This window comes from Dipteris shenzhenensis, chromosome 9 (assembly GCF_047967505.1).
Source record: "Dipteris shenzhenensis isolate YYH24624 ecotype China chromosome 9, Dip_SZ_1.0, whole genome shotgun sequence".
In the NCBI taxonomy this organism is placed as follows: Eukaryota; Viridiplantae; Streptophyta; class Polypodiopsida; order Gleicheniales; family Dipteridaceae; genus Dipteris; species Dipteris shenzhenensis.
In genome coordinates this window covers 37,646,818-37,778,630 of record NC_141604.1, presented here as the reverse complement: position 1 = coordinate 37,778,630, position 131,813 = coordinate 37,646,818, and the positions used below count along the sequence as shown (strand labels likewise).

Genomic DNA, 131,813 nt, shown 5'->3' with positions numbered 1-131,813 from the left:
TAAATACACTCATATACATCACCATGGATGCATACACTTATACTCACATCAATTTCCAATATTGTATTAGATGGACCCTTAGCATATATGTGTGCATAGAAGACCATTTCCTACATTGATCCCTGATTTCATAGTTAAATTATTCGAGAATTATTCCCTTTTTCACATTCTAACATGTGAAGATTTAATGTACATGCATTATGGGCACATTATATTGCAGTTTATGACTAATTTTTTTTATGAATGCATGATACTTGTATATGGTCAAGGAAGGTATATTATCATTTTTGAATGACAACATTACTCTATGCTCCTATATTAGAAACTATGATCACTAGATATTACATAAATGTATTGCTCCATTATATCCTATACTAAAAACTATTTTGACCCAAATACATAATGCCAATTGAGGTTAGTACTGATGACAAGTGATGAAAACAATCTAATGGTATGAATGAGATCTTGTAAATTTTGGATATATAATATGGGTACTATGTTGATTGAGCTATTTTTCTAAGGGAATATTTTCAACTTAATTACTAAATACATACTTACAATGGTGATCTGATTCCCATCTATATGTATAATAAAGTTTTACTTTGTGTTTAAAAAAAAGCTTTTGCATAAGGTTAAAATTCGAATAGTATTTATATCTGTTTAGGACTACCCATTGAGCTGGTGGCTCCTATCCTTATATTGAACATGATAATGTTCATAAAGATTTTATGAATACAAATAGATAGCATTGGCTCTCTTTTTAGTGGTTGGGAATGAACCCTAAAAGTACCCTAAAATGACTATGTGTTCCCTTATTTGTAGCATGGAAGTGATCATGGTAGAGTGGCATAATCCCTATTTTGCCTTTTTCATAGGTTCTTTTGCTACTCATGGTTGGCGGATACACCACGGCATAGATCCGAATAGATTTTTGGTTTTTTGCTTCAACTTGCTTGACTAGACTTTCCTTGATGATTGTTTGATTGTGCATGATGAGTAGTCACTGGCTTAACTGATGCATTAAGTGCAATGTTTTCCTTAAAGTTTTTCATACTACAAGATACGAGTTTGCTTATACAGGTGGAAATAAAAGCTTGTTAACGCCTGGTGCATATTTTCCATTAGATGCAGTAGGATACTACTTACAGAGTGTCTTTGCCAATTATTTCACTTGAATCATGCTCCTCTTATGTTTGAGTTTGTGGTCACGTATTGAGTTTAACATAATAGTCTACAGGATACTGGATGAGCACTCAACATAGTGGTTAGATGCATTCATTTCTAGTTCCGATAGAACTATCATTCAGACATTGGTCATAATAGAAATATGGAGGGCTAAAATCCTTTTTTGGCTCCCTAAGTTTTTTAAAGCATGGGATTGTCCAGATTACATAGGTATTTTCACTAAGCAAAAATTAATCCTTACGATGAAAATGTGTTTTTTTTCTTTTGACATAGTTAGTTCTGTTTCCATGTTTTTGGATCGAATGTATGGATGATCTTCTGCAAGCATAAAAGACATGATATGTATATGTAGCACATGATTATGTTTACATATTTTCAGTCATATATTCTACATTATCTTGCTGTGTGGATGTTCAATCTGAGTAGTGTTTGCTTTTTTTATCGCAAATTTTATGTATTGTTGTGTCTCTACCTCTCCACAATGACTCAAATTGATAGTATGGGGATGAAAGAGAAGTTAATTGTGAGTTTCAGGTATGCCTTCATTGTTGGAATATGTTTAATTTGCTTATGATCACATCAATTGTTCCAATGATGTTGAGAGGAATAAGATGCTGGATGAGGTTCTCGCTCGCTTGAAACCTATTTAATCTTGCTCGCTTATTTGGGGCTGCTCGCTTTTCTCCGCTCACTTTTTGGTAATCCTCGTCTCCCGAGAGGGGCAAAATAGTCCACTCAATCCTAATCAACTACCCCTTCCTCCTCTGTGGGGTCTTGGTGTGGAGCATCTAGACCAACAAGGGGAGCAAGAAAGGCAAAGAGAGGAGATGGAGGGATACAGGGGCCACAACAAGAAGTATTTGGCAGGCTCATAGATATAATGAACCTTGGCCCCAATCCTCCAACCAAGTAAACCGCACAGAAGAGCACCATCAACCCTCTGTGCCTCGAGATGATCAAATATGAGCAGCCTCTAGTATGAGCTGAGCAAGAGCCTCAACCTACTATCTCACATCCTCGTGAAAAGGAAAAGAGACCAAGGATAAAGCAGATCCCTAGGCATGAGAGGCCACCTCGAATGACCTAGCAGACATCGGAAGAGGAGTCTGAAGAGGTGGTTGCAAGGGAGGAGAGGCGAAAGAAGTTCAAAGGGGACAAGCGGCCATGGAGCCATGTCCAAAGGCGAGTGCAGGGTCCCCCAAAGATTAAGAGGCACAAAAAATCAGGAGTGAAGGCACTTCAGGAGATCCACAAGTTCCAAACCACTGTGGACAATCTCATTCCCCGTGCACCTTCCAGCGTGTTGTACGTGAAATAGCACAGCATTACAAGAGTGATGTGCATTTCACTTCAGGCGCTATGGGAGCAATTCAAGATGCAACAAAGTAGATGATAGTAGGTCTTTTTGAAGATGCGAACTTATGTGCTATCCATGCCAAAAGAGTAACAGTAATGGACAAGGACCTTGCACTCGCCAAGCGCATCCGCTCCGATCCCTCCCTTAGGCCCTAGATGTTGTTTAGGTTTATTTGGTGTAACCTGAATCATTTTATAAACCTCTTCCATTTGAGGCCAATGAATAAAAGATATTTTTATGTTCTATTACTATTCTCATGTTATTATACATGTTACGTGATGCTTTCCATCAGTTTATGCAAGTTCAGTGTGAAATTAAGTGGTCAAATGATGTTTTTTCACCGTGCAGCAGAAGGCAAATGTGTTCGGCATCACACGGGGAGCCAGGCCCCATACACGCCATAGCAAGTTTTGCCATTTTTGGGCTCCCCATGCGATGCCGAACACATTTGCAAGTCAAACAGGCCCCATACATGCCATATCAAGTTTTGCCATTTTTGGGCTCCCCGTGCGATGCCGAACACATTTGCCTTCTGCTACGCAATGAAATTCTTAATGGATTGCTCGGAAATGACCATTATAGTGCAAATATTTATCTGATCGCATGCTTTTGAACAAAATAGTGAATGAAAATATTAATGCCAACAACAATTAAAGTTACAAAATACAATGACAGTATAAAATAAATTTTGTAAAAGAACACAAAATGGGGCACTGCATAAAAAGTATAGTTGTATCCATATAAAATAAAATTTCTATACAATAAGGCTTCAGAGCCTTTCTCTCTTCTCTAAAACACTAAGAACATTGGGCTTTGAATTCCCGAATACACTCCTAGCTCTAAACCTAGTCGATAGAGAGTCATTGCTATTGTCGTTGCTGGCCAGGGACATGGCTGCTACCATCAATGCCATACCTTGAAAATTGGTTCCAAAGGCATTAAGGGTAGCCATGCAATTCACCAAAATGACCTTGTTAGCATTGTGATTGATGTCAGCATGACCAATCACTCTTAACAAGGCCTTGCACTTCAAGAGGTCATCAGTGCCATGTGGAGAAAATTTTTTCTGGATAACCACAAAGCACCCTTTTGTTTGGCCAAGGTAATGTGCTAGTGAGTGATCTCGGCTGACTACGAACAAGGCATTGCCAAGATGAGAATAGGTCGATCTCAAATGCCTCCTGCAATAGTCATACATTACATTAGAATTCCATTAAATCAAAAGTATACCAAGAGAGAAGAAATTATAATCTCATAATTTCTTACCACTATGGAGTCATCATGCTCAATCCCTTCCTCTTTGTCAATGAGGATGGATCCAGAGGCCTCCTGCTGTGTCTGGAGTGAGATGTGGAGGCTTCTTCCAGAACATCAGGTAGGTCGGAGTAGATTAATGTCTCTGCATCTTTGATTTGGGCCAATGTTAAAGAAAGAACCTCTTCTATTGAATCATCTACTCCCAAAAACCTAGGTTCTTGCATAGCCGTGTCCACCTCGTATCCACACAGGATACCAAGAGCTTCATCTTTTAGAGACCAAGCATAACCTCTATGTCATGGAGAAAGAGGTATTGTTCTCCATTGACAAGAAGGGGAGCAAGAAACCATATCATTGTTGCAGAGTCAATAGAGGTGGTGCCCAAGGTGGATGGAATTTGAGAAGTAGAATGGGGTTCAGGAGGTCGCTGGAGCACTTCCAGGGCCAATGCAGCTTCCTGCTCCTTAGCTTCTTCATCTATGGACTCTTCATTGTAGATGTTGGGCTCATCTACAGAAATAAGAGGATTGAAAAGGGCAAGGGCAGGGGCAGGGCTTGAGGTCGAGGCATCCTCTTCCATTTTTCCATCCTGGAGAAGGAAAATAAAGGACATTTCCCAGGATAGGAACCTATTTCCTATGTTTTCGATGACTCCACATGCTAGGAGGTCATCAGTGTCCACCTCCCTAAACCCTAGGGGTGTGAGCTGGGCTCGAAAGCGATCTAAACGCTTCACAAACCTAGGTTCTTGATTGAAAAAGTACTTCAAATAATCAATTGGGACCCATCTTTTTGTAGACTCATCAAGCTAATATGCAAAACTCGTGATGTAGTCTTGCATGTACTTGATGAGGTCTTCAAAATCATCTCGGGCTCCAAGTAGGTTGCTAGGACATCTATGCTCTTATCAAAGACTAGAAATAACTCCTCCTCTCTATCAATTAATGGAGTACGAGATATGAAATCATGGAAGGCAGACCTAGCAGAATCCATGGTAGTTTGGTAGCTAGGAGAACTATGGCTATGATAGTGAAACTTTGAATCTAAAGTAACTTTATAACCTATATATATCCAAATGTTCTAAATATGAAAAAATAAAAAGAATTATAAAATTTTTGGGAAAAATTTGACATTGACATGAAACAAAACCATTCAAAACATCAAAATTAATTGCACCACTATTAATTGGAAAATGTCAAAATCCACAATTGTTCCACCCCACATTTTCTAGACAATCTTCAATATTGCAAGAGGGATAAAAGTAGCACTATGCACGAGCTCCTCTGCACACTTTCCTACCTTTTCACCATTTAAGGTAAAGTGAAAGGACTCAGACATGCCATCCTCCATGACCAATAGGTGTTACCGCATGTTCCTGAGAGTCCACTGTGATGTGACAGTCACATTCTTAACATCTCCTAAATGAGGAGGATTACCAAAGTTCCAGTGACTGCGTTCGAGTGAGGTGGAGGTTCGAGCAAACATGGCTATTGATTTCCACATTTCAATGCAAATATTTATGTTGCAAAAGTATCATTTGACTTTGAATAAAATATGTTCTTACGTAGAAATAAAACGGCACTCTTATAATTTGGAAAATGAAAAAATTATTTCTTAGCATTCAAAAAAAAAGAAAGGTAGCAATGTCCTCAATAGAGCAATTCAATCCATGATATATTCAATACTTTCTTAAAGATAGGAAACATGAAACCTTTAAGCATCTGTTTTAAGCATCTAACTACTACTACAAGCATAAATTTTTAACAATTCTAACAGCATTGGCCAAATAACATTAATTAAATAGCATTATCCAAAATAGCTTGAGCATACAATATGCTTCCATAAGTTCCCAAAGATAATCCAAAGCTTCCGCAAATACATTTCGAAGCCGCTTGAGAGCTTAATATACTTGTATATGTCCCAAATTGATGCAATAGATATGCCAATTGTACAAAATGGTTTTTCAAAGATAAACGGGAGGTAGCAACTAAGGATGTCCACTTCCGGACCACTTTCGAGTGAGTGTGACACCTGCTCAAGTGAAAATACAAAGGTTTTGCTTCGGTATGCAATACCTCGATCGAGGTATTGTCTCTAATGAAACTCACACACAAGGACAACCGAGCCAAGCCAATACCTCGATCGAGGTCCTAGACTTTCTTTCACCGAACCGAGCCTATACCTCGATCGAGGTCTCATGGCATGCCACCTGTACCTCGATCGAGGTATCGTGGCAAGCCAGCTATACCTCGATCAAGGTATTGTGGCAAGTCCACATACCTCGATCGAGGTATCATGATAGATGACTTCGATCATGTCAAATACCTCGATCGAGGTATGTGTCATCCGACAGGGCAGATGACATACCTCGATCGAGGTACCGTGGCAAGTCCAGAAACCTCGATCCTGGTATGCTAGACCGATGACTTGGCCACATGTCCGATACCACGATCAAGGTATGTGGCATCCGGTTGGTAGCTGACAGACCTCGATCGAGGTATCATGGCAGGTCCATACCTCGATCGAGGTAGATGGACCGACGTGTATGGGGCATGTTGAATACCTTGATCGAGGTATCGAGGTATGATGGAGTGATGTGTATGTGGCATGTCAAATACCTCGATTGAGGTATTGTGGCATGTCTATACGTCGATCGAGGTATGATGGATCGATATGTATGTGGCATGTGAAATACCTCGATTGAGGTAGTGAAACCCTAAATTTTTGTATATAAAGAGAGGGCCCCCCTCATTCTTCATACCTCGATCGAGCTCCTCCTCATCGAAATCGATGGATTTGTGGGAGCTCGACGGAATTGCACTAGCGACGGAGAACGACCAACGAACAACGACGGAGATGGACAGAGCGAGAGATTCCAGGTAAGGTTTTTTTAATGTAGCTTTTTTTTTTTGCAAAAAGAAATTTAAATTTTAGTTTATAGGAATATCTAATTTAATTATAAAACATTTCTAAATTTTAAATGCATTTTAAAGTTTTTTTAAATTATTTTTTGAATTACATAATTTTTTATTTAAAATGTGAAAATGTATATATTTTGTTTTTTAAAATCATCTATTTAAAAAAAAGATATTAAAGTTATTTTTCAAATTAGTGCTATTTTTATTAAAGTAAAAAAATGTTTAAATTTTATTTTTTTAAATCATCTTTAAAAAAAAAAGAAAATAAGAGTTTAAGGTAGTTCTTATGTTATTTAAGTTAGTGAAGTTTTTATTTAAATGTCAAAAAGTATATATTTTGTTTTTTAAAATCATCTATTGAAAAAAAAGAGATTAAAGTAGTTTTTATGTTAATTTTTAAATTACTGACGTTTTGAATTAAATATAACGTTTAAATTTTATTTTTAAAAGTCATCTACTAAAGAAAAGAAAATAAGAGTTTAAAGTAGCTTTTATATTATTTTAGTTTATAGGAATATCTAATTTAATTATAAATTATTTCAAAATTTTAAATGCATTTTAAAGTTTTTTTAATTATTTTTTTAATTACGTAATTTTTTATTTAAAATGTGAATATGTAAATATTTTATTTTTTAAAATCATCTATTTAAAAACAGAGAGATTAAAGTAGTTTTTATATTATTTTTCAAATTAGTGCTATTTTTATTTAAATAAAAAAACGTTTAAATTTTAGTTTTAAAAATCATCTTTTTTAAAAAAAGAAAATAAGAGTTTAAGGTAGCTTTTATGTTATTTAAGTTAGTGAAGTTTTTATTTAAATGTCAAAAAGTATATATTTTGTTTTTTTAAATCATCTATTAAAAGAAAAAGAGATTAAAGTAGTTTGCATGTTATTTTTTAAATTAGTGAAGTTTTGAATTAAATATAACGTTTAAATTTTGTTTTTAGAAATCATATATTAAAAAAAAGAAATTATTGCAGTGTGCGTTTATCTATCTTTATGTGGAATATTATAGATTATACAGTTGGTTAAGAGTTGTTTCATAATTTAGGTAGAGTAAGTAGGTTGAGTTAACAAGCTAAAGCAAGATGATCTAGTTAAGGCCTAGTCAAAAAGTTGTTTAGGGCTAGCTATTCCCAACTAGCTAGGAGCCAGTCATGCCAACCAATCATTCAATAGATGCTCCAAGTCAAGCAGTATAACCAAGGTTATCTCAATGACCATAACCTATCTCTATCCTATAAATATTGTCATTTCCTATATATTCTATACATTTCAAGATGCTATTCTACTTTAGTTTGGCATATGTTTAGAGGTGCAATTTGACTTCCACTTGCAATTATTGAGAGGTGCATTTGTCCACCTTCATGTGGAATATTCTAGGATGCAGGTTTGCTTTGGGTTATATCTTTCAAGTTAGCATCTATTCCTTGTAGTCCATTTTAATGTATTGTACATAACATTTTCTTTCTATCACTTAGTATCTTTACATCTCTCTTCCAAAAATACCCCTCTACTACATACTTTGACATGCTAGTAGAGCCCATGGTAGTCTAGAGCCTCGAAAAATGGAGGGAGCATGAGAACAAAAGCTATTTGCTATTAATTATAGCAAGGGTGGGTAGTATAGACAAGGAGAATGAGCTTGAAGAAACCGACTTTCTAAAGTAAACAACTTTGGGTTACGCACATGGCATCCCAACTCCAAAATTAAAATAAGCTATAACCCGAGGATGGGTAATAAAATGGATCCGAGAGTATGTTGTCTCTATGCCAACATGGACTTAGGTAGAACAAAATGTGTGTGTAGAGTAGTGGCAAAGCTCCACTTGTACTTGCATAAGGCTAGAAATAATCCCTCTTACAAATCCAACTTGCATGTTCTACATGCAAGTTCTACATACGATTCCTACATGCAACTCCTACATACAACTCCTACATGCGAGTTCTATATGTGAGTTCTACATGCAACTCCCACATGCAACTTCTACATGCAACTCCTACTTGCAACTCCTACTTGCAACTTCCTACATGCAGAGAGAGAAGCTCTCCAACTTATATAAATACCCCATAATGGAATGAAGCCCACACTCTTTGGGACATTGTGTTGAGTTCTACTTTGGTATTCCAAGCAATTGTCTCAAATGTCCATGCTTCCTTGCACTCCATGTCCAAAAGCATGCCCTAACCTTCCAACTCCTCCTCCCCTCTCCTCCAACCTTGTAACCCATCCTCTCCCTCTCCTCCTCCCTCCTCCTCCTCCTCCTCCCTCTTCCTCCTCCTCCTCCCTCTTCCTCCTCCTCCTCTCTCCTTCTCCCTCCTCCTCTTCCCTCCTCCTCCTCCCTCTTCTCTTGTCTTTCCCCAATGCTCTTACACCTTCTTCCTCTCCCACTCCTATGCTCCCCCTAAACCCTTAGTTCCTCAACCCTTAATCTCCATGATCTACAAGGGAGACGAGTTCTCCACCATGTACTCTACTCTAAACCTTGGAACCTCTTCTAAACTCTGAAACTCCTTCTAACCCTAGAACCTCCTTCTAAACCTTGGAACTCCTTCTAACCCTAGAACCTCCTTCTAAAGCTTAAAACTCCTTCTAACCTTGGAACCCATTCTAAACCTTGGAACTCCTTCTAACCCTGGAACCTCCTTCTAACCCTTAAACTCCTCCTAAACCCTGCAACCCCCAATGAAGGTGAAAACCTTCATTACCTCAACCATCATGATACATGTTCCTTTTACACATGCATGCACTATGTTTTCTACCACACTTAAGCCTTTGTCTCTCAATGGAACATGACTCGAGGTCCTAAGCTACACATATACTACAAACGATAACCCCAATATATTTGTAGGTGACAAAAAGCCTCAGAACCCTGCACACTAAGAAAACCCTACTCTTCCTACAAGAGTCATAGGAAAGAATCAACACTCAAGTGGGGACATTGGTTGGTGGGACAGGGCTCTACATCTCTCTAATTCTTTGTCTAAGGTGGCTCCTAGGGTTTTATTTACTTTAAAATTTAAAAAAAAAGGACCATATGTCCCCTATGTGCATGTGAGCACAAATGCACGTCTGCATGCACATACAGGCCAGCAGATGGCCCTTTTTAAAAACTTTTTTTGGCTTTATTACTTATTCATGGTGCTAATAAAAGGAACATCTAGCTTCTATGTGTGCACGGATGCACATTTCGGCCAGATGGCCTATATGCATGCCCATACGTAGATAGGGGCTAGATGGGATGTTTCTCCCCCCTCCCCCCCTTTATCACTCTCTAATTAAGGAAACCAACAATGCTAAAACTATACAAGAACTTTTCTATTGAAGGCATCAAACCAAATGTATTCATAAAATCTTCTAAAAGAAGGCATACATAATTCAAGTGTATGGAATAGCTACTAGAATAAGTAAAATTTGAGATAAAATTATTTTAGATGAGGAAAATGGCATAGGTTGTAGCCTCATTTTTATCTCAGATAATCCTAATATAGATCCAGTATACTTATTCCACTCAAGCTAGTGTAGGTATCCCTGACATGACCCTAGAGTCTCCTAATATCTTCAATATGGTCATTCCAAACTAGTGGCTACCTATATGTTTGACATTGGTCACTAATAAATAAGTGAGTACAAATACTTGTGAGCACTACCTTAGGTTCTTCTAATGCAAATGATCGTGAAGATGAATGGATAATTACTTTGCCGGACTTGCAATGGAAGCATGTGTGTAGAACCATTGGAAAGTTTGAGTGCTATAATGCAACTGCTTGCAAGTGCAAAGTGATGTGCATACTTGTGTGTGTGTGTATGCATGTGTCCGTGCATGCATGTGTGTGTGTGTGCATGCGTGCATGCATGTGTGCATGCATGTGTGTGTGTATATGTATGTGTGTGTGTGTGTGTGTGTGTGTGTGTGTGTGTGTGTGTGTGTGTGTGTGTGTGTGTGTGTGTGTGTGTGTGTGTGTGTGGTGTTTGTTAGATAATAGAGAGTGTGTGTGTGTGGCAGCATCGTCAAAATCTTCCTGTACCGTACCGTACAACCAGTACGGCCACCCGTACAGCCTGTACGACGGTTTTCCGTACAGCGCACAGCCCGTCTCCTTTCCATCGCTCCCTAGATTTGCCTGCGTGGTGCTTCGCTATCCTTTTTTTCGTCACTCTCCAAATTTCCTGTGTAGCCTCATCGTACAGTCGTACGGCACACGTGCATCGTCCGTACGCTTTTAGTTTTTCTGTTTCTGCTGTGTCAGTCCCCGTTCTGGCCGTACACCTGCCCCCTTGTACAGCTCCGTATACCTGCCCCCTCCGTACAGCTCTATCCGTACAATCCTGCATGCTCCCCTACTTCCAACCGTACAACTACTTGGAGTTTTTTCTTGGGCTCTGTGTTCTTCTCCGAACGTCTTGTGTTCCAGCCTAAAATCCTGCATTCCTATCTATTTTGTTTTTCTCCACGTTATACTCTTCCTATCCTTTCTGGTGGACCTCCTGTGAATACTTCTTTTGGGACTAGTTTTTTGTTAGCCTTTACTGCCCTTTTACAGGTATTTTCACTTACAAGTCCCTCTTTTCACAAAGTCATGGCAGAGTATTCATATGAAAAAACGTTTCAAAAGGAGCGCACGGCTCCCTACAAGAAACAAAAGTAGGTTGAGGGTCAGCATGACCCGATACATGAGACTCTTGAGGCTCAACTGGTATATGATATAATGCATGAAGGATTTGCAGATACTAGAAAAGAGTGGAAAGACTCGATTCCTTCAATTGGCCTCATGGTTGAGGTCAATGAAATTGTGGATCCGGTCAGAGAATATGCCAAGAATGTAGTCATTTTATTTTTTCCAGGCCGAATGCCACCTGCTGCAGAAATAGGCAACTGGCTGACACGTACATTGGCTGGCTCTTTTGTTCATAAAGTACACTATGCGGCCAGAGGCTTTTTTGAGGTGATCATGGTAGATGAGATCCACAGACAAATGCTTTTGGAACACTCACCTCTTTTTTTTGGGCAGCAAATGGTGCATGTCTTGCCATGGTCTCCCACAAGAGACTATCAGGCTTTAATTCGACACAGATGCCCGGAGTTGTTGATTTCCCCCAATGTATGGCCTCGCTTTTGCCTAAAATTGCAGCATCTTTAGGTAAAATGGTTTGCCCACCACGGCCAAATGGAAACTCAAACCGATTTTGCATTCTCTGGGATACTGATAATCCCACACCGGACTCTTATTCAGTCACGGTGAATAATGTGAACATGGGAAGTGCTTTCTATAAACTCAAATGGGGTTTATTTGCAGGGGCCTATTTTGAATGCAAAAAGTTTGGACACATGGCTTCACAGTGTCCAATGAATCCACATAAAATGCCTCGTGCCACTTTGTCACTTTCTATGCCCACTAAAGATGTTCCTTGTCCAGTGGTCAGCAAAAATAAAAGCAATAGACAGCCTGCTGGCAGTCAGGATAAAGGCAAAGCTCCAGTGGCTCCCAATGGGAATCTCACATCACTTTCACCTCCTGTCATTCAATCCTCGACCAAAGGACAGCAACCTTCAACTGATGGCTGGCAGAGTCCAAGAAAAGTTATTTCTGCTAGAAGAATTCCACCCCCTCGCACTTGGACTGGTGCCTCTTCTAGCGGGAATACCCCAGAGATAAACACAGGAATTGGGATTACATGGGCTGCAGTAACAGCCAGCAGAACACTCTTCCCTGAAGAAGAGGTTGCTGCATTGCTGTCTACTTCTCAGGCGGCTACTTCTTCTCAGGCGCGAGGTCTCGACCCTGAGATAGAAATGCAAGGCTGACCTCATAAATTTTGCTGCTGTACATAGTTGTTACATTACTATAAATACCTGTATATATGACTGCTCACATCAAATGTTTCACACTCAATGTCCAGGGCATGTGTGATAGTAGGAAATGGAAATCTGTGTGGCTATACATCAACAGATTTCAGCCTGACATAGTGGCTTTACAAGAACACAACCAACATATGTATGCAGGCAAGACAGGACACTACTGTGGATATGACATTTTTTATGCTGGGGAGCACTCTTTCTTAGGGGTTGTCTTTCTGATCAAACATGAGCTTCAACCTGTCATTGCATTAAATGACAATAAAGGCAGATGGCTCGTTCTCCAATGCCTTATTAGAGGAGAGGTGTTTGAATTTGCTTCAGTTTATGCACCTCAGTCCTCTAGAGAAAGAACTGCAATTTGGGATGCCATGCAACAATATCCGTGGAGATATCATGCCTACATATGTGGTGATTTCAATAATGCTCCACAACAAGGAGACAACACCTCCAGACATGATCATATGTTATCTCCTGAAAGACATGCATGGTCTCAACTACTTCTACATCTAGATCTGGTTGACCTTTGGAAGGAATTGCATCCTTTGTCACCGGGCTACACTTTTCAACATAATGCTCTTTCAGCCTATCAGGCACGTCTGGATCGATGGTATAGTGTTGCGCCCCAACAAAATGGGGAGTTCACATGCAAAATGTGGATTGACTATGCCTTTGTGCATTCAGACCATGCACCACTATGGTTACGGTTATCTTTTCATAACATGCCAGATGATAGATTGCCACACAGAAGACATCTCATCATCAACAATAGTTATTTGCAACATGCTGATTTCAAGGCAATGGTTACTGAAGCAGCTCATTGTCTTTCCTCCAGCAGCCATTTAAATGTTGATGTTGCCTGGGATACTTTTATTTCTAAAATGCAAGTGGTGATTAGAGTTTATGGCAAGTCTTACATGAAGACTCTGAGGGAAACCATTGCTCAGGCCAAATCTACTTGTCAAGACCTCACTGAACTCAGTCATCACCGTTCTTTGTCCTTGCATGAGCAAACAACACTATGCCAGGCCAGACATTGTCTAAAACTGAATGATCAAAGGAAACTGGCAAAATGGGAGACTAGAGCAAGACAAAGAGCCTTTACAGATAAAGGTTGCTCTTCCAAAGAATTTTTCAAAAGTTTACATCAGAAGAGAATCAAAACAGAAATTTGCAGAGTGCTTATGCCTGATGGATCATGGACTACCTCACGGTCACAGCTTGCTTCCTTTTGTGTGCATCACTTCTCGCAGCAATTTGGCTCTGCAGCTCCTCTCTCGCAACAGATTTTACATGCACGAAATTTACTATTGCAACATGTTTCTCCTATCATTTCCCCTCCTAAAGCTTTGGAATTGGAGGAACCTTTTACTGAGAGGGAACTGTCAGATGCGATCAAATCATGTGGCAAATGGAAATCCCCTGGATGGGATGGTTTAACAGTAGAGTTTTTTCTAGCCTACTGGCCTATTTTGAAGCATTCTTTGTTATGTATGGTGAATGCTGTGTGGCAAAATCAGAAAATGCCAGACACATGGAAGAGAGGTCTTGTTAAGCTCCTTCCCAAAAAACAAATTTGTGAGTCTTTGGCAGATTGGAGACCTATCACTCTTATGCCTGTAATTTACAAAGTCACCACCAAAATGGTTGTTGATCGGCTAAAGGGGATTTTACATGATGGGTTGCATCCTGCTCAATATGGCTTTGTCCCGCGCAGGCACATCACCGATAACATTGCTAATGCCTACATTGGGATTGAATATGCTAAATATACATAGCAGGATGTTTTGTTACTGCAAATTGATATTGCCAAAGCATTTGATACTATTCAATGGGATTTTATTTCATCGACTCTGCAAGCATTGGGTTTTGGCACAAAAATGCAGCAGCTCATCACTTGGCTATATCAAGATAGTAAAACTGCCTGTATACTCTCAGGAGATATTTCCCCATCCTGGACTCTTGCTTGCTCTGTCAGGCAAGGATGTCCCCTGAGTGCTTTACTTTTTGCTATAGCCACCCATCCACTGCTTCAATATTTGGATCACCTTTTGGACACTGATCAGTTACACGGATTGGAGATTCTTGGTAGTCGCAGCATGATTGCTCAGGCATATGCTGATGATTCATTCTTCACTCCAAAAAATACTCGGGCTGATTTGTCCATGATTATGCATACTCTTACTACATATGGTTTGGCTGCTGGCCTTCGGGTCAATTTTCAGAAATCAAAATTGTTGCCATTACATGCACAGGAATGGCACAACCTTCTGTGGCCTGGAGAAATTGTCCCCACTTCCCATTTTATTCGACATCTTGGTTATCCTCTAGGCTGGGGACTCACCCGCTCACAACAAACTGATTGGGTGCTAGCAAAATTAAGGGCAAAACTTGAATATTGGAAGCTTGCAACTTGGCCATTACATGTTTGCCTGTGAATCACACAATCCATTTTGATAGCATACATACAATTTTATCTGCCTCTCACCATGTTTACTAAGGCAGATCTGGTTTCATTTATGTCAGCTATCATGGAAATTTTCTGGCATTCAAAACATGGCAAGAAAAGTCTCAGATTACTCTCTATGCATCGTCTCTGTTCTCCCAAGATGCACGGAGGTCTGAACATTCTTGATATTCAAATGCATTTACTTGCTCACAGAGGGAAAATGATGATACAGTTTATGCAAGGAGATCAGCCTTGGGCTTACATGATTCGCTCTCTCTTATTACATCTTCATACACCTGCCTTTGGACATTGGCAGCTTACTCAGTGGGATTTTTTATTTGGCTCTATCCAAGGCAAGATTAGAGGATGCCCTTTTGTCTCTCGTCTGCTTCTTGATGGGAAACATATTCTATCCCATTTGGAATGGCATGGCAGGGACTCTCTCTCGGGCAACTCCTTGAGGGTAGAGAATATTTTTTGGTCTAAAGTTTTCCACCCCCCTTTGGCCATACAAGAACCCCAACATTCTTATTTTCTCTCCTTCAAAGGCATTTCATCTGTGGCGGATGTACTTCGGGATGATGGCACAATCTTATCTTTTTCTATGGCTGCTCGCAAATATGGCTTGGGAGCTCATTATCGCCCTTTATGGCATCGAATATCAACAATGCTCCAACCGTACTTGCCGGTACCCCATTTGGAACTTCAGAATCGGCTTGAGGATTGGATCTTACGCTCTCCTTCCTTATATGCCCGTCCTCTGAAGCTCTCACATATCACAGTGTCATCACTGTATAAAGTGTTATTACCTCCGCCTTGGATTTCCCACAAAGCAAATACTGTTTGGCATATAGATCGCCCAATGAAGTGGTGGAGAAAAAGGCTGCGTCTTCTTTGGCATTACAAAGTCCCTCTACGACAACAGCTTTTCCTATGGCGAGTTCTTCTTGGCATTTTTCCGTCCGGACAGTTACTCGCACACAGACATATAGCTTCAGCTGTTTGTCACCGATGTCAGCACTCTACTGAATCAGTGTTTCATATCTTTTGGTCCTGTCCAAACACTTCTGATCTCATTGCTCTTATCAGACAGAGGCTTCAACAGCGATTTCCTACTATTACTTTTGGCAGATTTTTCTGGTTGTTTGGCTTTCATCCAGAGAGACAGGGTTTTGATTTATTTTTTGTATGGGTGCGCTATTGGACACTATGGACTTTATGGATGGACAGAAATCATAGAGTCTTTGGTGATCCACTTTTTTCATCTTTTCTTTTTTTCAAACGATCTCTGCAACAATCTTTTTATGATTGTCTTCAGACTCGTTTGATTGATCAGGATGTATATATAGCTTATACTGAGATCTTCAGTTGAGTAGTAGTTACTTCGTCTTTTTGAAGTAACTATGAATGTAATTTTTCTACATCAATAAAAGATTTCTTCCCACAAAAAAAAAAGTGTGTGTGTGTGTGTGTGTGTGAGTGAAAAGAGTGCACATGATGTGCTAGATAGCATTGTTTTCATTATTTCAATCTTTTTAGCTTTTATGGAGCATTGGAGTATATATCAATAGAGGAGGATAATGTTGATAAATTGAGGGGGGGGTGGAGGGAGAGAGAGAGAGAGAGAGAGAGAGAGAGAGTTGATTGGGGGAAGGTGAGAGAGGGGGAGGAGAGAGATACTAGAATAGAAAGTAGAGAACAAGGCATGAGGTGTCCAAGATCTATTGGGAGGACACTTTTTTGAAAAATTCTCAGTAGAGGACTGCCTTAGCAAGGCAGTGCTTAAAAAAATATGACTAGTGGAAGCCACTAGCATGGAGGATACAAGAGGAGAGGAGGTTATTTGTATGTCTATCTATGAGAAAAAAAAGTTTATGTCCAACTCCTAGCTTTGCCTTGCCTTGCCTTAGAAATACAAAAGAAAAGATAGTCCCTAAATGGTCCAATTAAAAGAATCTTTTCTCCATCTTTTGGTCATATCCCTCTATAAGATGTTGATGGAGCTTTTTAATTGGGGATGTTTTGCATGTTGCTCTATTACCTGTTGAAAGTTATCGGGATCAATCATATGTCAATGCTGGGTGCTAATGGTGCTCTGACCTCTGCTACTGCCATCCTGCCTACCTCAAATTTTTATTGCTCTTGTTGTACCCATTGCTTCAAGGCTTGGTAATGCCCCTTTTTCAGTTTTAGCATTGGGGTATGCTTCCTTGGCTTTTTGAGTGGCACTTTCCATGGATGTGCTAGGCATGGTCTCACTGTGTTGTGGGATTGGCATGGCTTGTTTTGCCAGAGGATTATTTGCTTTTTGAGAGAAAATGTCTTTTTGCCGTGTTGCTTCTTTTTGTTGTCATGTTATGATCAAGACTGGCTGTGATGCCATGCTTTGTGTTGCCACACTATGATTTTCCACACTTATCATCCCCGGGGGCACATCAGGTTTTACTTTCGTGGTTGGTTCAGGCTTTGTTCTTAGTGGGCAATCCATGCAAGCATGCCCAACCCCGCATTCCCTGCACATAGGTTGGAATGAAATGGGGTTACCCTTGTATGGGCATTCTGCTATGCAGTGGTTTTCTCCAGAACCAAAACAGTTGATGGGTGTTCGATATGTGGTGGGCCTTACTTGATTAGCATACACTGGGATGAGTCCTTCAGCACCATCCATGTAGTACATAGAGTATTCTGTTTCATACTCATAGTGAGATTCCAGCTCTTCAGGTTGGAGTTGTTGCATCAAAACTACTAGAGCAAGATTGGGAGGCCGTGGATACTGCGGAGGATTGGGATTCCTCATTAGTTAAGGCACTTGTGTTCTCATCGGGAGTGGGTTGAGACATGGCACTTGTCCATAAGGTGCTAGTGCCGGTTGTTTGTACACTGGGATTAGTGACTGTTGGTATTGTTGGGGCCGAGGTTGTGCTACCCTCATATTATAGAAACAAGTATTTACATCATGCCTTGCAACATTGCAAATGAGACCCCACAACCATGGAGGATGAGCCACTTCTGGTGGGTTTAGTATGTTCCTTAAGATTGGGCATTCATTGGATGTATGGTTGGCCATACAGTGTGGGCACCAAATATTTTCTCTCCATGGGTACTGTGGCGGTTGGGAGAGACACAGCTTTTGTTCGATGGCATGCATCATTTCATCTTTTACTCTTAGGGCCATGGCTTCCACTTTGTCCTCAGTGGCACGATCTTTGTTGGAAGTGCTTCCCTTCTTCAAAAATTTCTTATCGCGTTGACTTGATTTATAGCCATCATTGTCGCTGTTAGAATTAGTTCGTCAATGTCAATTGCAACTTCATGAGCTTCGCTGAAATGTGAAAAGCTACTAACTTTTTTCATGTCCTTGCGAATGGATTTTTTCAAGCCAAAGATGAACCATGCTATGAGGTACTTGTCGTTCAGAGGGGGATCACATTTCGCTATTAATCTTTTCATTCTTCTTAAGAATGTTCTGACCTTTTCTTTCTTGCACATATCTATATTGCCTAGTTGTAATGCGAGGCCATCTTGCAGCCTTTTTGTTTGGAATCTTCTTCTGAACTGGTCAGATAGTAGTGCCCATGTGGCTCTTTCCTCTACTATGAGAAGGTCGAGGTACCATTCTGAAGCCTCATCGGTTAGGGCCATCGAGAACTAGGTGGCTTTGGAAACATTTGACTGGTCGCCTCTAGCACAACATGTTGCGTCGAAGAGTTGAAGGAACCTGGCGGGGTCCCCTTGTCCATTGTACTTTGGCATTTCCCAAAGTGTTGTCTGCCATTGTTGTTGTTGTTGTTGTTGCGGTTGCGTTGTTCTTGAAGGTGTTCTAAAGAATTTTGATCATTGCTACTTATTTCTTCTTCAATTATTATGTCCTTCATGCTTCTTGTCAATGGTGAGGGGTTGAATTCTTGAAGAGCGTTGAGGGCCAAAGAAAGCTCGTGAAAGTATGCAGGGGCTAGTCTTCATCCAAATTTGAGGTGCATACACAATGCTTAAGTGTATCCTTTAAGTGAGTGCCTTTGACTTTGAAATTTGCAATTGATTTCGACCTTCGTAGCCCGATAATGGCAAAAAATATGCAATCGATGAGTCAAAATCAGTGCCTACGTAATGACGACTATCGAGATTGAAAATGATAGTAAAAAGACTTGAAAATTATCATTTGAGATTGGATGTTGCATGAATGAATCTTGACGTTAGCTAGGTGCAATTTGGTCTTCAAACGGCCCCATGATACGGGCTCCCAAAGGAGTAAAATTTGTTAGGGGCGTTAGAGATGCATTAGTGGTGGGGGCCGTTGTGTTAGAATTTTCCTAGGATTGTTCCACGTGAGTGGGAAAATGTGTCGCACAGATTGTCAATCGGAGGTCACGGTGGAATCTTATGAGTGAAATAGGGCAAAAAAGAGGCCCACACGAGGGCGCAATTTGACGAGTGCTATGGATGCATAAATGGTGTGGGATTGGCTCAATGGTTCCATGTGTGAATTTTTTGTTCAATCTGGGTGCAATTCGGGTCCCAACCGGGCGAGATATGGAGGGTTAAATTGGGGTAAAATGTGGCCCTTGGGGGGGGGTCTTAAGCTTTTGGTGTGAAGGGTCCCAGACTTAAAGAAGCCCTTAGTTAGAAGAGAACCATCCCTCAGTTAGTTTAACTAACTACTAATCAAGTCAGTTACTCTGGTCAATTTAGTTACCCTAACTAACCTAACTACTGTGCTAACTAGCTCTGCTACTAACTACAGTTAGTCTAACTATGCTAACTAACTACAGCTAGACTAACTATGCTAACTAATCACAGTCAGACTAACCTGGATTATTCTAACCTTACCTAACCCAATAACCTAAGTTAAATTTAACCTAACCTAGGTTAGTACTAGCCTAAAGTGGGTTAAATTGACCTACTAAAGTTAGTTTAGTTTAGGGTTAGGTTTTTTTTAATAAATTTTTAAGGGAGGGGGGTGGGCGGCGATTGAGGTTGGGGGGGCATGAAAGAGGGGAGGGGGGGCAGAGCTTAGTGTGGAGGCCTTTAAGGCCTCCTCTGGCTTAGGGCCCTTTGGTGGGCGTCGCTATTGCCCCATTACGTGGCGCATGGGTGCTGTGGCTAGCCGTCCGTGTGCAGCCAAGGCGAAGGGCCTTTTCTTATAGGTTATAGAGAGAGGCGTGAGGCGAGAGAGAGAGAGAGAGAGAGAGAGAGAGAGAGAGAGAGAGAGAGAGAGAGAGGAGGGGAAGGGAAGGGGGGTGCTAGAGATGGGGGGGTTGTGGGGGAGGAAATGGGGGGTGGTGGTGGAGGTGGGGATGGGGGATGGAGATGGGAGGGGAAGGGAAAAAGGGGGATGGTGGTGGAGGGGGAGGGGGGGAGGAAAAGGGGGGTGGTTGTGGAGGTGGAGGGGGAAAAGGGGGGATGGGGTGTAGAGAGAGATAGAGAGATAGTGGAGTGGAGGGTGATTGAGATGGGTTGTGGAGGAGATGGGGGGTAGAGAGAGGTAGAGAGATGGTGGAGTGGAGATTGATGGAGATGAGGATATGGGGGGGTGGAGGAGATGGGGGGAAAATGGGCGATGGGGTGTAGAGAGAGGTAGAGAGATAGTGGAGTGGAGGGTGATGGAGATGGGGGGTGGAGGAGATGGAGGGTAGAGAGATAGTGGAGTGGAGGGTGATTGAGATGGGGGGGTGGAGGTGGAGGGGGAAAAGTGGAGATAGGGTGTAGAGAGAGGTAGAGAGATGGTGGAGGGAAAAAGGATGGTTATCTTGAGTGGGGGAGATGGGGGATGGACGGAAAAAGTGGAGGTGGTGGGGAGGAAGATGATGGGAGGTGGAGATGGAGATGGAAGGGGGGGTGATGCAAAAAGTGGGGGGGGGGTTGATGGAAAAAGTGGTGGTGGAAATGGTGGACGAAAGTTGGAGAACGAAAAATAGAGATAGATGAAAAATATGGAGGCTTAACGGAATTTGGAGAAGGAAGTGGTTAGCAAAAGTGTCCCTCACAATCATCTTCTATAACTTTTCTAATGCAAAGTTTCTTACAACAAACTTGCATAGGAGTCCTTTCCGTATTCTTGTTAGATAACACTACATATCTCTTGGTTCTGGAATTAGTGCCATGATTGTCCCCTCTTGACATTGATAGTGTCTTGCATTTTCCAATTATGAGACCATTACCCATTGAACCATTTCTCTCAAATCTTCATCTCTAAAGACAGATATTGATTGGTCTTGGAAATTATTTGATGCTTTATAAAATCTTTGAATGGCGATTTGGTAGACAAGTTTATTGAAGTCAATTTGTTATTGCCAATGTCTCTTTAATTATGTTGATGAGCTATTTCTTCGTCAAAGTTAGATTTCTACCATCTATATGCTCCATGCTAGTAGAAACATCAAGATCGACATCACAGATAGATGTTCTACCATATTTGCCCTCCACTCCAATGAGAGCATCATGACCATTATCACTAATGTCATTCCTTTGTGGTCCCATATTTTCATCCTCAACACAAGACAAGTCTTCTATATCAGTGAGCATGTTGGAGTCACTTGCAAAATAAGACTAGTCTTCTGTAGCATGTTTGAGTCACTTGTAACACAAGATAAGTCTTCTATACTAATGAGCATGTTCCAGTCACAACACAAGCAACCTCTCATGTGCCAACATCATTTATTAAAATTTCCTAAATATTGTGCTAATGTAAGTATCATAGTCTTCACAGACACAAGACTAGTCACTTGTGACACAAGACTAGCCTTCTATACCAATGACCATGTTTGAGTCACTTGCAACACAAGACAAAGTCTTCTATATCAGTAAGCATGTTTAAGTCACAACACTCCAACTCTTATGTGCCAACATCACTTATTAAAATGTCCTCAAGTCTATGATAATATCACTATGGTGGTCTCCATACCTATTACAATTTCTTGATTTGGAGCCAGTTTGTGTAGTTCTTTTCTTCTAATAATACTTTTTTGTGCTTTAAAGGAAACTGTCTTAACAAATTTGATTTCGAGAAAGATAACCCCAATTTGATTCTATTATGGACCTGTCAATGTTATGTACTTTCTATTGCATGTTATGTACTTTTAATTGCATTTTAATGACACCTTCGCATGTCAACTTAATTACCTCAACGATACAAATAATATTTTGAGCATAGCCCTTGAATCTGGCAACTGCTGTTTCTTCTCTGGAGCAAGACAACATCTCAACTCCTTTCCCCTCGAAATAATTTTTCTTGATATCTTAAAAGTATATCCTTGGAATGACTTCATCTTGATCCCAAAGAGTTCTACGTTCTTGCAAATGAAAAATGTCAAATTGTGGGCAAGCAAGAAGCCTACCTATATGAGGCACTAATGAGTGAGTACACGACGTGTGGTGAAAAATATGGTATAATGCATCCTCGACCATGCAAACCATATCCGATGGGCACTACACTTTCTAGGTGGCTTAAATTTGGTGCAATTTAGATGCATGAAAAGTATCATGTCCATTGGAGGAGCACACATTGAAATAAGACACCCCGACATGTATTTTTTGACCCTTGTGCATGACGGGGGTGAAAAACATAGTATGATGCATCTCGGACCATTAGAACCATATACGATGGGCACTATGTTTTTCATGGGCCTTATGTTGGGTGCAAATAAGGAACATGCAAAGTATCTTGCCCATCCAAAACTCACACATTCGAATAAGACATCTCAATGCTTGATTTTTGGCCCTTGCACAACGAGTGATGAAAAAAATGGTATAATTTGCTTTGAACCATGAAAACCATATCCAATCAGAATTATACCTTGCAAAAGCCTGAATATGGATGCGATTGAGGTATGTGCAAAGTATCTTGCCCATCAAAGGCTCGGACGTTCGAATAAGGCACCCCTTGTGCATGAGGGCCGTGAAAAACATGGTATAATGTATCCTTGACCATGCCAACCATATCCAATAGGCACAATAAATTTCATGAAGCTTAAGGTAGGTGAGCACAAACAAATTATTGTGACCATCAGAGACTCACACATTTGAATAAAACATCTCGATGCATGTTTTTTGAACCTTAAGCATGATGGGTGGTGAAAAACATGGTATAATGCACTCCAAACCACCCAAATGATATCCGATGGACATGATACTTTGCAAGAGACTTAAGGTAGGTGACATGGAGTCAAGTGCAAAGTACAGTTCCGAGTATTAGAATGAGCCACCTTGAAGCGTCCTTTTTTTAAGCTTATGCATGATCCTTGGTGAAAAGCATAGGTGAAATAGAGGCACATACAAAGTATTATGCTGATCAGAGTCTCTCTTGTTAGAATAAGTCACCCTAAAGCTGCTTTTCGACCCTTGTGATGACACATGGTGAAAAGTATGGTATAATGCATCCTCAACCATGAAAACCATAGCTGATGGGCATGATACTTTTCAAGCACCGTAGTGTAGGTGACATGGAGGCACATTCAAAGTATCATGCCCCTCAAAGTGTGTTTTGTACCCTTGTGCATGACAAGCTCTCGCTACTCTTTTGAAGAGCATGATCGAATTTTTAGTCCCCATGGATTGATCTGCCATGCCCTTTGTGGACCTAGCTAGACATAGGGGGTCGCTAAGGGCAGCTCTTGGTACCTAGAAACTCCCATGTTGGGAGATTTGCTCTAGCTTTGTTCTTCCATGAATGCATTGCCCAGGTCTACAACCAGTGAAAACAGGCTCGTCCATCATTTTTGATGTGTTGACCGAATACAAGATACCTGCTACCACCATGGGGCATGAATGATCATTGAACGGATATCGATTGCCATTTTCTGCGTGTGGTGATGGTCCCGTGGTGGTGCATTGCATGGGGACTGGCTGATATGAGATTGTGATGTCTTGGCCCTTAGGAGTTTTGTCTTGGAGAAGAAGCTTTGACTCCGTTCCATTTTTGAAAAGTGTAGGGCCTACTGATGGGTCAGTTCAAAAAAACATTGAATGTGAGCACCGACGTTTCAAAATTTGCAGACGTGGTGTTAAAAGCGAAAAAGGGGGTCCCAAAAAAAGTCCCTCGCAATCATATTCAAACTGGACCGTCGGATGGGGGCGGGAATCGGGCGGTGAGGGAGAGGACACGTCAGGGGGAGGCAAGTGGCGAGAGGAGAGATAAGTGTAATTAACAGGAGATTAGGGGAATAATATGGGTTAAGGGGGACAAGAGTGGTGATTAGGGGGAAAATAGGGCGGATTGGAGGGGAGTTTGGGGTCCGTGGTTAGGGCAATGTTCGTCGTCGTCTTCATTTTCATGGTTTTTCATCTTCATCGTCTTCTTCATTTTCATGGTTTTCATCTTCATCTTCTGCTGCAGAAATCAATTTTTCTGCAGTAAGCGGAGCTTTCTCCCAACCAAGCTTTTCACCTCCCTCAAGCTCCTTCTCCTTCTCCTCCCCCTCATCAGCTTCCCATCGATCCTTCTCTTCCCGTTTTTGGACCTCCCTCCACCTCCCCTGCCCTCCCTCCTCCCATCCCCGCACAATGCACCTTCCTCCCACCCCTCGTCGCATCCTCTCCTGCCACAATCTCCGCATGGCTTTCCCCCTGAATGCTTTCCCGTTCGAATCCGCTTGTTGAATCTTCGTTGGAGCTGCCAGGAGCCCGTTCGCTATCCACATTGCGTAAAATTACAAAAATCACAGATGGAGCTCGTGTTTCAACCTCCGCTCGAGCTGCATCTTTGCTGCTCAGCAGCTCGCTGGACCCTGCGGGAATCTCCCGACGCCTCGCGCTTCAGGAGCGTCAATTAGAGTCGGAACCTTCACTCGACCTGCATTTCTTCCCAGTTGCTGCAGCGAGTGTGAACCTGAAGGTTTCCGATTAGCTGCGGAAAAAGTGTGCACTGAAAATGAAAGGGATGTCCCCGTTACGCTCGATTTCCCGCAATTCACCTAGGAAAGGTGGCAATGAGAACGTTTTTGATTCAGAGATAGGATCGACTGTTTCAGCAGCTCCGTCTCGCGCTCCGCTTTGCCCAATACCACTGGTTTCTCAAAACCCAGTCCTAGAGACGTGCGATAACCTTGCTTCCACTCCTCGAGGGAAGTTTGAGCCCTCAACTCCACGCGCCAAAGGAAAAAATCATCAGCGTTCCGAGAATTCCGATGCCCCTACATTTAGCACCCCTGATAAGCATACGGTGCCCTCTAGTGGTGCTGTAAATGGAAGAAACAGATTTGGCTGGCAGAACCAGCGGCAAATTGCTGCAAACGGAACGGAGAGGGAGATCAGTTCGGCAGGTCTCCGATCCGCTTCTCCCACAGGAAGAATTGGACAAGAGAATTCAGGCGCTGACGACGGAATGGATCTCCATACACCCCCCAAACCTTCGAGCAATGCACTAGGATCAGGTGCTCTTCACGGTAACACTATCGGACAGCTAACCAACTCCAACAGAACCGGAAATCTTTCAACCCCGCGATCTTCTAGAAGCGCAAGGTCCTATATAAACGATTCAGAGGCTGGTGGAAGCAGTTCTTTTAATCAAACTGGAACCCCAAATCGGAACGTATCTAGAACTTTGAAGTACAGTCATCAATTTGCAAACGGCAACACCTCAGGGATGGCAAACAACCGTTCAGGTCCGTTGAGCATGAGACCAGTGGGTTTCTCATCACAGCTGGCACGGCCTTTCCAACTCCCCACTTCTGATCCAAATTCGGTAGAAGTACCACATTTTGAACTGGAAGAGGATCCGTCTTTTTGGAACGATCACAATGTGCAGGTGGATCCTTTATTACCCTCAGGAGCACGTTGAAGACTTAGTTTTTGCTCAAGTCAACTTGGTCTCGTTAATCATTTCTCTTGTTGTATTGTAATGCTTTCAGGTGTTGATACGCATTCGCCCATTGAATAGTTCAGAAATCTCTTCCCAGGGTTTAAGCAGGTGCCTTAGACAGGAGAGCTCACATACTATCACATGGATTGGACAGCCAGAGTCCAGATTCACTTTTGATCATGTTGCATGTGAAATCATAACACAGGTAATTACAAATAATAAATACTGTGGGCAATGTTTCTTATAAGTACAGAGTTTACAATTCTGTTGTACTTGGCACAGGGGAAACTTTTCAGAATAGCAGGTGTGCCGATGGTGGATAACTGCATGTCGGGATACAACAGTTGCATGTTTGCATATGGACAAGTAAGGAACAGTGTTTCTACAAGGGGATTGACATCATCTTTGAGATTTTTAAATATGACTTTTAAGTATCTTTGATGCTTCATTGCAGACGGGAAGTGGTAAGACTCACACAATGCTTGGAGATATTGGTGAACTAGAGCAGCGGCCCAGTGACAACCGTGGACTGACTCCTCGCATATTTGAATATCTATTCGCACGAATTCAGATGGTGAGATGCATTTCCTGTAATCGTTCTTGCAGCCCCAAATGCATTTCAGCAATTGGGCTACTGCTACCCAAGGTTAGACCTATGAGATGTTTATTCTTGAAGGTGCCAGTAGTACCTATTAGCATGATTTTTAAATATTATTATTTTTGGTACACAAAACCATGGCCAATTATTCGATCAAAAGCAAAATCAGCTCTTGATACAAAGACCAATTTGTTCTCTGGAGTCTGGGGAACCGAAAAAGACCAGTTTCTTCGGAAACCAACAGATTTGGGTGGAGGTTGTTTATCAAACAAGGAAAGGCAATACATTCCTGGTCATGAATTCATGTTGCTATAATTAATTCCAAAGATGGGCAGCTTTTTGGGAAAAAGTTCTCATTAGTCAAGGAAACTTGGCATGAAGATATTTTGAAATCAAGAACTTTGTAGTCTGATTAAACTGTTGGGGTCCTAGATGATGTGCAGTGGGTTGCTGCATCTCTTAATTGGGAATGTCTTTTCAAATCTAAGTAAGTATTCCTAGGCTATTAGCAGTAAAGGTGCATGCCTTCCCTGTCTTTCTTATAAGTATCATCATAGAGATGTATCTTATAGTAAACTCAGCTGCTACTTATTGCTTACAGTTTGGGAAAGTCTTTTTGTAAGACTTTTCACTTTGTCGTTTTTTAGAACAAATTGTACTCTTATTGGAAGACTAAGCATGTGCAACGTTGAATTTCTAGTTTACTGGAACAGTCTTTCTGAAGCCTTGGGAACTTTTAACTGTGAAATTTGAGCTTAATTGCAGTATGCATTGAGAAGGAACATTTTTAACAATTTCATAATCTTTGATGAAATCAAGGATTTCAGAGTAGGATGTTTTAGCAGACATACTTACTCTGTTGTGGAACAATTTTTATTGTGTCATTTTCAAGCGTTGAGTTTGTGTCATACTGTGGTACTTGAATTCGGGAAAGGTTTTTGGTTGAATCGTGACATTGTCATGAGAGCTTACAAAGCAAGGTTTTCAAAAGCCTTGGATCCCTCTTTCCCTTTAGGAGCAGCAGCTTTATAAATTTTTTTCCATAGCCTGATTTAAGTATACTTGGTCTGTCAAACACATTATCTTTTCTAATGAAGAGCTACAGCTAACAAATTCCTTCCAAGAAATGTTTAGAATGGTCAAATGGCAAGAGGAGGCTTAGGTGTTGCTAGAAATGCTGAGGTCCTCACATAGGTAATTTTGCCTTGAATGCCGGTTAATCTAAAGCTGTCACAGATTCTTTCTTCTCTCAAAAGAGGTCCAGAAAATTGCTGAGATCCTCACCGAGTAAAAAAAGTGTATAATGGTTCTCCACAGAAATAAACTCCTTCTGGTTACACTTGCATTAGTTTGTAATAGATTTCATTTTTTGCTAGCTTTTCTTTTGATCAATATTTGGGGACATATTGTTTGAACTGGTTGCCATGTTCAAACCAGGAGGAAGAAAATCGGAAGAGCGAGCACTTAAAATTTATTTGTAAATGTTCCTTTCTAGAGATATACAATGAGCAAATTACTGATCTCCTGGAGCCATCTTCAACGAATTTGCAAGTAAGTAGCGTTTTTAAATTTGATTCATATATGTCTGCATGTGGCTAAACTTATGCTGCATGCCACAGGTATGGTTTTTGTCAAACAGAGATGTTGGGAGTTCACCCTGTCAGTTCTTTTTGCAGATGCGGGAGGATGTAAAGAAAGGGGTTTATGTTGAGAATCTTCGTGAGGTGGAGGTCAGGAGCGTGCAAGATGTGGTTTTTCTTCTTCTTCAGGTGGGCATGCTGAACTGCTCTCTTTGTAATGCTTGTGTGGTTGATGCTGTTGCAGGTGTGACATATTTTGTGTTGGTATGGGTCCTTGTAAAACGTAATGGAGTGGAAGTTCCTTAACCTTATGTAAATATTGCAATGTCTCCTGCCAAAAAAAAAAACTCTGGAACATATGTTTTTTGATGTGTTTAAGTATCGACTTCTGAGAGGCAAGTGATGTAAAACGTATGCTTATGTGGCGTATCAAAGTGACAGGATACCTTTTGTGGAGCGGTATTATGAATAACTAGTTTGTAGAACAGTCTTCACTTTTGATAACAAGTATTAAATGCAAGCTTAATGGTCTGGGTACAGAGTAATATGTTGCACTGGGGAATCTGTCTTCTAGCTCAACAAGGATTTATCATTTGAGGATATCGTTGGATGGATCATGGCAGGTTGTATACAAATATATAGGGTGGTGAGGTGGCCAGTGGTGCTGGTGGCAGGAGTCTAATTTGAACTATCGACTTTTCAGCTCAACGGATGGCCCTCTGGCATAGATTGCAGGCCTGGGATGGGATTGTTGTAGGGGAAGTTTGACACGTATGGTATAGATTCTAGACGGAGAGACAGCAGGGGAGGCAGGGAACTTGACAAACATGACAGATTTCTAGCTTGTATAAAGTAGGGAAGTAAGGTGAGCTGTAAAAAATTTCAATCTTCTTCAGTCATTGTGTTACAATCACATTGAGCCATAGATGGGTGCATCAGGTGGTGGCAGCAGCGATGCTGGTGTTGGAAATTGGTGATGAGGATGACTTCCACTTCGAATATGTGGAAGCTATAGATTGCATTTTCTCTGTGCCCTCGGGCATCCTGAAATTATTGAGCTGCATAAAAGATTGAACGGCACCAGGTGCCCATACTGGCTTGCAAGTATCAAAAGGCACGAACTGTCTTGGCATGAGCTGAAGAGGTGTGGGCTATGATAAGGTCATACAGTGTAGATGAGCAGACCGATGCAGCCAAGTACATTTCCCAGCCTCATTCTTTGGCAGCCGGTTATGAATTTGGTCAATTTAGGGTCAAACGAGTGCGAGACAGTGTAGTGCACTGCTTGACGATGATGTTGCAGCTGCTAGGCTCACAACAGTACATTTTTGTCTGGACTTTCGCACTTGATTGTTGATCAGGGAATGATAATTGCCTACTTGTTAATGAGAATTTCAAGCCCTTTCCACAACTTGTCTTTTGGTATTGGGCCAAAGGCCTTGGAGAGTCTCTAGTGAAGTTAGGTAGGACAAAATAAACAAAGGGTATCGACAATGTGAGGGAAAGAAAAGAAGGGGGAGGAGTGGAAGGATTGGGCTCAGATAAAGAGAATGGCACAAAATACAAGAATAAGGGACACATTTTATATGTTACAAACCACAGTTAGAAAGCCATGTAAAAGCTTTATGAAGCATTGCACCCAAGTCTGGGACAGTCAACATCGTCAAACTTGGTCAATAAGATTTTGGTCCATTGTTATATATTGTTGAAAATAAGTCTATGAACGAAAAATCACTAGTTGTGGATGGTTTGAGGCTTAACCACGCCTTGGATCAGTGGTCACAGTTTCGTGTATGGTTAACCTATGAACAATTTGATATGTCCAATGCTTTGTTGTATGCAGTTACGCCTGTTGGAGATTTTTATGTGCCATGTCATGTCCTTGAAGTGTTTCAATAGGACCCGTACTAGCTAACCAATCAACATGACCTATGCTTAAGCGGTGGATGCATCCGAAGAAACTAAGAAGGCCCAAGTGCTTGTGGAGGTTTGTCAGGTTAAAAGTCCCTTGTAAGATTCTTAAGAGTGGATGCCAATTTTTAAAAGGCTGGTATTCCATGATTAGTACACTTCGGGAGTCTTGCTGTTTGCCAAGGCACTCATTAACAATCGGGGTTGTCATTGGAGTACCACATATGAAAAGCATGATTTTGTGTGCATGTACAAGTTTGAAAGGGGAAATTTTACTGCAAGGAGCACAAGCTTTTTAAAGACCAAGAAGTAGTTCTAATCCTTTCCTTTGGGTCTAGGAAGTTGATATGGAACCTTGATGTGAACTGTAAACATTATAAAAGAACCTCTCCCCAACTCTAATTTTTCATTCTTGGAGGTGGTTGTGTTATTACACTGTGCTAACTCAAATCTCACTGCTTTTCCTTAGTGTGTACACAAGTGAATATAGATGGATGTAAACAGTTAGTGAACTATGCATATGAGAGTAGAAACAGCTCCAAAGATGGACAAATGTAGCGGGTTATAGACTATCCTCACTCTCTCTCCTGCTCACTAACTGCAAACTGCAAGATGATGCATTCAATGCACAAAGTGATGCTGTGGATGTAAGTGTGAGAATCAGAGGGAGAGAATATAGTGGGCCTCCGAAGGGGGAATATAACGGAAAGGTATGGCTGAATATAACTGTATGGAGGGCTGAAACTCTCCATTGCAAAACTGGAAAAGACTAAGCTAACTAGATGATGTGAATCCTCACTAGATCCCTGGAGAGGCTGAGGCACATTGTTGGTCTGCTGCGGGGAAGCTTGTGCTTGAAGGCCTGAACGGGGATGAGAAATGAAGTTCAAGGGGGCTTCTTTTTGAGGCCCCCTTAGGCCTCAGCCAGCAGGCTGCTGCTGCCCATTGACCAGTTTGCTCCCTGTTCAATGACTTGCCGCTTCTGCTGCTGACGTGGCAGCTGACTTGCTGATGTCATCGCTGATGTGGTGCCCTCCTGCCTGGTTGTGTGGTCTGCTGAGCTGGTGCTGTATGGTCTGTTTGCTGAGCTGGCTCCTGCTTGCGTGGCAGTCCATGTGGCAGCTGGCTAACATGGCTGCCTGCATGGTAGTCCACGTGGCTGCTACATGCTGGCTGGGCAGCCCACGTGGCAGTCCAGCATGCCACGGGCTGAGGATGCCTGTGACAACAAAACCTTGTACAAATATGTGTACAGTGTGCCACCTTCTAGCAGATAAGATACTGCCTAGATGTGGATCCCTTGCACCACAAAATTGTTCTCCTACTTCCTTCTGGCTCCTTGAAAACTCTGTCAGCCTGTGTGCCCTCCAAGAGCTTCAGTGGGCTGAGTAGATGCCCTTGCTCCAGTTGACAGCCAAAGGTGAGGTACTGTCACCTTGATCCTTGTCCTTGTCCTCCTCATTGCTTCCATCTGCAGCCAATGCTGAGGCACAATGGTCTTTGATTCCTGGCCTCTTGCTATTGCAGATTGAGCAGTAGGGAGGTCCAGAAGTACATGCAGAGCCTCACACACTGGCTGCAGCTCCCCACAGTCTTGGCCGACCCTGTCTGGCAGATCTGCAGGCAACTAGGCCGACCTGGCCAAATGGCAGCCTGCCACTGGCCTGACTGCTGTTTCGCCTTCTTTGGAACCTGCTGACCCTGTCTGCTGCACCTGACTGGCCCTGCTTGTGCACCCGCTGGCAGGCAGTCCTTGTTGCTGCCGTTTGTAGGGCTTATTTAATGGCCCTGGCATCCCATGTCAGCTGCCCTATATGCAGCACTTGCAGGGCTTCTGCTCCAGTGATCTGCTGATCATCCTGCAGCCTCCTCTCTGCTCCAGCCACCTGTATGTGCTGCTGCCCACCAGATACAGGTCCCAGAATGCGCAGAGTTTGTACTTGCTGCTGCCCTGCAGCAGTCCTTCCATGCAGCCATATCTACTGCTATGGCAGCCTGCATGCAGCCCATATGGCATCCCTGCTGCTGTTGTCAGATCTGCCCCCATGGCAGCCTTCCTCCCTGCCTACATGGCTTCTCTCTGTCCCATGAGATGCTGCTGGTACACCTCCCCTGTGTCCTCATTTGGGGGCTCACAGGTTGGGAGGTAATAATCCCAACAAGCTACCCAACTCCCTTCTCCTTTCTCTCAACCCCTCTCCTTCCTCTCACTCTCTTTCTCTTACCTCCTCTTCCTCACTCCCAATGCTCTTCTTGTTTGATCTCACTCCATGTGCTGCTGCCCCTCCCCTTCCATCCGGCTGCTTTAACGTTGGGCTGCCAGACTGAATCGCGACCATCCCTCTTGCCGCTGAAGCTTTTTCCAACTGTGCCACCTGTTCCACGGACCTGCATAGCTGCTAGAACTGTAGTCCTTACCTATGTCCTTATGTCTTTGAATTCACAGTGTCTGTTAGTCTTACAAAGAGAGTCGATTGCTCTTCCACTTGGTCCTATTGGATTTTGTCTCCATTCTTTCCTCGCTCCTTGCTCTGCACCACATGAATCTTTTGCTGCCAAAATTCTGCCCAATTAAGCAGCCACCCATGCTATTCTAAGCCTGTGCAGGTTGCTGCAAGCTTCAAAACAGGAAAGAAATGCATTTATGCACTTCCCTCTCACTCTCCCTAGCCTGGCCTTGTCTTCCTCACTTTCCCTAGCCTTTCCAACTCCAATTTGTCCCCTCCTGTGTTTCCTCCACTTTCCACTGCACTCAGCCAGTTCCGCTCCACTCGACCCTCAAGGTCTCTTTCCTCCAATTTCCACTCCACTCAGCCACTCCACTTTCTCCTCCACCCTCCCTCAAGGTTCTACCCCCCACTCGCCTACCTCCACCCAACCCTTTTGCCCCTTTCTTCATATGATGATGTGGCATATGACGTGGTTTTTCTTTTCCAAGTTGGATGTCTTACTCACACTTGGAACCACCATCGCATTATGGATGGGGGGGAATATTATTTTATGTTTCTCTCTTTTCAGAAACCGCCTATTCATAGTGGTGGACTAAGATAGATTATAGGAAAGTGACCAAATGATGTGACAATTGATATTAGAGAATAAGAGTAATCTGGAAAGTATGAATGTTTTTTTAACGCGCCCATGAGGGATTGGGTGTGCCATACAATATGAGGGTTGGCTTGTTGCCTCATTTGCGGATTGGTAAGCTGTTATACAAGCTATGTGGCTTCTTTGATCTCTTGAGGGATTTCGAGCTTTTCCAGTCTTTCCCATAGCTTTTTGCGTGGAACTGTGTCAAATGCTTTCTTAAAGTCTACAAAGCAACACTAGACTACTTCTTTCTTATTCTTGACCCCCTCCGTTGCAGCCAACTATGTATATAGCAAGGGAGAACACCCAATTGAGGAAAGAAGTGCAGCTCCAAGTGATGCCAGGAAAGGTGGGATGTTGGCCCTATAGATAGAGCCGCCTGTAGGCCGACTTGGGGGCTTGATATGGCCGACCCAAGTGTTAGGTATGGCTGACCTAGGGCCAACCAAGTGGTTGGTTGTCCTAGGCCAGGCACAGCCCACTATAAAGGTTTAAGGGTTTGCCAGGGCGCCTAGGATCTGCCCCAAGGCTGCCCCTAGCAGCCCACTGAATTAGGCCTACTAGCCCTTTAATCTCTCCCTATCCTAGCCTGAACGGGGGCATGCACACCCATAATAGAAGTCCTCTCTCACTAGATCTATTCTTGAGATGCTCTCAAAACTAACACGCTCTCTACAGCTCATGGTGTACCTTAGCCTTCATTAGAAAGCCTCAAAACTAACACCCTCTCTACAGCTCATGGTGTACCTTAGCCTCAAAACTAACACCCTCTCTACAGCTCATGGTGTACCTTAGCCTTCATTAGAAAGGGCTGCATAGTACTACCGCTGGAGAACTCAAGACTATAAGGCTGCCCAATTAGAGTAACAGCCCGCATTTGTTGAGTCCCTTGCATAAAGGTCCTTCAATTTGGACCATACCTCATATGCACTTTTCAATATTTGCACTGTCACTCACTTTGTTGTTTGATTGCGCCGTGTACACACCGACCAGCCCAATCCTTGCCAATCGATGCTTCAAACCTTCTCTTGCTAATTGTGTCAGCTAGAGCTCCTCAAACAAACCTAATGAAGGGTGCTGAAGTAGATCGGGGAATGGATAAACCAAAATCGCAGCGTAGATGGGTGGAAAGTCCCCTCTAAAACACGTCACAAAGCCTCAGAGCAGATCGTGTCTCTTGTTGCCCTCTTTGGCTTCGTTCAAACCTAAAGTTTGATACCATGTGAGAGAGTGAAATGCACGGAAGCATGCAGCGCACACGTGCGCGCGCGCGCACAGAGAGAGAGAGAGAGAGAGAGAGAGAGAGAGAGAGAGAGAGAGAGAGAGAGAGAGAGTATTATTGTCCACTAAAGGCCAAAATGGGCCCATGGGACATCAAGAACTCTGCATACAAGATAGCACCAAATCAACGTGCCACAAAGAAGAGGCATCGTCGAATATCATCTAAGTGCTACGCAATACAATGCAAGTGAAAGTACATAATGTCAAATCTGAGCCTAAATACAAAGTAAACTAGATGCAAGGAAACCGCCCCTAGGTGCAAAATGGGGGGATGAGTACAATATGCCAATGCAAAGATACAAGTCCAGGTGTCACGGAGTCTGAGAACCAAAATAATACTGGAAATCCTGTCCATCGACTCTGCCTCCTGCTATGAGAGTACAAATCTGAGCAAAGGTGAGGTGAGCGGTTGGTGGGGCGAGATCTCCATGAGTAAGTCTCCTCCGAAAAGCTGCCATCATCCTGGATCGTCTGGAGATAAAGCGACGAGTACGTCCCCTATGTAACAAGATCTTGCGGCGTCTACAAACCATCTCATATGTACATCCACAGGGTGGAGGCATGTGTCCTGTGTGAGCTCTGACCTCCTCGTGCTCCTCCTGGTCTCTGTCCTCTGGTATAGCGTGTGCCTGAGCTCTATCAGGTTGGGCTCTATCACGCTCCGGTCTGTGCTGATGGTCTCTGAGGTAGTCTCGTCGAAGCATAGTGGCCTCCCTGACATAAAGAGCTAGGCAATGTTGATCCTCGTAGTCCATCACTCGTGAGAGAGGTCCAAAGCCATCCGTGAAGAGACAGTGGAATCTACCTCTGAGCTCATAATATAGCGGGCATGTGCAAATGAAGTGCTCCTCTGACTCCACCTCTCCCATGGTGTAACAAGGGCAGAGAGTTGTGTATATAGCAAGGGAGACACCCAAAAGAGGGAAGAAGTACAGCTCCAATTGAAAAGGGGGGATGCTGGCCCTACAAATAGGGCAGCCTATAGGCCGACTTGGGGCCCTGATAGGGGTAGGTTTGGCCGACCAGCAAGTCGGCTGTCCTAGGCTAGAACTACCCCACGATAAAGGGCCTACCAGGGTGCCTAGGGTTTGCCCCAAGGCTGCCCCTAGCAGCCCATTGAGTTGTGCCTACCAACTCTCTACTCTCTACCTATCCTAGCTTGAAGGGGATGGGCACACCCACAATAGAAGCCCTTCTGACTAGATCTACACCTGAGATGCCCTCAACTCTAACATGCTAGTCCTTTGGAAAGCCTTCTTCAATTGCCTTATTCATGATTATTGTGTGATTTGTTTTTGTCTTTTTCCAAAGAATGCACAATTTTTTTGTTTGTTACCCTACCCATTTTAATATCTTAAATAGACCTTGTGGATTGGTGCCTTCTTATTTGTTTGTTGCCTTGTCATTTTAATCTCTCTCAAATAGACCTTGTGGGTTTGTGTCTTCTTATTAGCTAGTTTTCTTAGCCCCTTTTCAACGTCCTTCACCATTATGATTGCATCCTTGGGTTTGAGTACAGCCACATGTCTTTTGCTTCTTCTCTCTCATAAAGTTGTTGTGAATGTGAGCATGTTTTAAAGCTTGCTTCAATCCTCTTGAAATTTCTTTGCATCAAGGTTTTTGAAGATATTGTCTTGGGATTTTAAAAAATTAAGTGTGCCTCTCTAGATTGCTTTTTCCTTGGTAAATATCCTTCTTGATTATCGTCTTGTACGTTGTGAATGTGAGCATATATGCTTTTTGATTCATAGGATTTCTTTAAAACCTAGCTTTAGTTGTAGGAATGTTTTGTTCCTACTAGCTATATCATCCCTTTTTGCCTTGGAGTTAGTGGGTTTCATGTGGTCAGATGGTTACCTTTTGAGGTTTTGCAAATGTGCATGTCTTTTTGTCTTAGGCCTTGCCCTTAGGTTGTGGCCTTTTATTGACTTGGGACTTATTTATGGTTGGTGTTTTTTTAGTCACAACTTTAATAAACTAGAATCTCCAACTAGCCTCAATTTATTGATTGTTATTGGATTTGTGGAGAAATTCCACGGGTGTTTAAAGGTCCTCCTACAACTTTGATATTGCAATAAGTGCCCTCATATTAGGGCGTTCTGCTTCTTGAGGGTGGCGATCTCACCCCGCAACTCTTCCTCGACCTGCTTCCATTCTTCAGCCTCCTCTTTATCGTGGAGGTCGGCTAACTTTATCTTCTCGTGGGCAAGGTCGTTGTAGTTGGTTTGCATTTGCTCCTTGTAAACCTTTGACTCGAGGCATTTGGCTTTGGAGCTTTGAGCTAAGTTGGCCACAAAGGAGGCATCAAGGGAAGCCTCTTGTTATGGGCTCCTTGCTAGACTAGCGAGGAACATCCAACGATATTGTTGGTGTCTGAGCTATTGTCTACTTGTCCGTTGGGGTGGTACCTTCGTTTGGGATGCTATCGCGCTTAACAGTTGTGGAGCTGGTGCGCTACTGCTAGAAGAGTCTAGGGAGCTAGCATGGTGTATTGGTTGCTTGCTTTACCATGGTCGTGATCATCTTGGGGAAGCATGGCTAGTGTCTTGCAGTGGGGGAGGATGGCCGTCAGCTAGTACATTGAGGCCCCCAAGGTTCATGGGGATGACACCCTCATTGGGGTTGGTGAGGCTTTGAACACACGCCTTAAGTAGAGTGGCCTTACTTTGGGCGGCCACCTGCTAGCGCTCAAGTACGCCTAGGCGACGGAGGAACTTCGCGCCAATAATTTGTTGAGTAGTTTGGAGTGTTACCGCCTCTTGTTGTCAGTTGTAGGATTCGTTGTTCGAGCTCAGCTTGTTTTGCGATGGAGTGTCGAGTTGATTCTACAGTTTGTTGTGCACGATCGTATCATCCTGTTGAAGGACCTCTATCTCATTGTGTTGGAGGTAGTGTGCCAGATGCTTGACAAAATTGGGAAACTTGTAAGTCTTGTTGGACTGGCATTTGCATTGGGAAACTCGGGGGTTTGCAATCATTGGGTTGGCTAGTGAGTGCAATTATTGCCAGTTTAAACTTTGTGTGTGTGTGTGTGGGGGATTTTGATTTTTCGGTGTAAGAGAGAGATCTTGTGCTAGCCCTCGTGCTCCCACGCTGCAGCTGCCTTTTTCTCCCTCAGTTTGATGTCCTTGAGGTTTCGTTGGATGCCCGTTTTGTGTCCGTACGCTTTGTTATAAAATCCAAAAAAAAAAAAAAAAAAAAAAAAAACTATTTTTTCCGTACTATTAAAATACGTACGATTTTGTTCGTACAATAAGGTAAAATCCATGTAGCTTTGTCCGTACAATCAGAAAAACCACTACAGTTTTGTCCGTATAGCCAAAGATCTTGTACAATAAAAAATCCGTACTATTTGAAAATCTGTACTATCAGATTTTCGTACAGATTCGTCTCTACTGTTGTCTGTTCTTGTTGTACTTGCTATGCTTTTCTCCTTGTAATGCTTTGCTTCTTCCAAGCCTTTTTCTTGACTCGAATGGTGGATTATTCCTATGAGAAACTTTCACAAAGACAAGTCGGTTTCCAACAAGAAACAAAAACAGGTGATGGATTCAGATGATTCCCTTAATGACTCTGTTGAGGCTTAGCTTGTTTATGAGGTTATGCATGAAGGTTTGAAGACATCCACAAAGGTTGGAAAGATCCACTTCCCACCATTGGCATTATGGTGGAAGTGGATGATATCTTTGATCCAATTAAGGAGTATGCAAAGCATGCCACTATAATTTTCTTCCCAGGGCGGATGTCTGCTGCAGCAGATGTTGGGAATTGGTTGACTCGAACCTTGGGTGGTTCTTATGTCAAAAAAGTTCATTATGCAGCGAGGGACTTTTTTGAGATCATCATGGCTGATGAGGAGTGCTGGAGCACTCTCTTGTCTTCTATGGCCAACAGATGGTCCATGTCTTGCCCTGGTCTCCCATTCGGGATTATCAGGCATTGATTCGGCATCGTTGCCTTGTTTGGGTAGAAGTTCTCAATGCTTGTCTTCTCTTCTACCTAAAATTGCAGCTTCTCTCGGTAAGGTGGTATATCCACCGTGACCCAATGGAAATGCGAATCGCTTTTGCATTTTGTGGGATACAGATCATTGCACTAGCTTCATATTCGGTTACTGTGAATAATGTTTCCATGGGGAGTGCGTTTTACAAGCTCAAGTGGGGGATGTTTGCAGGTGCTTGCTTTGAATGCAAGCAATTTGGACACATGGCTTTACAATGCCTTTTTAGAGCTCGACGGATGCGAGTGCAAGCTGAAATGGTTCAGCCTTTGAATAAGAATGCAAATGCCTCTTTTGTGGTAAAAAACAAAGGGGTCAAACTATTTTTCTCTGTTCAAGATAAAGGCAAAGCCCCGGCTGTCTCAAATGGTAACGCTTCTTTTCTTGTGTCTTTGTCCTCTCCACCTTAAGGGAGGGGGGATAAAAAATTTGACTGATGGATGGCAAACTCCTCGCAAAGTGATCTCCCCCAAGCAACCTTTGCCTTCTCGGACTTAGAGTGGTGCATCCTGTCATGGGAAAACACCTGTTGAAAACTTTGGTGTTGGCTTGATCTGGTCTGCTGTGATTGCAAATCGGACCTTGTTTCCTCAAGAAGTTGTTGCACTTTTGTCCTCTCCTCAAGCTGATGCTTCATCCCAGGGTAGAGGCTCGGACATTGAGATGGAAATGTAGATGTAGACAGCCCGTTAGTTGTTGTACATACCTGTCCCATAATTGTAAATATGCTTAATCATGTGAAGTGTGTTACTCTCAATGTACAAGGAATGTGTGATGGTCACAAATGGAAACTGGTCTGGATGTATATCAGGCAATTGCAGCCTGATATAGTTGCTTTGCAAGAGCATAATCAGCATATGTATGCTGGTCAAATAGGCCATTTTGTTGGTTATGATATCTTCTATGTTGGAGAGCACTCCTTTTTTGGTGTGGTTGTTTTGGTAAAGCACGATCTTCAACTTGTTGTGGCTCTCAATGATCGCCATGGTAGATGGATTATTGTTCAATGCCTTGTTCAAGGGAAAATTTTTGAATTTTCATTAATTTATGCCCCCAAATCTTCTCGTGATAGAGCTTTGATTTAGGTTGCCATGCATAGCTATCCATGGTGACAACATGCCTTCATTTGTGGTGACTTTAATAATGCTTCTCAATCGGGTGACAACTTCTTAGGCCATACTCATATGTTGGCTTGTGAAACACATGCATGGTCTGATTTTTTGCTTCAGTTGTGCCTGGTTGATCTCTGGAAGGAATTACAGCCCATGCTTCCGAGCTATACCTTTTAGCATAATGCTCAATCTTCTTCTCGGACACGCTTAGGCAGATGATATCAGGTCGATCCACAGCATTGTGATGCCTTTACTTGTCAAATTTGGGTTGATTATGCTTTCACACATTCGGATCATTCTCCTCTTTGGTCGAGGCTTTCCTTACATGAATTTCCCATTGACAGATTGCCTTGGCGAAGGCTTTTGCTAATTAATAATAGTTATCTGGAGCATGCTGACTTTAAAGCCTTGGTCTCTGATGCTATTCAGCCTCTCTCTCGTCAGATACACATTGGTTTGGATTATGCATGGCATGCTTTTGTTGCTGAGATGCAAGCAGTTATTTGGGATTATGGCAAATCCTATATGCAAGCCACAAGGGAGACTGTAGCACATGCCAAATCTACTTGTCAGAGTTTGATTGAGCTTGCTTATCTTTGCTCTGAAACCCAATCCAGACAAATGGGTTTTTTTGATAAAGGTTGCTCTTTCAAGCAATTTTTTAAGAGTTTACACCACAAAAGATAGGCTGGCAATATTTGTCGGATTTGGATGCTTGATAGTTCTTGGTCAACATCTCGTTCAGAGCTTGCTAATTTATGTGTGCAGCACTTCTCCACTCATTTTGGGCATGTGGATACTCTTTCTCCTCGGGTCGTGTCTGTACGTTAACTTGTCTTGCAGCACGTTCATTCAATTCTGTCTGATGCTCAGACTTTCGAACTTGAACATCCCTTCATTGAAAGGGAATTGTTTGATGCACTGAGATCCTGTAGTAGATGGAAATCTCTTGGATGGGATGGTCTCACTGTTGAATTCTTTCTTGCATTCTGGGATCTTCTTAAATTCACCTTGTTGCAAATGGTAAATACATCATGGCAAAATCAGTAGATGCTTGTGTCATGGAAAAAGGGTCTTCTCAAGTTGATTTCAAAGAAGCAGCTATGTGTTTTACTTGGTGATTGGAGGCCAATCACGCTCATGCTAGTCATTTACAAGATCATTGCCAAAATGATGGTTGATCGGATTAAAGGTTATTTGCATGATGGGTTGCATCTCTCCCAGTATGGCTTTGTTCCACGTTGCCATATCACAGATAACATTGCCAATGCTTATATTGGGATTGATTAGCCAAATACACGCAGTAGGATATTCTACTCTTGCAGGTAGATATTGCAAAAGCCTTTGACACAGTTCAATGGGATTTCATCTCGCAAACTATGCGAGCTTTGGGGTTTGGATAAAAAATGCAGCAGGTTATTTACTGGCTTTACAGAGATAGTAATGCAGCTTGCATTCTTTCTGGGGATATCTTTGATGAGTGGACTCTTTGTTGTTCGGTCCGCTAGGAATGCTCTCTCGGTGCTTTATTGTATGCCATTGCTACTCATCATATGCTGCAATATATTGATCATCTTGTGGCTACAGGATCACTTCATGGCTTGGAATTGGATGCTAATTGCAGCATGGTTGCTCAAGCTTATGCTGATGATTCTTTCTTTACCCCGAAGAATACGCCCCATGATCTTGGTGCCTTGATGTAGGCCCTCTCTGTTTATGGTTTGGCAATTGGTCTTCATGTTAATTTTCAGAAGTCTAAGCTGCTTCCTTTGCATTCCAAAGACTGGCATAGTCTATTATGGCTCGGGGATAGTGTATCATCCACTCAGTTAGTTCGTCATCTTGGTTACCCTTTGGGGTGGGAACTCACTCGCCGACAACAAATTGATTGGGTTTTGGCTAAGCTTCAGTAAAAGCTTGAGTATTGGAAACTGGCAACTTGGCCTTTGCACGTTCGTCTTCGAATAGCGCAGTCCATCCTTGTCGCATATATTTAATTTTACTTGCCATTGATCATGTTCACTAAGGCAGATCTTACATCTTTCATGTCTGTCTTTATGGAAATCTTTTGGTGATCCGAACATGGCAGAAAAAGTCTCAGGTTGCTTTCGATGCATCACATTTGTTCTCCCAAGATGCATAGTGGATTGAATATCACGGATATTCATGTGCATATTCTTGCCCACAGGGGGAAAATCTTGCTGCAATTTTTGCAAGGTGATTAGTCTTGGGCTCTTATGATTATGACTTTCGTCACTCATATCAGTATTTTTGCATTGGATCATTGGCAACTCGATCAATGGGATTTTTTTTTTGGTTGCACTGATGGCACTTTGTTTGGCTATCCTTTTGTCTCCCGCTTGCTTCTTGATTGGAAGCATGCTCTTTCTTATATAGAATGGAATGGACGGCAATCTTTACTTGGGAATTCTTTGAGAGCTGAAAGCATTCACTGGTCAAAAGTCTTTCAGCCTTCCTTGGCTTTACAGGAACCTCGACGTTCCTACTTTGTCTCGTTGAAAGGCATCACCTTGGTTGCTGATGTTATAGATGACGTTGGTACTATGCTCCCCTTTTCTCTAGCAATCACTACATATGGATTGAGCTCTCATTTTTGTCCTTTGTGGTGACAAATTACTTCTATGCTTTCGTCTTTTGTTCCGATTCCTCCTTTGGAACTCCAGGACCAATTGAAAGATTGGACTTTGACTTCTCCAAGGTTCTCTTCTCGTCCTTTGAGGCTATCTCAGATTATTGTATTTGCATCGTATAAAATCATTTTGCCTCAACCTTGGGTTTTAGAGAGAGGTGATTTTGTTTGGCGAATGCATCGCCTAGCCAAGTGGTGGAGGAAAAGATTACAGCAACTTTGGGTCTATAAAGTACCACTTCGGCAACAGGTTTTCTTTTGGCGAGTTCTTTTGGGAGTGTTTCTATTTGGACAGCTATTAGCTCATCGACACATTGCTCTTGCACCTTGCCATAGATGTTCTGCTTCTTCAGAGATTGTGCCTCACTTGTTTTGGCATTGTTTGTGCTTTCGTGGGTTTTTTTATTTGCTTCGACAGCGCCTGTGAGCGAGATTCCCATCTGTTCGGTTTGGGAAGTTTTTTTGGCTATTTGAGTTTCTTCCATCCAGATTGGAGTTTCATCTTTTCTTCGTTTGGGTTCGCTACTGGGTACTGTTGACTTTATGGACATATAGGAATTGTAAAGTCTTTGGTGATCCTAGTGTCTCTCTGTTTGGATTTTTTAGGTGTTCTCTGCAGCAATCTTTCTTTGATTGCTTGCAGACCCGCTGCATAGATCATGAGGTCTTTTTGGCATATACTGAAATTTTTAGTTAATGTAATTGTAGCATCTTGTTTTGAGGTTGCTACTCATATAATATAATCAATCAAAGATTTCACCAAAAAAAAAAGTGTGTGTGTGTGTGTGTCTCTTTCTCTCTCTCTCAAACAAAAATTTGCTTGGATTTCATCTAAGTCCAAGCAAAATGTTTTTTGCTTCCAAACTGAGGTTTTGTGTACCCCTCTATTTTGTGTTCTAAGTTGCCTTTGTCTTTCCATGTTACTAGTGCAAATATTGCAATGCTCAAGAATTTTTGTTCATGCAAATATTTCCCTTCATTAATGTCCATGCTTTCTACATTCCATACTTTGATCTTGAAGGTCTCAAATCTCTATGCCATATCTTTGTGTGTTGTCCTTTGATATTTTCTTTTCCTTGTTAAAGGCTATCTTTCCCATGCGTTCTATCACTCTTTGTGACTATTGACTTTAAGTGAGGTCCACGTTAAACCAAATGGGTTGCCCTTTTACGTGGTGGTTTGATACTTTCAGCCAGCCCTAGCTGTTTTGGTGGAGAGAGACAGCTAATTGTGTAATTTAATTTGATTATAGGGTGCTGCCAATAGGAGAGTTGCAGCCACCAATATGAACCAAGAGAGTAGTCGATCACATAGTGTGTTTACATGCATTATTGAAAGCAAGGTATTATTTATTTGATCAGATATGAGTCAAGCAAAGAAATATCTTTTCATTGCAAGATAGAGTTAGTATCTTATTCGTGATAAGAATGACTAGTTTTGTCTCTCTATACAGTGGGAGACAGATTCTATGACAAACATTAGGTTTGGCAGGCTGAACTTGGTTGATCTTGCTGGTTCAGAAAGGTTCTTCCACTATCTCCCTTTCTATGCTTCGTTTCTTTTTTGGTTGACAGTTTGCCTTTTATTGATCTCCTTTTGATCAACTTTTGGATATACGTTTGGAAGCTATGATTTTTTGTGAAGGGTATTTGCGTGGGAGTATTTGAAGAGGTGTGATTGCTCTTCTTTGTAATGGAAAGCTAAGGCATGATTGATTTAGCAACTTAATTGTATTAAGAGGTCTTATGAACAGGCAAAAGACCTCAGGTGCTGAAGGGGATCGTTTAAAGGAGGCTGCAAATATCAACAAGTCCTTGTCCACTCTTGGGTCGGTATTTAGGGATGTAATACTCATGCGTTCGAGGATGTCCATCCTAGTGCATAAGCTCACTTCTTTGCAACCTTGTTCCAGCTTGGTTATCATGATTCTTGTTGATGTGGCTCATGGAAAGCAACGGCACGTTCCTTATCGAGACTCTAAACTCACCTTTCTTTTGCAGGTGAGCTCACAACCTTCGATTAGGATGAAAGAGAGTAGTCATCAAACATTTCGAAGTGCATTGCAGGCTGATAATCTTTTGACCATTCTTTTCTTGGCTTTCAGGACTCATTAGGTGGCAATTCCAAAACAACCATAATTGCAAATGTCAGCCCTTCTATATGGTGCGTTGGATGAATTTTGCATTCTTAAACAAAATATTATCTTATACATTATATGAAACCTAAGCCCTTGTCAAATATTTCAATTTGGAGCATGTGTTCAATTGTTGCTGATTTTAAACAATCAAAGATTAGTGACAAGATTGAAGAGTCTTCATTGTTTAGTGATTTGATCACTTTAGGAGTCATAGAAGTTTAAAGTTTTAGACACGCAATTTGTGCATGTTAGTGTATTGCTCAAAGAGAAGTATTGTAGTCACATGATGTTGAAAGAGCTTCATTTGCTTCTTTGGACTGCGTTGTAAAGCAGCAAGCTCTAAGCAACACTTCCACACTGTATTAGCAACCAATGGTAGTACCTACATGAGGTGTTTTGGCACCAGAAAGGAGCTGATCTAGCTTAGCTAAGGGAGAACAAAATGGTCTCTAAGGATATGTGTTATCGTAGTAATTTCGTTTAGATAGGTCGTCCTTATTGGAAAAGGGCTAACTTTTCCTTCTTGCAACAGAGGTACCATGTCCATAATGTCTACAAATTCTTTACCTGAAGTACTTGGATATTCCTTATATTTTTAGAGGAAAAAATCATGTGCCTCATGAACATTTGTGTGTGTGTGTGAGAGAGAGAGAGAGAGAGAGAGAGAGAGAGAGAGATAAAGGAGTTCTATTTTATTCTCAGCTGTGCATCCGAAACGCTGAGTACATTGAAGTTTGCACAAAGAGCGAAGTTTATTCGAAATAATGTAAGTAATAGTCACCCTTGGTTGAAATTGTGTTAAAAATTTATTGCATGCTTCATTGAACAATTAAATGAGACAGACTGATGCCTAAATGTTTGTGCAGGCCGTCGTTAACGAGGATGCGTCTGGAGACGTGTTGGCTTTACGGCTACAGATTCAACAGCTAAAGGTTTGACCTGATCATCATAAATTAACCCTTAAAATGGAGAACAAAAGTGTGGCACTGACCTTTACATTCTCTCTTTATTTTTGGGTATCAAAAGCATGGGACTGACCATTATGTTCTCTCTTTGTTTGGGTGTATTTTTGAAGGTTTGTTGCCCCTAAAACAAGTTTCTTCTTGCAGGAAGAGCTGAATAGAATTCGTCGGCAAAGCATTTCAGCAATACCTGTCTCCTATGTGCCCCGTCTTCTTGAAAATTCAGCTCCAGAAGATTCTAATGGCTGCATAGCACGTCTGGCGTCTTCTCAAAAATTATACGAAACGGACAACACTGGAAAACACATCGAAATTATGTGCAAAAAGGTAGACAAAGCTTGATATCAAACATGACATTGCTTATGTGAGCTAAGTAAAAAGCTACGCAGAAGTCCTTGCTAGGCAAGAGCTTGATATCAAACATGGCTTTGCTGATGTGAGCTAAAAAATTACTCGGAAATCCTTGGTGTATGCAGATAAAGACATTGGAGGCAGTACTAGCAGGGTCGTTAAGAAGGGAACAGACTGCAGATAACACAGCAAAGCGCCTTGCAGCTGAGATCGAGCAATTGAACCATTTGGTAAGGCCCTTAGGGGTAGCATGCATCTGTCCTTTTAAAAGCTTGGATAATTATGTCATTGACTTTTCTTCATGCAGGTCAGACAACGAGAGGATGATTCCCAATGCAGCAAGATGATGCTGCGTTTTAGAGAAGACAAGATAAGACGATTAGAAGCTACCGTTGATGGTGCTCTGTCTGCAGAAACCTACCTGACAGAAGAAAACCATGCATTGCGAGAGGAACTACAGCTAATACGTGGTCGCGTTAATAGAAGTCCTGAGTTGACACGCTTTGCAATGGAAAATATTCGACTTATGGAGCAAATTCAAAGGTATGTCTTGACATGTTTTTGTTTTGTTTGTTTGGTTTCTGTTTGTCAGGGAGGGGGCGAGAAATAAACCTTTAATTCAAGATTATAGAAAACATGTTGCACAAGCCTAAAAAAATTCCATTAAGCACTGATATGTGTTGAAGTTCGTTGGGGAAGTTCAACAAAAAGGGACTTCCAGATCGACATTGACTAGGATTAGGAGTTTTCTCCAAGAATGTAGACAAGAAAAGAAGATACAGATGGACAGCCAGATTGCTACCCACATGCCAGTCCAATGCATCCCCCTTCATCCCTTATGCCATACGTCATCCTCCCCCATGTCCTCATATGAGCCTCATAGGTGGGAAGGTGGCCAATCTGTACATCTTTGGTATGTTCCAGAATTATACACATGGTGTGAGTTGATATTTTATGTAATGTTGTGTGATCTCAAGAAGTCTTCTGTTAGGTGGAGTTGGCTACATCAAGCAACTCTCTTTTCTAACACTTAATCCTAGATCAGATGGCCATTAGAGTGTGCACAATGTCTATCTAAATACTGGCCAAAGTTTGAGCTGGGTGAACCTGTGTGCTGTCAAGTGCGCCCTTACATTTGCCAATGATACTAGCAATGCTCTCCCAATCGCAAATGCATGATGCATCTGCAAGATTCTACTAAGAGAGAAGAATTCTGTCCAAATGGCAGAATCTGCAGAACGAGTTGATCTCTATGTTGCGATATCTGTCGAACGTGTTGCTGATCCCTCTGTAAAAGATTGCTTTGAAGCATTGTGGACATTGCTGCCAAGAACCCCATGTGCACATTTGTTGATGCAAGTGATAAGGGCTAGGAAGGCATTCCTGTGCTTCTAGCAGGGTGCTCCCATTGTGGCAAGTTGCTCATGTTGAGCAACCTCCTTCTGCATATCATTGCTAGGCAAAGGCTCATCAAATTGAGTGACGCATTTAGGTGCCATGGTGTCCTGTTAGTATCAAAGGGTGTCAAAATGTTGCTAGGTATTTGCAAGACGAATCCCAAATGGCAGGCATGGTTGTCCTAGAGATACAATTGCCATGCAATAGAAAAGCTAAGTACTGTTTATTAGGGCTCTTGAAAATCCATGTGTGTGTGTATGTAAGCGGACATCTAATAGGGCTGCCCCTCCACTCCTCTTCGGAGTAACATTCCCAAGAAACCCATGCTTGACTTAGCTTATTTGTGGCTCTTTTCTATAGCCTAAATCTACTTGGCTGTTGTATTTGATGCAAAACTTTGCCATTCTAAGGTCATATAGGCAAGAAAACGGATATCATTCTAATTATAATGGATCGTTTTTGTCACGATCTGTGACGTATTCCTTTCTCTATATCTTAGACTTATGGATGGTTTGATGAATGGACACTTGTGGAAGGGTATGCCCTTTCGACGGGACACTTCCTACGAGGCATAACCCTTCACAACAGACATTCTATTGAAGAGACACTCTCATTGTAATGTACCCTCTCATCAAGGGTCACACCCTTCACAAGGGGTACACACCTCTTCATGCACATACACTTTGGAGTACACACCTTTTCATGTGTAACTCTTCACTCTCTATATAAGAGAGGCCCAACTGTATGGATGACACACTACAGACACTCAAGCAATACAAATATTCCTTGTTCTCTGCGATTTCAGTCTCCTTTCTGTTTTTTAGCACATTTCTAAATATAGTAAATCTAGGATTTCTTAGAGTGGTATTAGAGCAAATTTCGCTCTTGCTTGTAGGAAATGTCCCCCACCTTCTAGCGCCTATCTGATACATCTTTTTCCGCTAGAAGGATATCCACGGGAAGAGATGGAGAGAATGAGCGTAAAATTTTTTAGCGCCAACCCCACCTAAAGTCATCAGTGGCCTCTCCATCTCCCTCACATCACGAGTTGATGTGAATGGACACGACAAAAATCGTGTCTTTTGATGTGCTTGGGCTGTCCCAAAACCAAGGGACACACCTTTTCCACCATCGGACACACCTTTTGATGAAGAGTTTTTGACTCCTCACCCAAGGGACACACCCCATCGTGGAAAAAAGGACACATCTTTTCGTGTGGGGACACCCCTTTTTAAAACAGGGTCACACCCCTTCATAAAAAGGTACACCTATTCCAAGGGTCACACCCCTTAGAATAGGCACACCCTTTGGCACCAAGCACCACCCTACAAAAGGGTACCTAGAGAGCCTAAAAAGGGCAACCAGCCCTAAACCTAAGGCCCAACTCAAGACTAACCTTATGTTCAAGTAACCCAGCCTTTAATTTTTGGGAAAAGCAATGCCTAAGAGTTATTGCAGCCTTCGTAAATCGGTTTTTGGCATCTCGTAAGTCGTGCCTGCTGTTCTGTACAGTCTATTCATGTCGATTCTGCCCCTCCCTTGCCGATTTCTTCTTGCCATCCCACGCCAAGCTTGCTTGCCAGCCCACGCCAAGCCCACTTCAAGCTTGCCGTTTTTTGTTTGCAGCCTTGTGCTCAGCCTTTGGCGGCCTTCCATAGTCACGCCAATCATGCCCTTAGCCTTCTATTTGTTTGCCAGCCTCTGCTCAGCCATGGATGCGTTTCATCGCCGTGAAGAGTGACAGCCTGATGCCCATCTCTGCACAGCCTGCTAGATCTCTTCACCTCGCCATCTCAACCTGTGAACAGAGGCCTTGTTTTTCAGCAAATTCCCTCAGCCAGTCTCTCTTGTACAAGAAAACCTCGCCTCTACACAACAGATCGAGATCTTGTGTGGTTCGTGATTTTGGTAGCAACATCTTTTTGCCCACAACCGGACGGTTTCGTCGCTGAATCGCCTCCCTCTACAGCAAACCCTAATTTGAAATTTGTAGTGTGACATCAGGACCTCCTTCAACTCGCAATTCATGCTGTACTTTTTCCAGCCCGAAGCCCATCGTTGGTACACGCTTTTCAGCACAGTCGGGTAGATCAAATCTCTGCCAGGTGGATTCTTTCCATTCTATTTCTAAGGATTCTCTTTCATATTGTTATTTGACGCTCATTATCAAATTACAAAAAATGAAAGCCGCCTCCTTAAAGCATGGAAACCCCTGGTAATTCCCCAGTCCCTTCAAGGACACCTCAGGCATCATCTATCACACAATATCGTGTTCAGATTGCACAACAAGTCTATTTCGGAGCTTTTGCATCATGGGTCTTCTGTGTCACGTGTCCTTCCAGTGACTTGGACCACATCCTATACCTTCTGCGTGAGGCACCTCAATTACATTACTTCCTCAGCACAGTCCAGGTTGTGTTCCATGAGACACGTAGATACCCAAAACCCGATATTCCTCACGAGTTTGCTGTCCATCTTTGGAGAGACGTTTACCCCTCAGCTTGAGCTTCTCCAGGGTACTCTCCACCTTTTTCAGCTCCTAGATATCCTCCTGTACAGGTTACGTTCCCCAAGATAGTATTTATACTCTGAAGGCACTCCTTCTCTTGGATATCCTCCACTCTTGACAGTAGCTCCTTATCCCTTCTCAGATCCGTGGACTCTGCAACCTACCCCTGTACTCTCACGAGCAGTAACACCCACTTCGGCATCACCAGTGCTATCTCAGACAGGACCCCCTTTATCAGATTTCCACGGGTGGTTCCATCCTGCTCGCCTGCCCTCTCCAACATGAGCAACCTCAGGGAGCAGCCTGGATCTTCTTCCAGGAATGGTACAAACTAGAGCGCAGGCTCGTGCTCTTCTCACAGGGACCTCAGATATGTCGCAACGCTCGCGTGCAACCTCTCCGGAGATAAGCGACTCAAGTCCAAAAAAGCCCCCTGAAGTCAACTTACAAGGCGAAGCACTACTTCAACTTCAAATTTCCTAGCTTCAGGACAACATCTTCGACTTGGTTCAGAAAGTCCAAAAACTCTAAGATTCTCGCAGTACCACACATACAAAGGATGACGTGATGCCACCGGACGACTATGTGGACTCGTTTCCACATGAAGTAGAAAACACTCAACTCCGTGCCCTCTATCGCTTACTCCAAGCTTCCAAAACTAAAAGACTTGACATTAAACTTTCGGAAGCCTACACTGGTTAACGAAATTGCCAAACAGTTGACCAGAGGCTCGTAAAACTGCGCATGTACTTTGATACTGTTGACCTCACTGAAGGCAAAAAGATTTCCTCGGTAGCCTCCCTCCTCAAGGATAAAGCTTTCCTATGGTGGCAACGACGCTTAAAGGATGGCAAAAGTGTGTTAACTTGGGAATGTTTTGAACACGTGCTCTGTAAGCAGTTCATACTTGCCAATGCGGACTTCCAAGCACGTTCAAAACTCCGACAGTTGGAGCAAACAAGCTCCTTGTTTTCCTACATCTCTCAGTTTACCACATTGGTGCTGGAGATTGATGGTTTAATTGATGATGATTGCCTTAATGCTTTCATCTCAGGCCTAAACCCCTCGTTATGCATTGATGTCCTCAAAGTAAACATCACCACCACAGCTGGCGCTATTGCTTACGCAGAGCGTATTACAGATTTCCAAAACAAAGGGAAGCTAAGTACTAATAGAACACAGAACTCTACTATGGTCAAAGGTGCTCGCCCTCAAGATAATCCCAAGTTTAGAATAAACTCAGGTAATCAAGGTCAATGACAGTCTCAAGATCCCTACAAGTCTTAGAAATCGTATGTTGGATTCCAACAGAAGCGCTTCTTCAAGGATCACGCCTCTTCTTCTGCACAAAGTCATCATTGTCATTTCCAACATAAAGGTGCCGCCATTGACGAGAAGAACAACTCCAGCACAAAACAACTTTGTACCATCTGTACAGGCATCTGTACAGGCGACCATAGATGGTTCGATTGTCCCAAGTGACCAAAGCAAAATTTCAATATGGAACCTAGTACCCCAACACAAGACAAGAAAGGCAAAGTTGTTTGAATGGCAAATATCGTCTACATAAGCCTTGCCAGCAACCTCGAACCTTTCCTGGCCACTCAAGTACTTTGTGTCCAAGGATGGATTCGTGGAACAATGGTCACTATCCTCATCTCAGTGGCTGCTCTCATAACTTCCTAGCTAGTTCTATGGTTGACAAACTTCGGTTGACCACCAGTCGTAGTCCCGTGGACTATCAGATTGAACTCGCAAATGGAACTACCTTCTTGTGCAACACCAGGATCAAAAACTTGTCTTTTCGCATCCAACATTATACGGACAAGTTGAACTTTGACATCATGTCTCTTTCTTGGTACGATGTCATACTTGGAGAACAGTGGCTCTATGACTATGATCCATCAATCGGTTTTCGCAGCCATACTATCCAGTTTGTCCACCAGGGAAAACTTATCGAGCTAACTAGTTCTAGGGACTCTCCTTCAACCCGAGTCGCCTTTGTTCTACAAGTAAAGAAGTGGGTTCATAAATGTCAAGTAAAGACTTCACTTTTGTTGGTTACGGCAATAGACGAGACACCAACAAAGGATCAGTCTGAATATCTCAACCAACCTTTTTTTCAAGCCCTACTTGGATATTTTTCCACATGAATTGCCAAAGTAGTTACCACCTCAACGACCAGTGGATCACCCAATCGAACTTATTTCCAGCAGTAATCCACCGTCGAAACCGCCTTATTGGGTTTCTTACACTCAAAATGAAGAAATCCAAAGATAGGTGACTAAACTACTCAACAAAGGTCACATTCGGCCTAGTCGTAGCCCTTTCGGATCTCCTGTACTACTTGTGGGAAAAAAGAATAAGTCAATGCGCCTCTTCATTGACTACCGAGTCCTCAACAAGCTCACTATAAAAAACAAGTATCCCTTGTCTCGCATTGATGATCTCTTCGATTAACTTCTACACGCAACACAATTCTCAAAGATTGATCTTCGTTCATGTTACATCAAATTCGCATACGAGAAGGCGATGAGTACAAGAGAGCTTTTCGAACAAAGTATGGACATTTGAATGTTTGGTCATGACTTTTGGGTTAAACAATGCCCCGGCCACATTCATGACACTAATGAACGACATCTTTAGGCCTTTCTTCGATAAGTTCGTCATCATTTATCTCGATGACATCCTCGTTTTTAGCAGATTCCTACATGAGCATAAACAACATCTTCACTAAGTTTTTGAAGTTCTCCGCGCAAATTCTCTCTACATCAACGTTGAGAAGAGTGAGTTCTTCAAGGCTCAACTTGAATATTTGGGACATGTTATTTCAGCTCAAGGCATCTCTGTGGATCCCAAGAAGGTCGAGGTAATCCGAAACTGGCCTACTCCTAAGAATGTTCATGAAGTCTGCTCTTTTCTCAGATTGGCAAATTTCTACCATACAAAGGTCTATCAGTTTTTCGAAATCGTAGCTCCTATGTTTGAATTATTGAAAAGCACAACAGTTTTTTAGTGGCTTCTCGAAATAGAGTATAGTTTTCAACAACTCAAGCAAGCACTCACTACCACACCAGTTATGGCTATTGTTGACCCAAACCTTCCATTTGAGGTCATGATCGATGCTTCCGACATCGCTACAGCAGCAGTCTTGATGCAAGAAGGCAAAGTTATCGCTTTTGATAGCCATAAACATTTCGATATCCAAGCCCGATACCCGGTTAATGATAAGGAGTTTCTTGCCGTTGTACATGCTTATCGCTCTTAGAAACATTATCTCATGGGAGTCGACTCGGTGGTCAAGATAAACCATCACTCTCTAAAGTATATCTTTATTGAACCAGTCATGAACGCTCGACAAACACGTTGGGTTGAGTTTTTGGCCAACTTTCACATGACCATTGAGTACATTTCAGGACTACGCAATGTAGTCGCAGATGCTCTCAGCAGGTTAACTCTGGCATTAGCTATGGTAATCTCTACATTATCTGTGGATGTGCCGAATTCATTCAAAGGGAAGTATTTCGATGATAAAGACTTCGGCATAGCAGTACAAGTTCTTTCAAAAGATCAAAAGATCAAACCATCCGTAAGTCTAAGATATAGAGAAAGAAATATTTGTATTGCTTGAGTGTCTGTAGTGTGTCATCCATACAGTTGGGCCTCTCTTATATAGAGAGTGAAGAGTCACACATGAAAAGGTGTGTACTCCAAAGTGTATGTGCATGAAGAGGTGTGTACCCCTTGTGAAGGGTGTGACCCTTGATGAGAGAGTACATTACAATGGGAGTGTCTCTTCAATAGAATGTTTTTTGTGAAGGGTCGTGCCTCATAGGAAGTGTCCCATCGAAAGGGCATACCCTTCCACAAGTGTCCATTCATCAAACCATCCATAAGTCTAAGAGATAGAGAAAGTATTTTCAGAATGTATCGTGATATTTTCTACATCAGTTCATTATCTCCACCAAGGTCTTATTTCTTACTGTTTCACTATGAGCCAAGCATGCATAGACCAATCTTGAGATTTCCAATACACAAACTTGTCATTAATCCTTCAAAAATCCATGCCAACAAAGCTTGTGATAGACATTAACTCCAATCAGATAACCTTGGTGACCTAAGATACATCTTCTTTGTATGATGTGTCCATTCCATCCCAAGCTCAAAACATCATTCTTGGTACAACTAATCAAGGAATAATTCTGCATATTAATGCATTACCTTGCAGCAAGAGCAAAAGTATCCCAAACAGCCATAGCCTTTTGAACATTGTCTCTTTGAGCCTTTAGGAACGTGAAAGAATCATCTACCATTGCTTGGTGGATCATCTGATAAGCTCTTTGTTGGATGAAAGGTGGCAGTTGCAAAATCCCCTTGCTTTTTTAAGCCCTTAGCTGAGCTGGGAATTAGCTCAAACTCAGGGTGGAAAAAAAGAGAGGAAAGACTAGGCTAGGGGCTAGGTAGTGGTAGTTGCGATTGTAGGGGGTTATGGTAGTTGCGACTGTAAAATGGAAGGGGGCGGACTTGGAACATAATGACCCGAATGAAGAGATTACAAGGGGAGAGTGCGAGGTTGAGCAAAACGGGAGAAATGTTGTGCAAGCTTGAGCTAGAGAAGCGCTTAGTGCCCTAGACGGAAGCGATTGAACATATTGCTTGAGCATGAGGAAGTGCCTAAGTGATTTTGCACGTGCGCGCGCACACACACACATATATCGGAGAGTGTGTGTGTGTGTAGAGAGAGAGAGAGAGAGAGAGAGAGAGAGAGAGAGAGAGAGAGAGTTTGTGATCTGTCGATGGTGACCTGTGGCATCAGTCCATGTTGCTCTCTGGCTTGTCGCATCGATGTGTCTCTCCGTCGACGCATCTCAAGTGGGTAGAGTCCAACACAGACATGATTGTGAAAATTTATCAGGCGTGTGAGTGAATCAAAGCCATGTCCCTCTTGAAAGAGGTAGTGATATCATCCTCGGATCTCATAGTAGACTAGACAGACACGTAGAAAATGCTCCTCCATCTTGATCTCCTCCATCTGTCATAGTGTGCAAGTCCTTTGCTCTTTGGGTATGCTTGTAGCTCTCCCTACCTCAATCGGCAGCTGATGTGATGAGACTTGTAATTGACCAATGGCGATCCTTAGTGCATGTGAAATTCTGCTGTCCTCGAGATAGAGGTCTGATGACAAGATTGTGCTCTGAGATCCTCAAGAAGTGATCATGGTAAAATGGGATCTTGGTGGAGAACTCCTCTCCTCCCCTAGCCCTAGATGTATGGAGCTGTTGGAGGGGGTTCAACCGCATGATACGGTTGATCTCATCTCGTGGGATCATCTTGAGTGGTGCATCCAGACTGTATTGAAAGGGGGAAGTCTGTCCATCTGAATGATGTGACTACCAAACCACGTGGATATCCGTGCGTACCATGCCGTATCAACACCACTCTCTGCTAGCCGTTTGGAGGACTCTAATGCTAACCTCGGTCCTCTCCACTGAGAGAGAGAGAGAGAGAGAGAGAGAGAGAGAGAGAGAGAGAGAGAGTTTTTTAATGTCCATGGGAGACCAACCGGTCTGTGGAACAACAAAAGAATCATTTAGTACATCTGTTGAGGAAGGGCACATTGCAACTCCCACGGAGTGCAAAAAGCAACTCCAATTATTTAGGAGACCTATATAATATTCTGAAGATCATGAACGGACATACATCAGTTTAAGACTGAGAGTCTTTTGTTTTAAATTTAAACTCTTTAATGATTGCTATGTTTTCATGATATACTGCCTATTTTTCATTCTTTCAAGCCTCTCATACTTTTTTTTTTTTTTTGGGGCAAAAAGAGACTTCTATTAAGTATTAAAGAAAACAGTTAGAGCAAGCTTCATACAGGATACACCATGCAATGCATGAGAAGCTCAAAAGCCAAAAAGAAAGGATTGGGGTTGATAGTGCCATCTAAATCTTGTAGAACCCTTTGAGAAAAAGGGAGAACCCCTCCAAACTCGTAGAAATACAATCCTCTTAGAAGAGGTTGCCCGTGAAGAGCGCTGCATGCTAGCCCAAATGGCTATCAAACTATGAACCGTGTCAGTCTAAATACCCATGAACACCTGTGAAGGGTATATCTGGGTGCCATACAGGGCCATTGTACATGTGGCTCTCCAAATGTGCCAAGAGGAAATGCTAGCTAGAATCTCCCAGGAAGTGTCCATTGAAGCATGAGAAGCTGTGAAGGGAGTAAATGGTGCATCTTGAAGAGAAAAGGTCTCTATCACCTGCCTGCGGATCGAGAGTGCCCAAGAAGAAGGCTCACCCTAAAAAAACATCTGGGGCCCAATAAGGGATAACCAGGCGACCGAGCCTCAAGTCATGAAGAAAGGGGAGGTATTAAAAATGCTGAGTATTCGAGCAACCCCTTTCCAAACAGTCCTCGCCTGAGTGCAGTCCCAAAGGCAATGTCGCATTGACTCCTCTATAGAATGACAACGAGGGCAAGTAGGATCAACCCCAAATCGTGATCTCCACAGGTTCACTGCAATCCCTCCATGAATAGAAAGCCAAAAGAAAAGAGTGATCTTTCTATTTCCGAGGGATTTTCAGAGCCTCCTTTAGAAGTTCCTATGCAAATCTGCGGTGATGAAGAAGCTGTCCCAATGGGGGGCTCTAGAGGGAAACCCCTACTGCTCAACTGAAATCTCCAGGCATTACCAACCGTGAAACAAAAGAAGGGAATCCCCCTCTCTCAGTGCCCATGATCTATCCACTCCCACTCTCCTGGGTCCCACTGTAAGCACCTGATAGGTGCACCTCCATATAACCATAATCTCCAAGATCCCAGGGCCAAGAGCAGAGGGTCGGGATCTAAATACCATTGCAAGCCCGCTCCATGATCCACAAAGACAGCAATCTTGACAGGCTGAAAGGCAACCTCTAGAAGAATATCATCTGTGGATCTAGAAAGTATACCCCCATCCCCGACGTCAAAGACAAGTGCATTCTCCCCAACACCTCCAAGAGCGATCACCTGAAGAGGAACTGTTGTCCTTAAGAAAGCTTCCATCCAAGTGGCAGAAGTAATAGGCATATCAACTGTCCAGTGCATCGGGATGGTTCCATCTATTTGCTGAATCTTGCGTGCTACTCCTTTGAGGTGACTCACGGACTGTAGTCTCTGATTCTCAGGTAGCTTGATAAATGCTTTCCAAGTGCCTACTATGAAGGCGGGGCCTCTCTCCCATCTAGACCACTGCATGTAATGCGAAGTGCCTAGTGGTTTGGCATGCTCATCAAGAATACTGTCATTCCAAATGACCGGTTGCTTATCAATCTCTTCGAGGGTAGAGGGTGGAACCTTGCGAAGTGTGTTCTTGAAGCTGCCCCAAGGTTTCAGGATGGCAGCCATGAGAGGAGATGCAGGAGATCTGAGAGGGGCGGAAATCAAAATCCAACGAGGGCTGTCCACCCAATCATCTCCCAAGGTAGGTGTCTGAATGCGTCCAAAAAAGAAGTCCTTCCAAGGTTCCTGCTCAGGCATGAGACCCCTCACCACCACCTTACAAAGCAATGCCTTGCGTTGCAGGTCAGGGTCAATGATATTAAGGCCCCCTTTACACGTAGGGAGAATAATGGTCTCCCAGGCCACCCTCGCTGCAACATATGCCATGCCATCGAGTCCACTCCATAAAAAACTTTGACTGAGCTCCAGAAGAGAAGCTGTCAAGGTCAAGTTTTTTCTGGGGTAAATTGTTGTGCTAGAGGGATGCCCAACGCTACCTGGCATCCCAAATATCTTAGAGGAACACCCCTCTGAATCCAGCAGAAGCCAATGTCAACTCCCCAGCTTGGAGTGTCCTCATCATTGATCCAAAAGCCAAAGGATTTATGCCAGTGAATGTGTGCTCTTGCAGCTGAGCAAAAGATATCCAAGGCTGTCCGGAAAGCATCTTGTGACTGCGAGGAGGCCTCAATAAAAATGGCAATGTCATCAACCAACTCATAGTCCAGAAGCTCCTACTCTTGTCTCAAGGGCAATCTCAGCCCATATAAACCAGCTTGAGATCTAATAAAGTTACTCATAGCTTCAGCCACAAAAAGAAAAAGGAAGGGGGCTAAAGGGCATCCCTGACGGACTGATCTGGAAATTTGAAACTTGTCACTCCTTATCCTTCCAGTCAAAACCTGGCTGTGGGCTGATCTGTAAAGGGAGGCCACCCCTTTAATCCATGCATCTGAAAATCCGAATCGTAGAAGAGTGCCCTCAAGAAAACCCCAATCTACTCTGTCATAGGATTTCTGAAAGTCCAAGAGTAGAATTGCCAGCCTCTGCCATCTCTGCATAGCCCACTCTGAGGCTTCCCAAAAGGAAAAGATGTTATCAAATATGCTCGTGCCATGCACAAAGCTTGTCTGAGTATCATGGATGAGGTTTGGAAGAAGGGGTTGCAATCTGATGCTGATCGCCTTGGCCTCTTGCCACCTTTCGGGATAAGGTGTATAAGTCCCTCGGTGACTGAGTCAGGCATCTCACCTGAGTCCCAAATGCCCTGCAGGGCTGAAGTAATATGATCACCTATCATATCCCAAAAGGCCATAAAAAAAGATGCAGTAAGACCATATGAACCAGGGCACTTGCCCTTATGAAAGGCAGAGAGAGCAGTACTGAATTCTAAGTTGGTAAATCGTGCATCAAGTGAGCATATCATCTCTGGTGTGACCAACACAGGTAAACGTTGCCAAACCGCATCTCTAGCCAGATCTCTGGCTTGTGTGTTAGGGTCTTCAGAAAGAAGGGAGGCATAAAAATCTGTTGCTAAGTGCATGATGGTATCTAGATGAGACTGCAAAACCTCGTCAGAGTCAATAAGCTGCCTGACACTCTCTCTACTATGTTTGGGACCAAGTGCAGAGAAAAAATGTTTATTGACTCTCCCTCCCATCTATATCCAAAAAGACTCTTGTGCATGGAAGGCATACTTTGCTCTCCGATCTAGCAATGTCTGCAAGTGAGCCCTTGTTGCAGCACTTGGATTCAAGCATTTGAGGGTTGTTTTCGCTCCTCCCTCTGCAGGGCTGTCAATTGCCGGCGGATATCGATCTCCCGCCTGAGTACCTCACCTTGCCTAGTACTAGCGACAGAATGATAAAAGTCGTTGATACTGGCAAGTGTTGTGGCCACATGTGAAGGTGCAACCACCCCCCTTGGATGTGAGAAACCCAGATCTCCAAGATTGCCTCTGTGAGAGTATCATTAAGGCATCGGGGATCTTGATAGATACTGGAAGATCGTCCTCTCAGATAGGGCTCTGAGATGGACAAAACTATTGGAAAATGGTCGGAGGTGGAAACACCAGGTGCAATGCAAATTGTCCCCCCTCTATCAAGAGCCCAGTCATCCACATAGAATTTGTCAATCCGAGCATGGATAGGCATTTACACCCTATGGTTTGACCACGAAAACAAGAGTGACTGAGACTGAATATGAAATGCATCATTTGACCAAACATCTTTGCCATTGAATCTGAACAAGAAGGCATCCCAAGCTTCTCTCTCAAGGGAGTGAATACCACCTTCTCTTCCCTCTTGCTTATCGGATGGTGCCTCAACCATGTTGAAGTCACTTCTAATAATCCAAGAATCTGCAATGTCAATTTGAGCATGGATAGGCATCTGCACCCTACGGTTCGACCAGGAAAACAAGAGTGATTGAGACTGAATATGAAATGCATCATTTGACCAAACATCTCTGCCATTGAATCTGAACAAGAAGGCATCCCAAGCTGCTCTCTCAAGGGAGTGAATGCCACCTTCTCTTCCCCCTTTCTTATCAGATGGTGCCTCAATCATGTTGAAGTCACCTCCAATAATCCAAGAATCTGCAATGTCAGCCCATGAGAGCAACTCTCTCCAAAAAGAACACTAGCCTTCATCTAAAGTTGTTGAACCTATGTTTTCTTAAACGAGAGAGAGAGAGAGAGAGAGAGAGAGAGAGAGAGAGAGAGATTGAACCTATGTTTTCTTAAACTAAAAAGGTACCAAGATTTCTATGATGGAGGTGAACGTGAATCATTGTTGCTTGAAATTTCTAGCTTACGAGATCAGGTAAGTTTTAAGCTTATGCATTGGAGATCTAGTTTGACGGTTATCTTGTTTTACTTGGATGCCTAGCTACAGTTTTGGTACCAGTTCTAGAGCCCCTTATGTTTTGCATCGATTATATTGTAGCTATTGGAATATGTTGAAGCAAAGCTTAGAGGAGAGCAACATGCGCTGGAGGAGACACGCGCCCAGGTCTGATTCAGGATGTAGTATAAACTCTGTCAAGGTTGTCAAACACCTTTGCTTTGTAGATTTTGATGCCATTGTTTGGTAATGTCAAAGAAGAAACAGTCAGCACATGACCAAGCCATGACCAAGCTGAGCTGTGCCAGGAAATTTTATTGTTTATGTTGGAGACTTTGTTGTCCTCATTTGGACTGAATGCATCTTATTTAGTTTGCTTAGACCGTTATGGTTGCCTACTGCAGGTAGCAAACAGTCAAGCAGAGGTTGAGGATAGCAGTGCGAATGTGAATGCTTTCATTGATGCTAATGAGAAGATGTCAAGGTTACTTTTTTCCCCAGTTATGCTTATTAGAGGTACTACCATGTGCTCAATTGTGCCAACTGATTAATGCCCTGCTTCTGTCTATCTTTGCAGGGAAATCGAAGAGCTCAAACTACAAATTCATGGTCTGAAAGCAACTTGTACTGATCAGCAAACGGAACTGGAAATGTGGAGAGTGAGAACCTTCGACTTGCATTACTTCCCTGATTTGATTGGATGTTTGCTGTCCTCTTATAAGCTGGAAAATTTGTATTCTAATTTCTCATTATTACTATCTCTATAGAATCTGTGGTCTAAAGCTAAAGACTGTGGTCTAAAGCTAAAGAGGCTTTAAGACTAGGGTGGCATTTAGTTTCATTTTTTGGCCATCTACATTGTGTTCTCCTTTTGGGTATTGATTGCTTCTTTTGTGTTGTTGCTTCATGACAATGCCTTGGCTGCTTCGTCACCTTGGCATTGCTTTTGTTGAAATTTAGAGTCCATCAGAGAAATTGCGGAGTCTAAACGGTGCATTTGATGGGATTCATGATGTTTGATTTGTGTGGACAATTCATATCTCATCCCATTTTGCAACTTAGGAAGGTGTAGCAACGCAATGATGCTCTAATCTTAAAGATCTGTACACAAACTTATGATAGATGCATGGAAACAATCCACACATGAAGATGTTGGTAAGCATGCTTCATCTCATGGAACACCCTTTGGGCATATTGGGATATTTTGTGAAGGAAACTATGTATTGACTTCACCTAACGTACTGTGGTTAAGGGCCTTTAATTTGTCACTTTGGGAGAGAGGGTACACATCAACCATTAAAGAAAATGAGTATTTGAACTCCCCACCTGCCCTACTTCACACATCAGCCTCACCATTAAAAGTGCCCCTTGTTCCCTTTCCCTCAATGATCCCCTCCCCTCATGTTAGATTAGTTGCTCCCTCCCCTCACTTTTTCCACCGCCTCTCTTGCCCTCCCCAACAATTTATAGAAATTTGCATTTTTGTGTGACATAGGGGACATATCTTGTGGTTTGCTTATATTTTAACTTTCAAATTGTCAAATTGCTGAAATTGAGTTTTTGAATTGCTTGTATATAGCTTGTGATTTGTAAAATATCAACCCTTGCGAAGACGTAGATTTTTAATTTTGCAGGGTAGGATAGCTTAAGTGCTTTTCTTCTTTGGGAGAAACCTTGAAAGCTATTCTTGAATTCAGAAGTCATCACACAAACAGCCAGACGCAGATGCACATGCACACACACCCCCACCACCCAGATCCCACACACATGCATGTGTATGCGTGCACACACACACCCACACACACGCACATGTGTATGCTGACTTGTTTGCATGCATGGATATATGTGCAAGTTCATATGCATGAGCACCTTTTTATTTAATAAGGCAGAGTAATTGTTATAACCTTCTATCTTGATGTCTTAATTCTTTCCTTATTGTTTTCTGTTTGTAGAAAAACAAGGAAGCTGTGGAGACGGAAGACAAAAAGAAAAACCTTGAATCTAACCTCAAGATCAAGCTTAAAGCAGCGAAGAAGGCACTTGAGGACTTGCAACAACTCAACAAGAAAATGCAGTGCGATCAGGAAGTTCTCAAAGCTGTTGAGCTTGAAAAGGATCTTGTTCAAGCGGATGCTGAAATGGAAACAACAGCGGCCATCACCTTGTTACAATCAGAAATTTCAAGTCTGTGTGAAGCTCAGGCAATGACTAAACAACGAGAAGCAACTGTTGAAGAAAGAGCAATGCAGCTCACAAAGGAGTTGAGGAATCTTCAGTTGAAGTTTAATGATCTGCTTGAGGAAAATACACGTTTGGCTAAGCTGTATGATGTTACAATGAAGGAAAAAGATATGGAAATCTTTGGGTTAACACAGGACTGGGACATGGCAGCAACAAAGTTGATCCAATGCCTTTCTGAAGGCAATCAAGCCTTAGATGATGCTACTCAGGAAATTGAAAGCATAACAGAGGAGTGCTTTCACACAGACAGGTCCGAAGGTTTTGAAGTACATGTTATTGATGAGAGAGAGAAGGTTGAAGTTTTGCAGAAAAGACTCTTACATGCACAGACACTGGCCAAGAAGACTGAGAACAAGGTGAAGATTTTAAGTGAGGCCACTTTAGCAATTGCTGAGGTTCAGAGACAAGAAAGGATAGATATGCAGAAGGATTTAGAAGACTTGAGCTTGGTTGCTCAGGATAAAACCTGCTGCATTGGTCTGCTGAAGGATGAGTTAGGACGTCATAAAATGAAAGCACTGGAGGGAGAGAAGATGGTGCTTGCTACCTTTATAGTTATAAATAGGCTTTCTGACAACTGCAGTGAACTTTCTAAGGAGAAGAGCAGGATACAGAAAATTGCAGATGATGCTACGTCATTAGTCATAGAACGGGAAAATGAAGTGCTTTGCTTGCAACAGCAAAATGAAACCAGTCAGGCAGTTCTAGAGGAGTTGAAGTGCAATCTTTACCTTGCAGAACAATCTCTGGAAAAAGCTTTAAATGATTCTCAACAGCTTCAGAGTGAGATACAGGATAAAGAAAGTCTTATTCAGACTCTACAATGTCATCTTCAGGCTGTTACTGCTGACAAGAATAAAGATCTTGAGTTGTTGAAACAAAATAGTGAGACTATCACGAATAGCTTTCAGCACAAATTGATAGTGGCAGAGGAAGAAATTCAAGCGCTCAGGTTGAAAGCTGAAACAATTGAAAATGAAATTTGCAATCTCTTTGTTGATCTAAAATCCGAGACAAACAACTGGGCAGAAGAGAAGACACTCATGCTAGTCGAGAACCAGCTACTTCAATCTCTTATCGGGTTCCAAGAGAATCTAGTAGAGGAAGAATTGCGAAAGAATCGGGCAATACTGGAAGCAAAACAGGGTGAGTTTTTGAAGCAATTGGCAGCACTTGAAACAGAAAAGCGTGCTTCTGAAATCCAAAAAAGTGAACTTGGAAAGCAGGCAAGAAAGGCATTGGATAGGATATCTGAACAAGAGACAGCCATGATAATAGCTCAAAATGACTTTTGTGACTTGCAGGTGAAGCTAGCTGCTGCAGAATCCAAACTCTCAGCCATTTCGATGGAACTCAGCAATTGTGAAACAGAGCGGATGTGTGAGACCTCAGCACTTAAGAAGGCAATTGATGAATTGAATTCGATCGTGGTGACAAAGGAGGAAGAAATTGATTCTTTGCATGCCCACATTCAAGCATTAGGTTCCATTACTGAGAAGCTTTATGCCAATGAGGAGAACACTATGGAGAAAATCTCAAACATGGGCCAGAAAACTCTGATTCTTCTACAGATGGAGAACGTCTACAGTAGTGAAGTAATCGCTGAGCTTGACAAGGCTTATTCTGAAGATGTACTGAAGCTTCAAAGCAGAAAAGAGGACATAGAGAGGATTATGGTGCAGTTGCAGAGCTATCTTCAGAAGGAGAGCTGGTTAGAGTCAGAGGTACAGCTTCTTAACATAAAACTTGCTGAAAAGGAGGTCATGATAGCGGAGCTTCAGAGCTTGGAGAGATCGGTACATGCATCTCACAAGAAGAATTGCCAGTTAGAGACAGAGAAGCTCAACTTGATGGAGGCAGTAAGGAAGGAAAAGGCTCTTGTTTCTCAACTGAGTGATGAGGTGAAAAAGAAGAACAATGATGTAGTTGATTTGCGTTTGGCACACTCTGAAGTTAAAGCAGAGTGTGCACTGCTCAATGGACGGTTACAAGAGTTCTCTAAGATAATAGAGCAACTGGAATTGGACAAGATAGGCTTGGTAAATGGCATACAGACAGAGAGGAGTCTTGTGCATGGTGAGTTGCAGGCAGCTCATCAGAGTGTGGAAAATTTGAGCTCCCTGCTTGAGCAAACTGAAAAGGACTTGACAGGGAGGTGCACTTTGCTTGAGCAGAAAAATGAACAGATGCAAGAAGCAAGCTTAAAGATTAAACATTTAGAAATGGAGCAAGCAAGCTTGTTGAAGGAGGTTGATAGCCAGAAAACCCTTATTGTAGAAGTTCAGACAGAGCTTCGCAAGGTGCACACACATGTTTTTGATTCTGCAAGGCAAGTCACAGAGTGCTGGGCTGGGGAAAAGGTTATAATGCTTGTAGAGTTAGAGCTAATGAAACACTGTTTTGATTGTCAAGGAGACCAGCTACAGGAAGATCTTCTGTCATCTCAGTCACTTCTGGAAATTGTGCAGAAAAACTATTGTGAACAAGTTAACACTTTGACAAAACAGGCTAATTTGATGATGGACATGATTAATAAACAGGATTCTGTTATTGGGGAACTTACTGAGGAGCTTCAGCAATGTCATGGGCATCTACAAAAATCACAATTGGAAGTAAAAGAGATTGAGCAGAGGTGTGCTCACGTTTCTGTCAATTTGGAAAATGGGGCTGAGGATTGTGCTGGTGGAAAGATGGCTGGGATGATTGAGACAGAGATAATGAAAGAGGTGCTAGGGGGGCATGCCAAAGTTTTACAGGAAGGTCTATTGGTTAGCCAATCAAGCCTTGAAACCATTACACACGATCTAAATGAAAAAGTCAGCCTTTTGCAAATTGAGAATGACAACTTCAGAAGAGAGAACTCCGAACAGCAGGCTCTGATAGTGCAACTAAGAGAACAATTTGGGCAGTACATTAGGTTCTTAAAACAGGCTGAATTACAAGCAAATGAAATGAAGCAGAGGTGCTCTAATATGTTTGCAAATTCTTTTTATGGGGAAAATGAACTGGCCAGAGACACGTCACTTGCAAATGTTGGGATGGAGCCACTAAAAGCGGAGGACAGCTGTTTCAGAGTTCAGAATAGTGACCAAGAGAGCTTTTCACAGCACCTTGTAGATGAGCTTTTGCATTGCAATAGCCATTTAGAAATGCTAGAGCAGCAATCAGAACAAGCAGGGCAAATGCTTGCACATTTATTTCAGAATTTGGAGAATGCAATTGAAGAACTGGCTAATGACAAAACTGTTTCCCTTTTTGAGTTGCAAGTGTCAAGAGAACTGCTTGCGTATTGGGACGACTTAGCGCATGTAGAACTGATAGCAGGAGAACAGCTTCAGGAATGTCATAGGAAGCTTAGCTGCTTAGAGTTAGAGAATGCTAATTTGACTAGACAGGTAGAGCTATTTTTGGTTGATATTAAACAAAATGGAAACACAGCGCAGGGACTTATGACGGAGCTGCAAAGCTGTAGAGAGGAGATCAATCAAGCCAATGCAGATAAAAAAGCCTTAAATCAACGAATTACAGAGTATGAATTTCTTGTACAGCAGATAAGGGATGAACTTTATCAGAGCCATACTGACAACGCTGAGATCAAGTCATGCCATGAAGAAGACATGAAGGATGTTTCTAACCAGTTACAGAGCTTGAGGGATCAACTAAAGGAATGCCATGACAAGGCTGGACATTTAGAGAAGGAAAGGGCAAGCTTAGTGGAAGAGAGAAATCTACAAGAGAATCTTTGTGCACAACTAAGGCTAGAGCTTGAGTCTAGTAAAGGAGACATCAGGGAAATAAAGTTACATGCTGAGGAACACATGGAAGGCAACCTTAAACCTTCCCAGGATTTAAGTCCAGAGTTAGAGCAAGCTTTGACAATGGTTTCAAATTTGAAAAAAGAGCAGATAGCATTGGAGTATAAGATAGAGCAGCAGGATCTTCAGATTTCTTCATTGCAATCTGAACTTCAGCAGACACGCAAAAGCCTCACCGAAATGGAACATCTGCATTCATCGTGTGCAGAGGAGCTTCAGCAAAAGAATATTGATATTGAAAGCACTACTCAAAGTCTAAATCAAGAAAGGAACCGAAGTTGGGAGGAAATATTAAAGAAAGAATCTACCATTCACACACTTCATGCACAGCTTAGTCAACTTTCTGAAACGGTAGAAAAGCTTAACAATAACAGCAGGGATGATCTTGAGCAGTTGCAGACCAAAGATTTGGAAATCAGGAAGCTGTATGCACAAAACCAGCACTCCTTTGAAAAGATCTCCCTCATGGAGCAGAAAGAGAATCAGTTAGAAAAGGAACTGGAAATGAAAATAGATCTGCTTAAAGAAGAATATGAGCAGAAAATGGTGGTGCTCCATTCCAATGAAGCAAATAAGTCCCTTGCTAGAGATTTAGAGCTTGGAGAACTCGTTGCTCAGCTCAATTATATGCAAACCAAGGTGGAAAAGTTGGAGATGCACAAGCTGGAGCTGAAGGCAGAGGTGGACAGAAAAATGAGAGACATGGATATACTGCGGCATGAACTGCAGGAGAGTTGTGACATTGTTGCTGAAATGAGAGGTGTCCATTCTAAAACCCTCACGGAGCTCCTTAGCAGGGAACATGAGATAGGGGAGCTGTCTACACAAGTGGAGCTATTGTGCAGGAAGGAATCGCAACTGGCTAAAGAAAAGGCCTATTTACAGGATGAGAAACAAAGGCTTGAAGTAGTGGTGGAAAGATGGCAACAACAGGTTCAGCAGCAACAAGAGACTATAACTCTGTTGAGAGGGGGACATCACAAAGCCATGGAGTTGATGGAAGCTGTCAATAATTTTGAAAGTAAGATTCTAGATCTTTATAATAAGATTGAAAAAAGCTCGGATTTCATTTCAAAGGAACTAGGAGATGGGACATGGTTCGCCTCTTATAAAGGATGTGAGCAGGTTTTCTCTGAGATAGCAACACTCCTTGAAGCTTGTTGGGACTTGAGAGAAGATCGTATAAAAACTCTTGAAGATTTAAAACACAAGGAAGTTGAAACAGATGATTGGCAGCACCAAGACATCATGGATGGTTCAAAGGCAACCCCCGAAGGCTCAAGAGAAGTGATGGAAGGTCTAGGCGAGCATGAAGTGAAATTGACAGGCCTGCAAAAGAAAATACAGAAAATTAGTGAATGGCTTTCCAATGAATTAGGACATGATACAAGTGTTGCCTTCACTAAAGGATGCGAGCTTGTCCTTGTTCAAGTTGAAAAGGAAGTGCAAAGCTGTCGGGAGCACGTATGCTTGGCCTGGAAAAGGGTTGAAGAGGTGCAGGCTGAGAAAAAGATGGTTGAGGATGAGCTTGAGAGAAAGAAACATGTGATAAAGGGATTGCAGTTTGACCTCACCTTATTACAGGAATCAGCCTCTGTAGAAAAGGACAGGAAAGATGAAGCAAATGATCAGCGTCACGATAGCTCATGTGGTGTGAATGAAATGATAGCTTTAGAGATGACAAGAAAGGTTTCCCTACAAGAGACTGAAAATCTACAGCTCAAATCCCAGATTGAGGAATTGGTTTTGAGAAATAGTCTTTTTGAAGAAGATTTGGAAGAAAAACGGCATACAATTGAGGGGCTGGAAATGGAGTTGCTCCAAATGAGTTCTCTAGTTGAGCAGAAAATTGCATACTCCCTTGACAGCCTGAATGGTGATTTGGATCTGGCGGTACAAGAGAAAGATCAGCTCCATGCAGAGCTGGTTGTTTTGAATGAGCAGCTGGAGATGGCACAACAACTTGCTGAAGAATATGAGGCTGTTGCCATGGAAGCTCGCCAAGTAAGATTAATCAGAGTAGTAAGCGTGTTTTATATGTTGAATGAGCAAGCTTTTTGATTGTTTCTATATTTAGTGTCATGATTTTGATGCAGGTTGCGGAAACGAGTAAGACTCATGCTGAACAAAAAGAAGAGGAAGCAAAGCTTTTGGAGCGATCTGTAGAAGAACTAGAGAGCACAGTAAATGCTTTAGAAACACAAGTATGCCTTGAAAACCTCTTGATGTGTGTCAGTGTGACACAGAGGCAGAGAGAGAGAGAGAGAGAGAGAGAGAGAGAGAGAGAGTTTTAGGGTAGCTCTGAACATTTTAAATCTTTGTGCTGTATAGAGACCTATTATTGTTTTCTTCTGCTAGTCAACTGTGATCTCAGACTTTCTCAGTAGAATATTGCTATTAATCAGGTGGGTATTGTAAAGCGTGATGCGGAGAGGCAAAGGCTAATGAGGGAAGACATCGAGATGGAATTGCAAGCATTGAGGCATCAGACGTCTGAAATGGAGGCTAAACAATCAGAAAGTGAGGTGCAACACGGCCTTTTGGAAGATAAGCAAAGGTATGGGTTCTGAGCAGGGGAGGTGTGTTTCTCTTTTTTGTTTATCTTCTGAATTGTAATGTGAGTGCCAATTTTGCACCTCAGAGGTCATAAGGTCATGGGAATGCAGTTGTTGGAGGCTGAAAATAAAATTCAGAGTCTTGAGAGGCAGGTGGCTGAAAAAGATGAGCAGGTCTACCTTGTGCCTCCATGTGATATTCTTAATTATTGTGCATTTCCATGCATCCTATTGAAGTTGTCTCATTAAGCACACTATTTACATCCCCTTGCAGATCAAGAATTGTAAAGCTCATATTTCAGAGCTTAGTCTTGCAGCAGACAGGCAGGCTTCTGAACACCATCAGAAGGTAGCCACTAGAGCCAGCTTGATACTTCCTGGTATTATAACTGCTGTTATAGCGAGCTTTGGTTTTGTTGATTACAATTGTATTTTTAAAAGTAAAGAACCAATGATCTTTTTTCATATTGTTAGTTAAGAGCCTTGGAAAGCATGGTTGAGCAAGTAAGGGTCGAACAAAAGTGTAGTGCAGCCAATTCCAAGCTGGCTGAAAAGAGCGTTGTCAAGCCCAGGGGGTCAGGTTCACCGTTCAAATGCATTGGTTCAGGATTAACACACCAGATAAATTCGGAACTGGATGAAGAGCTGAGCACCAATAGGCAAAAAATAGAAGAACTTGAGTCTCTTGCTTCATCCAGGCAAAAAGAGGTCAGCTTGTTCTCTGAGTCTTCATGAGAAGTTCTAGGCAAACAGGATTTGAACTGCGTTATGAGTGTCTCAGATACTCTAGTTTTACAGTTTAGTAATCTGCTGGTGAAAATATCCCGTGTGTAGATTTTTATGCTTAACACCAGGCTTGCTGAAGCTGAAAGCATGACCCATGATGTAATCAGAGACTTGCTTGGAGTGAAACTGGATATAACCAACTATGCTGTAAGTCGTTTGATTTTGAATTTACAAGATTTTGTGTGCGCAAGAAAAGAGTTGATTCAGCCGTCTAATTTATGTCGCACTGTCAGTCTTTGATAAACCATCAGCAGGTGCAAGAGATCGCAGAGAGAGCTCGACACCAGGTTGACGAGGCTCAAGATAAGGTTTGGTGTCATGCAGTATGGATTCAATTGCTAGTTGATGTAGGCAGACAATTGCTAGCTTGCTTAGTAAACATGGCTTTACTTGGTTTTTCTTAATAACTTTGGTAGCAGGAGAGGGAACTTGCCAGATTGAAGACCCAACTCAGTGAATTTATCGAGGAGAGAGAAAGGTGATTCTTCAGGCAACAGTCGGTCTGGACTTTTTGAAGCGGGAGGACGGAAGCCCAGGAAGGTTTGATATTTGATTGGCTACGTGATGTGGACGTTGTGCAGCTGGCTTGAGGAGATTAATCGACGGCAGGCAGAAATGGTTACTGCGCGTGTTGCTGCTGAGAACTTGCGGCAGCGGGATCAGATTCTTACTGCGGAGAATGAGGCCTTGAAAGTAAGTTGTATACGATCTTCTTGCCCATGTAATTGTTATGAAGTGCAACCCCTTGCAAAGTTTGCATATGCATGTTTTGGGTAGCTGTAATCGTTGTGAAGTACGGCGCCCTTTTTTACGATATAAGGAACATTATGACTGTCTCGTTGTCAGGAAGAAAATGCTGGCCAGAAGAAGAGACTTTTCGAGTTCGAAGAGGAGGTGAACAAATTATCTGGACAGCAGAACCTTCAACAACGGATTCACCATCACGCTAAGATAAAGGTTAATGTAATAGCCTTCTTTGCCTCCACATCAATTGCTTGTTCTCAGTTCCTCCCGTTCAATGACCCCGTGAATTGTGTAACAGGAGGAGAACAATGCCTTACGACTAAAGAACGAGGACTTAGCGGCAAGGCTCCGACGCACTGAAGTTCTTTTCAGTCGCGTGAGCGATGAGCTCGCCCGGTATCGTTCAGCAGACGGTAAAACTCCTCAAATCGACTTCGAGGAGGAGCACAGACTGAAAGTGAGATTACAGGTATTCTTTGCACTGGTGCTGAGGGAGAACATTTAACAAGGGTAACATAAGAACAAGGGCAGCGTCTGATTGGTTTCTCTGTCGTGCAGGAAGTAGAAGAGGAGAGGATTCAAGTGGCTCAAAAGCTTCTCACACTTTGTACTAGTGTTCTACAGGTGGGGGACTGATTGGAACTATCAGTACCTGTGAGAGATAATATATATTCTCATGTTACTCACAGGATACGAGGGATTAGAATTATTCTCATGTTGCTTTGAAATTTTCTACAGGCAGCTGGTGTGGTTCGACCAGCCAGGGAAGTGGATCCCACTGTAGCTCTAGAAGCTTTGAGACATCTTCAAAAGCGTCTAGAATCAGCCGAACGGGAGCTGTCTGATATGAAACTGAAGGTTGAGAGCAATGAAGCTTGCCACAGCAAGTGATCATTGTTTGAATTTTCATAGTTGATTGACCTGTTTAGTGCCTGACTCTGCATTTTTGGCCATATTGCAGAATAAGATTGATACCGAGAAAAGGAGGTTGAGTGAATTGCGTTCGGTGCACTCCCCAAGGACGGGCACCAATTTTGCTGCTGCCCAGAAGTGTGCTAGTCCCACGTCTTATTCTTCCAGGTAGTTCTGAGGAGGATTTGAGTGAATTGGGCTACTTTCACTTCCTCCTAAAACGACCACCATTTTCTCAGCTGCACATAAGTGCGCTTCCACTTGTTGATTCATGCCACATCCCGATGCTGTACAATTCCTGTAAATACTGAGAATCTGTGTTGGAGGCAACGCTTTGGTTGCCTGGTTGTATATTAGCTTATCATTCCAATCCTAAAGATGGGTCGACTGAGATGTATGTATCATTATTGTATTCCTGTCGTTGATGAAATTGGAAGGCAAGGCTCAAAATGTGCTGTATGCCATCAACCAAATATAAAACGCACGGCTATTGAGGCATTTCATCTTGGTGTTGGTCTTCTTCCTTTATTCCATGAGCTGCACTTCAGTATTCACAAGGATGCAAATGTTCTGTGATCTTGTGATCTTATGATGACCGAATTCTAGTTTGGAAGGGTCTAAGGAAGGTTCCCAAAAGGTAAAATAGGTATTTTTTAGATATATCTTTTTATTTTAAGGTGATTGGTGTAAGTATGCCTTGTAAGGCTTTAATGCATGCATTTAGTGACTTTGTCCTCTTTGGTCCCCCCTCCCCCCCCCCCCCCCCCCCTCTCTCTCTCTCTCTCTCTCTCTCGGCAAGCCCCCCTCCTCTCTCTCGCTTCTTCTTCTTCTCTCTTCTTCTCTCTTCTTCTTCTCTCTAGGCAAATCTCCCCGGCCTCCCCCCCTCCCTCTCTCTCTCTCTCTCTCTCAAGGCCACATGAATGAAATTCATCTTGTTGACTTTTAAACCATTTGCATTTACTACTCTTTTGTACACTTTCCTTTGCATGCCTCTAATTTTATGCTCTCTCTTAAGCATTTCACTCACCCAACAGGTAGGCCTAATGAATGATAGATATATTTCATTCACCTTGTTGATATAAGTGCTTACATGTTGAATTCATACTTCGCATATCGGGTTCATAGGATACATCTAATGCGTGCAAAAAAAGGTGGGAGGAATGGGACCCACAAGCAATCAGTTTGAATAGTCTTTATAACCAAATGCTAGCTAGAATTTGTCCCAACATGCAAAATTTGGATATGGAAGGAGGAAGAGATGTAATGGAGCATATGACGGTTTAAGTAGGTTACTTTAATGGCAACATTTCAAACTTGTAAAAATCATTTTAGAAATAATAAAAATAAATAAATTTTGAAAATCACATAGATTGACAAAGCTTTCATGATTGCTTGAGTTTTGAAATCCCCTTCTTCCTATGTTTCACCAACATGTTACATTTTATGTGTTATTGAGAATACACATACTTAAAGATGGATGAGTTAACGTCATTGTATATTCATACGTCAACATAAGAGAGATAGGAGAATGTTATGAAGGTTAAGTGATGTAAGCGTCACTGTCAAGAAAGATTTTTTTTGGTTGTCATATCATAAATTGTTATTTAAGTTAAAGATCGATGACGTGAGTAGAACGTAGTTGGTAAAAACATTTACCAAAACATGCTTCATGGGTAAGACTTACAAGCCTACTAGCTATTTGTGCTCTCAAAGATAGCTCTTCTCTTTGGATATGTTATTTCTATAGATGAGACCTAGGTTCAACATATACCAAAACATATTGCATGGGTAAGACTCAAAAGTCCATGAGTTGTTTGTGTTCTTAAAGATAGCTCCTCTCTATAATATTTGTTTTCTCCTCTATATATTACTTGTTTTCCCCTATTATTTTGCCAAGGTATGCATGTAAGAGTGGTTTATTGTGTAGGGTGAAAATCCACTTTGCAAGAGAGAGCTAGTAAGAATTTAAACTATCTTGGAGAGAACGAGTAACAATTTCAACTATCCCAGAGAGCTATGTCATCCTATTGTTCTTTTTCTCCTTCCTCTCTGCTTTTACTTATTGTCTGCACACATATATACAACTTGGCTGATAGGCATACATCAAGCTCTATCGTTAAGGCATTAAGATAGTGCGAACCGAGTCAGGGAGAGTCTTTAGCAACCTCACATCCATGAAGGCGGTTATGTGATAGTAGGAGAGAGGTGCATGAGAGGGGAAGAGAGAGGTGCTTGCTACGGTGATAGCCCAATGTAGAGAGAGTGGATGAGGAGAGAAAACAAAGAGAGAGGAGGCGGAGAGAGGGGCCCGTTGTCATGAAAGTCGAGTTGCAAGAGAGAGAGGAGAGAGGTGTCTCTTGCCACAACAGTAGCGTGTAGAGAGAGGATAAGAAGAGCACATGAGGGGCACGAGTGAGGTGCAAGAAAGGAGGAGAGTGGTGCCCATTCTTTACCCATTGTCACGGTAGCCAAGTGTAGAGAGAGAGAGAGAGAGAGGATAAGATGAGGTAGTTACAAGGTCATTATGATCTTGGACGCAACTCTATCTGAAGCCGTCCAGCCATCAGGCCACACATGGCCCCCATCTGGTGTCCAAAACTAGGACCTACCGGATAACCGAGCTACTCAAATGCCTTCTCCTCATATGGGGGTCTTACAAGTAGAGTTAGCTGGTTCTCGCGTAGTTACATGAGAGTGGAGCATTGATATCTAATAGCTTCATTAGTTTAATTAGCTTGATTAGACTATGTTTTTGCATGTATTTTGTTTTGTTTTGTTTTCCTTATAGTAGTGCAAAAAGGAGGGCATAAGACAATGTTGCATGTTACATGTTCTTCTTTGCAAGACCAAGATGGAGAGACCTTAAAAATTAAATACTACATGTACTATATATATTTTTAGAGTAGATTTGTGAATATCATATATACTTTTAGTAGAATGAATAGTATATGCATTAAGCTATATGCACACATGTGAATACTATTTGTAATGATTCTAGGAACTTAAGTAGGACTAAGTTTTGTTATAGTTTAATAATTGTTCTTTGAATGCTTGAAATTTTATTTTTTGCATGTTGGGTGAGGAGATGGAGTTGTATCTCAAGGTTATGGCTTAGAATTATAGGCTTTTCGATTGAACAAAGAAGCTTTGAGCATTGTAAGCTATGGTATGTTAGGAAACTCAAAGGTAAGAATGTGTGTTGTTGCAAAACACACATAGACTTTGACATTGCCTGGCAAGCTTTGAATGACTTGAGATCTAGTCATGTTGGAGCACTGCTCCATGGAGATAGATGCCCAGGTGTCGTAGATGAATGGAAATTTGTAGGTCACCTAGACCCTTGCCATGTGTTGTAAGGGAGGCCAAGTATGGTAGCCTAACTTCTCTATGGGGGCTAGTGGTCTATCCAAAGGGAGACCCTGAGTGGCATTGCATCAAATGCATTTGTGGCACATGCATGCATTGTAGTCTAAAGAAGAAAAGATTTGATGTTTGTCCAAATGAAAAGAGGGATGACAAACCTATTGCTCTAAAATGGAGAAGATTTAAACATGTTAATGCTAAAGGATCAGAGAAAAACAGATGGCTACTATCATATAAGAGCACCTAACTGAGGGCGCTTATAGATCACTTGGTTCAATCCATCCCAAAATATGTGCTTTGCAATTTCACGATAGCATTTGGCAAGATAAGTAGTTCAGGACATGCCTTGCCAATTTTCCCCATGACACTATTATCTCTCTTATAGATTTTGTTAAAAATTACTCATTTCAAGAACAAGATGATATACAAAGTGTACATTGTTGTTTGTTCTTCTATTCATCCTCCCACCTTCCTCATTGCCCACTCTGCACTACTGTTCATCGTGTTGTTTGTCTTCTAGGCATCACAGAAGTATCTCATGGTGCAGAAAGTTCCAAGCCAAGTCTATCTTCCCACAAAACTTCCAATTGTATTAGACAAGTATCTAGTGGTGGTAAAACAAGTTGGCTATTTCCCCACATAGAAGTTGAACGTGGCACGTAACTAGGGATGGAATGCCACCATCCTCCATGTAGAACTAAGGTGGCAGCATCTACATGTTCCTACTACATTTTGCATACCATGGAAAAGAATGTTGTATGTGTTTCCACTTTTAGCTATGTTGTTGGCCTCAGAGAATCATATTTGGGCGGGCAACATATTCATTTCTTTCCCTTTATAATTAGGAGAAATTATGAGGTTGGAGCCAGGAAGAAAGGAAGCCTAGTCTCTATGAATCCAGAAGAAATCAACCACAATTGTATGGAAGTACCCAAAGCATGTTTATAGATTTGAACATTGTTCGTGTCCCAATTGTATGCAATTTGGATGTTGGTTGCATCCCAATGGTATGCAATTTATAGAGCCATATGAAATTGTATGCTCTACATGGATTCGCATGAGGAATATAAACTATGTGGGGAATAATTCACAATCCCCTAGGCCCCAAATGCCTGCACCATCAGGGAAACATGAATGTGTGGGATGCTAACTCTAATCGGCAACAACATGCATATGGCCTATGGAATATTATTGTAAATTCTATTAATATAATCTTTACATATAGAATGTAATACCTTTCTTTCAAACTAAAAATTACCAGATTTTTTGGCATTTTTGCAGTACACCTTTTGAGCAGGAACAATATATTGTGGACTTGCTTGTTAGAATCGCTAGGTTTGTGGAGGATTCAGGTGGAGTTCAACATTTTCAGTGCATGGCTTCCTCATCATCACTCCCTGTCAATGCGTATGTCAAAATCTTTATCTCCACTCCTTTCATTTCAAATCTATTTTTCTTATTTGAATGATATGCTTTTTAATATTGGGTGTCTTTAACACATTGTATGCCTGGATTTTAGTTAACTCTCTTTCACTGTCATGTGCACAACACCTACATATGTTTGGACAACATTATTCTCTTTGATGTGGACATTTTCCTTTGCAAGAGACTTGAATTGATCGAGTCCAAGCCATTTTCTTGTCCAAACTCAAACGTGGATATCATCTAAGAAAATTCCAATGTCCACTAGAATGTAGCTTCAGTGCGAGTCAGCTAGATTGGGAATTGGTTGAGGATCCTTACTCCCCCTACAAGGTTATGCGTGTTGCATGTGTGGAATTGCATCGTGTAGATGACTTCATTGAGATGGAGAGCAACCACCCTAATTTTATCACCTTCTTTCACATTGACAAGATGGAGCGTAGGGGGCCGAAGTCACTTCTCCAATCGACCCCTGAGTTGTGGTTGTTGAAGAAAATGTAACTTCAATCTAGCCTTTGGAATTCCTTGTGTCATATGAAAGACTTCATTGTAATGACTAGTACCATCATGTTTTCTACATAGATACTCGTGCACATATGGTCCCACTGATTGAAGGCATGAGGTGTTGAAACCTCTAGACTTGTCTAAAGTCCCCAAATCTGGACCAAGTTCAAGGCCACGTGCAATTCGAACACGAAAAGGAAGGGGTTGTCTATGTTACTTTATCATCCAGCAATTGTACCACTGGGATGATGTAGCATCCAACATTTCTTACATAATGATGCACCACACTGATTCGAGCGATGGATTTTTTCATGGGAATCTTGAAGGAGACGTAGCTCATGAGTCAAATGCAATCTTCACTCCATGGTTGTCTATAGAGAAAAAACCTTAAATTTTCAACATTTGTGCAAAGGGTTCACAACATTGCAAGTCCTTGATAGCCATATTGCATTAGTGCATGTAAGGCAAAAAATAGATCCACAGTATGCCTTTGTAAGGGATGACTTTATATCAATTAGAGATATATTGAATACTACAAAGCGCCTTGCATCTGACACCTATCAGCTACATTCTAATGATGCCCAAAGCATTCACAAGTGGGTCATGGAGAACAAGAAAAATGTCTTTGCATACAAACTATGGATGGTTCAAGCGAGTTCATCCTAGGAATTCAATCAACATGGCAAGTATAAAAGATGAGCTCGTTTGGCCATGAACCTAGTTTTAATGGATTCAACATTCGGCCACCAATATTTATAAGGTACGAAAATTGAGAGTCATATTCTAGTACTTTATATAGTGTATCTTCTATGCACATTTTCTAATAGTAGTGCTTTCTCCTTTTTACACTTTTAACTATACGCAATTTTGGTACTTTATAAATATCGTAATGGTGTCCCAGTAGCTTGGATCATTACCACAAGCTCAACCATAGCCACAATAATCTACTGGTTGACTCAGTTAAGAAACCGTGTACTTGATGTGAACAAGTCATGGGTGTTGAATGCATTTATGGTAAATGATGCCTGTGTTGAAATTGATGCTCTTAGGTACTCTTGCATCTTTCTCCAAGGCGCAAACTTTAGCCATTGCCTAACCATACCTTGTCTTCAATTCCTTGTCACTAATTCATATTCTCTCTTGTCTAGCATGTCTTCAATGTGCCAATATACCTTTGCATGTGGCATGTACGTTGTTGTTGGTTGAAGCATCTTATCAAAAAGGTTCGTGACAATTGGCCCAGGTGAGCAGAAATGTTTAGAAGTCTTGGAGCCATTATGGATGGGTGGATAGACAAGAGTTTGTCTGATGCAAAGTTAATTGTGCAAGCTAAACTCTTGATTGGATAATTCAAAATAGACTTTGCGATGGAGATTGCATTCATGGAATACTTTGAGGAGATGGGCTCGCTGACTTTGTTAGTATTCGAAGCCTACAACCCTAAATCTGTTTCGTGAAACTCTTTGTTATGTTCACATGGGGATTTTTTATGCTCTCAAAACTCATATCTACTCTCTATTGAAGCAATGTGGGTGCAATGTGCTCGCACACTTCCTCATGCAAACCAAGATACTAATGGAGTAATAGAATCTTACCATGTGACTCTTAAATCATGATATTTATGTGGTAATAAAACTATATTTGGTCGTCGCATTGATTGGCTTGTGCATCGCCTCACATCTGCATGCTTGCCATACTATTGGTACATGGAGATTAGGAAAGATGTTGGTTTTCTTCCAAAATTTTCTATTGATAGCTTGGTAGATCACTCCTTGACTCAAGCAAAGGAGATACTTTATGACTTTGTGACATTATCAGATGAAGAAGAATGTGCAAAAGTCAAAAGTAAAAAGAATCCATAGATATAATATATTGTTTACAATGCAAGGCTTAGGTGGGCATGTTGCACATGTGCGTGGTCAAGAAAGGGTAACATATATAGCGCCAAATGAAGGTGATGATATTCAAGGGTTTTGAAGTACACACAATTGTGTAATGATGCCATCAATTATATGCAATAGAATTAGCCAGATTGAAACCTTCTATAACCACTCCATGTACAATTGCTTCTAATGATTATTATACATTTTTGAGTGCAAGGAATAATGACGGTATGAATCTTTCACATGCAACACCCCTTATCATAATTAATAAATTGTAGAGTGTGAAAATGATAATGGCTTTTCTTATGTTGTAGTTGTGGATCCTCGCCCCAATGAAGCCCTGATATGGAGGATCAAATCATACTTCCAAGAGGCCGTATCACTCACAACTATGCACTCATTTATAATGAAGTCTATGAAGTAAAGGTGATCATATGCCTCTACCTGAAATGCACTCGTAGGGAATGTATGTTCTATTATTCACTTGTATGTATTCACATGTGGGTATTCACATGTGAGTTGAACCCATGGATGGCAATCATGTGGTTGATTGCAAGGAGATTTTGATGACAATGAATGGGATGAGGATGATATTCAATGGGAAGATGAGCAAGACCTGGAAAGTTAAGAGGCGATTGCAGATATGCAATCCTTCAAGGAGGGAATGGGAAGGATGTCTCCTATGTTAAAGTCTAAGATATATAATATGGTAGAGCTAGACTCGCCTTGAAAATATGGTGTTCCATCAATAGGCATCCCAAGTGGAAGCTCCACGAGGTGGGCATATATTGAAGAAAAGAATTTACAATTCTACACACTGCTAAACTGGGGTCCACTGCTCCTATGGATCATCTTGGGTAAAATAGATAGGATGTGCATATGCTTAGACACAGATGGGGAGGGTGAGAGGATCGAATCGCAAGTGAAGAAATACATCCCCCTATGATTTTTGTGCTTTGTCAGACATGGGGTTGCCCATTTGAGGATTGGCAAGATTGTACATGGCGTGCAGGCCCCACAGTGGAAATTACATGTGTGTGGATTGCGCAATGCGGCGTTTGAAGGTATTTCACTAGCTAATAAAAACATATTATAATTGTGTGATGCAATACTTAGGTGTCACGAGAACAAATCTCATTAATACAATGTGGGTATGTGTTTACAAATGAGGACCAAGATTTGGAGGGGTTTAGGGTTGGCATGGCCTCTTTACCAAAATGCATGAAGAGAGCAATTTATGACCTGGTAGAATCCAAAAGTTCCTCGACGTTTGGCATTCCAGCAACATACATGCCCACAAACTCATACACCTGATGGTATTGGTGGGTGGAGGTTGACTATGGTATTTTTCCACCATAAAACATGGGGCCATTACTTTGGTTTATACTAGTGGGAGGGATTCATGTTATACACCTATGTCTAGCATGAAAAGGGAATGGTCATTGGATAGAGAGACATATTAGGCAACAATGCAGTATATCCCTTTGCGCCTCCTATGCTTCTTGCAAAATGGGCTAGTCCCTTGGGTATGGGGGAGTATATGTGCGAAAACTACCTTACCTAGTTTTTGGTTATATTTCTTTGAGGGATTAACAATCTAACTACATAATGTATATGTGTTATTTTAGGTCATGATCATAGTTAACTATTGCACTTGGCCTCTTTTACACGTCGTTTGAAGCAAACATTCCTTGAGGTGAAGGCTAGTGCAGGTATGCATGTTAAATAATTCTTTCTACAGGCTTGAAGATGGAATGGACAACTCAATTGTCCATAAGAAGCCTTTCTTTGAGGGCAGAGTGCAATGGCACAAAGAGGGCTATAGATGTTGTGGAAAATCTTTGCCTTGTATAATGACTAAGCCTTGCAGTTGTTATACCTCCCTTCAATCAAAATTGAGTGCTTTATCGACCGATGTATGTGATGAGAAGCAAAATACTAATATGTTCTTCATGGGGAGATTATATTCACAGATGCATATACTCTAACAATCTGTGAATATAACGTCCATGACACAGACAATTATACATAGGCCTCGGGTGAATGAAGATGCGGCCACACACACAGCTAGATGTGGACGAAAGTGTCCTAGCTAGATTTGATTACTCAAAAATACTGTGTGAAAAATCTCATTGCTTGGAACAGGCTATGTCTAGGGAGTTTTCTCTCTCTTGGGGGGAGGGGTGTCTTGGGTGTTAGTCCCACGCATGGTTTAGTTTCGAAGGGATGCAACCTTTACAAGGACTTCCTTAGTTGCTTTGCAGCTCAAGCACCCTTCTTGCTGTCCTATCCTTTTCCTCACCCACCACGTTTATCCCTTCCTACTTTGGTAGATATTTGTTATCGCTGCTCTCTACACTCAATAGAGGGGGTTGTGGACTCTAGCTTTCTTTGAGTGTTTCTACATGGGAGAAGATGGAAGTTCAAGTGGCTCTGCAAACAGAACCTGAACATGGAAACAAAGGATGAAGAGCGATGGCGAGATTGGTGTAAGGATTGAGCGACCTTAGCATATGAAGGGGGTAGTAAGCATGCCATAGGGAGGCTTTGGCATGCGTTCTTCCGCTTTAGCAACATCGAAGCTCTAGGCTGCCTCTCCTTCCTTGTCCTTTGGCTAGTTGATCATGAAAGAGAATGTTAACAAAATGTACGTGACACTGTGAGGTCAAGCTAGGCACAGGTGAGCAATAAAGGGGAACCTAGAGTCGGACATAAGGAGAAGCTGAAGCTGCGGAGAAGATGGGACCTTGGAGAAGATGCACCTAGGTAGTTGGCCTTGTCAAGAATTTCAAATCCTTGATAGGGCGCCACACTTCATTCATTTGAAAGGTGAATTGCTTTCACTTTTAAGCTTCACCATCATCCCTTGAACGGGATTCAGTATCCAGTGCTCTATTGCGTCAGGTCCATTTAGGTTGGGAGGGTCCCATGCATGATTGTAGGGTCCACGGTTGAATGCACACTGAAAAGACAAACGTTGGTGGATGGAGAATATCGGGACAAATGCAGAGTTGTGGGCCATGGTCTTGAATGCTGATTAACAGTGGCCACTAGCATAGGATCACAAAGAATCACAACATGCTTAGCGCTCGATCGACGAGGATCAACAAACTCATCATTGGTGGTTAGCATTCTTGTAGGTTGACTTCATGAACCCACGATTTTATTAGGACTCTAGGAGCAATCGGGTCCTGAATTCCCTGGTGCTCCTTGATCTACAACAAGTTTGTTTGAATCTAAGCTACATCTGGCCAATCATTTGAACAACTTGCTCGAGAATGTGTTATCAACAACAAACTCATCATTGGTGGCTAGACATGCTTCATCCACTATCTAATGCTCTCGGATTTTCTAAGAATGTGTCCCTAGAAGAGTGACAATGTCTATCTACATCAAGCGTCTCGAATTGCAAGAGCGAAGAGATCTTGAATAACACATCCATTGCCATGAGTTGGAAGCACTGAACTGTAGAGATCAGTGATTCAAAGTTGTTTCGCATCAATCATTGGTCTCTGAGTAGCACAACTTCTAAGCGAAAATTACTTGCTTTGATGGGCTTGGTGATGCAATACATTGAATCCTAGCTTTGCCCACCTCCCGTCACCCTCAAATCATGCACTTAGGGTGCACTTACGCTCTGCCTTGCCAAGCTATGCCTTTATGCTCCACCTATTCTTCTCCTTTCTTGATTCATCCTTCATTGTATAAGCCTAGCACAAGACCCGCTCACCCTTGTTTGGTCCGTCCTATACGGTCAGCTTACATGATCTTGCACATTTCTTAATTCAACCTATAAATACCATCTCCATAACTTGAGTTTGGGGCCTTGTATCAAGAGCAAATTCCCTTGAAAAAATATTTGCTTTCCTTGTCTCTTCATGAACTGGGAGTACAATGCCACCGTAACCTGATTTCATTGTAGTGGCTAGAGGAACTGATCTCCCAGTTCCTAAATCAAGGTATGCCAAACCAGAAATGCCTCCATCAAATCGCTCCCCATACGCCTCGCTCTTTTGTGTGGAGGCTCAGTCTTAGAAAGGGGGCAAGATCGCGTATAATGTTGGCCCACGATGCATCCATCGCCAGTGATTAGAATACCCACAAAGTGTGAAGGCTCTCTCTGGGATCAGAACGAGCAAGAGAAACCTTGTAATTGAATATAATGCACACATGAAGAACCTAGACAATTTGGGGAAGTACAATTTGCCATCGTTTCATCCAATTCTGGAAATAGAAGGGTGTAGCAAGCCTACCAACAAAACATCAAGCAAAACAAACATTCCCTCGAGAGGGATCATACTCCGATACAGCTTGAACAATAGGTGACTTCTCCAAAGGGTGAAAACAAACATTCCCTCGAGAAGTACAGATTGGGTGATTCGATTAACAACGTAAATAAACGGTGATAGATAGATCCATAACCGGCCTGTAGTTATGGTAAAAGATAACAGGTAGAGCTCCGATCTGAGATAGTAGAGTGCAAAATTATCGTACGATTTTTCATCCATAGAAGAAGGAGAGCAGGTCTCTAGAGCTCCAAATTTTTTTTTTCAAAAACCTAGAGCTCCAATTTGAGATAGCAGAGTGCAAAATTGTTGTAGGGTTTGGAGGAAGAACAGCACGCAACGCTCCGGTTTGAGATAGCAGAGTTAAGAAAGATGAAGAAGTGAGCTGACGATTTAGAGAGAGAATGCATATTTATAATTTGGAAACTCATTTGAAGCCAAGTTAATTTTGATATAAAACATTATTAATGGCAATCAGGCGATCTAACGGTCTATATTCTGCCATATGGCTCCATAGGTTCTTAGAGCTTTTGAAAACTCTCTAGTACAGGCCAAGTAAACATGGGTGGCCCACACCCCTTGCCCAAGGGTATGGGTGGGGACTTTGCTAACAATGAAAATTAATTGTCATGTGGCTAGTGGGGCTTCGACCTCTCTTCTCGTGATGTGTGGGCAAAAACCATGTGTAATGATCCCTGCCCACCAACACAAGAAAATCATGGCTTTGTGGGCGGGGCTTGGTATGTAACCATCCTTGGGTCGACGGGCTCACACCAAACCGACAACCAAGGATATGTGTCGGATGAGTTCAAACTAACCAGCCTAAGCTCCTGACAGAGCTTGGTTTATTGGCTGTCAAAGCTGCCAATAGGCGCAGCTGGAGAGTCTACCGGCGCCCAACTCACCTCCAACTTAACCGAACACGCTAGAATCGAGCCGTGAAATAGCAACGTGCCAAATTCCCGGGACGATTCGCCGTCAACAAAACGCTTGTTGGCCCTAACTAACACCAGCCCACATCTCTCTCTCTCTCTCTCACTCACACACACACAAACGTGTTCCTCCGATGTATATTACAAATCAACATTCTGGGGCGATCACTGCCCTCATGCAGACTGAATTTGTTAGCCATACCTTACAACATATTCACCCTGCTCATGGACTCTCACTTCGCTCACATTCGCACCAGATGCGCTTCACTTTTGCATCGCAATTCTCCCACACAATTCACCTCCTTTGCCTTCCTGTGCTTCAATTGCTTTACCTCGTCTTGGCTGGGCTACAGTATATTACCTTTAGCAAGGTAACTCTCTGCTTGCATCTTCGTTGGTTATGGGCGCCTGGCTTAGGCTATGTCCCTTTGGTGCCAGCAGAGTTGAGAATGCGGTCCAGAGAAGTGCGGCTCAGCTGAGGGAAGCCAGAATTCATGTCGAGACAGAGAGACGTTCAGATGAGCGTCGAGTGTTCGAAATAAACAATTTGATGCACATGTATGTGAAGCGTGGGAACATGGTGGATGCTGCCCGTGTGTTTGAAAAACTGCCGAAGCGCAATGTGGTGTCTTGGAACATTTTGATCCTCGGGTATGCCAAGCTCGAAGAGGGTGAGAAGGCTTTGGAATTGTATGCACGGATGCACCAGCAAGGTGTTCAACCGACTGATCGAACCTTTGTGGGTGCATTGACGGCTTGCAGTAACCTGGCAGCACTGGAAGAGGGGAAGCAAATTAATGGAAAATTTGTGAAAATAGGGTGCCTCTCTAAAGGTAGAGCCATCTACTCCCAAGTAGTAAAGAGTGGCTTTGAAGCAGATGTATTCGTGGGAAATACCTTGGTAAATATGTGTGGAAAATGTGGAAGCATGGCGGATGCACTGCATATCTTTGATGGATTGCCTAAGCGTGACGTGATTACGTGGAATACCATGATCTCGGGTTATGATGAGCAAGAAGAGAGTGTGCTGGCTTTGGAATTGTATGTACAGATGAACCAGGAAGGTATTCAACCAAATGATAGAACCTTTGTCAGCGCCTTGAAGGCTTGTGGCAGCCTGGCAGCAGTGGAGGGGGGAACGCACGTTGATGGGACCTTTACAAGTCTGACAAAAGGTAGAGCCATCCACTCTCAAGTAGTAAAAAGTGGCTTTGAATTAGATGCATTCACAGGAACCACCTTGGTGAACATGTATATGAAATGTGGGAGCATGGAGGATGCACAATGTGTTTTCAACGGGTTGCCTCATCGTGATGTGGTCACATGGACTACCATGATCGTGGGGTATGCTGAGCAAGAAGATAGTCTGCTGGCTTTGGAATTGTACATACAGATGAACCAGGAAGGAGTCCAATCGAATACTCAAACCTTTGTTGGTGCTTTGAAGGCTTGCGCTAGCCTGGCAGCACAAGAAGAGGGGACGCAAGCTGATGGGAAAATAGAATCCCTTTCAAAAGGTAGAGCTATCCAGTCACAAGTGATAAAGAGTGAGTTCGAGTCAGATGTATTTGTTGGAACTGCCTTGGTGAATATGTATCTCAAATGTGGCAGCATGGAGGATGCAGAGCGTGTATTTAAAGAATTGCCCCATGGTGACGTATATACTTGGACTACCATGATCTTGGGGCTTGCTGAGCAGGAAGACTGTGAGGTGGCTTTGGAATTGTATGCACAGATGCACCAGAAAGGCATTCAACCAAATGATCGAACCTTTGTTGGCGCATTGAAGGCCTGTGCTAGCCTGGCAGCAGTGGAAGATGAAAAGCAAGGTGATGGGAAGTCGGCAAAAGTAGGATGTGGTGAAAGGTAGAGGCATCCACTCCCAAGCAGTGAAGTCTGGTTTTGAGTCAAATGTATTCGTAGGAAACACATTGGTAGACATGTATGCAGAATGTGGAAGTGTGGAGGATGCAAAGCGTATATTTGACGAATTGCCTCATCGTAATCTGGTTACCTGGAATAATCAGATCTTGGGATATGCCAAGCAAGAGTGTGACGAGGCCTTTAAACTTTATGCACTAATGCAAGAACAAGGTCTATTACCAACTAGCGTTACCTTTGTTGCTGTCCTTAAAGCTTGCGGTTCCACAGCAGCTCTGGAAAGAGGAAAGGAACTGCATTGTCAAATCAGAGCGGTTGGTTTTGAGGTCATCACAACTGTGGCAACCAGCCTTATAGATATGTATGCTAAATGTGGAAGCATGGCTGATGCCCAAGACTACTATTTATTGGGTAATAGGTTGATAGAATAGCCTGTCTCTTGTAATAGCCTAGATCGTTGAAGACCACTATCACCAAGCCTAGTGGGGTGGAACAGGCATTTTGCCCTCGTCCACGCTTGGAAGGTCTGGATAGGCTCTTACGTTGAGCGAGATCCTGCAAGACGGAGGACTCCAGCCTTGAGATCTTCAGAATCACTCAACTGGATTTTGCCAGCATCATTCTGCAATAGTGAACTCTATCCAACGCCATGATGCTTTCTAATACCATGCATGGGCTGAAGGCATTTTTCCTGTTGTAATGCAACCACAATTTAGCCTGAGAAACGGTCAGTTACATTTCTTCCAGTTCTCCTACGTTCTGGCAATGGAGCCCCTATGCAAAGGAGGATGACATTTGTTGGTTAAGACAAATATTTGATGGTCTACACACCAGAGAAGAGGGACGCTACTTTAGGATGCAGGGTAGGTTCTAAAAAAAAGACCCCACATAAGCATTGTCTGTCTTTATGATTCTGAGTGAGACTTGGATCTCCAACACATGATATTCCATTGTTCTGCTTGAAGAAAAAAAACGACTTGGATCTCCACACATGATATTCCGTAGTTCTGCTTGCAGGGTAGGCTCTAAAAAATAGACCCCACATGAGCACTCCATCTTTATGATTCTGAATGAGACTCGGATCCCCGCATATGATATTCCGTCGTTCTCTGAATGTGGTAAATGTCACAAGACAGATGGCCTTGTGACATTTACCACAGCCACATATTTCTTATAACATATATGGATCTGCCATCGTGTATATTGATTAGGAAGCCAAATCCTCACTGTGGCCCCACAGTTCATCTTTCTTTCTATCATCACACAAATTCCTGTAACGCATGGTCCAAATCAGCCACATAACTTAGTAATCTGGCTCTACATCTCTACTTTGAGGATCCGATCCCCCAACATATTATCCTCCTCAGGCCAGTCTGCCAAATATGTCCTGACTTCTTCCATGCTTGAGCATTCCTTCATCCCCCAGCACATTATCCTGCTAAGACCAGTCCGCCAAGTATGTCCTGACTTCTTCCATCCTTGAGCATTCTTTCTCATTATCTGAACCTTTTCAGAGTCCTCCCACATTTGAGCATCAGCATAAATATTTGCCATTAAGACATATGTTGCAGGAAGCTTCTGATCTGCTCTCACTGCATTTTCAAAGGCATGTCTGCCAACCTCTACGTTGTTCCACTTCCGACAAAAACTCAACACCGTCAACCATACAATAACATTAGGTTTGAAAGGCATCTTCTCCACCATTGAGACTGCCTGGGCCACTTGGCCTGCACGGCCAAGGAGATCAATCATGCAAGTATAGTGCTCAATAGTTGGAGTAATGCCATACTGTTTGCTCATAGCCTGAAAGTATTTCAAACCCTTATCCACTAGACCCCCATGACTGCATACAGTGAGAAGACTAAGAAATGTGACCCCATTTGGCCATATGCCTTCTTGCCTCATTCTTCTAAACAAAGAAAGAACAAGTTCACTCTCTCCCTGGCGGGCATACCCTGCAATCAATGCACTCCATGTTACAACATCCCTTATGGACAATCTATCAAACAACAATAATGAACCTCAATATGCTTTGTGTGAACATGAAACACCGGGTTTCTCGCAATAGCCAAAGCACTCTGGCTATCAGTTTAGATGGTAGTAGAAGCCCGCTGGCTAATGTCAAGATCTGCGAGTAGCTTACGGAGCCGGACACACTCTACTGTAGTTGTGAAGGCTGCCTTCACAACTAGAAGTAGCAACTATAGGTTGCTTCTTGTTGAACCATGAAATGCATGAGGATCTAAGCATGAAACAGTTGCCATTGTGGGACACTCTCGTGTCATAACAACCTGCCCAGCCACTGTCCGTGAAATCATGCAAGACCAGTGTAGACTCGTCACCATAGAATAGTCTCAAATTTGTGTGGTCTTCAAGTAAGAGAAGACCCTCTTCACTGTTCGCCAAGGTTGTGTACTAGGCATGTGCATGTACTTGCTCAACTGAGAGGTGGCACACTAAAGATCAGGCCGGATATATCATAAATAAATAAGGCAGCCCACAACCTGCTGATAAAGGGTGGCATCAAAGGGTGCACTCCCATCCTCGGAGGAGAAACGAAAGCCAAGCTCCAATGGTGTAGAAACCGGCTTGCAATCTTCAAACTTGAAGCAGTCTAAGAGCTGTCCAATGCACTTGGACTGACTCTTCATTGTACCCCCTTCAACATATGCAAACTTGATGCCCAAGTACTAGTGCAACCAGCCCATATCTGTCATGGCAAAAGATTTTTGCAAAGCTTCCTTGAAATCTGCAATTTTCTGCAAGTCTGGCCTAGTGATAAGCATGTCATCCACATATAGAATCAAAATCAAAAATTTTGATTCACTCTTCTGAACATAAAGAGTAGCCTCCATAGGGCTGTTTTGAAACCCAAGGCACAACAGAAAAGAATGTATCTTGGCATACCATGCCCATGGTGCCTACTTCAAACCATGAAGAGCCTTTCGAAGCCGGCATACCTTAGTTTCAAACCTTGGAAGTTCAAATCCTGGAGGTTGATTGACATAGACCTCTTCCACTAAATCCCCATGAAGGAAGATGGTCTTGATGTCCAATTGATGGACCTCCCAATGCCTATGAGATGGAAGAGCAACGACACATTGAATGGTCGTGATGTGTGAAGTGGGAGCAAATGTCTCTTCAAAGTCAATACCGTGCTGTTGGACATAACCTTTCGCAACAAGGCAATCTTTGTAGTGATCAACATTGCCATTGGCTTTGCGCTTCAATTTGTAAACCCACATTGTGCCCATGGCACACTTTCCTGTAGGAAGGCAAATCACACACGTCCCACGTGCCATTTGCTTGAATGGAATCAAGTATAGCTCTCATGGCATGCATCCATTCATGAATTTTAAATGCATCTTTGTGACATAGAGGCTTCTCATTACAGGCAGTGGCAATCAAAGCAACATTCAGCTCAAGTAAATTGCCGTGCATGTATTTTTGTTCTCCTCTAGAACGGGCAACCAAGGGCGCAATTGCTTGCTGTCACTGAGAAAGCCAATGAGGGACTGATTTTTGCTGTCTCGAGACATCCCTCTTCTCTTGAATTGCTTGCTTGATAGCATGGCCATCTGGCGGTGGAAAATCAGGCTGAGCAGGAGCAACGGGAGGAGGATTTGAGCTGATAGAAGCATGTGGCATGGAGCTTTGCATTGTGTCTTCTGTATCTGTGAAAGGAAGAATAGAATCAAACACATCAGAGGCAACCGCTGAAGGCTGTGTTTTACAATCTAGCCAAGGTAAAGGGACATGCTCATCAAAAACCACATTCCTACTGACAATCACCTTGCATGTGCTAGTCTAAAATAACTTCTCACCTTTGCTTTGTGAGCTGTAGCCGATGAAAATGCATTTGATAGCCTTATCATCAAGCTTATGCCTCAAGCAAGAGGGTACATGCACATATGCAAGAGATCCAAACACCCACATGTGAGAAATGACATGCTTATGACTTGTCCATGCTTCAGAGGGAGTCATGGTCTTCAATGCCCGAGTGGGTGCTAGGTTGAGCACATAGTTGGCACACATAATCGCATCCAAGCAGAATTTATTGGGCAAACACTTTCCCTTAAGCATGCACCTACCCGTTTTCATTTCTGTTCTATTCTTGTGTTCGACAACAAGTCCATTTTGTTGTGGAGTGTAGGCCACTGTGCACTGATGAATAATACACTGAGCTGCTAGAAATTTAGAAAATTCTCGGGACAAGTACTCACCCCCCTATCAGTGTAGAAGGTCAAGAGTTTCTCCCCACTGTCATTCTCTGCCAAGGCAATCCAATGCTTGAAGCAAGAGAAGACACTTGACTTCAGCTTAATGGGATATATCCAAGTGAACCGAGTGAAGTCATCTATAAAAGTAACAAAGTAATAGTACCCCCAAGTGATGGTGTCTGCATCGATTCACACACATCACTATGTACGAGATGCAACTTCTTGGATGCACCAAGGGTCCCGTCCTTGAGAATTGGAATCCTATGCATTTTGCCCAACAAGCAACCCTCGCATACATGTTTTTTTAGTGCATGCATGGGTGGAAGATCCACAACCAGGTCATGTGAATGCATCTTCACCAAGCTGTTGAAGTTGAGATGCTCCAATCTCTGATGCCATAGATGTGTATCAGAAATTATAGACTCAACTACGGCATTAGCTTCTATAGCATCCTGTTGTGCATATATGTCAAGATGATATAGCCTTCTATCAAGTGTTCCAGTAAGTACAATATAGTTGTCGTACCGATTCTCATAAACAGCACAATGATAATCATCAAAACGAAATTCGAAGCCACATGTGGAGATGGCTAAGATAGAAATCAGATTCTTTTTTATACTTAGAACATACTAAACTTCCACAAGTGGAATGGTATCACTTGACACTGTAGTGGCAAGCACTTACCAATTCCTTTCATGGGATATGCTACATTATTTGCACAAGTGACTGTGCCCCCCTTTGGAACACCACTCAATGTGTGAAAGAGATTTTCGCAGGAAATGATGTGCTTGGAAGCAGCACTATCAAAGTACTTGTCTAAGGCAAAATCTTAAGCTATAAAAGCTGCATCATGCAAAGTAGGATTATTATGACATTCCACAATAAATGCCCACTCATCATAAGCAAGATTGGATGCCTCTGTATTTGTGAAATTAGCAGATGGAGTATTTGTGACAACAAGACCTTGCATTGCAACGTTTCTTCTTCTTCCCACCAGCAAGAGAGGAAGAGGATGAGGTACCAGATGTAGGTTTGGGCTTGCTGCAATCCCCCCCCCCTTTTCCTTTGCCCTTGTGATTAGTAGCAAAATCTTGATCTGCATGAGTGGAAGCAGCCTCGTTTTGGCAACTCTCCTCCTCCAGCAAGAGTAGGGAAACAAGTTGATGAAAAGAATAGTGGTTGGGGTTACCCATGGCCGCTAGTCGAAGTGTTATAGCAAATCCCTGATATGAGTCAAGAAGCCCATCAAGTGTGGTAGACACAACCTATGAGTCTAATACAATCTCACCAACATTGATGAGCTACTCTTTGAAGCCTTTGACCAGTGTCCAATAGGCATCCATGTAGGCCCCTTCATTCATCTTAACATTTTCAAGTTGCCTACGCAAATAAACAACTCTGGCCTTATTTTGTATCTGATAAAGACTAGCCAAAGTATCCCATGCAGCCTTGGCTATTTTGCAAGACCGAATGTGAGGTATAACAACTCTCTTGTAATTCATGGCAATCACTGCATGTGCATGTGCATCTCGCTAATCCCAACAAATCTATTCTTGTGTTGGATGGTCGAGGGCGACAGGCATGGAGGGAGTAGTGGTAGATGAACCAGAAGTGGCAAAAGTGGTTGTGGTGGTAGCAAGTGCCTATGATGAAGAGACAGGTCCAGTATCCGATCTAGATACAATTTCCCAAAAGGTCTTGGACACCAACAACTTGCGCACCAAGTACAACCACATGGGATAATTGGTGCCATCAAGCTTGTCCAGTAAGAATCCCAAAAGATTCATGGTTTGCCATTGCAAATGAAAATCCCCAAAAAAATAAAAATAAAAGGGCCTAGCAAATGTCACAGCCTCACGGCTACAATGCAAAGAGTTGGCTACCCAAGTACAGCAAACGTCTGCAAGTGTCAATGCCAAGATGGCTGCTCAAGATGACAAAATGGCTTGCAGGAAAATGTATGTCCAATCAAAGGACCCCCCCTGCAAATAGTTTTTTTGCAAATGACCAACCCAAATCAAAGGGCAAATGCATGAATATCCTGAATTGAGCTGTACCAAGCAAATGCCACTGCAATTTACAGCTAATCTGGCAGAAGCCCCAAATTCTAAGAGGGCAAGTATGCCAACAAGAGGGAAAATGTGGAAAAAGGTCCAAATCAAGTTGCAAAGACCAAATCTGGTGCAATTTCTTGACAATTTCGTTGAGAAACCGCCAATGTCAGATTAGAGGACCCAAATGTCATTGCTAGGCAAATGTGACAAAATAGCGTGTAAGTATTGCTTCTACTCTTTAAACTCAATTTTCAGTTATGGTTACTATTGTGAAGCATTGCTTAGTCCTACATCTCAATGTAGTAGTATTTCATGATACTATTTCATCTATATTGCCTCATTCCATGTCATTGTGACCAAGGATAGTTTTCTAGTTTTGACAATAATTACGATGCCTTCCTCAAGTTTCTCTTCAAATGCAAAGTACATGAGTGTAAAAAACAATTAAAAAAATAATCAAGTCTAAACCTTATTGTTATGAGAGACCTAAGAAGATGGCATTATTAATTTTGCTGAGCACCAATATGCATATTTATGGATAAAATTACTTGCATAGGAATAGCCACTGAGCTCCTTCCTACCGTCCACTTAGTGGAGATGGGGAGTCACATGACTCAATTAGCAATAGTACAAAATTCTCGTCACTGAAGATGATTTCATGCCCGTACTTCTCAAAAGCATGCCTTAAGAATATGGCAACTTGGTAACCGCTTTAAAGAATCTACCAAATCCTACCTTAGAGGGATGGGGAGTCACATGACTCGATTAGCAATAGTACAATCTCCTATATGATTTCATAAACATACTTCCCAAAAGCATTTGAGAAGAATATGACAACTTGATAACTGCTTTGAAGAATCTACCAAATCCTACCTTACAGGGAATCATCAATTCTTTACAAGAAGAAGAAAGAAAGCAGGAGGAAAGGAAAAATGAAGACAATAGCAATAAATCCCAACAAAAAGTACAAAAGATCTTTAAAGGATTAAAATATAAATGTTGCAAACATTGTGGAAAGTTTAAGCATCTGGAACAAGCTTGCTTCTACAAAAAACCGAGTTTGTGGAAGAAAAATCAATTATAAGATATTTTTTTTCAAGGAAGGACAATGCTAATGTAATTGAATAGAGTGCATTATCCCAAGACAAAGTGAATTACATTCATTGTGGTTTGGATTTATAAAGCCAATAGTTGTTTTTGTTTGTTGTCATTTTGTGTGTTTTGGTTGGGTACCCTACCCAAAGAGAAATCTCAAAATGGATATAATTTGTGTCTAATCTAGTCCCTTCCTTTGTATTTAACCTTGGGATCCCATAGCTAGCATGTGAAACCAGAGCCTTGGATTCATCCTTTACTAGAAAAATTGGCATGAGAAACCATGAGCCTAGATCTATCCTAGACACAGTATGAGGTAATCCCTTGAGGGGAGGGTTTGTTGGGATCAAGGTATTGCATATGTGTTTATGTGCACACCAAGAATACATGCAATTTAAGTGTGTGTGTTGAGAGATAGTGTTTTTGGGAGTGGTTGGAATGCAAAAGAGTAGAGAATAATACAAGCTATGATGCAGGCATGAGTTGCGATGTAGAAAATTGAGAGATTCATGGAGATCTAAGATGCTCTTTCATGAGCTCATCTATGAGTTGTGATGTGGAAGATTGAGAGATTCATGGAGATCTAACATGCTCTTCCATAATCTCATCTATGATGACATTACTACTTGTAATAAAGCCTACTTAAGGCTCACTCTATCATGAATAAATTCACTCATTATGTGTTAACATTGCTCAATTTATGCTACTCTCTACCATGTCCAAGTAAGTTACCTTCCTCTAACAATCTCGATACATAAAGCACATCACAAATGGGTCTCCCTTGAGTGGGTCAACTATCTTGAACCAATCACATCTATAATATAGGTGTTATGGCGCACCTAACTCCACTCTGCAAACATTTCAACAATCATATTTCGTTGATGAAATTAGATCCATTCATAGTCTAATGTCTTTGAGAGATCCAATGTCTTTGCATGGCTTGTTTGCCAAGATCTAGCATTATTTCCATTATACAACACATACTATATGAAACTTCATCTCTTTCACATTTTTTTAATGATACTCTACCTATGTTGCATATGACTTGAATTGTTTCTTGCCATGGTTGACATGCCTAGCCTAAGGCCTGCTGTTGCTACCATCTCTGGCAACTAGCTTGCCACAATTATAATACTATATTTGGTTCTTTGCACATGGTTTCTACTTAGCATGAGACTATTGTACTTGTGGACTTTGATTGTTATTGTATTCTCTAAGCTTGGACCACGAGCTTCTATCTTTATGTGCATTCTTTCGAGGCTTCTTGCCTTTGAACTTCAATATATGGTGCAAAGATGCACCCAGCTCACCCTCAATCCGGTTTTTCCTAATGCTTTTCTTAGATCCTCCTCTTGGATCAATAGGATTATTAATTCATCAAACTTGTTAGCCGTGCCTTAAGCTACTTTATACATATCCCTTTCTTTAGAAGTATGGTATGCATAGGTGCTTTAGAATACATGCCCTACATATCCTTCCAATTCCTTGTAGAGTAAGTTTTGCACTCCATGAGAAGTGTTCTCAACTCTTTTTATTGTGCCATTAAAATCAAAATTTGCATTCATTAGGTCCCTCATACACTAGACGCATTCTCTAAAATTCCATTTAAAAAAAATCCCGCTCTTTGTCAGTAGCACAGGGCATGATCACTATTACTTCATCCCACACACAACCTTATAACATGCACACATACATACATGCATATGTGTACCCGCGCACGCACATACACACACAAAGTCTACTTTTATGTTCTTTTATTTTATGCACATGTATAGTTGGACATTTTCATGATATGATTGATGTTGAATCATGTGCATGTATGACTAATGGCTTTATATAGAGTGGTTTAAAATTGACCAATAATGCGTGGTCATATTTTAAGTTACTTAGTTGTTGTGTAGCTACTATAAAGGAGTAATTTCAACATGTATCAAGAGTAAGGGTGATTTGGGACATTGTCCTACAAAAGTTAGGCACCAAATCTATTTAAAGTGAAATTGATTAAACCTAGTCAAATGGACCTAATCAACCTCCACCACAACTTTGGTAGTGTCTCATGCAATCTGCACACTTAAATGAAATTGTTTGGTTAGAGCACTACGTATAATGGTTAAGGTACTAAAAGCACATAGATATGTTCATTCAAATTAAGAGTGAATCACACAAAGTTTGGTGAGATTTCAAGATTTGGAAAATGCATTGGAGGCCTCACAAAGTTGGTGCAATTGTTGCACAAAAGGACAAGGGTTCACCTATGGTTAAAGGTAGTGAGATGAACTTGTTTTGTGATGCCATGTTACCAAACTGGAAGGTTCTAGCATGATGATGACAAGTACACTCAAGACACACTGCAAGATGTGAGATACTCAAGTGATGTGATTGAGAAGGCACCCCAACAAGAAAAACGGCATGCATCTGTCACATGTGACCTTAATAAATTGGAGAGAACCTACCTAAATCTTTATAACCAATAACTAGCACATGTATACATGCAACTCCTACATGCGAGTTCTACATGCAACTCCTACATGCAACTCCTACATGCGAGTTCTACATGCAACTTCTACATGATAGTTCTACATGCAACTCCTACATGCGAGTTCTACATGCAAGTCCTACATGCAACTCTTACATGCAACTTCTATATGCAAGTTCTACATGTAGAGAGAGAATGTCTTACAATTCCTATATGCAGAGAGAGAAGCTCTCCAACTTGTATAAATACCCCATAATGGAATGAAGCCCACACTCTTTGGGGCATTGTGTTGAGTTTTACTTTGGTATTCCAAGCAATTGTCTCAAGTGTCCATGCTTCCTTGCACTCCACATCCAAAAGCATGTCCTAACCTTGCAACTCCTCCTCCCCTCTCCTCCAACCTTGCAACCCCTCCTCTCCCTCTCCTCCTCCCTCCTCCTCCTCCCTTCTTCTCCTCCCTCCTCCCTCCTCCTCCTCCCTCCTCCTCCTTCTCCTCCTCCTACCTCCTCCTCCCTTCTCCTCCTCCTTCCTCCTCCTCCTCCCTCCTCTCTCTTCTTTTCCCCATGCTCTTACACCTTCGTCTCCCAGTTCTCCACCATGTACTATGCCCTGAACCTTGGAACCTCTTTTACACTCTAGAACCTCTCTCTAAACCTTGGAACCTCCTTCTAAACCTTGGAACTTCTTCTAAACCTTGGAACCTCCTTCTAACCCTGGAACCTCTTCTAAACCCTGGAACCTCCTTCTAACCCCTGGAACCTCCTTCTAAACCCTTAAACTCCTCCTAAACCCTGCAACCCCTAATGAAGACGAGAGCCTTCATTACCTCAACCACGATGATACACGTTCTTTTTACACATGCATGCACTATGTTTGCTTACCATACTTAAGCCTACGCCTCTCACCATTACATGACTTGAGGTCCTAAGCTACATGTATACGACAAACGACAACCCTGATATATCTGTAGGTGACAAAAAGCCTCGGAACCTTGCATACTGAGAATACCCTGCTCTTCCTATGAAAGCCATAGGAAAGAACCAACATTTGGCACCACTGCGGGGGACACTAGCTTCTCAAGTAATAAGTAAACATACACAGGTATGTGTAAAAAACAAACTACTTCGAACTTTCATGAACATATTACTCAAGAGCTAGAAGAGCTAAAATTTTTCCAACTCAAGTAAAAAATATTAATAATTTCCTAGCTGAAACTCTTCGTTATTAGTTTAGGAAAATGCATATTTTTTGGAAAAGACACCTTAAGGAAAAAATCAGACCATGTGATGGTTGTCAAAGTGTAGAGCTTGAAGTTTTAAACATTTGTCCTTTTTACGGAAGCACATTCTGACACAACCACCAAAAGTTATGGGCAATCGATGATTAAAGGTTCCAAATGCCATAACCCAAAAGAAAAATCAAAACCACCTCCCTAGTCAAACTTGGACAAATTCAAAGGTGCACATGTGTTTGACCGAATCCACAGCTCCCCCTCCTTCCCTATAAAAGAGCACCCATTTTCTCTCATACTTTTTCTTTCACATCTTGCCTCCATTCTCTTCCTGATTCCGAGTCCTATGCAAGACACTCCTCCCTCTCCATCGACCACCACCCCACTCCCATCCTCACATGGTAAGTTACTTCGAGCCCATTTTGCACTAGCACTAGCGATAACGTAGCCATCCACCCACCATCTATTGGTCCTCAACAATCCTGTTACATCGAGAAAGACTTGGAGAGCGTTCAAGTGACCATCTCTTCCTCCTTTTGGATTTACGTCAAAGTTTTCCATTTTCCATCAAAGTTTTCCGTCCGTTAAGTTTTTTCTTTTTTCTCCCTCCCCCTCCTCCATCTCCCCCTCCACCCTCCCCTACATCTCTACCACCCACCAAATCCCCCCCCCTCCCTCCATCCCCCCCCCCACCCCCCCTCCATCTCCACCACCCCTTTTGCCCCCCCCCCCCCCCCCCTCCACCACCACCCTTTCTTTCCCCCCCCCCCAACCCCCCTCCTCCATCTTCCCCTCCACCCCTCTACCACAACCACCACCTTTCCCCCCCCATCTCCCCCTCCACCACCACCCCCTTCCCCCCCCTCCATCTCCACCTCCCCCCCTCACCACCACCCTTTCCCCCCCCCTCCTCCATTTCCACCACCCCTCCCCTCCCATCTCCACCACCAACCCCCCTCACCACCACCCTTCCCCCCCCCCCCCCCCCTCTCTCTCTCTCTCTCTCTCTCTCTCTCTCTCTCTCTCTCTCTCTCTCTCTACCCCCCCTTGTCGGCCGCTCCAACACTAAACTAACCTACAAAACTACCTACTAAAGGCAAGGACCTTAGCCCTTGTTGCCTAGGTGGCGATGCCTGCAACGACGCCCGTCGATAGGCGACGCTCGTGCGCAGCACCCGCCCCTGCCACCTCCTCCCTATGCTCTGCGCTATCCACCCCCTGTGCCCCTGCCACCTCCTCCTTGTGCCCTCCGCCATCCATGCCCCACCTCACCTCCTCCAACCTCCCCTCCACCCTCCCCTCCCCTCTGTTTGAAAAACCCCCCTCTCTCAGTCGCCCCCTTGCCGTCGCTCAAAACCCCCCCTTCCACCGCGCACAAAAATCCCCTTCCCCCCCCTCACAGACTCTTGTCGAAACCCCCCCCCCCCCCCGAATTTTATTTTATTTTATTTTAAAAAAAAACCCTAACTTAACCCTAAGCCTAACCAAGGTTAAGTTAGTTAGACCTAGATTAGGTTAGTTTAACCTAGGTAGGTTAGTCTAACTTAGTTAGGTTTAACCTAGGTTAGTTACTAATAGCTAGGTTAGTTAAACTAACCTTCAGTTTTTAGTAACTAACTATAGTTTAGTAAAACCAGTTAGGTTAACTACTCAATTCTAGTAACTAGGGAGGAAGGATATAGGTTAGTTAAGCTAATTCAACACATCGTATCATGCCCGTTTGGGACCCAAACTAGATCCCGTTTGAACCAAGATTTCATGCACCAAAACACCATGCTATGGGGTATTTTTCCAACCCGTTGCACACCATTTTGGCATCCCTAGCACTTGCTCATTTGCACCCCCATGTGGGCCTCGTTTCGCACAAATTCGTTCGTATCTTTACGTTGTGACCTCCTGCACCGACACATTTCCCTACACACGTAGGACAATCTTAGGCACATTATTAACACGATAGTCCCTGCACAAACTAACACCACTCTAACTCTCCCAACAAAACTACATCAACACCTACACTTGCGACAGAGACACCCTTTGCAAATCTCGCCCAATTTGGATGCAGCTACATTTCGGTCAACACTTTCGACTCCAACGCTCACCAAATATGCATACAACTCCGCTGCAACCACTACCTCCGATAATCCTCTACCCCGAATCCCCCCTTGAGATTCAATCACTTCCTTTAACTCCTCCATGCCACAACATGGCTGGATGCCATCGCGACAATGATGGGGATATCGACCTCAATGTAGAGGCTGATAATTTCTTTAATCAAAGAAATAATAACACTCAAGGCAGGCGCCCCTTGGGAAAACTGGAACTTCCCAAATATAATGGTAGGGGAGATCCAGCTCGATTCCTCCAACATTTTAATGCCGCATGCCGAGAAAGTGGAGATCAATCCCATGAAACCAAGGTGGCTTGGTTTCCCATGGCCTTAACTGATGAAGTGTCTAAATGGTACCTAGACCTTCTAGTAAAAGAGCGCACCACATAGGACCTACTTGAAATAGAATTTAAACGACGCTTTCAAACGGAGAGGCTACAAGGTGATCCCGCTCTCCAACTAAGCAAGATCGAACAAGGCTATCGAGAAGATGTATGCACATACCTAGGTAAGATGAAAAGATTAATCACCAAATGTGACCCATGCCCCAATGAAAAGTACCTCACGGCTTGGTTCATTGCAGGACTAAGAAAGAAAATCTGAAAGGATATGAAAAAGATAAGCAGCTGTGAAACGTTCAGTGCTGCTCATGCAACAACCATTGACATCGAGGATGGCATGACCAACTCAAATGCTAGCAATGATGACAGCAGATCTAGTACACGAGATAAGTGCTCGAAAAAGGGCAAATCAAAGTCCATTGCCGAAATATCAAATAAAGATCACCTAGAGGCCATGACCATGAAGTTGAAAGAAGACTGTTAGATATGCTCAATGCCCCACCCTCTTGGTAACCACTAGTGGTCCAACGTGCTCAAGTTATAAGGCTCCCATATGAGGAGAAGCCATGTGTGAGCCTGGGATACTGGATGGATCTTGACTTGCATGTTAGATGAGGTCTATCAATGAGACCGTTGATGGTCAAAAGGTCATTGTGTGGGAGCCCCTTATCCTTGCTGGGGCCTGGGGGGTCCCAAGGGGGCCAACGGCCCCCTGGTGGGGGTTCAGGGACGAGACCCCCCGAGGAGACGGTATAGGGAATATTCCTTGAATATTCCATAGACAAGTCGGTTCCACCGACTAGGTTGACCGGTCGGCTCCACCGACTAGGTCGACTAGTCGACTCCACCACTACATTGATCCGACTACCGCCCTCATAGCTATAAAGAGGCGACCTCCCCAGTCCATTGTATCATATCAGATCTTCCAGCTAGTAGTTCTTCACCTAGTATCTATCTAGACAAATTTGAAGCAGTCAGCAGAAGGTGAGACGGCGCGTCGATATGTGGATCGAGCGGCCGTGCTCCTGGATCGTTTGATTGCCACACAGGAGGACAATGCCGGGTTTCGAGCTGGAATGACTCAGCATGTGCTGGGCTACCTTGTAGCAGGAGCGACTGATGAATTCTGCCTCAAGCTTAAATGGGAGAATCCAGAAACTATGGTGCTAGCACATGAGATTGCTCAAAAGTTTGATAAAGTTCAGTCTGACCCCGCTTCAAAGAAGACGATTGTCCCTCCACATCCCCCTCCATTCCTGCAACAACAACCTGGGGGGTCTAACTCAGGGGCATACCCCCAGCATTATCATGATGGATTTTGTGGAGGCCACTATGCCAGTGACTATACAGCTAAGAAGATTTTACATGCTGGATACTATTGGCCGACCTTGTTCAAGGATGTCACTTTGTATTGCAAAACCTGTGAACCATGTCAATTCTTTGGTAGGAAGGATTTGCGTCCTGGGCAACATCACCCAGTGATGTCCATCCATCTGTTTCAGAAGTGGGGAATAGATTTTGTCGGGCCCTTGCCCATGACTGCCCGCAAAAAGAAGTATCTTTTGGTAGCCACTCAATATGTCACTAAGTGGGCTGAAGCTATCGCCCTCTCTGCTGCAAATGGCAAGGCGGTTTCAAATTTCATATTTGAACATATCTGCACAAGGTTTGGGACACCCATGGAGATAGTCTCTGACCATGGGAGTCCATTCTTAAATGAAGCAGTGGAGTTACTCATGGATCGCATGGGCATTGATCATCACACTTCTAGCATCTATTATCCAGCCTCCATGGGTCAAACAGAGCGGACCAATGGCCTCCTGTGTAAAACCATGGGAAAAATGGCCGCTGGAAACAGGAGCCAATGGGATCAGAAGGTCACAGAAGCCGTGTGGGCTTACAACATCACTCGTAAAACTTCTACGGGTCACACTCCTTTTGAGTTGGTGTATGGTACTGAGGCAGTTTTACCACTAGAGATAGAGATTCCGGCCTTGAGATTGGCACAGGAACAGAGGATGACAGAAGATGAACATGTTGAGGCCAGATTGATACAACTTGAGAAGTTAGATGAGACCCGACGCCTTGCACTACACCAAACAGAGATCCAAAAGAATCGACAAAAGGCCCGTTTGGATGCTAAGATTCGCAAGGGATGGGAAAGACACTTTGCTGAGGGGGATGTTGTGCTATGCTTTGATAACAGATTGGACGACCAAATGGATAAGAAGTTTCTGCCATTGTGGGCTGGTCCATACAAAGTCATCAAAGAACGTAGCAATGGGTCTGTACAAGTTCAGGAGCTGCATGAACCATATGGCAAGAAGGTGATCAACAAACGTTACCTCAAGCCTTTCTTTGTGCGTGATGGGCCCAGGCATGGAAATGCTGTGCATTCCCTGCCTGGGGGGGGGAACTGTTATGGATAAAATTGTCTAAGGAAAAAGGCATTAATATGTATGTGTGTTTGTATATGTGGCAATAGTATAATAAAATATGGTGTGCATAGGGCCCAAGGTTGAGGTGGCAGGGCATGACCATGTGCCACCCTTCCATGTAAGAGGACCCATAAGGTGTGTTGTACATAATCCATAATAGTAATATTATAAAATGCAAGGTGGCATGGCTCCTCCATGTGCCACCCCTCCACCTAGGCTGCATTTAGTGAGATATGGCTCAAAGTCCATGGGAGAAGCAATATAAAATAGGTGGAGAGGGATATTATATTGAGTTATACCCTCCATATGAGATAGGCCCATGTGGGGGAGGTATAGAAGGACAAAGAGAGCTAGTTAAATAATGGGGAAAGTAGGATGAGGTGGCAAGATTCCTTGTGCCAACCCTCCACTTGTCCTCCTAGAGGTTTGAACATATTATAAAATTGGAAAGAGACCAAGGGAGTATCATAGACTTGAGATATGGGGCTTGATTTATGTGGAAAATTGAGGCAAAGGGTTGTCGCACACAATTGAGAGTGCGTAACCACCTAGCCCACATGGGAGACTTTTCCACACACACCATGCATGTGGGAGGATACATTAATGTGGAGAGACCCCCTCTTTTGGCTATAAAAGGAAGGGGCTATTCCTTGATGAGACACGCTCATTCTTGTAAAGCCACCTAGCTAGTATTTTGATATTTCCCTCTCTTCCCTTCTTTCAAATAAAGTATGGTTCTCTTCCCTTGATGTCTACATCTCAACATTCCTCCTCCTATCATGTACATGCTTCTCTTCCCCCTCTCCCTTTCCCCTTGTGTCATAGTCTCCCTTTTCCTTCCCTCCACTTCTAATTCCTTTCTCTCTCCTATGACATCCCTTCGCCCTCTTGATCTCCTTTTCTCTATGGCCTTTGAGCGTCGCCATACTTAGCCTCTAGCCTCTGGTCTCGAAAACTTTTCCGGCTAAAACTAGTCACTCCCGGCTTCACGGTATTGCAATGTCTGCTTTCTTCTTGTTAATTTCTCTAGCTTGAAAGTTTATTCGGAGATCAAATTCAACTGATACCAGATACTCTAGTAGGATGAACATGTATGAAATTATGAATGTTAAATATTCACACCTTCAACCATACACGATGTGATGTCTCTTGGACGGTGGTGATTGGACTCCACAAACACAAAGTGGTCATGACTATTGCATACAAAAGTGGAGTCCAGATCACTAGTCCTTCCTCTCTTAAGTGTTCTTACATCTCCACCCACAAATCCTCCTTCACCTACATTACAAACTTAATTGTGAAAGTACTATCATAGAAAAATGGACACTAAGAACAGTTGAGGATATTATCCCAATACACATTTGTAAAATAGGCATCACGTCCTTGCCATCGGGAGAAGTAAACTCAAGATCAAGTTGGCCATCTGTACATGAACATAACAAAACTTCAATAATTTAACAACCAACTTGCTACGATGAAAAAACCACATATAATTTAAAACATACCAGATCTACAAGGAGTTGGAAGACCAAGAATTGATAGAAATGGGCTCCCTACATGCACTCTGTACACACATACCAATCTTTGTTACTACATGAGCAAAGCATATAAAGTGGTACATGTGACGACATTGTAATCCAAACACCTCAAATGACTGAGTACCAAAAGGGAAGCCACAGGTTGAGAAGTGGTTGTAATCACCGACCTTCAAAAGCAACCCACTCACACCATCAACAACCGGTGGATGTGGACAAATAACAATGGCGGACCCTAGACTTCAATTGTAAGCAAATCTCCGCCTGTGCCTCCTCAATCATCCTCTCTATTTCTGAAACTGAAACCTGCGAATATATACAAAATATCAAAATTTTCCAAAAGTTTAACCTCCAAACATATGTATTTTAACCAACCTTGTGCAATGATACTTAGGTGCTTCATAGAAAACATAATGAGCTATGTAGCATACAAAAAGCACATGATATGTGTTATGACAAATAGCTCATTTAACATGCTTGAAATAATAGATTAAGCAGAGATAATGTACATCACACGAGCAAATCGGGCCTCATTTAGTCTATGCCCACATCTGTAAGTCAAATTTCATAAACAGTAGAAAGTGATAAGCAGAAAGTGCTTCCATCAAGACTTTACCCTCTAGTTCAGGCGTGTTTGAGTCCTCACTATGGAGAAACTAAAGTCAGCAGAGCTGGACGATAGCAAAATAGCATAGATGACGAATATGAATCTCTTTAGCTTGCAGGAATGGTTGAGAACACGATCAAGAGGGAACAAAATTTGTTGTTGGAATCTACGAACTACCTGAAACATCTCGTCAATCTTTCAGTTACTTGGTAGTGGTGCACGTAATCATGCAAAGAACTCTCTATATTTGATTGAAAAATATAACGACTTTTGTTTTTCCTTCATCTAAGTACTATGTATTTTGCTATATACTCATGCTATATAGTAGAAAAATCATTCCACATTAAACCTTGCTTTCACCATATTATGAAGTAGCGTGAGTTTTAAGGGGACCTAATATCATGTAGGACACCAAATTCAAACCGTATTTTGATTGTTCATTATGCTGTAATTCATGCTAAATTCAAGATACAAGTTGTAAAGGGTATCATAAGAACCTTCAAGGCTTTAAATTATACTTATAGGGTTCCTCTAATCATGAATGAGTGATACTAATTAAAAAAATTTATATGCAGAACACTTATATGCGAGATAATTCAAAACTATAAAAGTGAGGTTTAATATGGAACCTGTTTTGGTAGTTGAGATTAGGAGGACATAATTTAGTTCAATTTTAACCTTTACTGTGATGTGGTAACTTTCCTTATGATATAATATTGTTATAGTTAAGGAATGAAACACCATATTAGATAAAGTGGGACAAAAGTTGCATTTTGGGAATTTCAAAATTGGGTGGATTTCATTAAAATTGGGAAAGGCTTAATTAAATTTGGGAAAATTTTCATGGATTGTGGGAATTTTGCCAATATTTAATATGCTATATTTGGAAATTCCAATGATTATGAAAAACTTTATTAGTTGTGAAACATTCCATTGCATATAACAACTGGAAAAAAGCATCTGTGGTAGAGTTTGAAAATCATGTATTTGGTGGTGTTAATAAACACCATTTGGGGACAACATATATATTTTACTTGAGGTGTTAATAAACACCAGTTGGTGGTGTTAAGAAACACGGTGAACCACTAGAAACAAAGAAGTTGTTGGTGAAGGACAGCTTCTGAAAATTGACATATTATTGCTGTGCAGAGCCACCTCCTTCACACTCTTTCTTGGGGCTGCTCCTTGCCTCTCATTCATCCTGGGGCTGCTCTAGGTCATTGCTTTGCATTTTCGAGCACTCCTTTGGCTCTCTTTTGCCTCCTCCTTGCATCTCGGGCTTGCTGTCTACCTTCATCAAGGTCTTTGCCATCGTGACTTCATTGTCTTCCAGCTCTTTGCTCATGGAGCAGTTCAAAGGGACATGTTTTCCCACATGGCAAACCAAGATGCAGCTGCTTCTTATGCGCAAAGGTGTTTGGGATGTTGTTGAGGATGACAAGGTTTGATTTCTCAATCAGCAACACCAAAGGATTTGGAAGCAGCAGAATGCTAAGGCCATTGTCCTCATTGGTCTTTGCTTGGCTGGCACTTTTATCCTTCATATGGACTTCAAGTCAACAACTAAGGAGATTTGGGATCGCCTCGAGACATTGTTTGGTAACAAAATCACCAACTCTGAAGTCTTTCTGAATCTCAAGTTTATGATTTGAAAATGGAATGTAAATATCCATTGACAAGATAACAACAATTGAGAAACATCACATCAGAACACACATTACAATGGAAGTTTGGGAGATTAAGAGGGAGAAAATTGACATCATTTTCTATGCTCTGATACCAAGCAAGCTCTCCTATGCTTTGATACATACACTCTGTGGAATCTTAATCTTCTTGGGTCTATTTAGGGCTTTTGATGTCCATGACGAGATGACCGCATCAATACACTCCCATACCTGTGGATCCAACCTATTCTCTGCCCAATACTTGTTCCAACAATCAACATAGGCATTTGCATCATTGAGCCCCTTTCTCTTAATTAATGGTGCCCAATACTGAATTAATAATTTCTTGAAGTTAGGAGATGAAGCATCGATCTCGGCACTTGATATGGTAACCCCAAGCCATATGGGGTATATAGGGTCTGATGGCCTCACCAAGATAAAGTCACCTTACTTAACATCGACCATTGGTCTAAACTCTTCCCTTGGCTTACCTTTTAGAGGCCTGCAATAGTGATCATTCCATTCCTCATAGCCTTGGAACTCATTAATGCAAACATCTATATCATCCTCTTCATCAGGCAATTGTGTTCTTGGCCAAAACTCTCTATACACTCCTATCTCTTATATGTTTTCTTATTTGACCTCACTGATCATGGTTTTCCAATAGTCTATCACTAGCCTAATGTAGGACTCATACGATGCATTCTTTCCACTTGCACATCTCTCCCAAAAATTAATGTAATCCTTTATCCCTGATATTACTTACAAGTGATCTCTGACAAATTCAGCCATTGGTAGTATATCTGAACAAACTGTTGGCAACAATGGTCGACCCTCACTATCTTTCTTCCATAGCTCAATTCCTCCTTCAATGGGCATCCAATTCGGTGATTTTGGATGCACCTTGTACTACATCGTAGGTCTATCACCTTGCGTGTAAAATCAAGATTGTAATGGCTTTGCATGACCAAATAGCATTTCTTGCCCATCACATCGGTAGCCATCCACATAAGCCTTGAAGTTAGGAACCCATGTAAGAAGAAATGGTGCTGGTGAAGATGATGTACATTTTTTGAATGTATTCATCAGATGCAAAAAAGTGAATGTTTGTCCCACTCGCAAGCTCTCAAAGAACCTGCTGAACATTGCATCAATGTCCTCATGTGTGTGCCCCTGCTACAATTTCCCGATTCAAAACTTTGGCTTTGCAAAGCTAGAATGGCACTGGTGCCCTTCTCCCCATGCAATGTCCTGATTCAAATTTTCTTCTTCACAAAGACAGTATGGCACTAGTGCCATTCTCCCATTGCAATGTCACGATTCAAAATCTTGGCTTTGCAAAGGGAAAATGGCACCAGATCCATTCTCCCAATGCAATGTCTTGATTCAAAATTGTGGCTTCACAAAGGGAGAATGACACCAATGCCATTATCCCACTGCAATATCTTGATATAAAATTTTGGCTTTGCAAAGAGAGCATGGCACCACTAGTATTCCCCCAAGGCAAAGTCTCAAGTCAAAATTTCATATTCACAAAGGAAGAATGGCACCAGTTTGTTCTCCCCTTATGAAGCCAGAATTTTTTCTCAAGTCATTGTGGCGTTTGTGCCATTCCCCTTTGCAAAGAAAAAAATTTGAATCAGGACACTGCAATGCTAGATTGGCACTGGTGCAATTCTCCCATCTTAAATAAAAATTTTTGAATCATGACATTGTAGTGGGAGTGTCATTCTCTGATTGCAAAGCAAAAATTTAGGACATTGGCAAAGCCAAGATTTGAATCGGGCAATTGCAATGGGAGAATGTGAAGCAAAATTTTTGAATTAAGACAATGCATTGGGAGAATGGCACTGGTGCCATTCCCACTTTGCAAAGCCAAAGTTTTGAATTAGGACATTGCAATGGGTAGTGGAGCAAAATTAAAATTAAATTTTTTTTGGCTAGGTTGGTTGAGTTACAAACTTTTATGTTAGAGTATGTTTTCTTGATCAGGGTCTAAGTAATGCAAATTTTTAAGTTGTAGATTGAATTAGTTGACGAGCATGTGATTTTGGAGGACATTTCAAAAAAAAAGTCGGCTTTGGAATCATGCTCATCATTAGATCACAAGCTATGGATTTTTTAAAAGGAAGATGAGAATAGGTTAAATAAAAGGCATGAGGACAATGTAAAAAAGGAAGAAAAGGAGTGTGGAAAATGTAAAATAGAAATAAAAGTAATGCGTTGGTTAAATAAAATATTAAATGAAAGAAATAAAAGAAATGCATAGGTTAAAAAAAGAAATGCATAGGTTAGATATGCTAAATAAAAGAAATGCATAGGTCAAGTATGTTAAATAAAAGATATATGCATAGGCTAAATAAAAGAAATATGTTAAATAAAAGAAAAGCATAGGTTAAATACTTGATCGATATTACTTTAGTTGTGTGAGTTTATTCATGTTAGCTTAGTTATTTTGAGTTACATATTTTTATGTTAGAGTGTGCTTACCTTGATCAAGGTCCAATTAATGTAAAATTTTAAGTTGCAGACTGAATTAGTTGATGAGCATGTGATTTTTCTCCACATTAAAAGAAATTGTCGGCTTTGGAATCATGATCATCAGAGCAATAGATCACAAACATAGGTTAAAATAAAAGGAGTGCATAGGTGGAAGAAAAGGAGCGGCATAGATTAAATAGGTGGAAGAAAAGCTTTGGTGGGACCTTTTGTGACCCCAAAATGTCCCTTGATTCTTTTAATTATACTTTTAAAATTGCATTCAAAATTGATTCAAATATTATAAAACATTAGAAGCATTAGCAATAGATGCAAAAGACAAACTTGGTGTAGATGAACTACTACTACCCACTGATGTAGACATCTAGACTCACAATATGCTACGCAAAAATAGCTTCTCATTTATAGTTACTAGTTTCAACGCCAAAAGAAATTTGGTATACATAAACAAGTGGCCATGGAAATGGAAGTATTCTCAACAGTAATAGATTTTGGATAGGTATGCAACTGAATTTTTAATCGTACCTTGTATGGTCACATGGGGGTATATTATATAAAAACTTCATGGAATATTCTCTTAGAGACGAAAATTTATATATCTAGTCACAATACCAGGCTGTTAATATAGATAAAGGGAAGAAAAGGAGCGTCATAGATTAAATAGGTGGAATAGGTTAGATAGGTTATACCTAGGTTGAATAGGTTAGATAGGTCAAGTTAATTAATTTATTTTTTAAAGAAATGCAAAATTTAAACTAATGAAATGCATAGGCTAGCAACAATGCGGAGGTAATAGCATGTATCGAAGGCCTCAGAGCGGTTCTTGTTGGCTAACCGGCCCCAGAATAGATCAGTCTTGTTTTGTGCTCCTGTCTGAGCGTGGGCCTTGGGCGCAACCCCTTTGTAGGCCAGAGTTTTGATAAGGGTCCTATAGGGGCCTGAGTCGTGACTCCCCCCCTTTCTAAAGTCGGCACATTTATTTTATTAAAAAAAAAAAAAAACCCTACTGTTACCCTAAGTCCTTCTTGGAACTTCTCGCTGTTTTGTCGCTTTGGAACTTTCTGTAGCGCGCGGTCTTGAACTTTCTGTAGCTGCTTTTCGTATCCTTCTCTGGAGTCCATGCCCTCAGTCCTCAGACATTCAACCGCAGCTGAGTCACGCTCAGTCCTCAGACATTCAGCTGAGCCGCTCAGTCACGCTCGTCCTTGCCATCAATTTATTATTTGCAGACTCTAAGAAGCTACCACAACTCCATTCTGCCGCCGATTCCTCTGTTTCTTCTGCTGAAGCTTCAACTTCGATATTCCGCCTGTACCATCAGCGGCCGCGCGTACTGCTCAGAGAGAAATTTCGGAGATTCACATTCAGCCGCTTTCTGGTCGGGGTACAGGGATCCAGGAGACGACTCAAAGACGAGAGAAAGGGGAGTGTGCCGTAATTGCAACTGCGGCGAGTAACATCCAATGCAAGAATATTTGCCGGGTTGCCCGATTCATCTGAAAACTCAAGATTCGTCCAGTGCTATACCTACTATCGACTAGTACACAGAGGCGTGCGGTGTGCCTAAGCTCAGAAATTGTTCGTCGTAAGTGCGAGGGTGCTGAGAACTGAAACCTCGCGAAGAATCTGTTTGAAGTTTGAACTTCTGCTGCAACGTGCATCATTGCCTGCCCTCGCCCCTCAGTCCTCAGACATTCAGAGTCTCAGACGCTCCGCTCACGCTCGTTCTTGCCATCAATGTGCAGACTCCAAGAAACTTTGCAAATTGCAATGCAAACTTTGCATTCATCAACTTTGAATCGTAGGCATTTTCTTTGATGGGCGCGACTCTACGCAGCCTTTCCAAAGGTAAGAAACTTTCCTCGCGTCCCATTTGTCTGAAATTCTGAATCGTCTCTGTTGGTGACTCCTCAAACGGTGCCCCTGAGTCCTGACCTCGCCTCAATCAACGTGCAACAAGCACTCAGTAGACTTGGAAGGTTCGTAGATTTTGAAATTTAAAATGATAATTTGAAACTACTAAATAATTCAAATTTTGAAATATAGCTTTTCTAGCCATTGTTCCTTTTGAATTTTGAATATATAGAGTGGCACTTGTGCCATTCTCTCCAATATTAAATTCAAATTCAAATTCATATTGTTGTTTTTAACTTCAAATTGTAGTTTAAATATATAAATTTTGTTTGAAATTGTATTTCGAAACCTAAATTCTAGTTTTCAAATTTTGATTTCAAGTTAAACTTCAATCTCAATCTTGATTTTCATGATTGAATGGAAAATTTAGAGATTGAAATTCAAATTTTAAATAGAGAATGGCACTAGTGCCATTCTCGAAGACCTTGAAAGTCCTTGAGAGTGGGACTAGTGCCAATATCTCTTGAGATAAATATAATTTGATAATTTAAAATTTCTAGTTATAAAGTGAAAGACTTGAAACAATAATCAAGATTTAGGAGTAAGATTTGGTACCAGTACAATTCTAAAATAAAAACAATATAGAAACATATTCTAAAGATTGGTAAAAATGGGAATGCTTTCAGTAAAAGATTTATGTCAATCAAAGGTACATTGGCACAAGTGTCGTGCTACACTATAATGGTAAAGTCAACCTTGAAATATATACGGTGGATTAGGAAAAATTCATCTCAATATGATATTGCACATAGGAGACTTGCAAAGAATGCCACCAATGGAGAATGGCAGTGGTGTCAATCTCATGCTAGAACATGGAGAATGGTAGTAGTGCCAATCACATATGCATTCTTCTATGTTCCAAAGGTGGAGAATGGTAGTGATGCCATCCTCTAAAACACCATTCCAGAGATGCTAATTATGTGCAGGGATCTAGAAAATGCCATTGAGAATCCCTAACTCACATGTGGATTGGAACTTGGTGCCATTCTCCCACTTGAATATCCTCCTGGAATATTAGGTTAAACATTTCTACCAGTGGAGAATGACAGTGGTACTAATCTCTTATTGGGTCCTAGAAAATGGCACTGAGAAGCCTAAACTCACATGTGCATTCTTTTATGTTCCATTGGTGGAGAATGGTGGTGCCATCTTATAGAATACCAATGGAGAATGGCAGTGGTGCCGGAATTTGGAAAGTAGCACTATGAACCCTAAACTTACATGTAGATTGGCACCTGTGCCATTCTTCTAATGCCAATATGATCATTGGAATGCCACTATCCTATTGATCACATGACATTGCACAATGTTGAACTTGTAAGAAATGTGAAATTCAACTTTGAAACTCCATTCTCTAGTGATATCTGATCAATACATAGGACATAATATAGCCAAAAATAGCTTTTGAATGCCACTCTTCCATTGCTATAGTGGCACAAAATGTATAGGATAGATTATGGCAAGATACTCATCTTTCAGAAGCCACTCTCCAAGTATATAGTAAATTCATCTTTGAAATATATAGGGTAGATTAGGGAAACTCAACTTTCCTCTTATGTAGTGATCATAGTCTCTCCGCTGTAGAGATTATGTGGCTTTGTGTCAATCTCCATGTCACTTTGTGGAGAATGCCATGAGTGGAGGATGGCAGTGTTTCCAATCTCATACCAAGACTTGCAAAATGGCCCTAGGAATTCTAAACTCACATGTGCATTGGCACTTGTGCCACAATTCTACTGCCAATAAAATCAGTGGAATGCCAATCTACATGTTGAGTTTGTGCAGATTGCCACTAGTGGAGAATGGCATTTATGCCGATCTCATGCTGGGATCTAGAAAATGGCACTGAGAACCATAAACTCACATGTGGATTGGAACTTGGTGCCATTCTTCTATGATCATTGATTCACTAGAATACCCCTCCTAGAATATTAGGTTAAAACATTTCTACCAATGGTCCCAACCTCTTATTGGGTCCTAGAAAATGACACTGAGAAGCCTAAACTCACATGTGCATTCTTCTATGTTCCACTAGTGGAGAATGGCAGTGGTGCCATCCTCTAAAACACCAATGGAGAATGGCAGTGGTGTCAATCTCAAGCTACAACTTGGAAAGTAGCACTATGAACTCTAAACTTGCATATAGATTGACACCTGTGCCATTCTCCTAGTGCCAATATGATCACTCGAATGCATATAGATTGACACCTGTGCCATTCTCCTAGTGCCAATATGATCACTGGAATGCCACTACCCTATTGATCACATGACACTGCACATTGGTGCACTTGCAAGAATTGTGAAATTCATCTTTGATATTCCATTCTCTTAAATATATTTGATCAATACATAGTGCATAATATAGCAAAAAAAGTGAAATTCAGCTTCTAAATACCATTCTCCCACTGCTATAGTGGCACAAAATGTATAGGGTAGATTATGTCAAGATACTAATCTTTCAGATGCCAATCTCCAAGTATACAATAAATTCATCTTTGAAATGTATAGGCTAGATTAGGGAAATTCAACTTTTCTCCTATGTAGTGATCATAGTCTCTCCTTTGTAGAGATCATTTGGCTTTGTGTCAATCTCCATGTCACTTTGTGGAGAATGGCAGTTTTGCCAATATCATACCAAGACTTGAAAAATGGCATTAGGCATCCTAAACTCACATGTGCATTGGCACTTGTGCCATTATCCTACTGCCAATAAAATAAGGGGAATGCCAATCTACATGTTGAGTTTGCGCAGATTGCCACCAGTGGAGAATGGCAGTGATGGCAATCTCATGCTGGGACCTACAAAATGGCACTGAGAATCCCAAACTCACATGTGGATTGGAACCTAGTGCCATTCTCCTATGATCACTGAGATACCTGTCCTAGAATATTAGGGTAAGCATTTCTACCACTGGAGAATGGCAGTGGTGCCAGTCTCTTATTGGGCCCTAGAAAATGCCACTGAGAAGCCTAAACACACATGTGCATTCTTCTATGCTCCACTGGTGGAGAATGGCAGTGGTGCCATTCTCCAAAACACCAATGGAGAATTCGAGTGGTGCCAGTCTCAAGCTGGAACCTAGAAAGTAGCACTATGAACCCTAAACTTACATGTAGATTGGTACCTGTGCCATTCTCCTAGTGTCATTATTCATTGGAATACCACTACCCTATTGATCACATGACACAGCACATTGGCGCACTTGCAAGAAATGTGCAATTCATCTATGATATTCCATTCTCTTAAATATATCTGATGAATACATAGTGCATAATATAGCAAAAAATGTGAAATTCATCTTCTAAATACCGTTCTCCCACTACTATAGTGGCACAAAATGTATAGGGTAGATTATGACAAGATACTCATATTTCAGATGCCAATCTCCAAGTATAGAGCAAATTCATCTTTGAAATGTATAGGGTAGATTAGGAAAATTCAACCTTCCTCCTATGTGGTAATCATAGTCTCTCCTATGTACCTAGATTATTATATTTAGAAATGTGCTAACGAATAGAAAGGAGACTGAAATAGCAGAGAACAAGGAATATTTGTATTGCTTGAGTGTTTGTAGTGTCTGTAGTGTATCATCCATACAGTTGGGCCTCTCTTATATAGAGAGTGAAGAGTCACACATGAAAAGGTGTGTACTCCAAAGCCATTTTGGAGACCTTTCAGTTGGAACTGGAAGAGGTTGAAGAAGTCCTGCTGGAAGTTGTCGGCTTGCTTTCATTTGTTGACAAGATAAGCAAGATGTAACCATTTTGATGACGTCGCGTTTCATCTGAGGCCAGTAGTATGTTGCACCGAGTAACCTATAAGTCTTGTTGATGTCTGGATGGGCAGCATAAGGAACTACATGATGCTCTTTTAACAAAAGACGTCGAACATCCTTGTCATGTGGTACTCAGACGCGATCTTGATAATACAGAGGGTCGTCCGTATAAGAATAGGATGAGAAAATCTTCTGTTCGGAAGTCGAAGGTTGATCTTTTGAAAGAACTTGTACTGCTGTTCCGAAGTCTTTATCATTGAAATACTTCTCTTTGAATGAATTCGGAACATCCACAGATAATGTAGAGATTACCATAGCTGATGCTAGAGTTAACTTGCTGAGAGCATCTGCAACTACATTGCGTAGTCCTGGAATGTACTCAATGGTCATGTGAAAGTTGGCCAGAAACTCAACCCAGCGTGCTTGTCCAACGTTCATGACTAACTGAGTAAAGATATACTTTAGAGAGTGATGGTCTGTCTTGACCACCGAGTCGGCTCCCATGAGATAATGTTTCCAAGAGCGATAAGCATGTACAACGGTAAGAAACTTGGACTTTAGTTGATCCAAGGCGGCTGGTACATTCAAATTTCAGTTAGGTTTATACCTTCAAGTTGATGCATATCAAGCCAAAGGTTGGCTGAAAGTGATTGCTTACAATTGATGCATTTTGAGCCTTTGTTTAGCTGAGAAAGTGAGCATAAGTGAGCAGTGTTTTTTTGAAGCTGTCTTGTATCTCAGGTAGGGATTATTTTTGTGAGTGCAATACTCTTCTCACTAAGGGAATTTTTCGAACAATAATTTTCAGAATTGTTGGCTGTTTCATTGGAGTTTATGCCTAGTTTGCAGTCTTGTGACAGTAGTAAAAAGTGAGCAGGTGGTTGTTTTTAGAAGTGAATATCAGAGAATCCATGAGGAATTGTCTTCTGAGTTGAACTAAAAAGTTTTAGTTTTTTGGACAATCTACAATCTTGTTTTTGAAAGCGTTTCAATTCGAGATTTAGAGAAAAAGTTATGATGCCCGGTATGCCTGTGACTTACAGTTTTGACAGTTTATGACAGCAGCTAGAAAAAGTGTAGTAAATATTAAAAAAATCCATAATTTGCAGGGGCTGAATTCAGCAGTAAATATCAAAAAATCCATAATGAATTTGGACTTGCAGTAAACTAGAAGTTTGTAGATCTATTGGTTGTCTACAACTTTGGTGTTTACAGCAAAGGTAACCGAGTTACGGTTGGGAAGATATTGACAGTTCAAAACAGGCCAAAACTGTTGTAGACTGTTATTACAGCAGCAAAAGTTTGCAGGTGGTGGTTTCCAACAACAGATATAAGGAAATCTGTAAGGATTTTGGACTTTCTGTAAACTGAGAAGTTGTAGAGTTTTCTACAAGCTATAGAGTTTTCTACAAGCTACATTTCTTCTGTTTATACTTTTTGCATTGGAGCTACCGTGCAAAAGCTATTGACTAGTTTTGGAATGCCTTGAGGTCACTTATAGCAGAACATGTATTAGTGACAAACAGTATAGTTGTTGTCATTCCAGTTGATATTTTTTTGGCTTGAGTTTGATACATTGGTGCAGTGTATTTGTCATCCATTGTGATGGCTTCGGCATCAGAGAATGCGTTGTTTAACATAGAAGTTGGATGGCATAAACTTTTCCTATTGGAAGGAGCAAATCTACAATATTCTGGTGCAAAAAAAGCAAGTAAAGCTTATAAAACGCAAAGGCATAAAGCCAAAGGATTGGGAAGATGATGAAGAGTGAAAAGAATTGGATGAGCTTGCATGCTCCATGATCATGCTTACACTTTCAAAATCGGTGTATTTCAATGTGAAAGATACTGCAGGTTGTGCCTATGGTGTGTGGACAAAGTTGCATATTCTTTATGAGAAGCAGAGTGCTCCTTGTCAAGTGTATTGGCTGAAGAAACTCATAGATCTTCGCATGGAAGAAGGGACTTCAATGTCTAACCATTTAAATGACTTTAACACAATTTTCAGTCAACTTTCAACTCAGAAAAGTGCCTTTGATGACTCAGTTAAGGCATTGTTTTTATTGGTCACCCTTCCTGAAAGTTGGGACACTGTTAGGATTGCTAGCTATAAGTAATTCAGCCTGTGCAGGAGGCCTAACAAGCAGTGATGTTGAGAGTAGCCTTCTCACTGAGGAGGTAAATAGAAAGAACAATGCTGGAACTAAAAGTTCAAGTGCTCTCAATGTGAGAGGGAGGTCATATTCCAGGGGGAAATACCACGACAGAAATACAAGCAAGTCTAAAGCAAATCTAGAGGAAAATCCCATGCCAAAAAGGATTTGGAGTGCTTTTATTGTGGGAAGAAAGGCCATTTAAAAAAGGAATGCTACAAATGGAAGAACAATAAACGCAAAGGCAAAGCTAATGTGCAGCCCAAGAAGGAAGAGAAATCCATGGTCAATATAGACCATAAGTAACAATAGTGATGAGGGTGACAGTCTTTATGCCTCTATGTTTGAGCATGCTTTTCTTGTGACTAGTGATGATGTATTGTCATAGAATTGAATACTAGACTCAGGAGCATCTTTCCATGTCATTCCACATAGGGAGTGGTTTACCATTTATGATACAGGAAGGAAAGGAACCGTGAGACTTGGAAATGATTATCCATGTGACATTGTTGGAGTGGGAGATATGCACTTGTCTCTTTCTAATGGTTCTACATTTGTACTCAAGAATGTTAGACATGTTTTGAATTTGAAAAAGAACTTGATCAGTACGGGACAGTTTGATGATGATGGCTATCATGTGTTTTTTGGCAACAATACATGGAAAATCAGCAAAGGGTCACTTGTGATTGCTAGAGGTTCCAAGCATGGAACGTTGTACTCAATGCATGTGTCAGGCATAAGAGATAATGCAATCAATGTGACCAATTAGCCATCCGTCTCTTTGTGGCATTGTCGGTTGGGACACATGAGCATGACAAGAATGAAGATACTTTTTGGTTTGCAGTATGTTCCCGTGTTTAACTTTTCAGATTTTAGCATGTGTGAGCATTGCATGTATGGAAAGCAAACACGGTCTTCACCTAAAAAATCTTTGGGCAAGAAGAGGCTTGAACCATTGGAGTTGGTTCACAGTGATGTGTATGGACCTATGCCTACTGTCTCATTGGGTGGTGCTTGTAGCCTGCAAAGAATGTCTAAAAACTCCCTTGGCAAAAGAGCAAGGGAGGGCTTTTTATAGGTTGGCTTTAGGCCAACCAGTCAGTAAAACAGATCGACTTAGTCGGTTGTTTACAAACTGGGTTGGCTCAGTTCAGTCCTATATAAGAATCCTTTGGTTATTCTGTTTTCTCATTCGGTTGCTCTTGCCTTCAGTTCTCCTATAACTCCACTTCAATCTTCTGTGCAGCCTCTGAGATCCTCAGATCCAGCCTTGTTCTAGCCTTAGTCCCTTATCATTAGTCTGGTCTGATCTGAAGGTGACCATGTAGCACAACAGTCGGAGGTTTGGACCAGCAAATAGAGAGAGATTTGAACATTGTTTCTTCTCAGTTCTCTTTTACAGCTTACACAGCTCACTTAGCTCTATATTTAAGTCATCTCTTAGTCCTCTCATAAGATCTATCACTTTTAGTTTTCACTCTCATTCACGCAGTAGTCATATATTTCGGTAGACAATAGAAGTCTCTCCCTTGCCTTGTAGAAGCGTCTTGCATCGTCAGTGTGGACAGCATCAAGGTCTCAGTATTGGTCGGTGTTGCCTCTCAGGTATATTTTTTTGCTATACGTGTGCACATATACGTGTGCACAGTGAGCTCTTCAGAAGCGTGTTTCGTGCTCTCTTGAAGAGTATTCTTTGTATTTCTTAGTTCTAAGTATAAAGCGAATTCTCCCTTGATTGGGAGAGAGCCCTCAGTGGGTATAGGGACCCAATCGGTTGTTGACTCTACTGTCTATCCTCATCTCCTTTCTCTCTCTATGATAAATAACGCTCATTTACAGAAGGTCTTGTTGTGAATTACACGATCAGAGAACCGTTGCATGTTACATTTAGTGTGTGCGGGGTGTTAATCGTCGGTAATCAAAGCAGGATTCGTTAAGTGTCCCTATATAGGGACGTTTTAAAAGCATCGCTATATAGCGACACTTATTAGACTTGTGAATGGTCGTTATATAGCGACACTGAGACAATTTCTATAGCAATGTTTTATAGAGTGTTTTTTTTTCATACCGACCTTAAAATAATTTTTAGTTTTTTCAATGATAATTTTTATTCCTTTTCAGACATGTTTGATTCTTTGAGAGAATGAAAGTACAAGAGTATGTACATCAAGTCTTTGAAGCTCATATATTCATGTTTAAGTTTGAGTTGAAAAAAATCAATGAAGAGCATTAACATCAACGGCTTTATCTTGAGTCAAGTTGAACACACTAAACAAGTCTATCTCTAACTCTATACCGAGTTGATCTCCTATATCATCGTATTCTAGCATCGTACATTCACTTAAGACTTGATCATCTTCTTTAATAAAGTGTAGCGGTTTTTGACGATCGTCATCTTCTTCCTTAACATCGAGATCTCCATCTTCCTCTCGTACGATGTCATTATGCGCATCTTCCTCTTGGCTCATATTGTGAGCTAGATCTTCTTTGCTAGATCCATTCGGATCAATTGGATCCGGCATTGGTAGTGGCATTTTCATATCCACATCTCTATCTTCAGAAATTTGCTTATTTCGTGGTGCAACTTAGATAGGTGTCTAATGCCATCAATTATATATATGAAATTATGCTAAAGTACATGTATCAATGGATCTTTAAAAACGAAAGCTTCGATTAATTAAATCATTAGTATGCACTTGCTCATATTGCTCGAGAAGAACAAAGATATTACTTTCATCGGTCGAAAGTTTGGTGGAGTCTATTGCAAAGAAATCGCTACCGTCTTTTCTCACTGTCGCATGGGAATCGTTGTAAATAGTTTTAAACCATTTTACATTAAGAATGAAAATACTAAATTGTTTGAAATCAATTTCATAGATTTCACGTATGGTTCTATAATAATTCAATTGTGATGAGAGAAGATTATTATCCGAAGCACTTGCTTGGCTATATTATGTGAAGTTCGCTATGATTCCATAATCATACGTGACTCTTTGAATTGATGCGTTCCAAGTGAAAATATCGTCTGGATGATCATAATGCATTATACTTTTTGTACTGAAAAAGAGCATCCTTAAAACAATAAAGATGCATCTATTTTTTAATGTATATTGTCTCAAATAATTACTTAATTACGTCAAGAGTTAAGAAACTATGCATCATACATCCAAATGATAACTCTTTCTCCCGCTCGTTTAAGATATTTACTTATTTCACATGTCCATGTAAGATATATTCATAATCAGTCTACATATTATTCAACTTAAATTGAAGAAAATGCAATCAATGCAATTTAATAGTAAGCATACTTCACAATACCACTGATCTTGAGTATAGCATTATCATCTTGTAACTACTCTTTTGTTATAACTGGGAGTATGAATTACCAAAGTAACAAAGAAGTTATGTCAATAATATAAGATAATTATAATTACACCAACGTATCACGATTATCGGTACACTAATCATACAGTTTAGAATACATGTAAGATCTTGTGTCAATCAATGGACTTGAGTCTATTAAGCTTATTGTTCTTTGAAAATGCTTCTTTCAAGCAGCGCATGTACTCTGTGGGTGTTTGAAATGAGACAATGTTCGCCTTGATCGTTGTCTCCTCTCTCGTGAATAGGATCTATGTTGCTTTTGGGAAGATAATTTTTCTCGAAGGACGTACTTGGGACCACAAATGAGACATTCTATTCATAGCACGCAAGTCTTCTCGTACTCTTCTCGAGTCTTTGGAACCAACCAAGTGCTCAAATAGTAGTCCTCACATTCTTGAAGATATGCATGGAATCCAAGAGTTAATTGATTTGTAACTAACCTCAATAAGGAAGCTCATGAAAGATCGATAGCTTTTTCATACCACGAGAAGGTTCCTCTCCTCTAGAGCAACCTATCACAATTCAAACATACATAGGCTTCGAATAATGATGATTTTCAATCAAGTATGATGATTCTAAAAAAAAATAATATTTAAATAATGAGTCAAATTAATGTGAGAGCTAATCTCATTAAGACTGAGACACTTGTATCCGATCATCCATACTTTGCTTGCAGATTCAAGATTGAGAGATAAGCTCGTAGTTTAGATATCCTAGCACTCCTGTACAACAGTGTTGATTGTAACTCTCGCATATTGACCTTAGACTTTGACATCACGCGTGAAAGTATATGCGTACCCTCGTCATCTTCCTCATCTTGTCTCAAGATTTCGTGTAAATATAAGATCTTGTCTCAAGGAGGTGTGTGATAATGGTATCTAATATTAATCATGAACTTAAATAGCATTGACATATCGATGATCCATCACCATGTGCAATACCAACGGTGGGTATTGGTTCGGGCTCCTCTCCATACATCGATGCAAGTGGCGCATGATAATACGGCATTAATGTTCTACTTCTCGCCTGCAATGACAATACCTTCGTAAGCCACTTTGCGCTCTCGAACATTGACGTATCATCTAACGTTCCTTTCATCTGCACTCTTCGTTGCTCTCGGACATTGGCGCATTCTCTGATGAGATTTCACTCGTCACTTCTATTTGCACACTTTTAAAATCACAACATGAGCTACAATGAAATCTATTAAGATTAAAAAATAGCCACTCATGAGTTCTTTTTCTCTTTTAACAATAAGTGTCATAAAGCATCGCTATATAGCAACTTTGTCGTGTTTGATCTGTATATAGCGACGCTTTTTAGATATAAACATTGCTATATAACGATCGACAAACGTCATTATATAACGACGTTGGAGATATAAACTCGAAATCTCGCGTGACGATGTTTTTCACATCTCTTTTGCGGTAAAAGTAAATCTCTCCTTCCATCTTATATTCGACCTCGTCTTGCTCCTCTCTATTTTTCACTCCTCACCCCTACCCAGTTTCTCTCCTAACACTTTTACTCCCTCTCCACCCTGGTTCCTCTGCGTGTGAAAGAAAGTTTTTTAAGATGGATCTTTTTAAGCAATGTAGGTTCATTTTTTATGAGATTTCGTTTTGTAAGTGTTGAAGCATGTTTTTCTTCGATTACTAAGGCTATGTGTTATTTTTCATACTGATTTTTAGAGATTAAGGACAAAAAATGAGATTTGTAAAAAGAAAGAAAACTCACCTTTTCTTTTTTTGATATTTTCTCTTCTTTCTCTTCTTTTTTTGATATTTTCTCTTCTTTAGGCTTATGCTTTCTCCTTGTCTGTAGGCTTCTTCCAACTCATCCAATTCTTTTGAAAAGTTGATGTTTTAAACTCCTCCTTTCTCTAACTAGTTATCTGAAAAAATGGTATGTTTTTTTTTGTAGGGTCAGTTCACGAAACACGTTTCACGACTTTTTTAAGTATTCACGTCTTTTTCAGGTAGTTATCTGAAAAATGGTATGTGTTTTTATAGGGTCAGTCCACGAAACACGGTTCACGACTTTTTCAGGTAAGAAAGTGTTCTCTTTTTCTCTTTTATTATTTTTGTTATTTGCATTGACCTGCAACTAACGCTTTAAGTGCTAGTTGTAATGATAGAGGTAAAAATTCTCTTTATTATTATTATTATTTTTTAATTTTCTCATCTTTCTCTTTTTTTTTTCTCCTCTTTCTTTTCTTCTTTTCCCTCCACTTTTTCTCATATGGTCATGTTTATTCTCCAAACTTCTAATTCCTTTAACTAGTTATTTGAAAAAATGGTATGTTTTCTCCTTTTAGTAGGGTCAGCAGTTCACAAAACACGATTCGAAACTTTTTCACGTAAGAAAGTGTTTTCTTTTTTTTTCTTTTGTTATTTTTGTTATTTGCATTGACCTGTAGCTTTCTTTTTTTTTCTTTTGTTATTTTTGTTATTTGCATTGACCTGTAGCTAACGCTTAAGGCGTTAGCTATAGTGATAGGCGTAGGAACTCTCTTTTTCTCTTTTTTTTTTCTCTTCTTTTTTTTCTTCTTTCTTCTCCTCTTTTCCTCGCTCTTTCCCTTTCTCTTTTCTTCATATGCTTATGTATAAGCATAAGTATATGTTTTCTCTTTTTTTCTCTTATGCATATGTTTTTCATTTTCTTATGTTTATGCTCTTTTTTTTTTTTCAATCTGTTTTTACTCTTCTTTCTCTTAGTCCCTCTTCTTTTCCTCCCTCTTTTTCTCATATGCGCATGCATAAGCATAAGGATATGCTTTCTCTTTTTGTTTCTTATGCATGTGTTTTTTCTTCTCTTGTATTTGTGCTCTTTTTTTTTCTTTTTTCTCTTTTAATTAAATTTTTCATCTTTTTCTTATTTTTTTCTCTTTTTTCTCTTTTTTTCTTCTCTTTTCATAAGCATATGCTGTTTACCTATGCTTATGCTTATGCATGAGCATATCCTCATATGTTCATGCATAAACATAAGCTTATTATTTTTCTTTTTCTTTTATGCTCATAAGCATAAGCATATGCTTTCTTTCTTATTCTCTTATGCTTATGCTCTTCTTTCTTTTTTTTTCTATTATGTTTATGTTTTTATCATCTCTTTTTTTTTCTTTCATTTAAAAAAAAAATAAAATCTTTTATGCATATGTTTTTTCTTCTTTTATGCTTATGCTTATGTATGAGTGTTTTTTTCTCTTTTTTTCATAAACATATGATGCTTATGCATGAGCATATGCTTATATGCTCATGCATAAGCACAAGCATATGCTTTATAAAAAAAAAAAGTTAATATACTCATGTATAAGCATAAGTATATTCTTTTTTTTTAAAAAAAAAATGCTTATGCTCTTTTTTTATTTTTCTTTTCTTATGCTTATGCTTTTTTTCTTTTCTTTTCATAAGCATATGTTTATGCATGAGCATATGCTCATATGCTTATGCATAAGCACAAGCATATGTTTTTTTAATTTTATTTTTAATGCTCATATGCTCATCTATAAGCATAAGCATAAGCATATGCTTTCTTTCTTTTTCTCTTATGTTTATGTTTTTTTTTTAAATTTTTTTTCTCTTATACTTATGTTCTTTTTTCTCTTCTGTTTTTCATCTTTCAATCACTTTTTCTTTCTTCTTTTTCTTATGCTTATGCTCTTTCTTTCTCTTATGCATATGTTTTTTTTTCTTTTATGTTTATGCTTATGCATGAGCATATGTTTCTTTTTTTTTTTCTTCTTTTTCTTATGCTTATGCTCTTTTTTTCTCTTCTTTCTCTTATGCTTATGTTCTTTCTATCTCTTTTTTCCTCTTCTTACTCTTCTTTTTATATATAATTTTTTCTCTTTCAATCTCTTTTCTTTCTTTTTCAAACATATGTTTTTTTTCTTTTTCTCTTATGCATATGTTTTTTTTTCTCTTATGTTTATGCTTATATGCATGAGCATATGTTTCTTTCTCATTCTTTTTTGTTTTTTTCTCTTCTTTTCATAAGCATATGTTTATGCTTATGCATGATCAGCATATACTCTCTCTTTTTCTCATTATGCATATTTGGTTTTTTTTTACTTTTTCATTTTTTTTCTTTCTTCTCTTTTTTTCTTTCTTTTATGCTTTTCTTTTTCTTTTCTTTCTCTTATGCATATGCTTTCTCTCATATGCTTTTCGTCTTATGTATATACTTATTTCTTTTTCTTTAATCGTATTTAGTTTTTTTTACATACTCTTTAGTCTATTTGGTTCTTTTTTTTTCAAACAGATTTTAAATGTAAAAGTCACACTCACTCACGAGTGCTTTCGTAAACTCTAACTCGATTTTTAATGTCGCACGAATTATAGACATGCGTAAAAGAGTAGATTGCATAAAAGAGTGATTTGGTGAAGTACAATGTGGGGGTGTGTTTTTGGGTGGGATTAAATTCGAAAGGTAGTGGAGCAAGGACGACTCAAGAACAAACAATACAGGTTATGAGACCTCCATAAGTTGTGAAAAGATCGTCACGATCGATGGAGTCTGAAATATGATTATGTAAAAGATAATGGATTGTGTGAAGTTATTCGTGGATTACGAGTACATAATCATTGAATAGCATGATCGCATATTAAAAGAGTGAAGAGAGTAAGAAAGAAGTAATGAGTCTCTCTCACTTGCAGCTTTCTAACATACACAATGGAAGAATACAAAGGTGAAGACTGAAAACAGTTTTTTTTTCTTAATTGTGAAAATCAAAAGAACTCTTTTAGTACAAAAGGATTAGATGAACCCTATATGTGGGTCTCAAATCAAACTCAACTAACCTAAGTAGTATATTAACTGAGCCATTAATTAGAGTATATAAAGATAGTTGTCATCCAGTTATTATTCATGAGCGGTACATCAATCGCATCTGTAGCTAACAAGTCAGGTGATATAAATGCATAACGGTCACCTTGGCATATCATTGGCATATCATGAGTAAAGCTTGATATCTCAATACTCTCTAGAGCTCAATCTTAATTTTTGCACATCGTGCAAGTCTTTGAACTTGCGCAGCTTCTTTGCATCTAATGGCTTCGTGAATATGTCAGCTACCTGATCATATGTGTTGACATAAATCAAATCAATAAAACTTACTAGAATCTTCTCTCGCACATAGTGATAATGCACCTCAATGTGCTTTGTTTTAGCACGATAGATTGGGTTATTTGTCAAGTGTATACTGCTCATGTTGTCACAATAAATGATAACTGATCCATATGTAAACTAATGCATATCATAAAGTAGCTTACGTAACCAAGTTATCTCACAAGCAGTCATTGCTACATTCTTGTACTCAGACTCTGTGCTTGACAAGGCAACTGGAGGTTGTTTTTTGTTGCTTCAAGTGACTGTAGCACTTGTAAAAGAGAACACATATCCACAAGTAGATCGTCTGTTAGAAATACTATCAGCTCAATCAGCATCAGTGTATCTATGCAACTGTATCTGAACCCCAATCTCATGAAATAGTCCATATTGCAATGTGAACTTCACATATCTTAGTATGAGTCTAGTCGTATTTAAATGCGGTTTTCTTCGAGCTTGCATAAACTGACTTACCAACCCAACAGCATAGCTCAAACCTGATCTGAAAAAAGAAATATCTGTGATGTAGATCATGTCTCAAATATCACAAAGAATCTGATTTCTGTTGGTCAAATGGTTGAGCAGGGCTTGCAAGTTAGATTTAATCCTCATAGATGCTTTATTGAGAATATGAAAAATAAAGGTTACTTTACAGCAAAAGAGAAGGACAAGATGTTTATGTTGAATGCTAACATGCCTCGCACATAGTGATAATGCATCTCAATGTGCTTTGTTTTAGCATGATAGATTGGGTTATTTGTCAAGTGTATACTGCTCCTGTTGTCATAATAAATGATAATTGATCCATATGTAAACTAATGCATATCATAAAGTAGCTTACGTAACCAAGTTATCTCACATGCAGTCATTGCTACATTCTTGTACTCAGACTCTGTGCTTGACAAGTTGCTTCAAGTGACTGTAGCACTTGTAAAAGAGAACACATATCCACAAGTAGATCGTCTATTAGAAATACTATCAGCTCAATCAACATCAGTGTATCTATGCAATTGTATCTGAACCCCAATCTCATGAAATAGTCCATACTGCAATGTGAACTTCACATATCTTAGTATGAGTCTAGTCGTATCTAAATGCGGTTTTATTCGAGCTTGCATAAACTGACTTACCAACCCAACAGCATAGCTCAAACCTGATTTGGAAAAAGAAATATCTGCGATGTAGATCATGTCTCAAATATCACAAAGAATTTGATTTCTGTTGGTCAAATGGTTGAGTAGGGCTTGCAAGTCAGATTTAATCCTCATAGATGCTTTATTGAGAATATGAAAAATAAAGGTTGCTTTACAGCAAAAGAGAAGGACAAGATGTTTATGTTGAATACCAACATGCCTGAATTGAGTGCTGTAATGTTTGCATATGAGACTGGTGTAGCTGTAAATATGGATATTTGACATAAACGCATTGGTCATGATAATGTACAACTTAAATTAATGCAGGCTCAAAATGTTATTGCAGGATTGTCTAAGTTCAAGGTTGCAGAAATACATAAGATATGTGAAGCCTGTTAATTTGAAAAACAAGCAAGGAAATCATTTCTTAGATATGTTCAAGAGAGTAAAAGACCATTGGAACTAATCCACTCTGATGTGTAGACTACTAAAGCTGCATCTATTGGAGGCTGTCATTATTCTGTCACTTTTATTGATGACTACATTATAAAAGTTTAGGTGTATTTTACGAAAAAGAAAAGTGAAGTGTTTGGGTATTTCAAAGCTTTTAAAGCTACGATTGAAAAAGAAATAAGCTTACAAATAAAATACCTAAGGTCAGATGGAGGGGAAGAGTATCTCTCTAATGAGTTTACAAGGTTTCTGCAGGAGTATGGCATAAAGCAGTAATATTCATGCAGTCATATCCCACGGCAAAATAGACTTGTAGAAAGAAAAAACACGCATATTGGAGAGGTAGCTCGTGTCATGCTCAATGAAAAAGACCTGTTAAATTATTATTGGGTTGAAGCAGTTGCTACAGTAGTCTACATAATGAATAGGAATTTCACTGCAGCAATACATGGCATGATGTCAGAGGAGAGGTATACTGGAAGGAAATCATATATTTTTCATTTAAAAGTTTTTTATTGCATTGCCTATGTTTATATGTCAGATGAGCTAAGATTCAAGTTGGATCCCCAAAAGCTGAGAAGTGTATCTGTATTGGTTATTCTTTGTAGCAGAAAAAGTATAGATGATATACTTCTTACTCGTAAGTTAACAGTGAGCATAGATGTTTTTGATGAGATGAGTAGTTGGTATAAACAAAAAAATATGATTGATGCTGTAGATGCACAAAATAGTAATGCTGCACAAAATTCACAGCAACCATCACAAAGCATTAGTGGACTTGTAGTGTTCTCTAGCAGTGGTTCACATACTTCGTCATGGATAAGCAAATTGAGATCATGAGAATCAATGTAGATAGTGGTATGCAAGTATCACGAAAGATAAAAGAGAAAGTAGATCAGTCCATGGTTGATGTAAATGCAGGTCACTTTTATGTGGATGGTGAATGTAGTGGCTCAGAACAGAGCCTTGATGATGAGTTGGGTATTCCTTTTGTCGTAAGACGAGATTTTGAGAGCACCTGGTAGTGAGTCTATTTTGTGCAAGTCTACCAAAGTTAAGTATCCTGTGGAGAAGCTTAAATATGATGGATTTACAGCCATACATTATGTCTATATGGTCAAAGTGATACATGAACCAAAACCCACTTCCTTTGAGCAAGCCATGAGAAAAGAAAAATGAGAGAAAGCCATGGATGCCTTGAGAGCAAATGTTGCAAGGGAATTTGTGCCTTTGTCTAAAGACAAGAATGCAATTGGCTGCAAGTGAATCTATAAGGTGAAGCACAATGCAGATGGTTCTGTGAGCAGATACCAGGCAAGATTAGTTGTCAAGAGCTATGCTCAAACATATGGCATTAATTATGAAGAAACATTCAGTCCGGTTGCAAGGATAACAATCGTAAAAGCAATGATTACTATAACTGTATGAAAGGGATGATCTTTACATCATATGGATGTAAAGAATACCTTCTTACATGGTGATTTGTAAGAGGTTTATATGGAGCAGTCAGCAAGTTATGTGCATGCTGTTTATCTTGAGTTTGTTTGCAGGTTGAAGAAAGCTTTGTATAGCTTGAAACAAGCAACCAGAGCATGGTCTAACAAAATAGAGTAGTATCTTGTCACTATTGACTTTCAAATTTCCACGATAGTTTTCAATTTATGTAAAAAAAATAAAGAAATATATAATGCTTCTTATCATTTATGTTGATTTGATCACATGTGATAGTGATGAAGATATCCTTCATGTGAAAATGCTATTGAAGCAAAAGTTTGAGATTAAAGATTTGGGAGAGCTGCATCATTTCTTGGACATTGAGGTGATTAGATCTACAAGTGAGATATGGCTTTTGCAGAGGCAGTATGGATTGGACATGCTGTGCAAATATGGAATGACAGGCTGTAAGCCTATTTCAGTTCCTTTGAAGTAGAAATTCATAAATTTTGATCTTTTCGTTTTTCTTGCATATTGCATCTATTTTGCATGACCTATCATGTGGTTTAACGTATCTGAGTCAGTATATCACACATCATTACTTTCTCTTGCACTTGTCATCACCCCGTCTACTAATTTCTTGAACATTGAGGTGATTAGATCTACAAGTGAGATATGGCTTTTGCAGAGGCAGTATGGATTGGACATGCTGTGCAAATATGGGATGACAGGCTGTAAGCCTATTTCAGTTCCTTTGAAGTAGAAATTCATAAATTTTGATCTTTTCATTTTTCTTGCATACTGTATCTATTTTGCATGACCTATCATGTGGTTTGACGTATCTGAGTCAATATACCACACATCATTACTTTCTCTTGCACTTGTCATCACCCCGTCTACTAGAGGATGCATAATTACCTTGTTGTAATTTTTCATTCATGATGTCATTCTTCTTTTTGTAGCATTCTTTAGTCATATGACCCATTTTACCATGATAGTGGCATTTAACATTGTTGTTTGTATTTTGGTCTCTCTACCATCCACCACGATCTCTTTGGCTTCCTTTGTCTCTAAAGGTACCACGTCCTCCTCCATAGGATATCATCTACCACGATCTCTTTGGCTCCCTTCATCTCTAAAGCTACCACGTCCTCCTCCATAGGATTGATTTTCTTGAATTTGTTACATATTTTGATTTATGTCACGGTCTTCAGATCGGCCTGCTCTATCTCTACCTTTGCCTCTATCTCTTCAAGCATTTGCGTAGAAGATAGCTTCTTTTGAAGTTCCTTATGAAAAAGATGCATCATAATTTCTCTTAGTATAAAAGAAATATATAAACTCTGTATGTGGGTCTCAAACCAAATTCAGCTAACTTAGGTGGCATACTGAGTCACTAACTAGAGTACATAAAGATAGCTATCATCTAGTTATTATTCATGGATGATGTACCAAATGCATCGGTAGTTAACAAGTCGGTGACATAAATGCACAACGATCACTTTGATATATCATGAGTGGAGCTCGATATGTCAACAAAGAGGTGGAGGTGGAGGTGGAGGTTGAGATCCTTAGAGACCCGCTAAGTGGTATGAAGGAGAAAAATACCTCAGACATTAACGCATAGCAATAGATCTGTACCATCATTTTAACATTTTTGAAAAATGTCTCTTATGGAGATAAATTTTTCTTAAGCGTACTTTGAAGATATATATTGTTTATATACATAATTTTGAAAACATACTTTTAATTCGTATTTTATATATATATATATATATATGAAAATTTTATTGGATTTTATTTATTTTTCATAAATATTTAGATTTCAAGACATTAACGCATAGCAATAGATCTCTACCATCATTTTAACATTTTTGAAAAATGTCTCTTATGGAGATAAATTTTTCTTAAGCGTACTTTGAAGATATATATTGTTTATATACATAATTTTGAAAACATACTTTTAATTCGTATTTTATATATATATATATATATATGAAAATTTTATTGGATTTTATTTATTTTTCATAAATATTTAGATTTCAAAACTGATTTTTCATAATTGTTTCAAGTAAATAATTATCTTTTGATATTTATTTTATATGTGTTGATGTTATTTCATAATTTTCACAAATGATTGATTGCTTGTTGGTAATTTTTTGAGTTTGAATTTCATAATGATTTCAAGTAATTAATTGTCTTTTCGTTTTATTACTCGATCTTATTTTTTATTTTTTGTTTTTAGTTTTTGTGTTTGGATTTACGTTTGTCCAATCTCTCTAAATTAGATATGGGATCACATCGCACGTCCGACGAGTATGAAAATCTTCGTAGGAGGAGACATGATCTCTATTTTAAAAAAGAATTTGATTTCACTCAAACGACACTGCAGGGATTTACTCTTGCGATTATATTTGGTCCGGTCTTTCTCAGACGTAGCAATGTGACTATACTTTCGAAAATTTCTTTGTTAATGGTCCATGGCTTTGTCGAGAGTCTTAAGGAGTTTGTTGCACACATGATCGATGCAAAGATAATGAGATTCTTCATTATGTTATCCCAGAGGACCTCAGCAAATCTCTCTTATATCCACGGTTGGATTCATTGTCTAACTGTAGTCCTTCGACTAAAGATCATCACATGGATATGTCTATCGTAAGAAAAAGAAAAGTAGGAATGATCGCTTATGTTGTGTTAACTTGGGAGATGTAGATGAGTCAGCACTTACATTGTTATATGTTTTTACTTGATCTCGAGATCCAGTACCAGTTAAATCCTGTCTTATTTTACTCTCACTATTACTCACTTCGTAAGCGTTTGTAGTAATCACTCGCTTTGATTTAATAACTATCATGAGTTCTCCTTACTCGATCGAGGATATGTCATATAAAATCACGGTTGCTGGATAGATAATAAAAAATATAAAGGACTCAGAAATGATGGTCACCATGAGGCGATTGATAAGCTCTCACTTCAGGAACAGCATAGTTATTGATTAACGGTACCAAGATGAGAAAAAAAAGCAAGCAGTCGTCGATGAATTGAAAATACAATATTCTAATCTTTCAAATTAGAAGTTCAATTCGGATTACATGAAAGAGTGTATGAGGATTCTTTTGAAGCATCATAGGTCAACTTTGCATACTTTCATCGCAAAGAGAGACTAAATCTAGTTAGATAGACAAAGCTGATTGAAAGTTTTTCAAGAAGTTTTTTGAAAAATGATAGATCCCATGCGCTCTTTCATGTAAAGGTGGCTTACGATATTTTTAGAGGATCCCATGTGCTCTTTCATGTAATTCGAATTGACATCTCAATTAAGAGGGTTAGGATACTGTCTTTTTAATTCATCGATGACTGTCTGCTTCTTTTTCTCATTTTGGTACCGTCAGTCTCAATAGTTATGCTGCTCCTAAATGGGAGCTCATCAATCGCCTTATGGTGGTCATCATTACTGAGTTCTTTTTATTTTTTATTATCTCTCCAACAACTGTGATTTCATAGGACATGTTCTCGATCGGATAAAGAGTCATGGTAGTGACAAAGTCAGAGCGAGTGGTATTACTGCGAGTGCTTATGGAGCGAGTAATAGTGTGAGTAAGAGAAGACAAAGAATCTGATTGATATTGGGTCTCGGGATCAAGTGGAGACGTGTAAGGATGTGAGTGTGTTGACTCGTCTACATCTTTCAAGTCAGCACAACATAAGCGATCCCTTCTACTCTTACTTCTCTTACGATGGACACACCCACGTGATGAATCTTAGTCGAAGAGACTAGAGCTGCACAGTGGGTCCAGCCGTCGGTGTAGGAGAGGGATTTGCTGAGATCCTCTGAGATAGCATAGAGAAGAATCTTGCTGTCTCCGCATCGATCATCTGTGCGATAAACTCTTCAAGACTCTTGACAAAGCCATGGGTTGCTAGCTAAGGAGTTCCCCGAGGAGTAGTCACAATGCTACGTCCGAGAGGAGTCAGGCTAGGATAAGTCGTAAGATAAGCCCCTGAGGTGTCGTTTGAGTGGAATCAAAGTGCTTTTGAGAATAAAGATCATGATGTCTTCTCCTTCGAGGATTTTCGTACTCGTCGGACGTGCGACGTGATGCCATGTCTAATTTGGGGAGATTGGACAAACATAAACACAAACATAAAAAATAAAAAATAAGAGCAGGTAAGAAAAGTGAAAAGATAATTAATTACTTGAGACGATTATGAAATTCAAACTCAAGAAATTACGGACATGCAATTAATCACTTGTGTAAATTATGAAATGACATGAACGCATAAAATATAAATATCAAAAGATAATTATTACTTAAAATAATTATTAAAAGTTAGTTTTGAAAATATAAATATTTATGAAAAATAAATAAAATTTAATAAAATTTTCATATATATATATATATATATATATATATATATATATATAAAAGAGACTAAAAGTATGTTTTCAAAATTATGTATATAAAAAATATATATCTTCAAAGTATGCTTAAGAAAAATTTATCTCCAAAAGAGACATTCTCCGAAAATACCAAAATGGTGGAGGTCTATTGCTTTGCGTTACTATTTGAGGTACTTTCCTCCGTACCAGTAGACATGTCACTGGGAACTTTACCTCCATCTCTTCTAAATGCGGTTATGTTATTCAACGATTATGTACTCGTAATCCACGAAAAGCCTCCGTACAATCCATTGTCCTTTACACAATCATATTTGAGGCTCCACCGGTCGTGGCGGTCTTTCTATAATCTATGAAGATCGCATAGGTTGTGTCGTGCGTTCCTCAGCTGTCCTTGCTCTACTATCCTTTGGCTTGGATTTCACCCAAATGCATGCACTCCCACGTTGTACTTTACCCAGTCACTCTCTTACACAATCTTCTCTTTTACATGCGCTAGACTGAAGCTATGTCTATAATCCCTGCGACGTGGAAAATCGGGTTGGGGTTTAGGCAGGACATCTGTGTGTGAGAGCGTGGCTCTTTTATTTAGAATTTGCCTGAAAAAAAAGAATCAAATATAGCTAAGGAGCATGTAAAAGTTTAGGGAGGACACCTGTGTGTGAGAGCGTTGCTCTTCCATTTAGAATTTGTTTGAAAAAAAGAGAATCAAATACGACTATGAAGCATGCGAAATACGATTAAGGAGAAAGAAATAAGCATATGCATAAAATGAAAAGCATATGAGGGAAAGCATATGCATAAGAGAAGGAGAAGCATAAGAGAAGGAGAGGGGAAAAGAGATTGAAAGAGGGGAAAAGAGATTGAAAGAGGAAAAGAATAAAAAATGCATAAGAGAAAAAAGAGAGAAAGCATATGCATAAGAGAAAAAGAGAAAACATATGCTTATGCTTATGCTGTATAAG

At 41.1% G+C, this 131,813-nt stretch overlaps 2 protein-coding genes across 6 annotated transcripts; both read left to right on the top strand.

The window, feature by feature from the left end:
- The first annotated feature begins 24,829 nt into the window (after positions 1-24,829).
- Positions 24,830-71,151, top strand: LOC147898598 (kinesin-like protein KIN-12F). Of its 5 annotated transcripts, none has more exons than XM_087379633.1 (35): positions 24,830-25,766; positions 25,870-26,025; positions 26,103-26,186; positions 26,275-26,394; positions 27,856-27,969; positions 28,095-28,187; positions 43,292-43,381; positions 43,493-43,563; positions 43,793-43,867; positions 43,952-44,039; positions 44,144-44,202; positions 44,879-44,942; positions 45,043-45,108; positions 45,286-45,465; positions 45,615-45,719; positions 45,797-46,032; positions 59,416-59,485; positions 59,609-59,674; positions 59,911-59,990; positions 60,084-60,165; positions 61,459-67,566; positions 67,659-67,766; positions 67,983-68,119; positions 68,204-68,291; positions 68,392-68,466; positions 68,592-68,825; positions 68,952-69,050; positions 69,137-69,211; positions 69,323-69,381; positions 69,485-69,596; positions 69,750-69,860; positions 69,946-70,116; positions 70,206-70,271; positions 70,386-70,505; positions 70,609-71,151. In XM_087379633.1, the coding sequence occupies exons 1-35, from the start codon at positions 24,891-24,893 to the stop codon at positions 70,729-70,731; spliced, it is 10,461 nt and encodes a 3,486-aa protein (XP_087235759.1). In that variant the 5' UTR covers positions 24,830-24,890; the 3' UTR covers positions 70,732-71,151. The 5 variants fall into 5 exon arrangements, 4 of the variants coding, with proteins under 4 accessions (XP_087235759.1, XP_087235757.1, XP_087235760.1 ...); XM_087379631.1 differs by having other exon boundaries at positions 67,968-68,119; XM_087379634.1 differs by having other exon boundaries at positions 67,968-68,119; positions 68,392-68,497; positions 68,725-68,825.
- A 12,198-nt stretch (positions 71,152-83,349) lies between these two features.
- LOC147898597 (pentatricopeptide repeat-containing protein At4g18520, chloroplastic-like) lies at positions 83,350-85,261 on the top strand. The gene is made up of 2 exons (XM_087379199.1): positions 83,350-84,778; positions 84,873-85,261. The coding sequence occupies exons 1-2, from the start codon at positions 83,350-83,352 to the stop codon at positions 85,259-85,261; spliced, it is 1,818 nt and encodes a 605-aa protein (XP_087235325.1).
- Positions 85,262-131,813: the final 46,552 nt, after the last annotated feature.

Bases quoted from the DNA above. Each gene is read 5' to 3' on its own strand.
- LOC147898597 (XM_087379199.1), top strand. From the start codon at position 83,350: ATGGGCGCCTGGCTTAGGCTATGTCCCTTTGGTGCCAGCAGAGTTGAG. The intron at 84,779-84,872 runs GTGATGGGAAGT...ATGTATTCGTAG, and splicing joins AGTGGAAGATGAAAAGCAAG to GAAACACATTGGTAGACATG.
- LOC147898598 (XM_087379631.1), top strand. From the start codon at position 24,891: ATGAAAGGGATGTCCCCGTTACGCTCGATTTCCCGCAATTCACCTAGG. The intron at 44,040-44,143 runs GTGAGCTCACAA...CTTGGCTTTCAG, and splicing joins AACTCACCTTTCTTTTGCAG to GACTCATTAGGTGGCAATTC. The intron at 69,212-69,322 runs GTTTGGTGTCAT...CTTTGGTAGCAG, and splicing joins TTGACGAGGCTCAAGATAAG to GAGAGGGAACTTGCCAGATT.